Source organism: Pleurodeles waltl, chromosome 8, assembly GCF_031143425.1.
Source record: "Pleurodeles waltl isolate 20211129_DDA chromosome 8, aPleWal1.hap1.20221129, whole genome shotgun sequence".
Lineage (NCBI taxonomy): Eukaryota > Metazoa > Chordata > Amphibia > Caudata > Salamandridae > Pleurodeles > Pleurodeles waltl.
The window spans coordinates 518,136,791-518,280,969 of NC_090447.1; the positions used below are offsets into that span (position 1 = coordinate 518,136,791).

Here is a 144,179-nt window from a genome sequence, read left to right on the forward strand (position 1 = left end):
GTCATGTGTGGGCTTCGCCCATGCTTTTTGGGACCACTGGTCCACGGACATTTCATGGGACAGTGTACGGACTTGTGTACTTGCTGTAAATATTTGTGTATACTGATTATTTGCTGTTCTCTTTATCTCTCTGATTGTTCCAATATTACACTAGTTGAACTCATTTTGTTTGGTCCTTGCGTTCTTCTAGGGGGTGATGGGGTGTATCTGTGATGTTTTTGGATATGTGTGAGTGTATGTTGTTGTGGGTGGGGGTGTTGCGTGTCACGTGTGTGTGTCACTCTCTTTTGCCTCCTCCCCTCCCCTGTGTGCTAGGTGCAGTACTCACCGTCGTCGTCGCCACCGCCGCTGCCTTCTTTCCACTTTGTGGTGTTTTAATAGATACAGCAACATGGGTAGGATCTACAATTCGGGCTCCATGGCTTCCTAGTTCTTCCTTGGGTGTCGAAAGGTGAGTGGTTTCCCTTCTGTGTACTGTTTCCGCCGTACTTTTGATGGCGTTGGTACCACCCCGGAAAAGCTGGCGGATTAGTGCCTTGTAATAGTGTGGGCAGTACATTGTCTTCCGCCTGTCTGTTGGTGGTTACCGCCGCGGTGTTTGTTGCTACCGCCGTGGCGGTCGGAGTGTTAAAGTGGCTGTCTGTGTTGGCGGTTTCCGCCATGGTCGTGATCCCATTTTTTTAAACGCCGGCCTGTTGGTGGTATTAGTGCCACTTTAACACCGACCGCCAGGGTTGTAATGAGTGCCTTAGTGTGTTGTCTGTGTTATGAAGTGTAAGCTGTCTTACCTACGAGTAGGCCCTTGCCATATTGTCCATCCTGAAAGCGTTGATTAATTGTTGAGTGTCTGAAGATGTAGGGATCATGGATGGTGCTCGGATATTTAACTAGGATGTTGTTAAATAGTCCACGATGGTCCACAATGGCCTGCACATTAATTGAGTGTGTGTGTTTTTCTGTTTCTGAAGAGGTGTTCCATTGCAGCAGGAGGGATAACTTGGACATGTGTGCAGTCCATTGCACCCAGCTCATGTGGGAACCCAACAAGTTGGTAAAATCCTTGTTTGTTCTCCTGCTGCAGTTCCTGGGTGCTGGGGAACCAGATGTGGTGGAGTGTGAGGCGGATGATGGCAACCAATACCAAAGGGAGGAAGGCAGAAAGAGATGATTGTGAGATACCACCCACTTGTGCTGCAGTGGTCTGGGATGATCCAGAGGCCATCATGTGGAGGATAGTCAGGTGTCTGGTCATGGGTGGTATAGTCGTGTGACTTTCCACTCTTGCTGTGATGTCAGGTGCAATGTGGTGGACCAGCCGTACAATGGACTCCCGCTTTAGATGGCACAGTCTGATGACCTTTCCGTTCCTGAGGCCAAGGATAGATGCCGCTGGGTGGAAGATTTTCTCTCTCCTTCTGTGCTGCCTTTATGGCTGCAGTTGTGGTGGTTGAGGTTGCTCCGGTTGTGCTGGTGGCACTTGGCGCCGTCTCTGTCATCTTCTCTGGGTTCCAAGCAGTAGGAGTAACAGGTCCATGTTGTCCAGTTGCTTGCCAGGGTTCCTTCTGTGTGTTTTCCTTGTATACTTGTGGCTGGGCCCTTCTTAACAACTCGTCTGACCAAATGTAAAAAAAATTATGCTAATCGGAAATAGCATAATTTTTTGTATGCGATCCTAGGCGTGCGTCATTTTTCCATCAACTTGTAGATATGGCAATAGTGGGCTAGTGTCATTTTTTAGGCGGGAACGCCCATATGACTCAAAGTCAGGAAATTTGTCACAGTATAGTGACAATATCTAAATATATGGCGCAGGGTTAGCGCCGTTTTTGCATAACAAAATGGGGCAAAGGTGGCACTAACTTTTCTTAAATGTGGGCTTAACAGTGATACCATCATGATTAGTGCAAGTGGATGACCATTGCAATTATGCTTCAATTAGGGGTCAAATTATACTGAAGTGTTCACTACAATATGCAGAAAGAAAACACTAAATTATGCTGCATTAAGTAGCACAAAATATGGAAGTCTTATTTTATTATGTTGTTGCTTTAACACACATTACTACTATCTGGGCAAGAGTTTCAATTAATTAGTACCGATTTTGCACCTGAATACAGCAACAAGCAACTGAAAAGGTGAACAGTTAACTTTTGCAAAGTCTGGCACTACGTAGCATATGTGGCAAATTAGTTTAGTAATTTGTCCATCCATTTGATCTAGAAACTGTTTTTTGTTGAAATCAGCAAATTATGCAGCAGATGGGTTTTATGTTGTAAGTGCAGTAAACACATAGTTATGCAGAAAAGACCACAACTTGACAATCACATAATCCCAGTGACAAAGTTCATGGCTAGCCTTAGCATCAGGTTAAGTATTATCTTTGGGATAAGAGTTCACTTTGGGGTATGGGCAATATTTGGAACAAGGATTAGAGTTAGGAATAGGTTTAGGTTAGGACTAATATTAGGATTAATATTGGTTAAAGTGTTTAAAATGCATTCACTTTAAAAAGGAATTTGTATACGTTTTTCTGTTGTAGGTGTGCGTAGGTATCTACATGTGTGAAGGGTAGTCAGAGGCACAAAAACATAGACTCTCGTTTTGAGAGGTCAAGTATAGTGCCTTGTATCTCTTCCCACACTGAGGGGCATATTTATACTCCATTTGTGCCGAATTTGCGTCATTTTGTTCGACACAAATTCAGAGCAAAATTAACTCCATATTTACATTTTGATGTTAGACCCGTATAACGCCAAAATAGTGGAGTTTTCACCATTTTTTAGATGCCTGAACCTACCTTATGTCAATGAGATGCAAGGTAGGCGTTCGCATCTAAAAAATTGTGCTAATCCCATAGCCCCATATTTTTCCCCCATGCTAAAATGACACATGGGTGGGAGGAGGGGATAAATAATAGTGCAAAGCTTGCTTTGCACCATTCTTTAACGCCTGGGTCAGACAAGGCGTTAGAGGACCTGTGGACCTATTTCCATGGTTAAACACCATGGAATGGGTCCACAGGTGCCCTCCTGAAGCCCCAGGAACACCTCTAACCACACCAGAGGGACACCGGATGTTGGGGTTCCCCATCCCAGGTAAGTAGGGTAAGTATAGGTAAGTATTTTTCTTTTTAATTAAAGTGCCATCGAGGGCCCAACTTGGGGCCCCCTGCATGGCACAGGGTGCAATAGCCATGCTGAGGGGACACTGGTCCCCTGTGCTGGCCATTGGGGTGGTGGGCATGACTCCTGCCTAGGATGGTCAGAGGCATGTTTTTTTGCCTCTAATCAGCCTAACATGATTTTTTAGTGCAAAACCCACTTCTCCCATATCTCCAACCCCAACCGGATAACGTCATTTTTTTTTACGCTAGCCCACACTTTGCACCGGCTTGTGGCATTCCACAGATATGGCACCTGGCTGGCACTCAGGAATGGCGCAAGCCGATGCTAAACATTTTGATGCAAACCTGCGTTAGTGCAGTTTTGCATCAAAAAGTATAAATAGGCCCCTGAATTACCAACTTTGGAGTACCACTAATTCTGGAAGCAGAGTTACCAGGAAAGTCCAAGTAGGATTCTGAGGATCACCTCAGAAATGGGGAATTACTAGGGTTATATGTATTTCTGGGTCAGACTCCTCAGTTTACCCTAGAGTTTCAGCATCCAAAATCTCTGGGTGAAACAAAACAGCTCTAGGTGTTGCTGTGCATCTCATAATTTCAGTGGGACAAGTACCGGTCATTATCAATCCCATCAGAATTTAAAGGGACATTGAATTGAGGCCCATCCTAATTTGTCAAATGGTAGAGTAGGAAAAGAAGGAATCTTGAGGTTTAGCAGATTATCTACACCAGTATTGGGGGGATTCACAATTTTATAGCACAATACAGCACAGAAAACAAAAATGGTGCGTTGCATTGTGCTTAGAAGCATGAAAAGTGCCATCATGCGCACACCTTGCACTGTGTATAAATGTTAGTTGACAAGTCTGTGTGTCAAAACTGAGGGTGAAAACATGGCAATGGCAATATATCCATCCGTGAGGTGCCCTATCACTTGCTGCAGCAGGACTAGCTCTGTGCCTAAATGTCAATCCCTAGAATATTGGTGAGATAACTCTGTCAGGAGCCCCAAAGCAGATAGGGGTTACTGGGCTAAGGCTCTGTGAATCAAAGCCTTTGTCACTGGTGTCCTGGGCCAGGATTTTACTGTTGGACCCACAACTAAGCACTAGCTACACCCCTTTAGCACTCGACCCTCAGGCCACCATAGGCAAGCAGTCCAAGGCTTATGCAGGGAGGTAATGTTTGGTTACAGATTCTGAACTCAAAAAACTTGCAAACACAAGTCCATATAGGAATGTTTAGTCAGTGCTTAGTTTTTAAAAAGAGTATGTACTTCATTTAAATCACACATACAAGGTAATATAGTTCATACATTGCCCTCATTCCAGGGAGGAAGTATCTCAAATATCATCAAATTTAATGTCAAAGCAAATAATAGTTTATTTAGCATAAGTTATTTTCAAAAAGAAGGGAGACTCATTAACATACTGCACAATCCATCAGATAATCCTACATATATCATTTAATTTCAATATCACATGATACAGGCTTCAAGGTTCGATGGAAGCAGCCAACATGTGTTTCGCGGGTGTCTCTGTTTCTTCAGGAATATAGATCTAATAAAAAAATGCTCCTTAGTTGCATTTTCCAGAGATCCAAGTGCATTGTAAATCATTCCTGTTTATATAGATGCTCCCCCAGGTTTTCAAATGAGTATGTACATTTGTATGTTTCTCCCATCATGGTAATGGAGAACATAATCTCTCATTCCTTTTTACTATGGTGGTCGAACTCAATCACAACTCAAAGATCAATACATTGAAAACACGTCCTTTACTATGTCTGAAGTGGGTTCTTCAGGTCCAGATTATATCTAGTATATTTCACTGCCACATCCTGCAGTGATGCTCCATTCCCTGTTCACCGTTACGTTAGGTGCTTAACAGTGGGGCATTCTGGTCTTTTCTTAGATTGAGGACAGCAGGGCCACTTACACTGACAAACGATTCCCACTGTTTAGTTTTGTATTTAATACAGTACGTAATTAGTTCAGAAATAATGACTACAAAAATGCAATAGACATGTATAATCAGCCTACCGGTATAGCAGTGTTAGTTACTCCATGGGACAACTTCATAAGAAATGTTTCTTGTGCCAAAGTCCCCAGCTGGTCTGGGGCCCCACCTAGGTCGTATACAAGGCGGTGTAGGAAAACCTCAGTAGAGCAACCAGCTGGGCTGGGCCCTCATGTACTGTCCTTCCTCTTCTGGCTCTTCGTTTTCTTAGTGCGCATAATAACTTTGGTTGTCAGTGGGTTTCTAGTGCAGACAGTGCCTGCAGGGCTTGGGTGTCATAGATGGTCTGCATTGCCCGTAGGGCGTTCACTGGTTGTCCCTTGGAACACAACAAGCAGGGACCTCGCCTAGGCCGCACCAGTTGGTGCGTCTGGGGTGGTTACAGTGGATCAGCCTGTGTTCAGGGCAGCACAAGCAGATCCAGCCCCAGTCAGTAAGAGAGATACGCACCTGTGTGAATTTTGCAGCTAGGAATTCTTCCCTAGACCCAGACACAAAACCCACCGTCCAAACAGCTATGTGCCCATCCCAGAAGAGTACTTAGGTCCAGATGTCAATTTCTTTGTTGATGAAGCTGTTCGCAAGTATTTCGGCTTTTCTTTTGGGTAGAGTGCGGATTGCAGCTCAGTTTCATGAGGCGCCTGAACATTTTGAGGTTCACAGCTGTTGTTGGGTAACTTCAGAGATGCTTCAGTTCCCAACAATTCTCCAACCACAGAGGCACACTTCTTAGTCATACTGTAGCTGTATTTCGGGGCCTCACCCTCGTGAAATAATTAGCCACACTGTCGCAGCATTTCGGGGCCTCACCCTCGTAGAATAATGCAGATCCCTCTCTGGTGCACACTGGATGTCTTCGCTTGACCCACGCCAGCTCCTTCACGGCCCCTCTTCATCTGAGCGGCTCTTTCTCATACATAGACATCCCCTATGTCTCTTCTGAGCAGTTGGTCAGCTCTCTCAATTGAAGCAGAGTCCAGGGAGCCTCTCCTGGCAGTCTTTTTCTAAGTTTACAGATATCTGATCTCACACCTGGTCCCGAATAGGCGGTGGATACCCCAACCTCAGAGCACATAAACTTTCTCTTCAGTGTTGGTGTAGAAGTTGAGGGTTCCTAGTAAAGAAATCTTGGCACAATACTGGAATTCCTTGCTCCATCTTTATGTCCATCAGTAGTTCAGTTCTGAGACCGATTCTGGGCAGTTCTGCCCCTGTGCTTACTTCATCCAGACTGGTCCAGACAAGGTCTTTGTCATTAGCTGAGTGCGGGAAGTTGGGATGGAACTGGGAGTCTCCAGGAAGGGGAAACCAAAACTATAGCACAAACTTAAGAGAGTCCGTTCCACTTAATTAGCTGTTAACCTGTGGGTGTAGCCATTCAAGTGAACAAGGGACAAGGAAATATGAGAGGGAACAATCTCTGTCCACTCTCCTGAACACTCCTCAGTCTGACCCACAACAAAGGATCACTGAAATGTCTTGTGTGCATCTTTGCAATTCACATCCGTTGTCTGGGCTTTCCCTACAATCCTCCATTTTAGGTACCATGTCAATGTAGCAAATACAATATGGACACTTGTGTCTTATATGCTACAGCCATGTCGCTGCACTCGCTACACTTCCAAAATGATAGACACAAGTGACATCCATGTCCCACGTTAAATGGGGGAAGGGCCCAGTTCCCAGGGATTGCCAGAGCACTTATGTAAAAAAATAGCAAAGGCTAGCAGCCATTCTCCCAGATGTGGGCAGGTAAAAAAGCTTGCCCTGCCAATATATTGGTATTGCTGCCACTAATCTCACTCCTATAAAGCCCAGTGAGCTGACTGTAGTTATGCTCTGAAAAGTAGACACACATGGTGTTCCTCACTAGACCACAGAGCCACACTCTAGGTCTCAATCCGTGTCACAAAAGTGCCTCTAGTGCATAAGCACTGTTGTTGCATGTGCTGAGACGGCAAACTACAGTTTACTATGGTGACTTTGAGGCAGGTTCACATACTCTCTATTGCCATGCAGTAAAGATTTCTCCATATCAAAAGAAGGGCCTGGACATAAGAACCAATGTGACATGGGCAAACTTGACCATTCGAAGGAAATAGCCAAGGCCAGACCTACCATGTGCTGCTCAATGGGGTATCTGTAAAATCCACATCCGATCTCAGCAGGGAGCACCTCATGAGTGAGGACTGACTCAGTGTAACAATGAGCATGGCGTGAGCGTGGTACGGGAAACACCTGCTAACAGAGAAATGTCTATTGCGACCAAGAAGCTTGAGAAGATTCTGTATCCCTAACAATAGAGGTGGTTCTGTTGTTGGTAACACCACTTCTGCTTCACCCCAGCGAACTAGTGATTACATTAGGACATGTCAAGTGGGAGCTAGTTACTCAGTGAAGTTATGTTGTAACAGGTTTCCATATGAGGAGCTGAAGTTTCAAAGAACAATACTTTTGGATACTGGTCCTGATGGTGCATGGCTAAGTAGCATTTTTTGTGCTCTGTGGAAAAAAATATATCATTTATTTTCAACATTCACACAGTTCTTTGTATGTATCAAGTTATGTCTCTGACCTCTTTATTATTGTCTGCCACTTCCTGTATTCCCCCCATTCTTTAGCAGCTCTGCTCTCAACACCCAGTGCTCATCTTCCGAAAGTGGTTCCTCATTTAAGCTTGATTTATTTAAAGCCTGAGTCACTGTTGTCTGTTATCCTTAGTCACACATGAAGGAAAACTGAACACACATTTGCATTTTTTGCCAATATGGGTCACTTCTAAGGACATTTAGCACCAGTCCCATTCTGGTATGGCTCTTGCCTCTATCTTTTCCTTTTCTTATAGATGTTATGTTGAGACAACCCATTACCATTGTAATCTGCATGTTATTCATATTCTCTTTCGTGCAATTTAAGACTGACTCTGGGTACCATTATGAGTGCAAGACATTTTGGTGGAGTAAAACCACCAAGGGATATAGTGATTTTATTGGGTCTGGTATTTTCATGAGTTGGGATTTCCAACTGCCTCCAAGTTGGGGAGGTGAAGATATGGCAAAACGTGTAGTATTGGTGTTTATGTGCCTGATTACTGCATGTTTTCTTCCTTTTAGACTTTTTAGACTTCTTCCCCCTTGAAAATATCATAAGGCTTTTCGTGGGGGAAGTTTCATGCGGAATACAACTACATAATGCAGTAAATCCACACTACGTGTAGTCCCAAATAAGGGTCAAATGTCCTTTTGTGTCTGATTTGGGATTACCATGGCACTCATAGTGAGACCCTGTGGGCCATATTTATACTTTTTGACGCAAAACTGCGCTAACGCAGTTTTGCGTCAAAAACATTAACATGGGCTACTGCCATTTCTTAGCGCTACCCGTGTGTCAAATTTATACTAAGAACAGGTTAGAGTAATTTTGTTTACACTAACCATTGCACCTTGTCGTAAAGCAAAATGACATTAACGCAGGAAAAATGACTCTAATCCGGTTTGCGACACGGAAAACATCGCAAAGCGGATATACGCCATTTTTCACAACAGTAGTGTCAAAAAGCAATGCAAATGCAGCAAACAGTGCTAAGGAGACCCAAAATGGATCCCAGAAGCCAGGAGAGACCCCAGGGAGACCTACATCTACCAGGAACCAGCCAGGAGGACACAGACAAGACCCAGGGGAGAGACAAGAAGAAAAGGAAGTGTTGTTTCAGGGCAGAGGAACATGAAATACTGGTCAGAGATGTGACGGTGCACCAGCATCAACTCTTCATCACCTCTAAACTGCCAATTGGGAGGAGAGAAGCAATTTGGCAACAAATTGTGGACAAGATTAACAGTGTGGCAGAGGTCAGGAAAACTGTCACCAAGTGTAAGAAAGGCTGGCATGACTACAAGTGCAGGACAAAGGAGAAAATGGTAAGGAACAGGAAGGCAGCACTGCAGACCGGAGGTGGGAGTCCAGCACCGCAGGAGATCCTGGATGAGATGGAGGAGATGGTTGCAGCCATCATCCCAGGGGAGATCATCACAGGAATCACAGGACAGCGCAGACTTCCAGGAAACAACACATATGCAGGGTAAGTTGCATGGGGGACAAAAATGCCTAAATGTCAAGTGCAAGAAGGGGGAGGTAAATACCTACTACACAATACATGTCAGCCATGTAAATCAGGCAGTGGAAAGGGCAAAGGGGCACGGCACGGGTGCATGGGCTGTGCAGGGGCATCCAGGGGCACAGCACAACACAACACCAACAACCTTTGCATGGGGGTACACCGCCATGCTAAGGCTGCTGGAAAGGCAAAAGCAGTCCAGGAGGGGAGGGTGGACCGTAAAACTGGGCTGCTGTCAAAGGACAGCTGGTATTGTCAGAATGTAAACTAGAGGACAATGCCCAGTATCAGGCTATTGCCTCAAGCGGCATTTACCATTGACAACACTTGCCACTACTACCTGTGCTGTGTGTGCTGGTGAATTAGGAAATGGCAGTTAGGTGCCCATGGCATAAACACACTCAAACTGAGGGTTCAGGATGACTACGTGATCAATCCCCTTCAATTCCTATCCAAGTGCAACTCCTGTCAACTGCTCATGACCATAGACTCAATAAACATCAGGCACTGTCACTTACATAATGAAGTACACAGCAGTAATCTCATACCCATGCTGCCCAGTACAGGGTCTACCCGTGCATGTGTTACAATAGCTAGAATGCCACCTTGCAACATCTCAATTGTCATAGTGCTAAGACAACAGATTTGAGGGGGAGGACACATGTGTGTAGCTAGTGAAACACACCCGCACAGTCACAAGAGGAAATGGAACGCTGCCAGGCCCATCAGTGCAATGCAATGTAGCACACATACGTAAACATCAACATGAGAAACTACCAATGCTGACACCTGTATCGTGTCATGCCGATGCAATACATGGTATGGTGAGAGCTCTCAGCACCGTATAGGTGTATGTGAAACATTATAGACTGGGTCAGGGCCATATTTTTATGTGTGGTGCATGTGGCATCAGAACACCAACAAGCATTGCAAGGGCTCACCATGCTAATGGTAGCAGAGGGAGGGTTGAGTAGGACAAGAAGGTGGCAAGACACAATTTGAACAGAACCTACACCTAGAGGATGTGACGCAGACAAATTCCCCAAACTGCCCACACTACATGTGACATGTAGGTGGGGCATAGGCCTGTGAGAATGCAATTATTAATGACAGGAACATGAACGGGAACCCAGATTACAATGTTCCACCAATAGGAAGTCAGTGACGTCACATTAAGACTGCCACAACAAAGACACACTAATTGTACAATATTTCATTGCCGAGGATGATGGCTCTCCTGTGGATGTTCCTGTCCTGGACTACCCTGATGACATGGATGACAAGCTGACAACCATCAGCCAGGAAACCCTCCAAAATGTCCTGGGAACCCTCCAGACACCACTTCCAGTCGCAAGGAGGAGCACACATGTAGCAGGCATCCCAGAGGACCCACCTCCCACCCTAATAGTACGACCTACCAGCTCCAACACAGCTGAGGACTCTGATGACACTGGGACTGACTTTGAGAGGACAGTTGTGGGAGTACAGCGGGAACTTGCCAAGGAGGTGCAGATGGGGATGCAAAATATGGCAGCCAGCCTTGAGGGGATACGCATGTGCATGATGACATCCACAGAACAGTCAGCAGCCATGCAAGTCCAACAATCACTACTGCAAGGACTCCAACAGTGTGTGAGGGACCTCGCCACTGCAGTGAGGGAGTTGCCACAGCACCTGGCCTCCCAAACCTTTCACTGCATGCATGACAACAATCAGGACTCTCTCAGGGCAGACATGGCTGCCTACCACAGGGATGTTTCTGCCATACTCAATAACCAGCAGCTCCTCCTTGCTGCATTTATGCCCTTAATAGTTCCACAGTTTGCAGGTACCGGGAATTCAGAGTCCACGTCTCCAACCACTGAAGTGTGTGTTGCCCCCTCAAACCCACCACCACCACCATTAAGGGCAGAGGCAACGACACACACATCGGAGGATGAACACGTGGAACAGATCATCTTTACCCGTAGGAATACCTGGTAGCACCAGCCCATGCCACATGGGCACTGTTTTTCCTATGTCCTGTGCTTGACAACATGCCAGTCTTGCTACAGTTGGTGAAATGCACTCTTCTTGGACACACTGTTAACCTTACTACTATGGACTGCAATTGTCTCTCACGACCCAATTGGCAATTCATGTTCCTCTGCACTGAATGACACTCCATCGCAGCATGTCCAATGACATGTCCCTCAACATTGCAATTGTGTTGCGTCAGAATAGAATGCTTCACTCTAATGGACTTACAAACTTGGACTGGACAGCACTTTAAAATAAACAGCACCTACACAACCACTTTGTCTCTGTGTAATGTGACACAATTACTGTGCTGGAGATTTGTGATGCATGTAACATGTAAATGGTCACAGAATGTCAATACAAGAGCATAGAAATAATGTGGGCTGATATCTATGCACAAGGGTTTGGATTTTAAATTCATCTGTGCTGCTTGTGGCTCCCTTCTGAAGTAAAAGCACCACTATCTCACGAAATATCATTGCACTTTGTAAGTTTGTGCTGCTGTTGCCTTAAAAAAATTAGTCAAATGCTGTGTAAAAATTGTATATCTCAGGCCCAAGGTATCTACAAGATTAAACTCAATGCTGGCCACATCCCCTACAAGAAAGTATGTGACATTTGACTCTAAACATGAATGCCACAACCACAACATACAGCAGGAATGGCTGCGTAAGAGTGTTTGGACAATACCATTGTCTGGGAGTACAATGTAAACCCATAGGAATGAATTTTGTATACTTAAGGACAATACCATTGTCTGGGAGTACAATGTAAACCCATAGGAATGAATTTTGTATACTTAACCTCATAAGAATTTGACACCACTCAGTTTATTTGACTCTAAACATGAATGCCACAACCACAACATATAGCAGGAATGGCTGCGTAAGAGTGTTTGGACAATACCATTGTCTGGGAGTACGATGTAAACCCATAGGAATGAATTTTGTATACTTAACCTCATAAGAATTTGACACCACTCAGTTTATTAGGGTTCACATGAACATCAGGCTGCAGGCAGACATCCCACAGTGCCCAAGATTCCAACACAGGACCCAAACGATGACAACTTAAAAAGCACACCTACCTGTCCAATACATGGGAACCATGGTCACCTTGAGTGGTGGGTACAATGGATGGCAGATGCATGAAGAAGTAGCTTTGCTGTAGCTGTCAATGTGACAGCTCATTTGGAAGTGGGAATAAACATGTCAAGAATGGGATGTGGATGCAGGATGGAATACACAGGCCAACAAAAATGTGCCAATGTACACTCATGCAAATGCTCAGATTCCCAAGCATATGACATATACCGTAAAGGAGTACCTCAAACTTTATTAACTATGTTTAAAGAAAACTTAAAACTATGTCACACACATATATTAACCTAACCTATCCTAACTAAACATTACCCACAAGTGGCCCTAACTACCCTATGCTAGACATACTTACCACATGTAACTAAACACTCTAAACATTGACCCCCCACCCCCCTTATATGACGGGACACATGTATCTGTGCATTATATATAATATATATATTTTTGTTTTGTTTGTTTTATGAAAGAATACACAAAACCCCCAACATCAACCCCCAACCACCCACCCTCAAACTAACATTTATTAATATAACTCCCTCACCCCCCAACCTTTTTATCCTATCTAAACTAATAGTCTACTCTAACCTATCATTAAACCCTCTAAACCCACTAATAAACAGTATAAGGAAAGAGGAGGGAGGGGACGGAATTAGGGGTAAGGCAATGCAGGACTTAGAGGTTTGCCCTCCTCAGAGTTTTCTGTATAGATTTGAGTCTCTATGTATGACGAGCAACGTCACACTGGCCACTGTCCATTCTCTTTAGGACCTTCTGCGTGTCCCTCTGTAGCTGCCTGAATGCAGCCATGTCCAAACTAGCTGTTGTGGTGTCCTGTGGCCCTGATGTCGTAGCAACTGCAGGTGCCATGGTCCGAGTGGTGGAATTGACGGGGCAGATGGTGTCGTGGCGGTAGCTCCCGAGGTTGAGGGTGCAGTAGGTGTGGTTGAGATAGTTGTGCCCTCTGTGCCACTGCCTGCAGTTGGGGTGGTGGCGACACCGGTTGTGGCCAATGCCGGGCCCCCTTGGCTAAAAGCCCGCCATGCTCCAGTGGCTCTCTCCCGACTATAGCGTCTTGCCATCATTCAAAACCCAGACTCCACATCCAAGATATGCCTGTATCGCACTGCCCTCCTATGGAACTCTCGAATCTGTGCAGCATTCATGTTGGCAGCTGTAAAAAAGAGACAGGCAAACATTAGTGTCATCATTGTGTGATGCATGTACAGATGATAATCTAACACTCTCCCTAACATTGCACATGCAGTCCAAATCACAGTACAGATGATAGATTGTCCCTGGGGAATGACATGGCAACCCGGCCTACCCATCAAGTATTTAACAGCACAGCAAAGCACAACAAGTTGAGTACCAAATTAAGTGATCTGTGCTACATGTAGTGCAATGTGTCACAATGCAAATGCAGCAAGTACTCAACATGTGCCAGACTAATCCCTATCATCTGGATCAACTTCAAGGCACACAAGACCTGTGATTTGTACATGGAAATAGCAGGATGGTATGCAGTTGCTAATCATAAGGGGTCAGTGTTGTTTGGGACACATGCATGCTTAAATTAGATGTCTGTCATCCACACTGTGACTATCACACCTAGCTACATATATTTTCTCCCCTACTCCTGTGCCTGAGGGGGGATGGGCATGCAATACATAATCTCAACCTTCAAGGACAACCACAAAGCCTTGTCCAGCTGTACATGGATTTAGCGAGTGGAACACATGTAAGGAGGCCTGCCTACTACGAGTGAGTTAACCATTGGTCAATCACATCTACATTCATGTTTCCATTTGTGGACAACCATTAACATCAGATCTCACTGACACATTTCCTACATCACCCACATTGATGCAAGCAAACATCTGGGCTTGACCTGCATACACTCCTATAACATACCACTTAAGTGGCAGGTAAATGGAGTACAACATTTGGGACTAGATGCTGGGGAACAGTCACCCATACAGTCCTACATGTACATTACAATATAGGGACACACAATTTAGTGTGGAAAACTGATGCATCACTGTCTTGTGTAAATTAGGGTATGACTTGCTGACAATATTCTGACACTGGACCACCTCCAAATCAAATGTGGACCTACATGTGGCTACCAGTCTCCTTGTTCACCTGCTGCTGCCTATTGCACAGCACAAGACTCCCAAGATATGACTCCCTGCCAGTGAATGTCTAACCCTTGCATGGAACACTATGTCAACATCCAGTCAAGTCACATATCAGATCACGTACCAGCTCATCATATCTTGTATTAAGTCCAACACACAAGAGTCAATCTCACAACAGCTGCAATCACAACACAGGACAGACATTTTCACACTTACTGGATACGTCTGGGTCCTTGAATCGAGCCACTTCCCTGATAGTATAGGGGCGGGTCCACCTGTAAAACATGGAAGGAAGATATCTGCTCAATGTCTGATCACTGTACAAACGTGGGAACAACATATCACAGTGTGTGACAATTTATGTGATAGAGCTGCACATCAGGCATGTAGACACTCCAGCAGACATACCACTGCAAACTTGCATTGACACTGTCACTCCAGTGAGTGATAGACACACATATGCACACATGCACTGGCCCTAACAATCATGTGATGCTAAACCTGACTACACACTTTTGTGGCAAATCCATTTCAGATGGTACTCCATTTCATTATTTGTTATTGGGTGACAATTGCAATGGCACTTTCCTGGTGTACTACAATACAAGTGACTCAGGTATTGTGGCTTGTGCATCAAGGGACAATGAGTAACTGTGTGATGGACATGTGGGTCGATTTTCATTCAGAAATTATCATGCTTTCAGTGTTCCATAATAGGTGTGGCACTGTTGTATGTGGGTAACATATGCCCCATTGGCAGTGTCCCCTAAGCCGTATATGCCCCCATGACAACATGATGGCAGGGATCGTGTGTGTGTAATGATGACAATGTAGCACTAAACATGGATTGCCCACTTTGCTGTTCCAAAACTGCAAAAGATGGTATGTTGACAGTGTCTTAGCTGATCATCATTGACAGAATGCATGGGCACAGGTGTAGTCATTGCACCTGAACTGTGTCACTCAGGGCCATGTGTACCTATATCAGGTATTGTGATTCACACATTGCGAGAATTAGCAACTAGCAATTAGCAAGTTGGATAATCAGAGGTAGACCCTTCGAAATGACACTGTTTGCAAATCAGAAATGGGGTAGCAAATGACCTACCTCTTCAATCATGATGAGGTAGGTCTCATTTTACAAACCCCTTGGGAATGGCGGCACTCACAGGGATGCTGGCCTGCTGAGCTCAGCAGACCACCATGTCTGTGACTGCTTTCATATTGAGATGTAAATATTTGTTGAAATGCAGCAATATTTCAGCAGGGGTGTACAGGAAGTATTTTAACAACCTATTTCATTACTAAAAGAGATTTTTGGAAGCAGTCAGTCGTCCGTTGCACAACTTCATGCTCAGAAAAAGTTTGTGACCATGCATTTACAAAGAGGAAGGGACCCATGGTGACCCCTCCCCTTTTGAAATTGGGTTAGCACCAAGTTGAAATGGATGGTAACTGCAATAGCTTAGTCCCGGCAACTGTGCACAAGAATAAAAGAAATAGGCGCCTGTGACTCAATGATAGGATTTGAACACCTTATCCTAAATGCCTCTAGAAAACCCTGTTTTGTGATTGTGCAATCTGATAGCAGAATGGCAAATTTAGGTTTGTGAATTTGAATGAATATTTGTCGTGACGTAAACACAAAAATTCAGTAAACTTAGCCATTATTGAAAGTTATAAATAGCTTGGTACACATGGCCCTGAATAATAGTCAGACATGGCTCAACGGAACTCTGGACTGCATTGTTACCATGTTTTAACATGTGTAAAACATCTCATTAATGGTACTTTAACAGTTTGTCCAATTTGCATTCCACATGGCCACAAACATTGCATGCAGTATGTCACGACATCTGCTACTGTCACTCAGGAGCATTCTACTGTACACATTTGTCAATGTGATACTCACCAACAGGGCCACCGATCACCACACCCAGGTGGTCCAGCAGGTCCTGCTCTCGGGGTACCAGGTCAGCCCAGCTATGCTTCAGCTGGTGCTCGTTCCGGGAGGTGTTGAATATTCTTTAAAGTGGAAGAGCACCTTTGCCCAACGCAGCCGTCTTGCCTCCGTGTGATACCCCTGTATCACACAGCCCCCTGTCTTCAGCATCAAAGGAAGGAAGTGGCACACCAGCCACACAAATGCCCCAAGCTCCTCCTCACCCATGCACCCCAGCCTCACCCTTCCCGACATGGTACAGTACATATTTCTTTTACAATAAAATGAAAAAGAAAGGAAAAGAAAGTAGAAAAAAGGAAACTTACAAACCCCAACGACAGACCCAAACTACCACAACTATTCTTACCCAAAAACAGACCCCCAACAGTACAAATACAATTATGACAACAATAAAAGACACAAAAACACTTGCAGAGGTAAAAAATACAATAAGGATACACCAAAAGATAAAGATAGACCACACAAGAGACAATATACACAATCCACAAGAGAGCAAGATCAACACACAGCCACACAGTCAAGAAAAATCACAGACTGCAAAGTGAAAGTACACCCATTGTACCATGTCTGTAAATAGGATATCCTATTACATCACTTCCTGTCCCCTTTGCGCCACATTTTCTGTCTTGTGTGTAAATCTTTTGACGCTTACGTAGTTTGCGTGAATATTTTTGACACATAAGCTACATAAACGTGAAAATCCCACACATTCCTGGAAAACGACTATTTTGATGGATATCTGCATGCGTGGGGTGTGCTGGTAGAATTAACGTTAGGGACCCATTGATGTTTAGTGTGTGTTTGCGTTATTTTTCAACTCATTTGCATCAAAATTTCTGACTCAAACTGTGTTTGCGTCATTATTTTTTATTTAACATGCATGCAGCCTATATCTAGACGAAGATAGGATGGTATGCCCTGCTATTGTTTGGCCACATGTGGTAGACCATGCAACTGCCGCCATCATTTCTACTATCTTTGTGCAGGATTTGCTTTTTTTTACTGACGCAAAAGCAGTGCAAAGTTAGGTAATTTAAATGTAATTTGTAAGTTCGCACAGATGTTGCATCAATAAAGGACAGCAATGCTATGCTACAAAAAATATAAATCATGGCCCTTGTGTTTTGTGTGTGAATTGACTGTTACAACTATTTGTGTGCTTCTGTTGGAACGGCATGCAATACATTCGGCGTGATGTTCATGTATGAATGTGTTACAAATAGGTATCAACATCAGATGCCAATCAACGAGGTACAACAGTCATGATATGTGTTTGTAATATGTGATGACTCATTTGCTGTATGTAGTTGTTTGACTTTGGGGACAATACATTTCCCACGACACACTATACACAGGGAAGATCGAGGATGGCTGATAAGGGCTATGTCGGATATGTTATCCCTCACATGTCATTAATTGTTGCCTACCACTTCATGGTTACTTGTGTGTATACTACCCATAAGTCAGGCATTTGAACATGTTTGGTGGGTACAGTGTTTGTAATACAGAGCCTCAATTCCAAACATAAAATTGTCATGTACACATCAGTTTGACTAATGTAAATTACCTATGTTCCTCCTGTGGCTGTGGTGGACCAGCAGCCCAGGCTGCATGTGATCACATATTTTCAGAGGTGCATTGCACAAAAGTGTCAAGTTCAACTGTGTGGGCATGTGTACCCTGTGTCATTATTGGGATCCATGGTGTTACGGTTTCGTGCAGGTCTAGTCAGGAGTATGTTGAGGCAACCCTTGAGTTCACAGACTATCTTTCAAAGCAGATTTGTCCCAAAGCTGAAGATCCGTTAAAGGCATACAAGGGGATAAGGCAGCTATGGTACAGCAGATACTACAGAAGAGTGAAGACAGAGCAACCTTGGTGTGCACAAATATGTAATGGATCAGTAATGGACAAACACGCAGAGCTCATCACTACGTTTGTACACAGGGTTTGGCTCTGAACTTTGCACAGCAACAGGGATCATCAGTGCCTCTGTGCAGATTAATCTCACAGCTAGTCACCACGCAAGCCCCATCGAAAGGTGGCGGCAGATGTGAATCTGTGTCTTGACCCTCAGGGCACAAACATGGATTGTCCTTACATACACAAGACCAGCCCTTGTTTGTTGGGCTGGAGGCACAGTAACAAATCCAGGAATACGGCCATAGCACACTGACACCGTTTGGCACTAATGAACACATGCAAAACCAGAAAATAGAATGGGGGCTGGATTAGCCTCCTGGAAAACTTGTGCCAATACAAATACAAAATTAAACAATTCTATACAGTTGAGGACTGATCATACACTTACCAGACAAAATACCCCAAGAGGAAACAGACGGCATGGGAACCTTTCTAGGAGCAAATGCAGGCACAGGGAACAGGCTCTGGTTGACGCAAAGACTGGAACCACTCTGGCTAACATGAGGCAGGCTCTGTCAGGAACAAACATGAACAAGGCAGAAAAACAGAGAGCAGAGTCTGACTGGAACAAGCAGGTACAACACTGTGGAAACAGTGAGCAGTTTCAGGGGTACTCAGAACTGTAACACAATCCAACAAGAGCTCTGGTACACAAATGAATTGTACTCCAATGCATGGCGAGGAGCTTCAGGGAATGGCGGCTTATAAGCAGTTCCAGGCAGCAGCAAAGGCAGGGCAGAGTTGAATGGCTGATGTGCTTGAGAGATCTCACAGGTGTGTGCAGCTTTAGTCGCTTACATGTCATGGAGGAGAGAATCCAGTATAAGGGGCCAACCGGACTTTTCCGATTGGGAAGCTATGGACAGAAGATTACAGGTCTTACTGACTACCAGTCAGTGCATTATGGGACCTGAAGTCTCTGCAGGCTAATGTAGTTGTACTATGGCATGCCATATAGAAAAGGGAAGCAAACAGGAGTCAGAATGGGAGTCCGGGTGAGTGTTGATGATGATTCCCAGGGTACAGATAGTCCATTTTCAGCACCCCTTAGAGAAGGAAGGGCAGAGACTTAAAACATGCCTGTGGCTGGACTTATGACCTGGGATGGACTGCGCAGGGCATGTCTTGTGAGCTTTGCTTGTCATTCCTGGGACACTCGTGCTATCCATTTTCAGGATTGATGCACCACTTGTCACACAAGCTCCTCACAGGTGTGTGCAGCTTCAGTCTCTCACAAGTCCTGGAGGAGAGAATCCCAAATAAGGGGCCAACCGGATTTTTCCCATATGAAGCTATGGGCAGAAGATTACAGGTCTTACTGACTACCAGGCAGTGCATTATGGGACAAGTAGTCCATGCAGGCTAATGTAGTTGTACTATAGCATGCCATATAGAAATGGGAAGCAAACAGGAGTCAGAATGGGAGTCTGGGTGAGTGTTGATGATGATTCCCAGGGTACAGATAGTCCATTTACAGTGCCCCCTAGAGAAGGGAGGGCAGAGACTTAAAACATGGCTGTGGCAGGACTTATTACCTGGGATGGACTGCGCAGGGCATGTCTTGTGGGCAATGCTTTTCATACCTGGGACACTCGTGCTATCCATTTTCAGGATTGATGCACCTCTTGTCACACAAAAGCCTTGCAGAGATAACTAATGTCACACTTACTAATGTCAAGGGTCTGTTCATACATTCCTGTTACCAATGCAATTTCACATCCACTGCCTCATGTATGATGCGCTTATTTACCTTATGATTGAAGATGTCATAGTTGTGTGTCATGTGCTACAGTAGACCATGTTGGCAACATGGATGTCTGTCATAGCTGTGGTCCTATGATTTTGCCCTTCAAATGTGAAATAGAAAAGATGGTTTTCATACAAACTGTGCGTGATGTTTGCTGTTATATCATACCCGTCAAATGTGAGGTGGCATCAGAAGTAGTCAGATTTGTCTTTGTGACATGCTCCCTGAGGTAATACTCAGATTCTTAAAGAACATGTGATGCATAAATAATTACCCAGAGCAGGAGTCAGTGATAAAGTGAGGTGTTTAGTTCCATATCGTAACAATGTGTTTATAGTGACTATTGTTGAAAAAAGTTTTGAACTATCTACTGTCTGTGACGCATTCCTGCAGCTGTGTTTGGATGTTGCCCGTCATTTTCCCTGGCACCATTCGCCGCCTCCTCCTCTTCAGGCAGTTATTGTTCAGGTTCATATAGGGGATGTTCCTCCTAACACAAATGTTGTACAGGATGGCACAAGACAATATGATCTTGCAGACCATTTCTGGGGACTATAGGAGGCTGCCTCCGGTAATGTCCAGGCACCTGAATCTGGACTTCAGGATGCCAAAGGTCCGTTCAACAATGGTGCGTGTCCTCCGATGTGCCTCATTATAGGCATGCTCTGCTGCTGTGCTTGGGTTGGCAAGTAAGGTCATGATCCATGGCTGGCTCCCGTAACCTTGATCAGCTAAAAGAGAAAATAGGAGTAAGTATGTTGTTGGTGCTTGCACCAGGAATGTCGTGTAGTATGGCAGTTGATATCTTGTGCCGTCTATGACTCATATATGTTTGTGGCATTGTGTGGGATCCTGGGCTTCTGTGAGGTTCTTTCTGCATTGGGTTCTTTGACTTGAAAACTTGTGTTTGGCTCATTGAGTTGATATCTATGGTTTAGTTTCCAAATTGCAGTTCAGTGTGTATCTCCCATGTGTTGTGTTGTGAGCAAAATGTTTTAGTGTGCGTTCACTGGAGGGGACATGATACTTCCACACACACAATAGATTCCAATGTGGTGGTAACATGGTTGCACTACATGACTTGGACATCCCATCCACTTGGACATATGTAATTGCAGATGAAAAACAGAGGTCAGGCCCTTTGATTGGGCTTTGTGGCAATGCCCAACACATCTCCCTAAATTGGCAGCACGGAGGTGTTCAGTATTGACAATGCACAATTGTCCCTTGTGTGACTTGGTTCTATGTAGACCTTTGTGGTTCCCTCTGCCAGTGGCTCATGTGCAACCGTGCACCTACACTACTGAACTTGCTCCAGTTAAGCTGGCTAACTGGCTTGTGGAGGTGGATGTATGTGTGCAGGAAGGGCCATCTCCCTGTACATCTGTTATGTAGATGGAGAATTGGCTCTTTCAGTATGTGCAGCATTGTGCAGTTTGCATTAGTGTCACATCAATATGTGTTCATAGCACAGTTCACTTCCTTATTGCTAGCTGGCAACCTCAACCCAGGAGTGATGTGTGATGTTGGTACTGCCTTAGTATTACCATGTCACCTACATGTGAGTCATCATCATCATGCTACGTGTCTCATTGTGTTTGACCTGCAGCAACACACATTGCACACCCCTTCCACAGTACTTATTGCTTGGGAGGGTGTGGAATTGACTATGTGGCCTTATGTAATATAAAATGGTTAATCTTCCAAGTTGTACTTCCAGTGCAGGCCATGTCATTGTCACTGTGTGCTTTGACATTGGTCCCTTGTAGCTCTAGAGTGGCATCTATTGTTATTGGCAGCCGTCATTTGTCCATAGGTGTGCATCCCATTGGGTCAGGATGTCAAACCTGTGTCACACCTTAGTGTCTTCCTGGCCATGTGTCAATGTAGTGATGTATGTATTGTGTGTCCTACAGGGTTGCTGTGCCGTGTGTATCTTACTAGGTTTATGGACTTACCGACAAGAAGGCCATTGCCATATCGTCCATCCTGGAAGTGCCGATTGATGGTGCTGTGGTGGAAGATGAAGGAATCATGTACACTCCCAGGATACTTTGCCAAGATATTGGTGAACAATCCCTGGTGGTCAACAATAGCCTCCACATTTATGGAGTGAGCATGCTTTCTGTTGCGGTATAGGTGCTCGGTTGCAGCAGGTGGTACAATGCGGACATGGGTGCAGCCAATAGCACCAAGCACATGCGGGAAGCCATGTATTTGATAAAAACCCTGTTTGGTCTCCTGCTGCTTCTGCTGTGTGTTGGGTAAGCTGATGTGGCGGGTGTGAGGGAGATGATGGCATCAAGGACCTTGGGAAGGAAGGCAGAGAATGAGCACTGTGATACCCCAGCAACCAGGGCACCCGTGGTTTGGAATGAGCCACTTGCCAACATGTGCAGGACAGCTAGCAGCTTGGTCTCTGGTGGAATATTGTGTGGTGCCTGCAGGCTGGCTGTTAACTGTGGCCCTATTTGGCACAGCAGCTGCTGTATGGCTTGCCAGTTGAGTCTGTGCCTCTGGATGATATCCTGTTCCCTGAGGCCCAGGAGGTGTCCTGATCCTAAAGAGCTTATCCTGCATCCTGCATTGCCTTTGGGGTCCACGTTGGTGTGGTGGTAACTGCTGCTGTTGGTCCTGTGCTCTGCGTCGTCTGGCATGCTGCATAAGTAGCACCTCCATGTCATCCTTCTTGAGCAATAATGTTGCTTGTGTGACTTTTCCTTAAGTAGTGGTGTGTTTGCCCCATTTTAATGCCTGCCATGACCCAGGCGTTAAAATTCGATGCAAATCGGGCTTTGCATAATTATTTGGGTCCACTTCCCAGCCGTGCCTCATTTTTGCCCGGATGGGTAAATATGCTGCACGGGTGTTTGAGTCATTTTTTGGACGGGAACATCTACCTTGCATCTCTTTGGCGCAAGGCGGTTTCACACATCCAGAAAATGATGCAAACTTGGATATTTTGACGCTAGACAGGTCTAGCGTCAAAATATAAATATGGTGTTAAGTTTGCGCCGGATTTGTGTAAAAAAATGAAGCTAATCCAGCGCTAACAGAGTATAAATATGGGCCTGTATGTGGTGTATACTACCCAGATTTACTAAATTGTGTGTCTAGGAGAGACAAATTATTTGGCAGGAAGAGGAAAAGTATGCAGTATGTTCTGAAGCACCTCACCTGGGTAGGCCTTAGACCACCTTGCTATCCTGAGAGCCAAGTGCTAAAAGAGGGCACTTGGTTCTCAGTAGATGGAATGTTGCAGGTTTATTACTTGTGAAGGACTCACATTCTTCACAAATAATAACTCACTTTCTCACACTGACCTATAAGCAACCAATGGGGTCCTGATGTGTAAGAGTGGTATAACTCCTCCCATCAGAGCCTAGTAAGGCCTATAATACTGAACATCGTTGGGGATGGAGTTGCCTGTGCGAATCTGTTATGTACTCTCTGTGATTCCTAGGTATACAGTTAACTGTGGACAGTATAGGTCCTGCTATCTTCAGAACTTATGGGGCAAACCAAAATGCTCCTCCGTACTGTGGAAGAAAACCTAAAGTGCAAGTCGAAGATGATACTAGGGTACCAGGCACTATCGCTGGGTGCCATTCACTTGTTATTCACACATCCTATTTGTATCTTAGCATAGGGCAGCAGTATTTGGGTCTTCCAAGAACTGGCTGCTATTAAGATCCTGGGGGCCCACACACGGCCCCTTGCCACTGGTATCGCCATCTTCATAATGGTGAACACTGCCCTGAAGGGCTAACTTACCTGGATTGGCCATGATTCCAAGAACCAGTGACCCCTCTCAGGCTTTTCCTGACTGTGTCCCAGGGTAGCTATTAAATGGTTCAAGGGTGCCTGTGTTGCATGCACGATTGTTTTGTGCAGGAAAGGACATTTTCCTGCACAAAAACAATCCTCAGAGGAGTTTTTCTCTTTCTATGTGTGCTGTAGAATGCAGCACATATAGAAAGAGGCAAAAACAAGGAGAAATAAAGATATTTCTCCTTGTTATGCCTCTCCTGGGGAGGCATAAGATTTTGACGCATTCCCTAGTTTACAAGTCCTTGTAAATCTGGGAATGCATCAAAATCCATGGAAGTTGCATGGGAACATGCAACACAATATCCATGGAACACTTACCCGGGACAGAGTAAGGCACATAGCAATTTGCTTCATTTTGTTCCACAAATTCGGTGCAAAACTAACTCCATATTTATACTTTGGTCCTAGACCCGTCTAGGACCAAAGTTATGGAGTTAAAGTCATTTTTTTTACATGGAAACCTACCTTGCGTCAATGAGATGCAAGGTAGGCGTTCCCATGCAAAAAATGACTCTATGGCCTTAGCACCATATTTATCCCCCCATGCTAAAATCACACACTGGGGGAGGATGGGTCAAATACTGGTGCAAAGCTTGCTTTGCACCATTATTTAATGCCTGGGTCAGACCAGGCATTAGGGGACCTGTGGGCCTATTTCCATGGTGGAACATCATGGAATAAGCCCACAGGTGTCCTCCCCAGGCCCCAGGGACACCCCCACCCACACCAGAGGGACAGCGGAGGATGGGGGACCCCATCCCAAGTAAGTATAGGTAAGTACAGGTAAGTATTATTTTTTTTAAGTGCCATTGGGGGCCCTGAAATGGGCCCCCCTACATGGCACTGGGTGCAATGGCCATGCCCAGGGGACCCTGGTCCCCTCTGCTGGCTATTGAGGTGGTTGGCATGACTCCTGTCTTTTCTAAGACAGCAGTCATGTGGTATGGGTGGTCTTGCGTCAGAAAATTACACTAGGCTAGTTAGAGTCTTTTTTTTACTCTAACCTGCCTAACATCATTTTCTGGTGCAAAACCCCCTTATCTCATACTGTAGCCCCCACCCGGCTAACTTCATTTTTTTTTTACGCAAGCCTACCCTATGCGCCGGCTTGCACCATTCCATAAATATGGTGCCCGGCTGGCGCTCAAGAATAATGCAAGCCGGTGCAAAACTTTTAGATGCAAAACTGCGTTAGTGCAGTTTTGAACCAAAAAGTATAAATATGTCCCAAAGTACCTTTTTGTGGCTTCAAAAATCTGACTTAGAGGATCACATTTTGCATGTATCACGTTGTGTGGTGTAAACGTGACGCAACCCTCTCAAAAATATGCTCCTTAGTGTAAAACCTATATTATGCTGCCCTTCAGTAAATAAAACACAAGCACATACACTCTTGCTATAAAAGGGGCGCCTCTTTTGTTAGGCATATCTGAATTATGTCTTAAAAGCTTTCCGTGTTCACACTATCTGGGCGCCGGAAAACACATCTTTTCAAAAACAAACACATCTGCAGAACGCGATTATGGTGCAAAATAAACAGATCCACAATTAGGGATGAAACGTTGAGGCTGAAGAATTAATGAATTCCACTGTCCCTACATATATCTTTCCTCTCCCTTGCAATTCTGAAACTCACCATGTATTACAACTCTATATCTCCCATATGGAAATCTGTTTTTTTCATCTCACCTCTAGATAAGTGTCGCTATCCGCGTGTTCCACAGAAGATTCCCTGAGCAATCTTTGTAAGCTATATTTGCCGTATGTTTTCTCAGTATTTGTTATACACTTCCGTGGCACACGATAGGCTTGGTCCATGATCACAAACGCCCACTTCCACCTACAAGGAGTTCTGGTCAAAATTTTATTATTGTTAATGCCCAGTTTAAGCTTCCTTTCCGTTCCTTTTAGCGTTTGAACAAATACTGAAACGCTATGTTTCAATGCTGCATCTTCCCGCTGTCGTTCTGCATGGCAGCATGGAAGAGGTGGTTGGATCGTAAGAAAAGAAGCAGCTCGACGCTAGATTAGCAAATGGCATCATCTGCTGGTAAAGAGAGAGAAATACCAAGCTTAAACGTTTCCTCCGAAGCCTTAGTATATTCATCTAGGTATTTTGATACATTGTATGCATTTGTGATACCCATCAATTGTTGACGTGAAATCACATTTGGTTTTGTAATATTGATGTACTATTTGCTGTGCTATTTCAAAGGTTTTTGGGAGCCAAGGCAAGAAATATTTTGATTTTCATTTACTTTATAATATGCACACCGCAAGTTGACTGGGGAAACGTATTGGGTGTTTCCCTTTGTGGCATAAATAGCGAGAAACATGTAGCACATTCTGCCGCAGAGATCACTGGGGTCAGCAGGGCGGGGAATAGTCGTTCCCCTTTGCTTTGTCAGCCGTGAAGCCGGTATTTGTAGTCTGAGTGGGGCGGGTAGGTAGTGTCTCAGGTGGGGGCTGGATCGTAGAGACACGTGGTTACTGAAGGAAGCGTGTGATGTGGTGTATGGGCTTGCTTCTGGAGTGTGCCATATGTCTCGGGCAGTGAGTGGGGGCAGGGTGGTAGTTACAGATGGAAACAGTTGGATAGTGATCCAGGTGGGGGGTGGGGAGTATCTAACTTGGGGGCAGACCTTAGGAGGCAGGTGGAGAGTGAATCAGGTGGGCCAGAGGTGAGTGAGTGGGTAGAGGTTGGTGTGTGGGCAGTGGAATGGGGGCACGTTGGTGGTTGCTAAGGAGGGGCAGCAGCATAGAGGACGGGTATGTGGAGAAAGAGGTGGGTGGACCGGTGCCTAGTGACAGGGCTGGGTATATTTAGCATTGGTGGGTTTCGCCTGCCTCTGTACCGCGTGCCTGTCACCAAGGGTGGAGCTCAGATTTCTACTTCTCAGAGAGGATGTGCTATTCAGCTAATGTGGGAATCCAGCTTGGGCAGCAAAGAGTGACTGTCTAGAAGCCCCTCCCAATCTCTGTCACTTTACCTGTCCCTGTCACACTCCCTGTCCCCGTGACCTACCCTGCCCCATTCCCCCTCACATTCCGAACCCGTAACACCCTCAGTCTCTTTCACCGTTCCAGTTTTTCTAAAACTCTCACGCCCGGCTACTCTCCACATTCCCATCCCTTTTAACTCTTGTCAACATACCCAACCCCGTCAGCCTCTTAACTTCAGTATCCTCACCTCACTCCCAAAACCTGCCACACTCCAGGTCTTTAGCTCATTCCATTTCCAACCCCTGACACTTGACGGGTCCCAGCTATTATTCCAACCCTTGTCACTCTGCAGAGCCTACCACAATCACATCCCTGCCACCCCGTTGAGAAAAGAGGACAGGGAAAAGACTGCGTTTGCAGCTCTGTCAGGTCTCTATCAGTTCACAGTCCTGCCTTTTGGGCTCCACGGGGCCCCTACCACGTTCCAACGGCTTATGGATAGGATTTTACGACCCCATTAGCAATACGCGGCTGCCTATCTAGACGATATAGTCATATACAGTAACACCTGGAAGGAACACCTAGAACAGTTGAGTGAGGTTTTGCAGGCATTACGGGAGGCCCATCTAACCGCAAACCCAGAGAAATGTAAATTGGGTTACACCAATATCAAGTATCTTGGTTATGTTTTAGGAGAAGGACTGGTCCGTCCCCAGGTGGAAAAAATAGAGGCCATCAAACAGATACCTGTACCACGAACAAAGAAAGATGTGAGGGCCTTCCTCGGTTTAGTAGGGTATTATAGGCGGTTTATCCCACAGTTTTCCACCATAGCAGAACCACTCACCAATCTGCTCAAGAAGTCCTATCCCAACACTCTATCCTCCCTCTCCGAAGCTGCACAACGCAGTTTTGAACACCTGAAATGTGCCTTAACTACGGGTCCCGTATTGTGCTGTCCGGATTTTCAAAAACCTTTCTTATTACAAACCGATGCCTCCGATGTAGGGCTCGGGGCGGTCTTATCCCATTCTCAAGATGATGGGTCCCTACACCCTATTCTGTATATTAGTCGAAAGCTCCTTCCAAGAGAGGTCCACTATCCCACAATCGAGAAGGAGTGCTTAGCCATTAAGTGGGCTGTGGAATCACTGCGTTATTATCTCACTGGTCGGACATTTACCCTTGTCACGGATCATGCACCTCTCACCTGGCTCGCTCGCAACAAAGACACTAATTCTCGTGTCCTAAGGTGGTTTCTTTCATTGCAACCCTTCTCATTTCAGATCCTACACTCACCTGGCAGCCACATGCTGAATGCGGATTTCTTGTCCCGCTATCCGGCTCCTCAGCGTCATCTACTGCCGCTCCCAAGGGGGATTGTCTGTGAGGGGCCGGACTGGGTCGGCCTGCACTGTTCCCCTGCTTGTGCTGGCGCTTCCCCTGCTAACCCGGAAGTGTGTCAACATCCCACCAATCAGGACGTCTTGCGTCAGTTACAGCGCGAAACTGGACCTTTAAATTGCTGGGCGTTTCGTTGTCATGGAGAGGAGGCGAACGGAAGAGAGGCGCGCGAGGAAGTCGACAGTGGAGATGGTGGATCTGGAACCGGAGGAGAGAGCTTCCGAATACGTGAGGAAAGAAACCAGGAAGATCACGCAGCAGTCCGCTCCACCCGAGGACCTGAGGAGGGAGAAGACCAGGAAGTCGGTGGTCCCAATCGTGGACAGCAAAGACAGACTCCGGGGAGCAGAGTGCGACAGCCTGCCACGCTTCAGGAGAAGCGTGGTAAAGTCAGGTGCGTGAAAGAGGCCTGAGTAGGGATAGGGAGGGCGGGAGGGGATTGTACGAAAAAGGGTTGGAGGGCACGTAATTTAAGGGAACAGGCACGAGGGTTGGAGGGTACGTAAGTTAAGGAGAAAGGCACGAAGATTGGAGGGCACGTAATTCAAGAGGAAAAAATGAGGGCTGGTGGGCACGTATTACCAGGGGAAGGGGAAGGAGGCTGCAGCAGGAACTATAGTATTCAACAGGAAGATATAACCAGAAAATAAGCAATACAGCGACTGTGTGACAGAAAACATAGGAGAAGCATCAAGATGTAAGAAACAGAATAGAAACAGAGCAAAAGAGAAAAAACCCACCTCAGAGCAGAAAGGAAGAGCGGTACCGACAGAAAAGAGAGAGAGAGATACGAAACCACGAAGACCAGAAAGAGGAAACAGTTGGAAAAGGGACAGTCAGACTCAGGAAGAGAAAGTTCAAAACATAAACACTTACCGAAGCTGTTCTTCTTGTTTCCACATGTGCTTCCCGAGAGATCTGACAGAAAAGAGAAGAGACCATGAGCCCTGCCCGGAGCATATAACCGGAGAGTGAAAAACAGCATGAGATATTCGACCATTACACAATACTGCTAATCTCAACCAATAAAATAACACTTACCTGTGTATCCGACGAGTCTTGCGTCATTACTCTTGCCCATCCTGCAACAGGCCTCTTCACTCTCACCCTATGTGCATGTGAAATGAAATTATACCCAAAACCACCTCCCTCAACATAGCTCTCTCCTCCCATTCCCAAATATTAAATGTATCTGTGTCCTGCCCCTCACCAACACCACCCAAGGCATGGCCCTCTCCTACCCCACCCAAATATAACAATTTTTCTGGCCTCTTGCCACACTCCCCCTCCACCCTTGGTTGCTTCAACCTCCCTGCCAGAATATGGCACAACACTGACAGGTTTTCTGGGTGTCGTGTCACAAGAAGGTGGTGTACTATCAGTGCATCCTCTGAAGGCAGCCCTCTTGAGGGGTGTAAGCGTGTCCCACAGATGCCCCCCAGACATCCTCCTGCAGGCAGATGCAGTCACTTACTACATCCACCTGCAAGAGGATCTCTAATCCCTCTTGAAAGTGCAGATGGGCTGCTGTCTGCACAGAGAAATACAGAGCAATTTTTAAACAGCTGCTAAATATTTCACTTGAATGTGCTGCCCCAGGGCAGCACAAGTTCACGGATGACCTTAGTGCAGTTCATTCTTCATAGTAGGGCACACTTTCCCTGCTTGCACCTCGCGCACCTGTTTAAAGGTTCACTGTGGCACAAGCAGGAAAGGAGTCTTCTTTTTGTACGGACCCTGGTGCCTTGTTACACTATCCCACCTCTGCTTAATTTTCTTTCACCCTTCACATCACTTCAAAAATACCTGGTGCCTCGTTACCCTCCCTACTTTCGCTAGCAACACTTCCCCCTTCCATAATTTACTATGCAATAAGTATGGCCTTTTTGGATGTTAGCTGTGTGAGGTTTTACCAACTCTGGTTTGCTTTAGGCTATTTCCTAATTCAGCAGGGTTAGCTAACAATGTCCACTTCTCAATTGCAGCCACAGTAAAAAAACTGAGGGCCTCATTTACAAGGAGCGTGCATCACCGTGGTGTTATTTTTTGTGATGCAGCATCGGCGCAATCAGTGCTCCACACTGCTCCATATCTACAAACTGATGCTTTGGGCCCAATGCATCAGTTTGTAGAGGCCGGCATCACATTATACTTTCACCAGCTATAATGTATCTAGGGTAGCTGTTCCCACGTTAAAAGCCCACGCAGAAGTGACACAGTGAAATTTACAACTTTTCACGGTGTCACTCTGTGACTTAACTGTGTAAAAATACTTACGCCTGCTCAGACAAGGCGTAAGGATTGATGCAGGGCTTTTAACATAGCATTCTCCTTTGTGTTCTGATGCATTGTTACAGTTGTGTCAGTTTTTAAATGCAACTCCAACAATGCATCACTTTGGCGCCAACTTATGCGTCAGAAACTCTGCTGCATCTATGAATACTTGCGCGATGTAGCTCTGTATTGTAAATACAGCACATCAATGGCATAGTTAGGGCATTCACGCCTGGCACAAGAAATCTGACATGCCGATGCATCAGATGCTTGTAAATGAGAGTCTAATTGTATTGATTTCTGTAGTTGGTTTCATTTTCAACTTCCCAGTTCTGTTTGTTTCAGTATTTGTCTTGTGGCTGTAGAGTCTGGATGAGACAGTAAGTTATGGAGAGAGTGTTTGCATAGTAGAGTGTAGCCATATTTATTGCATCCGAGACCCCGAGCTTCAGAACTTACCAGGTGTGATAAATAGCTGCTAGTCTGAGTTTTTACCCCAAAATTGGGGAGTAATATGCTTTCTGCATGTCTGTGGTCTTACTGGGCCTTTATAGCTCTATACATTTTGGTTGGTTTAACCTGCTAAAATGAATTAAGGGTTTTTGACTTTTCACATCTGATAATTACCAGATGCCTCATCACTTTTAATTGCGATCCATACAAAAAAAACAGTATTTGCATAGGAATTATTAAAAACCAGGACACACATAATCGAGGCCCTAGTGTCAGTTTTCAGACATAATGTGTATTGTTGTTTTGTCAAAAGCGGAGTTGGGCGTGATGGTCAGAATGTTTTTGTGTCTCTGTATGTGCTGAAGCAGGATAGTTGAAGTGGTTTGAGGGAATGCGATAATTAGGCCCATATTTATACTTTTTGAGCGCCACATTTGCGTTCTTTTTTGACGCAAAAGCAGTGCCATTTACAAAATACAATTATATTTTGACAGTTTGCGCTGCTTTTGCGTCAAAAAATGACGCAAATGTGGTGCTAAAAAAGTATAAGTATGGACCTTAGTGTTCAGTTCATTTAGAAGAGGATGCGACAACTGACAGTTGTGGTGTCCATGGAAGATGCAAGGTCCACAAGATATTACTTACCTGTGTTGTTCCATGTGACATCTTAACAATAAAAGCAGACGCTCCTGACAATTAAAGCGTGCCTTGCAGGATTTTTGTACGACAGACCTATTCCACTGACGTTACGGTTGTTTTCATTGTGTCATGCTATTTGTGAAGACCTTTGGTCATTTATTTTGGGTGGTCTGTGTCTATCATGGCAGGTGTGTTGATTGTCAGCTAGCTCTGGATTACCTTACAAGATGAGGGAAGTAAGGTGATTAATGAGGCAGCGATTAACGTAATCTTACTTCGTACTGAGCTCTGCTGTCCAGCAGACAGACACAGCAGACACTAGAAGCTGAAGACAGGATGCATTTCAAGAGAGAAACTCTCCTCCTGCCTCTTCTTCTTTGCTGGGGAGGTAAGCGCACGGTCTCCCTGACTAGTCCCTGGTACCATTTTGTGTGGGTTAAAATGATCCTTTGACGAGGACCCACATGGTCTGGATATGTTTGATCTATGCCTGCATGCAGGATTGCTATACTCCACTTAGATAAGCTGTGACTGTTTTGGCAACGTGTACAGGAAATGAGTAGCATTACTGCCAACTCACAGGTGCTGTTTTTTGCAACCGGGGTGGCTCAATGTATTAGCTGGCGCTCAAGGAGAAGGTACGTACTTCAGAGAGGAGTTGTTACGTTTTCGCGTTGTGGAATGCTATTGCTACTAGGGCAATATATTGAGTATATTTAGAGATGGACGCGGTGGCACAAAGTAGCTGGATCCATCACACATCCTTGCCTCCTGGAAAGAGTGCGCCACGTTAGATCCATCCAGCAATGAGCGATTCCTGTTTTTTCACGAAGTGGCCTGACGGCCATCTTGGTGACAATGTTGATGCCACCAGAGTCCTACAACCACATCATTACAGCATCACCTTTACAAAAAAAAAAGCTGCAGAGGCTTCTTCATTTGAAAATTCCTACCCCTGCCACCCCGACCCCAGCAGCCCCCCTTCTGCTCACAGAGCTGCAGCTGCTGCCACTACAAGTGTTCAAGATCTCCTGTAGCAGTACTGTAGTCTGGCTATCAGATGAGAGCCACTCTTCATTCAACTTTCAGCAAAATTAGTGAGAGATTCTGTGACATAAAAAACCTTCCAGAAGCATGCAGTCTCTCCCTGGTGTCGGAGGAGCTGCAGCCTTTCCTCTGTAATTGGGGGCCACTGTTACGGCAGCTGGAGAATGTCATGTTGACTGGTAGTCATCAGTCACATTTAGGCTGCCTAGCGCCCCACACACGCCACAGTGTAAAGGTGTGTGTGTGTGTGTGTGATGTCTAGCATAGGTTTGGTGTTGTGGTACAATATACTATGCTTACACAGACTTTAAAACATTTTCCATATAGCATGTATAGTGCCTGCAATATGGGAAACCTTTGGGGAAGTGGAAACATGTCTCCTTAGCGTCAAAAACCATGGGTGGTAGAGTGGGCACACACAGACACCGCACACGGGATGCTACCTTGATGCCAAGTAACACGAATAAATGCCTGGCGGGTACCTGGTGAAGTCTATACTTGTGACGACTCCTGGCTCTGGTGAATCTCCAGTGCTGGGTTCTGTTCTCAGGTATGAAAAGAAGATCTGGTGACAGGTAAGTGAACTGAAGTAGTACTTTATCATGGCTGCCCTCCCTACCTCATCTGCTCCTCTACTTCTGGGGTAACCTGTCCCCACCCAGCCAACCCGTACGCTGTCCTAGTCTGCGTTGCCCTGCCCCTCCCCACTCTTTCTTCCCAGTCCCAGGGGCAGGGAATGGTGGCCAGTGTCCTGGCTGTTGACAAGAGAGGCAACTGTGCCGCGGGGTCTTAGTGTCCTCAACATGTGACACCCAGGGTCCCCCACACGCTGGTGTGTACATGCCCAGTAGTGTGAGGTACTCTGGAAACCCCCAGAGGTCCCAAGGCAACATGGTAATGCCAAGGATTACCTTTCCTGGGGTGTGCCATCAAACCTGTTCGAGGATTCCCTCGCTGACACTGCTGCGTTGGGGCACGGAAACGACGGGGAAACATTATTAAAACTATTTAAATTCCGATGAAAAGAATTATAGTCGCTTTAGAAGCATTCAAACACGGAGGATAACTAGCAAAGAGGAGGAGTGAAAATTACTTTCTATTTATGCCCTGTGAATGATAAAAAAATGAATTAGTGCATTATGAGATTTAGGCATTGTATTTTTTTTAATAACTCGATATTCCTAACAGTCGTCATGTTTAAAACTCTTCAGCTTTTTATACGATTTCAACAGTAAGGTTGACAAGACACTGTTCAGTGAGATCCACCAGATGTTTATTTTATGAAATTAAAATACTTCTTGTCTGTTTCCCACCTTTCCCTCCCTTCACATCGCGCACCATCATCCTTTTACATCACACATAAAGGTACCATCAAACGCAGACATACATCTAGTGAAATGTACATTGTCGATTCTCATGCTGCACCAATTCTGGGTGCATCTGCTGCAGTACTGTGTGTGTTTGTGTGTGAGTGTGTGTGTTTGTGTAAGCAAGCACTTCAACTTTCTGTGGTGCAATAGTTATGTGTGTGAGGAAGCATTTACTGCTGCTGTACTGCGTGTTCAAGGAAGAATGCACTACTGATGCCTGTGATGCAATAGTTGTGTGTGTAACAGAAGGCGTTGCTTCTTCTGTACTGTGTACATGAGGAAACATGCACTTCTACTTCTTGTGATGCAATAGTTATTTCTGTGATGAAGCATGCACTGCTGCTGTACTGTGTGTGAGCAAGAATGCACTACTGCTGCCTGTGATGCAATAGTTGTGTGTGTAACAGAGGCGTTGCTTCTTCTGTACTGTGTACATGAGGAAACATGCACTTCTACTTCTTGTGATGCAATAGTTATTTCTGTGATGAAGCATGCACTGCTGCTGTACTGTGTGTGTGAGCAAGAATGCACTACTGCTGCCTGTGATGCAAAAGTTGTGTGTGTAACGGAAGGTTTCACTGCTAGTGTACTGTGTACACGAGGAACCATGCACTTCTGCTGCCTGTGACGTAATAGTTCTCCGTGTGTGATGAAGCATGCGCTGCTGCTGTACTGTGTGTGTGAGCAAGAATGCACTACTGCTGCCTGTGATGCAACAGTTGTGTGTGTAACGGAAGGTTTCACTGCTAGTGTACTGTGTACACGAGGAACCATGCACTTCTGCTGCCTGTGACGTAATAGTTCTCTGTGTGTGATGAAGCATGCGCTGCTGCTGTACTGTGTGTGAGAGGAAGAATGCACTACTGCTGCCTGTGATGAAATAGTTGTGTGTGTAAAACGGAATGTTTCACAGCTCGTGTACTGTGTACATGATAAAGCATGCACTTCTTCTGGCGATGCAATAGTTCTGTGTGTCTGATGAAGCATGCACTGCTGTGGACAGTGTGTGCGAGGAAAAATGCACTACTGCTGCCTGTGATGCTGCTTCTGTACTGTGTACGATGAAGCATGCACTTCTTCCTGCGATGCAATAGTTCTGTGTGTGATGAAGCATGCGCTGCTGTAGTACTGTATGTGCGACATAGAATGCACCAGTGCTGCCTGTGTGTGCGATGAAGCATGCACTGTTCCTGTATTGGGTGCACGAGGAAGTATGCACTTCTGCTACCTGTGATATAATTATTCTGCATGTATAACAGAGGCATGCACTGCTGCTGTACTGTGCGTGAAGAAGCAAGCACCGCTGATACCTGTGGTTTACCAGCTGAGTAAATGAACCATGCACTGTTGCTCCAGATCCGTGCCCTGCACCTGTTATTTCTGTTGGGGAAACTTGAAATGCTTCTGCCCAAGCTGTATCTCTTTGACTGTTAGTCAAGCTTAGTAAAAAAAGCAAAAGTTTCCAAACTGGTCAAAACAGTTGGCACTGCCTATGCTTGATTTCCAAACATATGGATGGGCACACAAGATGCTTGGTGATGACGGGTACACCCTTGAGAAGCAAAATCTAATTCTTTAAAGTTTTAACATCCCTAGGGATTCTGCTTTAGTTCTACACCTGTACCTCTTCGGGAAATACTGGTTTCTAGAAACACTTGGGGCCATCTTCTGAGGTAGGGTGCAGGGCGAGGGATTTACCACACGCCCAGTAAAATGTGATAACTTGTGCACAGTATTTACGCGGTGCATTCAAAGCCTCCGGTGTATTCCGCCCTGAGTTCTCCATGTATGAGAACTTTGCACGTTTGACCTGTCCAAATTTAACAGGGGGATATTGTGGGGATGCGGTGCTCCCACAGATTTCGGAATTCTCATCCCTGCACAAATGGAGGTCGGTGAGGGGCATTTATGCTCCATGTGTCACCAGAGCCTTGTGCCTGTATTATCATTAATTAAACATTGATTAGATACGCTAAAAGTAGCACTGCGATAGAAATATAATCCAACTGTCTGATCGGATGAGTGAGTTATTGAGTAACAGGCGTACCTGGTGTTCCTCAGTTATATAAAGCACACCCCATCTATAAATCCCCCTTTAATCTTCGTGAGGGCTAGGAGGCCAAACTTGTGATCCTATTAGCACATGCGAGGGTGACCTGAATATAAGTGAATGAGAAAGGAAAGCTTCCTTGAAAGTCAGGTGGGAATCTTTAGAGCCTCCAGTCAGTCAAATTGGCTTAGGATGGGTTTCTTAAAATATCTCTAAAGCTCTGAACATCAAACGCATTTCTGCAGCACACTTAGAGACAGGAAAATGCCTCAGAGGATTGTTTTTGTGCAGGAAGGTGTCCCTTCACAGAAACAATCCTGCCTACAACGCAGGCACCTTGCACCATGGCGCAAGGGTACCCGTGTTGGTGCTGGGCAGCCCATCGTGCGCCAGTGCAAGGAAGGACAGGAATATGCTAAATGTGGCACATTTCTGCCCTTTCTCTTCGATGCAGCGCTCAAGGTGGCTTTCTGCGCTGCATTGCGTGAATCCTTAACAAATGATTCCCAAATTTATTGAAAAGCAGGAAGGTGTAAGAGCAATTGAGCATACGCTTCTTGAAAGCTGAACCCTTATCTGCTTGCCTGGCAGGGCACCTATGCTGAGACTCTAGTTCGAAGGTACACTTCCCCATAGGGACACTCATTGTGTTCAAGTCTCAGCAGATTGTTTCAGGTTAGGGAGGACTCCTTCCTCATTGAAGCTTATGTTGTATTCAGGGTTGAGAAAACTGAAAATGCCATTGTTTGGGTCTGGCTGGAGGAAAGGTTGGTAACCATAGAGGGATGTGGGGGCTACTGTCTACTAAGCATCGCTTGGTTTATTTTGAACTGTGACGTATTCACTAGCAACATGGACTTGCTGTCTTTTACCAAAATCTGGCTTTTCAAAGACTATGTCAACATCAATAATGATGCCCTCTCAAAAAACCTACAGAAAAGTCCCCCAAATTGTCCCAATCAGATTATTAAAGAGCATTACTGTGAGATAGTGATGAATGACTACCTTAAACAACTATTCTCTAGAGGAGTAGCTCCAGGGTATTTGAGGAATATAGTTAGCATAGGTTGAGTCTGAAAGGTAATCCGATGAACAACTTGCTTCTTGGATGTTTTACACTTTTATTAGACCCAGGTGACTCTAATTTATGTCACTTCAGTTTTAGCTTTCTAGAAGTCTATTTTATAGGTTTTTGTTTGATATGAGTAGAGATCTTGCTCTTGAACACAACGGATCATTCACACCAAATGCATCCCAAAATTCATACCAGCCTGAGGGCCAGATTTATCAATATATTACGCAATGCAACGTAACACAACAAGACAGCTTGCTGCACTGAGCTGCGTGATAAGGAGAGAGCAGGAATGCACCATATCTACTAAGATATGACATATTCCTGCTTTCTCCATGCCCTGGCGCACTAAGTGCCTTCTAGCGCCAACGCAGGCAACCTTTCCCTATGGCGCAATGGTGCCATGGTTACAGGCAAGATTGTTTTTGTGCAGGAAAAAAAATGCAGCACACGTAGAAAAGGGAAATAACAATGAGAAATAAATATATTTTTCCTTGTTACATCTCTGCTGGGGAGGTGTACCAGCTGACACATTCCCATGTTTACAAGTCTTTGTTAGTCTGGGAATGGGCCAAAATCCATGGGAGCATGCATGTGAAAACCCATGCTCCAACCATGGAATACCTTCTCAATGTAGAGTAATGCAAGGCAACAATTTGCTACCATACAAGGTGGCTTTATGTGGCTTAGTAAATCTCACTTAAGACCATGCGTTGCCTTGCACCACCTTGCGTGATGAAGGCGCCATGCAAGGGCTGAGTAAATCTGGCCCTTAGTGTCTTCTTCACCTCCCACAACACTTATACCCATTCTTATTAATGTGCACACCACAATCATAAAGCCCAGCGTCACCTGCAAATCACTATCATAAGGGACTTCAACATTTGCTTCAACTTACCCACTCGTAAACATAGAAACTCCCCACCTGAAATAATTAGTCAAAAGGCCCAAGCACGCAGACGGCCACATGGAGGAAGCAGTTGTCTTCTTGGGCAGCAAAGTGGCACCATCTATCAAAGTGCATTAAGGATGGGTGAACATCTTTGCCATCCTGCCTTTTTATTTTCATTTGAATTTCTGACTAACCCTGTGTATTCCCAAGTGAACGTGACATATGCTAAACCAAATGATGTGATGTGTTGGTTTTGTGCTGTTCGCCAGAGCACAAGGGTTTGCCACATAGTTGTTGAACCTAAAGGGTACCCTATTCTTAGTGTAGAGTCATTACTACCAAACTTTGGGGAGACTGATGGTTGGTGGCAGCTAAGATTATAGAGTGAGTCACAAGTCTTTTTAATCTTACCCAGAGGAAGAAATCCACTGATGTTCTGCATGTTAATCCATCCAGTCCTCACCCCACCTCCCATGTATGAGATCCATCATTTTCCTCCGCCTGTGCGAGGTGAGTTGAGACGTATGGCAAATAGGTTCTGCTTGTCTTTTTATGTCACCCAGACTGTTAGACCTGACAGCCTTAGGGTAGTCACCCCTAACTTTTTGCCTGCCTCCCTCCATTTTTTTGGACACTGTTTTTGCTGGTTTATAGACTCTGCGCACTTTACCACTGCTAACCAGTGCTAAAGTGCATATGCTCTCTCCCTTAAAACATGGTAACCTTGAATCATACCTGATTGGACTATTAATTTACTTATAAGTCCCTAGTAAGGTGCACTTTATGTGCATAGGGCTGGTAAATTAAATGCTACTAGTGGGCCTGCAGCACTGGTTGTGCCACCCACTTAAGTAGCCCCTTTTTCCTTGTCTCAGGCCTGCCATTGCAAGGCCTGTGTGCGCAGTTTCACTGCCACCTCGACTTGGCATTTAAAAGTACTTGCCAAGCCTAGAACTCCCCTTTTTCTACATATAAGTCACCCTTAAGGTGTGCCCTAGGTAACCCCTAGGGCAGGGTGCTGTGTAGGTAAAAGGCAGGACATGTACCTGTGTAGTTATATGTCCTGGTAGTGTAAAACTCCTAAATTTGTTTTCACACTACTGTGAGGCCTGCTCCCTTCATAGGCTAACATTAGGGCTGCCCTCATACACTGTTGAAGTGGCAGCTGCTGATCTGAAAGGAGCAGGGAGGTCATATTTAGTATGGCCAGAATGGTAATACAAAATCCTACTGACTGGTGAAGTCGGATTTAATATTACTATTCTAGAAATGCCACTTTTAGAAAGTGAGCATTTCTTTGCACTTAAATCCTTCTGTGCCTTACAATCCACGTCTGGCTGGGCTTGGTTGACAGCTCCTTGTGCATTCACTCAGACACACCCCAAACACAGGGTACTCAGCCTCACTTGCATACATCTGCATTTTGAATGGGTCTTCCTGGGCTGGGAGGGTGGAGGGCCTGCTCTCACACAAAGGACTGCCACACCCCCTACTGGGACCCTGGCAGACAGGATTAAACTGAAAGGGGACCTGGTGCACTTCTTAGCCACTCTTTGAAGTCTCCCCCACTTCAAAGGCACATTTGGGTATAAAACAGGGCCTCTGCCCTACCTCATCAGACACTTGCTGGAGAAGAAACCTGAACCAGAAACTACATCCTGCCAAGAAGAACTGCCTGGCTGCTCAAAGGACTCACCTGTCTGCTTTCTACAAAGGACTGCTGCCTTGCTGTTGCCCTGCTGCCTTGCTGAACTCTTGTCTGGCTGTGAAAGTGCTCTCCAAGGGCTTGGATAGAGCTTGCCTCCTGTTCCCTGAAGTGTCAGGACCAAAAAGACTTCTCTCTTTTACTTGGACGCTCCGTGCGCCGAAAAATTCGACGCACAGCTTGTTTCGCGGCGAGAAAAACGCCGCACACCGACGCTGATCGACGCGATGCTCTTGGGACGATCGAAGATCCGACGCACGGCCTCGCAAGGACAACGCCGCCCGACCTCTAGAGGAGAAATCGACGCGACGCCTGCCGTGAGATCGTAATTTCAACGCGCAGCCCTGCAGATCGAAGTCTAGAGGAGAAATCGACGCGACGCCTGCCGTGAGTTCGTAAATTCGACGCGCAGCCCCGCAGATCGACGCGCAGCCGGAGAACAAGCAGGAGAATCCACGCACAGACCCGGGACATCTGGTAATTCCCGCGATCCACAGAAAGAGACTGTCCACGCGCCAGAAAATGACGCCCGACTTCCCCGCGTGGAAAATAACGACGCAAGTCCGTGTGTGCTGGGGAGAAGGATAATCTTGGATAGTGTGTGACTTACCCTGACTAGAGTGAGGGCTTTTGCTTGGACAGAGGGTAACCTGACTGCCAACCAAAAAACCCATTTCTAACATTGGTGATCAGCGGTGAGGATAGGACTTGTATTTGTGCAGTGACATACAGTAGCTAAGTATTTCACTACCTACCCACAGTTGAAGGTCAACTTGGTTTTTATCTCTTTTTGAAAATCCGTTTTTTCCTGACAATTTTCAAAAACTAAATCCTCACTCAACATGTCTCTGACTGGGTCTCAGACAGGGGACTTTGACCTAGTCCAGTTGGATACATACATGGTCAAACAACTAAGAGGATTCTGCAGGGCATTAAGGGTACCCACCCAAGGGGCCTCCAGAAAGGAGGACTTTCAAGTGGCGCTGAGGGCCTGGGCAGAAGCCCATTTAGAGGATGATGAGGAAGAGGAGCCAGAAAATGGCACCTCAGAAGGATTTTCACTATCTATGGATGGTGTTACCACTGCAATTGTGCACCCTTCCAGACCAGGGAGCAGTGTCTCCATGCAAAGCCTGACCGCAGAGGAAAGGAGAGAGGAAAGGGAGTTCCAATTGCAAATGGCAAAACTGAAAATTGAGGCGCAACAGGAGGAAAGGAGGGCCGAAAGAGAAGCCAAACAAAGTGAAGCTGAAAGAACAGCCAAACAGATTCAAGCAGAAGCTGAAAGGGCAGCCAAACAAGCGGAAGCTGAAAGAGCTTTGTCTGAAAAGAAACTATTGTTGGCTCATGAACTGAGTCTCAAGGAGCTGGAGATCAAGGCAAGACAGTCTGAATCCAGCAATAATGGTGGCAGCATAGAGACAGGACCTGCTGGAGAAAAGAAGGTTTGTATACCCAAAAATGTGGTGCCCAGTTTTGTGGTGGGAGATGACATAGATAAATGGTTAGCTGCTTATGAAGTTGCACTAAGGGCTCATGAGGTTCCTGAAGGGCAATGGGGGGTAGCTATGTGCCGCCATTGGGGAGGGACACACTTCTCACATTGGATCCACCCGATCAAAACACATACCCACTCCAGAAAGCCACTTTACTTGCCAAGTTTGGGCTGACCCCTGAGGGATACCGTCAGAGGTTCAGGGACAGCACCAAACAAACCACACAAACATGGGTAGATTTCTTTGATTTCTCTAGTAAGGCACTGAATGGATGGGTGCGGGGCAACAAAGTAGCAGATTATAAAGGTTTATATGACTTGATCCTGAGAGAGCATATGCTTAATGTTACTTATACAGATTTGCGCCAGCACCTAGTGGATAGTAAGCTGACTGATCCCAGGAAGCTTGCTGAGGAGGCAGACCTCTGGGTTAGTACCAGAGTGTCCAAAAAGGTACTTGGGGGGGGACTCCCACAAAGGTGGTCAGGGTTCCCAACAGAAGAAAGAGGGGGGAGATAAACTTACAGATAAGGAACTCTCTAAAGGCCCCCAAAAGAATTCCCAGGGAGGGGGTGGCAACCCTTCCTTTTCCAAATTTGGGAAAAAGCCAGGGACATTTGACAAGTCAGGGAAATCTAGCCCCAAATGCATGGAGTGTTACCAATATGGTCACTACAAAGGCGATCCACAGTGCCCCAAGAGGGCACCGTCCACTACCGGACAGGCACCTGGGTTGACTAGTGTAGCACTCGGGGGGAGATGGACCCCACTAGCTTTCGGGAGCAGGTAGAGATTTCCCCAGTGTCCCTGGGAGAAGGAGAAATGGTGCCCAAGGCCCACATGCCCAGAAATACTTCCAAGTACCGGCAGTGGGTCACCATTGATGGGCAGGGGGTGGAGGCTCTGCGTGACACAGGAGCCAGTATGACTACTATCAAGAGTCAGCTGGTGTCAGCAGAGCAGATAGTACCTAATACATTCCACCAGGTCAGAGTCGCTGACAATCGCGAGAGTCACCTACCGGTGGCTCTGGTTCCCTTTGAGTGGGGGGGGGGGGTCTCTGGTACTCTGAAAGTAGCTGTGAGTCCTGCCATGCCTGTAGATTGTCTGTTAGGCAATGACCTTGAGCACACTGCTTGGAAAGAAGTGGAGCTCAGGTCTCACCTGGAGATGTTAGGGTTACCTGAGTGGGTCTGCATGACCACACGGTCCATGGCTGACCGAGAGGGAAGTCAAGGGCATCTGGAGCCTGGAACGATGGCCCAGAGAACTGCCAGGAGGAGGGACCAGGGGTGCGGGAAACCGGCCCCAGCTGTTCCCACAGTGGCTGACGGGGCTCCTGAGGAGGAGGCTCCCGAGCCAACTGGGGAAGACATTGCCGCCCTAGGTGACTTACCTGAGCTTGCTGGCTGGCAAGTTGAGAGTGGACCCACCAGGGAGGAATTCTGCAAGGCGCAGAAAGAATGTCCCACTCTGGAAGGTTTGAGGAAACAAGCCTCAAACCAGGCAGCAGGCGACGCCTCTGGCGATCACCACCTATATTGGGAGAATGATCTCCTCTACAGTGAGCCTAAGGTTCCGGGCTTTGGGGCAGCACGTATGCTGGTGGTCCCCCAATGTTACCGAACCTTCCTACTGGGTCTGGCTCACGACATTCCCCTGGCAGGACATTTGGGGCAGGGCAAGACCTTTAACAGGCTTGTCACCCACTTTTATTGGCCCAAAATGAGGACACACTCAGACAAGTTCTGCAGATCCTGTCCTACCTGCCAGGCCAGTGGTAAAGCAGGAAAAAGGGTTAAAACCCCCCTGATTCCACTTCCTGTCGTTGGCACCCCCTTTGAAAGGGTGGGCATCGACATTGTTGGTCCCTTGGACCCCAAAACTGCCTTAGGCAACAGGTTCATCCTGGTTTTGGTGGACCATGCCACCCGTTACCCAGAGGCAATCCCTCTGAGAACAGTAACTGCACCGGTGGTGGCCAGAACCCTGATGGGGATATTTACCCGTGTGGGATTCCCCAAGGAAATAGTGTCTGACAGAGGCACTAACTTCATGTCTGCATACATGAAGTCTCTGTGGGATGCGTGTGGTGTAACTTACAAGTTCTCCACACCCTGTCACCCCCAGTCGAATGGTCTTGTGGAGAGATTCAACAAGACCCTGAAAGGCATGATTGGTGGCCTCCCTGAGGCCATGAGGCGTAAGTGGGACGTCCTCTTACCATGCCTTCTCTTTGCTTACAGAGAGGTCCCCCAGAGAGGGGTAGGGTTCAGTCCCTTTGAACTTCTCTATGTCTACCCTGTCAGGGGACCCTTAAGCATTGTCCAGGAGGGATTGGAGAAAGCTCCAAAGACACCCCCTCAGGATGTGGTCAGCTATATGTTGGCCCTCCGCAACCAGATGACCCGCTTCTGGAAAGAAGCCCAAGATAACCTTGAGGCCAGTCAAGAGGTGATGAAACAATGGTATGACCAGAAGGCCACCCTGGTAGAGTTTCAACCTGGAGACAAAGTGTGGGTAATGGAGCCAGTAGAGCCCAGAGCTCTCCAGGACCGCTGGTCTGGCCCATTTGAAATAAAGGAGCGGAAAGGGGAGGCCACTTACCTAGTGGACCTCAAAACCCCTAGGAATCCCCTAAGGGTGCTCCATGTGAACCGACTAAAAGCTCATTTTGAGAGGTCGGAGATCAACATGCTTCTGGTCACAGATGAAGGAACGGAAGAGGAGAGTGAACCTCTCCCCGACCTCCTCTCTGCCCAAGAAGGTGATGGGTCAGTAAGCGGGGTCATTCTGTCTGACTCCCTGACTCTAAATCAGAAAGGAGACTGTTATGAGCTGTTGGAGCAGTTCTCCCCCCTGTTCTCCCTTACTCCTGGGCTGACCCACCTCTGTGTTCATGATATTGACACTGGTGACAGTCTCCCTGTGAAAAACAAAATTTACAGGTTGTCGGGTAAGGTGAAGGCCAGCATCAAGGAGGAGGTCTCCAAGATGTTGACTCTAGGGGTCATTGAGAAATCCAGTAGTCCCTGGGCCAGCCCAGTGGTATTGGTCCCTAAGGCTACTGCCCCAGGTGCGAAGCCAGAACTCCGGTTCTGTGTGGACTACCGGGGTCTCAACTCAGTCACACAGACTGATGCTCACCCCATCCCCCGAGCTGATGAGCTCGTGGACAGGCTAGGCGCTGCCAAGTTCCTGAGTACGTTTGATCTTACTTCAGGGTACTGGCAGATCGGCCTAACTGAGGGGGCCAAGGAAAGATCCGCATTTTCAACCCCGGATGGCCATTACCAGTTCCGGGTGATGCCGTTTGGGTTGAAAAATGCCCCCGCTACCTTCCAACGGTTGGTTAACGGGGTCCTAGCTGGCAAGGATGCCTTCTGTGCAGCCTACCTGGATGACATAGCGGTCTACAGTTCCAGCTGGGAGGAACACCTGCTTCACCTCAAGGAGGCCTGACCATCAAGGCCAGTAAGTGCCAGATTGGGCAGGGTTCCGTGGTGTACTTGGGACACCTAGTGGGTGGTGGCAAGGTGCAGCCACTCCAGGCCAAGATTGAAACTATCAAGGCCTGGCAACCACCCCAAACACAGACGGAGGTGAGAGCCTTTCTAGGCCTCACAGGATACTACCGCCGATTTGTCAAGGGCTATGGTACCATTGTAACACCCTTGACAGAACTCACTTCCAAGAAGCAACCTAGGTTGGTGAATTGGACAGAGGCTTGTCAGAAAGCCTTTGACGCCCTGAAGGAAGCCATGTGCACGGCCCCCGTACTCATGGCCCCTGACTACTCCCAGGAATTTATTGTGCAGACAGACGCTTCAGAGCATGGCATAGGGGCAGTCCTAGCACAGCTAAATGAGGAGGGCAGAGATCAACCGGTAGTCTTTATTAGCAGAAGGCTATTACCACGGGAACAGAGGTGGGGTGCTATTGAACGAGAAGCTTTTGCTGTGGTCTGGGCACTGAAGAAGCTAAGACCCTACCTGTTTGGGACTCACTTCCGGGTTCAGACAGACCACAGGCCCCTCAGATGGCTCATGCAGATGAGGGGTGAGAATCCAAAACTCTTGAGGTGGTCCATTTCCCTACAGGGGATGGACTTTACGGTGGAACATCGCCCAGGGGTTGACCACGCCAATGCTGATGGTCTCTCCAGGTACTTCCGCCTTAGCGATGAGAGCTCCCAGGAGGTCGGGTAGCTCTCCCCACTTTCAGCTGGGGGGGACACATGTTAAACCTGACAGCCTTAGGGTAGTCACCCCTAACTTTTTGCCTGCCTCCCTCCATTTTTTTGGACACTGTTTTTGCTGGTTTATAGACTCTGCGCACTTTACCACTGCTAACCAGTGCTAAAGTGCATATGCTCTCTCCCTTAAAACATGGTAACCTTGAATCATACCTGATTGGACTATTAATTTACTTATAAGTCCCTAGTATGGTGCATTTATGTGCATAGGGCTGGTAAATTAAATGCTACTAGTGGGCCTGCAGCACTGGTTGTGCCACCCACTTAAGTAGCCCCTTTTTCCTTGTCTCAGGCCTGCCATTGCAAGGCCTGTGTGCGCAGTTTCACTGCCACCTCGACTTGGCATTTAAAAGTACTTGCCAAGCCTAGAACTCCCCTTTTTCTACATATAAGTCACCCTTAAGGTGTGCCCTAGGTAACCCCTAGGGCAGGGTGCTGTGTAGGTAAAAGGCAGGACATGTACCTGTGTAGGTATATGTCCTGGTAGTGTAAAACTCCTAAATTCGTTTTCACACTACTGTGAGGCCTGCTCCCTTCATAGGCTAACATTAGGGCTGCCCTCATACACTGTTGAAGTGGCAGCTGCTGATCTGAAAGGAGCAGGGAGGTCATATTTAGTATGGCCAGAATGGTAATACAAAATCCTACTGACTGATGAAGTCGGATTTAATATTACTATTCTAGAAATGCCACTTTTAGAAAGTGAGCATTTCTTTGCACTTAAATCCTTCTGTGCCTTACAATCCACGTCTGGCTGGGCTTGGTTGACAGCTCCTTGTGCATTCACTCAGACACACCCCAAACACAGGGTACTCAGCCTCACTTGCATACATCTGCATTTTGAATGGGTCTTCCTGGGCTGGGAGGGTGGAGGGCCTGCTCTCACACAAAGGACTGCCACACCCCCTACTGGGACCCTGGCAGACAGGATTAAACTGAAAGGGGACCTGGTGCACTTCTTAGCCACTCTTTGAAGTCTCCCCCACTTCAAAGGCACATTTGGGTATAAAACAGGGCCTCTGCCCTACCTCATCAGACACTTGCTGGAGAAGAAACCTGAACCAGAAACTACATCCTACCAAGAAGAACTGCCTGGCTGCTCAATGGACTCACCTGTCTGCTTTCTACAAAGGACTGCTGCCTTGCTGTTGCCCTGCTGCCTTGCTGAACTCTTGTCTGGCTGTGAAAGTGCTCTCCAAGGGCTTGGATAGAGCTTGCCTCCTGTTCCCTGAAGTCTCAGGACCAAAAAGACTTCTCTCTTTTACTTGGACGCTCCGTGCGCCGAAAATTTTGACGCACAGCTTGTTTCGCGGTGAGAAAAACGCCGCACACCAACGCTGATCGACGCGACGCTCTTGGGACGATCGAAGATCCGACGCACGGCCTCGCAAGGACAACGCCGCCCGACCTCTAGAGGAGAAATCGACACGACGCCTGCCGTGAGATCGTAATTTCAACGCGCAGCCCCGCAGATCGAAGTCTAGAGGAGAAATCGACGCGACGCCTGCCGTGAGTTCGTAAATTCGACGCGCAGCCCCGCAGATCGACGCGCAGCCAGAGAACAAGCAGGAGAATCCACGCACAGACCCGGGACATCTGGTAATCCCCGCGATCCACAGAAAGAGACTGTCCACGCGCCGGAAAACGACGCCCGACTTCCCCGCGTGGAAAATAACGACGCAAGTCCGTGTGTGCTGGGGAGAAATCGACGCACACACCCTTTTTCCACGCACCTCTTCTCTTGTGGCCCTCTGAGGAGATTTTTCCACTCCTAACCAGGTACTTGTGCTTGAAAGAGACTTTTGTTAGATTCTAAAGACTTAAGACACTTTATATCACTTCCCTGTGATACTTCTACAATTTTCCATTGCAACTTTATTCTTTTTGACCTACAATTATCCTGATAAATATTATATATTTTTCTAAACACTGTGTGGTGTATTTTTGTGGTGCTATATGGTGGTATTGTATGATTTATTGCACAAATACTTTACACATTGCCTTCTAAGTTAAGCCTGACTGCTCGTGCCAAGCTACCAGAGGGTGGGCACAGGATAATCTTGGATAGTGTGTGACTTACCCTGACTAGAGTGAGGGCTTTTGCTTGGACAGAGGGTAACCTGACTGCCAACCAAAAACCCCATTTCTAACACAGACTACGTGTACTTAGGCGTTCAAGATGGTGTTGTCTCCAGGGACATTAAACTGCAAAGGTGCCCACCCATGTTGCAGTTCAGAAGTGACCCTATTCACATAGATTCCTCCTAGTGCACTCTTTAGGTATTTAGACTTTGTAGATAATCTACGAAAGGTTCTGTGCCAGGTCAAGAAAAGCTCCTTAGGTTTATGTCCGACTAAACCAGTTTTGATGGCACTGGCAGCCATGCCCCAGAGTTGTTTAGCAACAAGATACCCCTACTTGAGTTGTATATCCTGTGCCATTTACAAAATCAAGTTAGCAACTGCCTGCCTTTATATTCTGCAAGGACTGCTTGGAAAGTGAAGAGACACCAGTTCAAACTGTATGGTTTGATCTGAATGTTCCTCTTTAAAGACTTGATTGCTGACAAATAGTCAAGATGAAATCTATAGATGAAAAGACAGAACATCTTTAGAATTGTTGATCAAATATTTACTCATTAGTATGTGAAATATCTACAGAAAAGTATTTTTCTTTTCTTCAGCTAACCTGGGGCACAGTAACACTCAGACCCTGATTCACAAGCTTCAATTTGTAGTATGTAGAGTAGGGCTACATGCTACTTACTTACCGAAAAATGCAAATCACAAACTTACACGCCTGATTCACAAACTGAATTTTGTAGTATGTAAAGCAGTACTAGTACTGCTATACGCACTACAAAATTCAGTTAGTGAATCAATCTAAATTACTTTTAATTCATTCTATACATATCTTTTTGTAGTTTTTAAAAACACAATAAATTGATACAAACATTTTACTTCTGATGGATACAACTACCTGTGGATTCCTCACCTGATGAATACTCCCATGGCGCCAGCATTTGACGGAAATCTTCTTACTAGTCTCTGCACGTCGACGAGGACGTCACTTTAGCCCACGCGACGCCGTCTGACGTCATACAGGCAATAAGAAGTCCTCGCCGACGTGCCGATGACAGTTCCCTTTTTTCCGTGCATTCGAAACGGTTATCTTCGAGGGAGTTACTGTTACCTTCGTGGTTACAGTGTATTGTCTGCTGCGTAGTCTTCTCTGCGGTAACAATGTCTCAGAGGAAGTCGGGTTTCAAGCCCTGTCGAGAGTGTGGGGGCAAGATGTCAGTTACAGATCCTCACTCCGACTGTCTATGGTGTTTGAGCTCCGACCACGACGTCTCGACTTGCGATTCATGTCAACACATGAATCCGAAGGCCCTCAAAGAGCGCGAGGCCAAGTTATTCATGGCAAAGTCAAAGAAGAAGGAGAAACATCATAAGAAGTCTTCTTCGCCAAGGTCTCACCGGCGTCATCGAGACTCCCGGCGCCGTAGAGACTCACGACGCCACTCCAGCAAGGAGTCTCGTTCGAGGTCACCTTCGGCTCGGCGTCGGAGGACTTGGGAGGTCAGCCCCACGGTCACGCCGCATCCATCGACGCCGTTGCCCTCTCCGGCGTCACCGACTTCACCTGGTCAGGCGTCAGTGATTGAGGTGGTGCAGCCTCTTGTGTTTTCTCCGGCGTCGCAGACGTCGAGGCCGGCGTCGGGGTCGCCCTCGATCCAGGCACCCCAGTATCCGGCTTTTCCCACTCCTGGAGCCGATAGTACCGCGTTTCTTAATGCGATGTATACCATCTTTCAGCAGATGGCTCCAGGAGCTGCTCCGGCTGGTCCTTCGGGGCCCTTGGCCTTTTCGTTGGGTGATCCTGCGCCTCTTCGGCCGGCACCCTTTATGCCCTTTCTCCCTTTTGGGAATGTGGGCTCGGCGCCGGTGCCGGCGTCGGTGGCCGCTCCGGTGGCTTCGGATGTTTCGGCCCCGGAGGTTGCCCCTCCGTCGAAGTCAGGATTTTTCCCTGTGACTCCGGTTGGTCCATCGGCTCCTGCCTCGGCGCCGAAGCTGCCTGTGGCGCCGGACGCGGCGTCAGATGCTTCTGGAGATCGGCGCCGTTCTTCGACGTCGGCGGAGGCCATGTCGACTCCGCGTATCGAGGAGAGACTTCATTCGAGGAGGCGTGCTCTCCGTCTTTTAGAAGAGCAAGAGTACCAGCGAGTCCTAGAGGAGGGAGAGATTGAGGACTCTGGAGACGGACTGCATGGTCTGGATACAGCCAGTGGGCTGGACACTTCCCCTGAGTGGGACCTTTCATCTCCAGGGGAATATACGGAGGAGGCTGCTTCCTTTCATGCTGTGGTGAGGAAGGCAGCGAGCTTTTTGGACCTGCCTTTGCCGGTGGCAGAGGCAAAGCAGAATTTGCTGACAGAGGTATTGCATCCGGCCTCTGCTGCAGCTGAGCCTCTCTTGCCATTTAATGAGGCTTTGCTGGATCCGGTGTTGGAGGTGTGGAAGAAGCCGGTGTCTTCCTCGGCCGTTCATAGGGCTGTGGCCAGGAGGTATCGAGCTGCACCATCTGACCCTGGCTTTCTCTCTAGACACCCTACGCCGGAGAGCTTGGTGGTGCAAGCCTCCTGTTCCTCAAAGTCAGCGCCTGGTTCCTTCCCGACGGTGCCTGGAGACAGAGACTCCAAGAAACTGGATGCGCAGTCCAAGAAAATATTTTCGTCATGCAGTTTGGCGTTGAAGGCCACCAACGCCACGTGCATTCTGGGGAGGTACATCCATGCGCTGATGGATGATATTTCGTCTTCATTCACGGAGCTTCCCCAGGGTCTTTTGGATGTGGTCTCGGACGCCCAGGCTGCCGCGACCCAGATTATCCAGTCTGGGCTGGACACGACCGACTCGGTGGCCAGGGCGATGGGCACGGCTGTGGTGGCAAGAAGACAGGCCTGGCTCCGAAACTCAGGGTTCTCTGCGGATGTGCAGTCGACCCTGCTGGACCTCCCGTTTGATGGGGACAGACTGTTTGGAGCCAAGGCAGATTCAGCCTTGGAACGATTTAAGGAGAGCAGAGCCACAGCCAAATCGTTAGGACTGCAAGCTCCTTCTTCCTCTGCCTCTTCTAGAGTTTTCAGGAGGTTTCGGGGATTTGGGCGTGGCTCTTATTCCTCTTCCTTTCGGGGGAGGTTCCAGCAACCCGCCTCTTCCCTCCCCTATAGGTCATTTAGAGGGAGGGGGAGGGGTGGGGTCCGTACCAGAGGAGCCTCTCAACAGCACTCTGCCTCTTCCTCGTCCTCTGGAGGGGTGCAGCAGGGGAAGCAGCCTTAGGCTTCCACCGTCTCCCACTCACTCCTCTCCTGTAGGGGGAAGATTACAGCGTTTTCTCCACAAGTGGAAGTCTATCACAACGGACACTTGGGTTCTCGGCATTGTGGGAAAAGGCTACGCCCTTCCCTTTCGGGATTTCCCGCCCCTCATCCCGCCCCGCCCATCTTATTGTTCAGAAGAACACCTCCTGTTGCTAGAACAGGAGGTTCAAGTCCTCCTTTCAAAGGGCGCGGTAGAGTTGGTCCCAGAGCAGGAAAAGGGTCGAGGTTGTTACTCAAGATACTTCCTGATTCCCAAAAAGGATGGTCAGTTGAGACCAATCCTGGATCTGAGGATCTTGAATTGGTTCCTCAAACAGGAAAAGTTCAAGATGCTGACCCTAGCACAGGTGCTTTTGGCGTTGAACAAGGAAGATTGGATGGTGTCTGTCGACTTGCAGGATGCTTACTTTCATATCCCGATACTCAAGTCGCACAGGAAGTATCTCCGGTTTGTGGTAGGGTCGCAGCATTATCAGTTTGCGGTCCTCCCGTTTGGTCTTACTTCAGCACCTCGAGTCTTCACAAAGGTGATGTCAGTGGTTGCGGCGGAGCTCAGAAGGAGGGGGATAGCAGTATTCCCTTACTTGGACGACTGGTTGATCAAAGCCAAGTCCCCGGAGCTTGTGTCGCATCATCTGCAGTCAACAACCCAGTTGTTGTTCGACCTGGGCTTTTCGGTGAACGTGCCCAAATCTCACCTGGAGCCCTCTCAGCGCCTCCTGTTCATAGGGGCAGTACTGGATACAACATTGAGTCGAGCCTTTCCTCCGCCTCAGCGGATTCAAGATATTCAGGAATTGGTTCCAATGTTTCGAAATGGAGCGGTAGTTCCAGTCCTCAAGGTCCTTCGTCTGCTCGGTCTGTTCGCCTCCTGCATTCTGTTGGTCACGCATGCTCGCTGGCACATGAGGGCTCTTCAGTGGTGCCTCCGAAGGCAGTGGTCTCAACACAAGGGAGATTTAGAAGGTACTGTCAAGATCTCCAGAGATGCTGCTGTGGAATTGAAGTGGTGGATTGCGGGCAACAATCTTTCACAGGGGAAGCCGTTCGCGCAGTCGCCACCAGTGGCCACGGTAATAACGGATGCCTCCACCCTAGGATGGGGAGCTCATCTGGGGGATCTGGAGATCAAAGGGCTTTGGTCTCCAGAGGAACAGGTGTTTCATATCAATCTGTTGGAGTTACGGGCTGTACGTTTGGCTCTCAAGGCCTTCCTCCCATCCCTTCGTGGTCAGTCGGTACAGGTCCTGACGGACAATACTACCACGATGTGGTACATAAACAAACAGGGAGGAGTAGGGTCGTACCTTCTCTGCAGAGAAGCTCTTCGGCTATGGTCCTGGGCAAAGGACCATCAGATTTGCTTGGTGGCAAATCATCTGGCCGGGGTCTTGAATGTACGTGCGGACAGTCTCAGTCGCCAATTCTCGGCAGACCACGAGTGGCGTCTCCATCCAGATCAAGTCTGTTTAATCTTCCAGATGTGGGGGTTTCCTCGGATAGATCTGTTTGCCACTCGGGAGAACGCGCATTGCCCGTTATTCTGCAGCCTCCAGTATCCGATGCAGGGAGCGTTGGGAGACGCGTTTCAGATAACCTGGTGCGACCAGTTGCTTTACGCGTTTCCCCCCATACCCTTGATTCCTCGAGTATTGAGGAAAATTCGCCAAGACCGGGCCCAAGTCATCTTAATAGCTCCGGATTGGCCAAGGAGGGTATGGTACTCCGACCTTCTCCAACTCTCACTGTGCCCTCCGCTCCGTCTCCCTCTCAGGGCAGACCTCCTCTCGCAGTCGCAGGGGCAGGTTTTACACCCCAACCTCCAGAGTCTGCACCTACATGCTTGGAGATTGAACGGGGCAACCTGAGTTCCTTCTCTCTCCCGCCTGATGTAGTGGATGTTATCTTAGCGGCCAGGCGACACTCCACTAAATCTATCTACGCTAATAGGTGGTCTAAATTTGTTATGTGGTGTGGAGAGAGACAGATGGATCCCTTACATGCTCATCTGTCACATGTTTTGTCTTTTGCACTGTCTCTAGCGCAGAAAGGTTGTGCAGTAGCTACCATTAAGGGTTATTTGTCGGCCTTGTCAGCCTTCATTTGTCTTCCAGACCAACCATCGTTATTTAAATCCCCTATTGTTCTCAGATTCTTGAAAGGTCTTCTGAATCAATATCCTCCAAAACCATTCGTTATGCCTCAATGGGATTTGTCCTTGGTCCTGACTTTCCTTATGGGGTCCCCTTTTGAGCCTATGCATTCTTGCCCCTTAAGGTATTTGGTTATTAAAACAGTATTCCTGGTAGCTATAACATCTGCAAGGAGAGTGAGTGAGTTGCAGGCCTTATCGGTTAAACCCCCTTATATAACGTTTTATGGGGATAAGGTGGTGTTGAGGACCAAGGCTGCTTTCCTTCCGAAGGTTGTTTCACCCTTCCATTTGGCTCAGACAATCACTTTGTCCACGTTTTATCCTCCGCCTCATCCTTCAAAGGAGGAAGAAAGACTACATCGCCTGGACCCAAAAAGGGCGTTGAGCTTCTATATCGACAGAATGAAGGATATCAGGCTGGAGGATCAGCTGTTTGTCGGATACGTGGGCAAGAGGAGAGGAAAGGCAGTCCACAAGAGAACACTCTCCAGGTGGGTTGTTCTTTGCATTAAAATCTGTTACTCTTTGGCAAAGAAGGATCCGCCTGAGGGCATTAGAGCTCACTCCACCAGAGCTAAGTCGGCCTCTTCGGCCTTGGCCAGGGGTGTTCCTGTGGTTGACATCTGCAAGGCCGCAACTTGGTCGTCCCTTCACACTTTTGTGAAACATTACTGTTTGGACTCTGAGGTCAGAAGGGACGGTCATTTTGCACGGTCAGTGCTGCAGGATTTCTTGGTTTGACCATTTAGGCACCCACCGCCGGGCGTGGTACTGCTTTGGGACTCTATTCATCAGGTGAGGAATCCACAGGTAGTTGTATCCATCAGAAGAACGAGTTACTTACCTTCGGTAACGACTTTTCTGGTGGATACATTAGCTACCTGTGGATTCCTCACGGTCCCACCCGCCTCCCCGTTGCCTTTTTGGTCTCTCCAAGCAATCCTTGAGTGTGCTCCTTTTGGTATTCAAAGTTGCAATACATTTTGCATGTATGATATTTGTATATATGTGTATATTTATATATAAATCTATATATATATTGGGTATATACATGGTTCGTATGTATAAATATATTTATTTGTTTAAAAAAAAAAAAAAAAAAGTTATATTAAATCTATAGCTATTTTATTGCAATGTTGTGTGATTTACAATATTAAGAGATGTTGCTTTGCTCTTTCATTGCATTGGGTTATTATTATTATTCTCATGCACGTAAAAAATGTTGGTACTGTCATCGGCACGTCGGCGAGGACTTCTTATTGCCTGTATGACGTCAGACGGCGTCGCGTGGGCTAAAGTGACGTCCTCGTCGACGTGCAGAGACTAGTAAGAAGATTTCCGTCAAATGCTGGCGCCATGGGAGTATTCATCAGGTGAGGAATCCACAGGTAGCTAATGTATCCACCAGAAAAGTCGTTACCGAAGGTAAGTAACTCGTTCTTTTGGTGCGATCTTTTTAAATAAATCTTTCAAAGATAGCTTTCATTTAATTTAATGTATTCTTTTATATATTAAATTCAAAATAAGTTAACAGTGCTGTAGCATATTTATTTTGTTCTGCATTTAAAATAATTATATAAAATTAATTTACATTATTATTTGACTTGAAGTGTAGATAATCTTTTTTTTTTTTTTAAAGTTTAATAAACTTTTTAATCTGCCCCTAGATTTTACCATAGGGAGATCTTGGCCTCAGTGGTAAGAAACTGCACTTACATGTAAAAAGTTACTAGCAGTAACTGTACACTATTAACTTGATTTGAAGTAAATATTTAATTTATTTAAATATATTACATTACATTGAAATTCTTTTTAAACATGTTGTTTAACACAATCCCACCTAAAGTAAAAGGTTTGTATTTACTTTCTATGTATTAAAAATTATGAAAATGTATGTATTTATCTGATTAAAATTAGTGTATCTATTTATAAATATTAGTTACATATATTTTAAAATGGAACAAGGTTTGTAAAATGTTTTACTATAAACTAATATTTATTTTAATTTATCTATTTCTTAAAAAGTTGACATAAATTAATGTATGTTAACATTATTTGCTGTGAAGTTGTATTTTAAGTCTCTGTCTCCATTATTTTCTGAGGGTGTTGCAGTACCAGTGGTTGGCCATGTGTGGTGCTGGGCATACTCCAGGTCGGAGCTGAAGCACATCTACTACTGTTTTGGGTTATTTCTGGCTGTAGTAACGTCACACTCATACATTTGGCTTCACTCCCTGTTTCAGGAGGTGGATACTTGTAAGTCTACACTTTGTAGTGAACTTACAGTCAGGAATGGTGAATAGCCAAAATAATAAATTTACTACAAATTGTATGAGTAAATTTACAAGTCTACATTTACTCACGTGTAAATTTGCTTTTATGAATAAGCACCTCAATATTTAGTTTAAATGTGATTGTGAATAACTCATTGGTGTATAATGAAATATTCCATAAAACAAAAAGAGTAGAATGTGAAATATTCCATAAAACAAAAGAAAAACTATTATTAAATATTCCATAACACTAAAGTAGTTAAATATTAGAAACTTCAAACAGGTGCGCTAGCATGAAAATAAGCCAACAAATCCCAAGCTGACAAATGCAGCCACATTGTGAAGTGGTTTGCAAAGATGCAAAAAAATATTTCAAGTCCACTTTTATAATTCAAAATAGAGCAAGCACGCTTTGATACAAGAGGGTAGAGAACATATTGCCCAAGGTTTCTCTACCATTAAAAGGAGAAAGCTAAGATTACATTTGAGGCAAATTCAATTTGTTTAAATTTGCAATATGTGTACAGTAAAAATAGTGTATGATCTGTATGGTCCGTCAGTAATTATAAAAGTAGTAAAAATGGTGTAATGTGGATTCACGCTGCTCTTACCCTATTGCAAATATTGCGTTATGCTGGAGCTGTTTGGCTAATTTTATTCTTTAAGCTTGAAAGTAAGCATCTAATGCTACATATTAAATAATGCAGACAGCAAAAACTTGTTCTGCTGCTTTCTGTCAACCATTTTTGTGGAGCAACCTGCTCTTGTCATGCATATGATTGTTTGGCCATCATATTTTCAGGGCGCCATGAGAAATGTAAGCAGTGGATGCAAAAACCTTGTCTCAAAAGACAATATGATAGGACAATTGATAACGACAATGAATATAACTTTAACACATGGTCCATTGTGTTTAGGACTGTTAGGGTAACAGCCCCGGTTCTGGTCCCCTGTTAGATTACCAGAAGAAAACTCAGGTGTATGTCAGATTATTGTTTACAGGAATATCATCTGACATAATATTGGACCAAAATATATTTATAAAAAAATGCTCAATTGTGGGTGGATTTTCTATCACTAACTCTTTTGGGGTGATATTTTTGTAAACAATATTTAGAACAACTGATTTGTGTCTGACAATATTTTGCCCCTGTTATTCAGGTGCCCTGCTAAAAGATCAGATTCATCAGATCTATCCTTGGCTCTACAATTCATCATTCCAGCGGAATCAGGTGTGCCACTGTCATACATAGAATAGGCCAATAAACTAGAAGTCACCCACAATACAGGATAAAGGTTTACAGTTTTAAATTCTTGTCCATCTTCCTTTACACATCAATGAGCTTGTGATCGTGGACATAGGCTACAGAATAAAAATCCTCTCTGTGCCAGTGTCCCATTACCATTCATCCGTTCACCTATGTTGTCTAGTCAGGTGGTAGGCTTGTATCAGGGAACTCAGAGCATGGTGGGGAAATGTCTACGTTTATGAGTTTTCAACTCAGTAAAATGACTATATTGCTATCCATTTTTGTTTCTAATTCATAAATTATCTGACTAGTCTAATGTAGTTCAACCAAATGTTTCCTCAAAAGATGTTCGAAATGATGATGTTGTAGGGACGTCTGCCATTAGTAAATCCTGTTAGCTCCAGGAAGCAGATAGATGTGCCCCGGACCAGAAAGCCATTTTGCTGTTTGGCTTTTCCTGGTGGGATCCAGGCTAGGGGTCTGCCGTCAGAGTAGGATGGATTGTCATGACCCAACCAGGTACCCATTGCACCATTGTATTTTCGCCTTCCTGCAGAGTGGAACTGGTTTGAATATTTTTGCCAGGGCTCATCTTGGATTCCTTGTCCTAGCCCTGATATTGCCTTTTCAGCTCATCCCTGTGGCAGCATCACCAGTAAAATCAGAAGGCCTTTTTGTGTGTGGGGCAGACAGAAGGTTCTGTCAAGAAAACAAAAACAGGTCATGAGTTCTGCAGTTCTTTTTGTTACGTTATACTACCTACAACATTTCGAAAAGGAGTTCCATGACTTTCAACACTGTGGTGTCATAAGAATGACGGTAATAGGGAAGACCAGAACTGGAATGAAGATTGCTGGAAAGTAATCAGGCACAGAACTCAAAGGTAAGTATGGTGGGAACTGAAGACAAGGAGAGCATGCCTGATGTTTACATCTAGCAAGACCTGATGGGAGACTTGATTGTATTATGTCACAGAATCATGGCCACTGTGTTATATTTTCGAGAAAATTACACAGTTTGATTTAAAATGTAAAGTCACCTAAGAGGCATTTGGAATACCACGAGGCATTTCGTCATGACAGGTAACTTATGATTATTTTATCTACATGTGTGGTATTCAATATTGTATGTTCTGTATGTATAACATTAGGTTAGACACACTATGTGTAAAGTGTGGCAAACTACAGTTGTCTTAAGGATAAATTGCAAAACGTACATGCAGTAGATTTGTTCAATAGTGTATTTACACATAGCAACAGCTGCTCGTAATTACTTCCTGATCAGAAGTATGTTATTCAAATGTAGGTATGTACACACAGTATTGTATTTTTAAGCAATGTGGCAAAACAGTGCGGTTAAGTAATAATCTGATCTCTTTCTTTCGAAGCTACAACCAGTGCCAGGACAGGGGACCAAGCTGATGAACAGGCCACATTCCCTGACGTGGAAAATGCCACGAGGAAAGGTCTGACACATACAATCTGTCAAACATACATATTCACTCAAAATTCCCATAGGTGCATAATCACTTTGTGCACCGCAGGACTGGAGTGTCCATAAGGTGTACTGAGGCGGCAGTCAAAAGTTGTCACCACTACTTGGTGTCAATTTAAAAGAAAATGTCAGAGTATTTTTATAAGGTCATGTTGAGCACTCCAACAGAAAATCCTTGCACCAACGCTACTGCTCATTTAAATACCTTAGTACAGTCGGGGTAGCTCATATAAGTCTTTAGATAATGCCTCAATGTACAAATTAGTGAGTATTATAGATTTATCAGACTGGTTATGTAAATGTGCAGTTAAGTATAGTAAATCTTTGTTTCCCACAGAAACTTACCTTCACAATATTTTTGACCTCGATATTCTTGACATGATATTTTGTCTACACAATATTTTTTCCTCAATATTTTGTCCAAACACCTGTACCAACTCATTTGCTTCTGTATTCCTTTAATTTATTGTTATTTTACTGGCAATGTCCATTTAGCTCAGGTATGGTCTTGGATGATTGCATAAAACTTGGAGGCATTTGCTAGGCATGTATGGTTCTCAGATGTGCACAAGGATGCTTGCTTAGCTTAAGGGGCTCATACACTAACAATTTAATTCACTTGTGGGAGTAGACAAGTGAACTCATGTAGTTCAGTTGGTGGAAGGAGAATGATGAAAATGTAGGTTTTCGACTCTCCTCATAAATCATTGCGAGAAGGAAAAAGAACAGACGCATTTCTGAATATTGGTGTAGAAATGGAAAAGTACACTGCGATATTGGTAAAAAAATGAACATCTCAAATAATCAATAAGTCATATCATATCAGTTTCAAATTAGGTGGATTCTAGCCCATGGCCAGCAAAAGATACAGGTCTATAAAGAGAATGCTCAGTCCATTGTGGTATCTGGAAACTTAAATTAAAAAAGGCATTAGCAATGGAGAATACATATAGAGTTTACGAAGAATTAAAAATGTATAGAAATAATTGGGAAGTGAGTCAATTTGAAAAGAACAAAAAATATACAATTTGCTCTATGCACAGGTTGGTCACTGGGAGCACTGTGTACTTGGGGAAGGACCTTTGTATTAATAAGCATTGGCATAGCCAATAGGTCTCGCCATTGGGATCTTATAGGTTTTTAGCCATGCAGCACATTATACTGGGTGCTACAACATCTACTGTTGCCACACATACCACTGGTGAATGGCCACACACACACACCCAAGGATGGGCTTCCATGCTATTTGATAACAAAATTATAAAGTCTCTTCAAAATTCAAAAAGGTGTATTTCTTCAACAAAGAAGCTTTGACGCTAATAGGCACAGAGATACGCACTGATATGCATTGTTTGTCACTGTCATATTCACAGAAAAAGTAAGGTATATTATTATACACTGGAAAGTGGTCAACTGCATCAAAATAACACATTCATTCTAAAAAAACAAATTCTCCAGGTGAAAATGGATGATTATGTAGCAATCACTTGTGGCATGGTTATACCAGAGGCAGAGATCTGCTCACAATTTCATAATGAGTATTAATTTTCCAGCTATTGGGGAAAGAGAACCTACCTTTTGGGGACACACATCATTTTGGTTGGTTTATGCACCAAACATCTAAAACCAGGTTTAGAAAGGACGTGGCTCTCCTTAGAAGTGCAAGGTGCTGTGATGCAAAATATTTGATTTCTAGGGAGAACATGGCGAACAGTTAAGGGAAGACAGGTGGCTTTACTGCTTTATGGCTAATTCCTCCATATTTGTATAAGTAACAATGGTGTTTAAAAATCAAACATTTTCATGTTCCATTACTCTTCTGATGCTTTTGAAGGTGTGTCTCATATTGTTGCCATCAGAAGCAACAGTTTTAACCATTCTGTCAAAACTGGGAAGCAGATTGTTTGAAAAAAGTAAAAACTTTCACAATTTACTTGTATATTAAAAACAAGTTAGATGCATGATTTTATTAGCCACCTACTAATTACTAATCTTCAAACAATGGCCATTGTAAGAGCATGGTGTTTTGTCAGTTAAAAAAAAAATCACTAGTGGCAAAGTCAGTGCGAGCTATTTGGTCTTTCAGTGCCATATGTTTTTGGCAATTCCTAGACACCAGACACACTTTATACTATGCTTCCACCTTATTGTAAACATGTGATTCTGTTTGTCTTTGGCATGTTTTACATGTACTAAGTGCTGCAGACATACAATAAACACAACGTGATTTGGAGGAAGATCTGTTGAACTACAAATCAGTTTCTTTATGACACACTCTGTACTTTGTTTGCAGACTCCAAAAGCTGACCTGACCTTGTGACATGAAAAAAGCCAGCTGAGATAGTTTCTCTTTGATGTTGCTTGTTTTCTGGCTTCACCTACACCTAGCCCTAGCTTTACTCACTGTGACCCACAGTCAACTGTGCTGTTGGAAATGTCCCAGAGAAAGCCTCTGCTTTTTTATGCCTACCTTGAGTGGAGGAGTAGGTGGGTGGGGGAAGAAAGATGTGGCACTATAGCCATTGGCCAGAGCAGCCTAACTCTGAACCAAGTAACAGAGGGTTGGAGTCTCAGCTGTTGCCTCAACAACATGCAGTGATTCTGGGCAAATCACTTAATCAAGTCTCATTACTAAAGTCATTGCAAAAATAGGTTTTTGTCAAAGAGCTTTCCCTTAGTTGTGTGCACTCCCGAAAACAAATACGGCTTGTAACAACAACTGTCTGCAAACATGTTTCCACTTGTAGAAGCCCAGGTGTTTAATTCAGTGTGTATCCCCAAGGAAGTCTGGGGTTTACGGATGGGGCAGTTGACTAATGTGAGAGGAGCTAAGAAACGCCAAGAGCTGCAGCTCAGAAGTGTTTTGAGTGCATGCAGAGGCTGCTCAGAGTCTGCTGCACCAGTCAGGCACAAATCCTTCCAGCTAAAAATGTTCTTTTAGTGCAACGTAAAGCAAGAGCCAATTCAACCCGTCTAAAAAAGTTACATATCTTTGGTTACAATCTGCAAGAGCATGTATTTTTCCTTTGGTAATATTACATGCAGAATGATGGAGGGAGCAGGGTGAGGGTAAGGGGTGAACAGCACGGACTGTGGGAGGAGGGAGAAATGAAGAAGAGGGACTGCAAAGACACACACAATAAAAGCAGAATACAGCATTATGTCTAAAAGTGGTGCACGTCCATGTAATATTACTTTTCTGTAACCTGCTGTGTCAAAGAAACAGGACTCCAATGAGCAGCTCACACAGGACTGTTCCAGCGAGACAAGACAGGATTCAGAGCATCAACTTCAGATGAATGACATCCGAAGATGCAACAATGGCTAAATAAATAAAAAGGGAACTACAAGCAGCAATGTGTGCCGAAGCAAGAGACGAGCAGCAGGAAATCATGATAGCAGCTCGGAAGTCGGCTCCTCTAAAAAAAATAATAATAGTGCGCCGAAACCAACATACATAGCCAGAAGTGAAAGCACACAAGTTATAGGGGCAGTAGCCATCAGCAGGTGTAACACATTAAGGGAAAGGACAAATATATGCGATTAATCATTGAAAAGCAAGTATTTTCTAAGGGCACATGAAGGAACAAATAGAAAGCAATGGACGTGGTCTAAGCCCACAGAGAAGTTACAGCATGTCGAGAGATGGCACATGCGCGCTGCCTTGGCTTGACCTAAAAAGGTTAAGAGGATATGAAGGGGTATAATAAGGACTCAGAGTACAGTGAGGCAGTGCAATCCCATCTCAGTCGACAGCCTACTATGCTTAAGGGTACAGCCATACAAGGCATCAGGGTAGAATAGGAATCATTCAGTAGAAAGAGTATTAATAATAAACATAAAAACAAGGAGGTTACTGAGCCACATGTCTGAACCTTCATATTTGTCCACGCGTAAGCCCAAGGATGAGTACTAAGCTGCAGGAGAGGGACTGGCAAGTGGGTTAGTAGCAAGTCTTCCAGCATGCACCACCTGGCAGTTCTGGTCTTGCCTGCTGAAGGGGGCAAAGGAGAAATGAGCAGTGCAGGCCCATTAGAAGGAAACTGCACAGGTGTCATTTTTCCCCCAGACCTTGTGCTTTTTGACGGCCTCATACTGCAACATTTATTACCACTTCATCTCTCTTCTTCAACTCTGTCTTTAAATTATGAGGTGTCCCACCACCCACAACAGGCCCCTTTAAACAACAACCTCCGTTACAAACATAAATTAAAAGACTACTCCCCTAACGAGGGCTATAATGTCACGATACAGCAACAGAAAATCCTCTTTTGTTTTCTCTCTCCAGCGACCCCAGGCTTCTAGTTTGAATTTTCTTTGGGGTAAGTATTCTTACCTTAACCCTCCCTTACTTTTTAATATCTACAAGAGCTTTTCACACTTGGAGTATGCTGTTTTGCCAGCCTCTCCTCAACTGCATAAAATGTGGGTATAAGTCCTCTATGATGTGCAGGCATCACAATGACATGTTTATAACTACTGGAAGTTACCTGTCCTTGAGCAGTCCTTTGTGAATTTAAATGCTGATTTCACTTCTGGTTTTGTCTGCAGGACCAGGAAGTGTGGCACAGCATACTGAGGATTATATTTTCAAAGCTCCCACAAGTAAGCACAGTCGCTTTAACTTGTGCGCTTGTTGCTTCAAAAAGGAGTGAAAACTACCACTCCTCTTCACCTCCACATAAAAGCTTTTAAGTGGTGTGGCTGCAGCCCCAATGAGAAGGGCTCCTTGCATCATAAATGTTGCCACAAACATAGACATCAATCTACTTCAAGGATTCTGTTTCAAAGGCAAAAGGCCTGCTTTAAGGAGAATGTGTTGCTGGACAAGATGACCACATTTGCTTCCCAATATGTGTTATACTCATCCCTCACAGTGTTTAACATCACAGGACAGTTAGTTTAACATGTTTTCTCAGTACATTACTTCAAAGTTTCTGGGTTTCCACTTACATCTGGAAATCCAGAAGGTTATGCTTCAGGAATGGAAGGAACAGAGTAGGCTTTGCTCCTAGATACTGGTCTAAGATGTATCCTCTATTGGTCTATCACCAGAACTATCCACACACTGTCAAAATAGGTTCTTTGTATTCTGTCTGTCAGAACATTCCTTTATAGATGCAAAGGATTCTGCCCCTTCTGACAGTGTGGATTTGAGGGCCACATTGGCAATGATATGCTCTACCTGTTTTGCAGTTAGGGCACACACCTATGCAGCGTACTGCACTCATTCAGGGTTTTCCACATATTGATGTATTCTCTGGAGGAGGGCTTGGACCGTGCACATGTTCTGCTGAACATAATTGAAAAGCAAATAATTTTTTTTTTCCAATATAGTCTTTGACTCTATCAAGGCATATTCTTTGGGAATTGTTATCTTGGTTGCTTGGTTTTTGCAGATCTTGGAAAGGGGATTCCACTCAAAGAGCTATTTTGCTCAGGTTCACTTTTCTAGGCCAACAATTAGTTTAACTTTGTCTTGGGCAACTGATCAAACAGGCTACAGAGGACAGGAAGTTGATTTCCCCCTTTCATTCTCAGCTTCCAATCTCGCCTAGTGTCCCCTGACTCAAAAATGTCCTCCACTAAAGACTGCTTCAAGACACTTCTGGCCTGGGCTGAGTGACAGCTACACTTGTGCGTTCCCTTCAGACACCCACAACACAGGATACTTAGCTGCATCTGCATTCATCCGCATACTGATAGGTCTTCCTGGGGAGAAGGTTGGGAAGGGCTTCCACTTACATTTCAAATGGTAGTTACCAGAGCCCACACAAAGGGGCTGATTACCCCCCCCCCCCCACCCCCACCCCCACCCCCCACCGATAGCCTGAAGCATGGGCTAGGCTGAAAGGGGGACCGGTGCACTTCAAAGAAACCTTTTTAAGTCATCTCCTACATCAAAGGCACATTTTGAGATAAGTACTGGGTCTCTGACCCCATAACATCAGTATACTCTGGACCTGGAAGAATCTTCACTGGAGTAAAGGCTGCTGTGCTAAAAGACTGCCATACTGCTGGGCTTGACTGTTCCAAGGGACTGCTACTCTGCCAGACTGAGCTGCCCTGCTGCCTGCTGACCTCTGCCCAGGTGCAGGAATCAAGAACTATCCTCTAGAGGACTCCAAGGGCTTGCCCCCTGTTTTCCCAGAGGTCTCAGGGACATCAAAGACCTTGTGAGCAGTGTTCCATCCTTAACCCCATGCTGCTCTGCTGAAGTGAAACTTTGTTAAAGGACTATTCTAATGAGCGCAGTGCTTCATCGTAGCCCCGTGCTGCTCTGCCAAGGTGGTGTTTGCTGTGCAAGGATTTCCCTTGCCAGCAAGAGCGGTGTTTCTGCACAACCACCCTGTCGCTCGGCTGAAGTGGTTCCATCTGTCAAAGAGGAGCCCGACGTGGACCTTCATCACAGTACTTCTGCAGTGCTGACTCTTGCGGGCCGTTCTGAACCATGTGAGGCCCGCTCCACTATTCAGAGTCTATCCCATGGGACCTGCCATGTCCTCCAAGAGGAGCGCTTTCCACACCTTTACCTCAAAGAGGAGTCACTGCAGTATTCGTGATGCAGCAGCTCCCCTAGCTCACCCCAACACCTGGCATTACCCGGGTCCGTAGTGGCCCACAAGACACCCTGAACTGTTGTGATATCCCAGCCCCTGTGAAATCATAGAGGGCTGACGCGGCGCAGACAGACCCACTCTGCGCCATGAAGCGACAGTACCGTATTCCCCGTAATCGGAGAGCAATTGATTATTAAAGCACTGCTTTTACATTTAATTATTTAAACAATACCTCATAATATACTGATTTAATTTTTGTCGTTTTGGTCTTGATTTACGCTAATAAAATAATCTTTATTTTTCATAGATCAGTGTGGAGTCTTATGTGGTGTCTGCACTATGATTGCTGCGTGTGTTGTCTAAATACTTTAAAAATTGCCTTCTAAGTTAAACCTGTCTGCTCTGCTCCAAGCTACCAGAGGGCGAGCACAGGTTAATTTAGGTCATGTATTTGACTTACCCTGAATAGGATTGTGGTCCCTACTTAGACAGAGTGCATACCTCTGCAAACTTGAGACCCAGTTTCTAACACAGTTTATCCTCCAAACCGGATCGGGGTTTTGTCAATTGGGTGAGCTTTCTACAATGGCTGCGATCAGGATGTTATCACATTGGGCCCCAGACATTATAAAGAGAGGGTATGCCATAGAGTTCCACCCAGCGTTCCCTCCTCCTTCCTTCTGCAGATCACTCCTTCCCCTTGACCCATTTGAACGAGCAGCTCTTCTTTATAGGATTCAGAGGTTCTTCAAAAATGTACTATTTGTCCAGTCCCTTCTCAATAATACAGAGTTTATTCAACTCTATTTCTGAAGGATATCGAACCAATATCAGTCTCAGAAATGTCAATGCCTATGTACAAACTGTAAATTTCTGGATGGAATCGCTCCAGGTAGTATTTCTAGATGTACTTCCAGGAGAGTGCATGTCTTCTGCAGGCCTTCAGGATGTCTACTTTTCATATCCTATAAAAACATCTCACCAATGGAGTTCATGGGACATCTCTTCTAGACATGTCATGAAAAGGTTTTCCTACCCTCCTATCAAATTCTGAAAGTTCCAACTCACCTCCATACCCTCTTAAAGACTCAGTTAGCTTCTGTCTGCCTCTGGCTGCAGGTCCAAGGAGATATGGTGGCCTCAGTATTTATGGTCCCTAGGACAAGATTTAATATGCAACCTCTAGTCCAGCACATGTTTCTTCATTTGGACCCAACCACTCTGGATTTGGAAGCCTTAATCCCTGTAATCTCCTCCCTTTGTCCGCATCTACAGTGATGACTTCTTCCGCTGTATCTCCCCAAGTGCGTAGACCTTTCCCCACTGACACCCCTAGTCCAGACAACGCATGCCAGTCTCAAATGACAAAGTGCGTTTCTTGATTACGTATGCCACCAAGAACTGCAGCCCAGAGGAGAGAGGACTCAGGGCCTCTTCTAGAGTTCGGTGAATGTCATACTCCGTCACATATCCCGTCCGCTGTATTATGTTCCCCGTAGGATATCATGGAATCGTAATGCCGCAGATGGGATATCTGTCACATTTGTGACAGAGTAACCCCCTCCGCCAAACTCTAAATCAGGCCCTCAGTCTTCTAACTGAAAGAGGCTGACAGCAATCTTCAAAGCTCCCCAGTCACGTTCCTTAAGTACGATACATTGCAATTTATCAACTCACTGATTAATACATTCTAACTCATGCATAATTTCAGTATGCTTCTTATTTGACAATACAATGCCACTATATTTAATTGTTATTTCCTCATAAATTCAGGTGATTGATGAGGAAGAGGTACAAAGTGGTAAATATTTCTTACAGCAACCATCTTTGCACTGAGTCCTACTCTTTCTTGTCCTAGTCCTTCTTCCCACCCCCTTCCAGAAGAGGTGGCATTGCTCTATCATGTCCTGTTCTATCTGCACCGGATTTCCTGGTGATGTAGTGTGATAATATATGCCCAGTTAGGGGCTTGATCTTTCATATTCTTTTTGTAAGGGAAGTTGGTACCTGATATTAAAGGTGGAATACCTCATAATTTAAGGACTGGGATGAGGACGAGTAGGAATCACAGTAATGAAGATTACTGCAAAGTAATCCGAGCATTTGTGGATTTGAGTAAACCTGCCTTATTTTTAATGATGAGGCTGCTAACGTGTCTAATACCACTAGATGGAACCAGATGCCAACTCTAGCGTGTTTAATTTTTTCCCTGTAGACAATTTGTTGTAAACTTTGGGCCCTGCTTCTGTTCGTCCCAATCTCAGCTATACCTTCGCACATATTACTGTAGACTAGCCAGGACCCTGGATGTAACAGTGGAAGGAAAGACTGATATGTTTCCTGGCACTTTAGGCCCCTGCTGCACAAATTGTCCTTGGTTTTCGATGCCTCAGTTACTGAGAGCAAACTGGCCTGTTGATTGAAGGGGAGTGTAAACTCCATGGCACAGTCTAATCTGGATCCGTGGTGCCCCAGTCCCTGTGTGAATGTTAAAGCAGTGCTTAACTTGAGCCGGTGGCTGTTGGTCGGCCCATCGGCACTCCTTTTGTAGGACTGGGACTTATTTTTCATTATCATACTTTAAGCCAGAAAAAGAGAGAAAGGCAAACAAGGGGATGACGACAAAGGAAGAATGCAAGGATGAAAAAGAACCACAGGAGCGAGGAGTGTTTGGTGGTGGTAGAAGAGGCATGAGGTAGAATCAAGCAGTGACAGCCTTGGTAATCGGCATCTCCGATAGTAGCAGCACGAAGGGTCACCAGCATTTATTCTTTGACGAGTTAAACACTGCAAGGAAGGAAATATTGATCAGAGCCTTCATCCGCGAATTCCCGCCAACCCTAACTGGATCCGCAGATCGCCTGTCACTGTTACTTCAAGGGGCAGAGAGCCGGGCTGTGACTTAGGTCCTAGCATCACCCCCATCATATCATGTACGGTAACCCACGCACAGGACTGCATTTTATGGTTCACATGTATCATACATGTCCAACAGTAATCAATACATGTGTTTTATATAAAAAGAAAACAGTAAATGGTAACTATTAGGGGGCAGCAGTAATAGTGAAAGTATTTCATCTCATTGACTGTGTAACTTCTTGGAGTGTTCTGAATTTATGGTGTTGCAATGCCAAAAATAAAAAAAGAATCTACATGCTAATTAGGTGCTAGAACGACATCTAGCTGGTTCGCAGCAAAAATCACATGATTTAACTCACTATCCGTGTATTACAGGCAAAGCCAAACATTGCATGCAAAACCAGAGAAAAACAAACTCATGACAACAATGACAACTATACAGGACAGGGGTGTGAGTTATCTTCGGGAGCAATATTCTAGTTTGTGAATTTTCAGTACCAGGGATGGTGAACGACATGATCTCACAAATGTGTACGTCAATTATTGGGAACTGAACAGTGGAAACTACAAAGGCTGATTTTCTTGCAAGTAACATCAGTATTAGGTTAAGTACATCCCAAGGTTCTAGTCCGGGTGATATGAGGAGTCTTGGGCCGAGATGGTACCGTCGCCCATCTTGTCTAATAGATTTGAGGTCAAAACTTTGACCCACATGCCTTCTATTCTTTATTTCGTTAATCCCTACTCTCTACCATATGTAGGGATGTATTTGGTTTCCCCAATTTCCCCACCCATTATTACCATCTACTAAGGAGGAGCATCATTGGGGATTTCCAAGCCATTGATATTGCACTTTTCATTAGCAAAAAGGCCAAAACGATATTTTTTAGCCCACAATTCCGGTTTTGGGCTATAGAACAGGCCAGGAAGGCAATCTAATGGGGTACACCTTTCAATGTCCCTGTTGATGTCATGAACCTATCAGTGACCCCCTTCCAGTACTAACTCTGGACACTTCTACGCCATGTGGCACATCCCGTCTTCACTAACAAAGCCACATAGAGAGCACCTAAGGCACTTAGAGAGGTTCACTCCATAGATCTTGCTTATATTTCCAGGGGTTAGATAAGTGCAATATGTGAAGCTGAATTGAGTGTATTTAAAACAGCCATTTCTAGCATTTTTTTCCGGCATACACCAGTACTTTCCTCCATACTGTATCTTATAAGTCCATCCCCAAATATGCTCCCATCTCTGTTTCAACCCACTTAGATCCATTTTGGAAGCATTAAGGAGTGCCCTATGAAGCCATATTACTAAAAGCTTACCATCCTCGATTGCTAAAGCAGTGGTAAAACATCATGTCCCTGGGGTTCATCTACCAAGGCACAGCATAGATGACGAATTCTCCTCAAGGCTCCATATTGCAGAAACTGCCCACATGGAAAGCCATTGTCATCCACCATCTCCTGGAAAGGCCTTAATGGGCCTCAATAAGCACGATGTGTAGCAGTCTCCAACTGTATTTATTTCCTCCCCTGTCCAGACATGCATCAGCCCCTTTGTGAGTGCCTCCTATGGCCCAAGTAGTCCCACCAGATTTATGACTGGCACAGAAGGCAGGTGTGGAGTGTTTTCTGCAGAGATCTCTTCCAGCATCTCAGGGCCACTCACAGTAAGTGGAGTCAAGTAGCTTGTATTAATCCTCAGACAAACATCAAATTGTTCAGTGAGCGCTGGTGGATTTTTAAGGCAAAATGGCTTTATTTTAGATGTCTCCCACCTACAATTGCCTCTGTTTCAATATAAGCCAAAGGGGAAGACATTCCCTCGATTGTTTTCCCACTTCCCTGATTAAAAATGTTGACATGTATGGTAATACCCGCCTCAGCCAAGAGTGGGTCCTGTCCAGCCATCTAGCCAGCCATTGGAGTATGCAGCCAGGAAATACAATTCAAAGTCAGGTGTACTAAGTGCCTCCTCAGATATTGGAAGCCACAACTTGACAAGTGCAAATTGTTGCCTCATACTCCACCAAATCATGTAGAACAATATTTCGTCCAGCTCTTTGAAATAAATATGATCCTGGTATCCAACAGGGCAGCTTAATGAAGAAATGTAGTAAATGAGGGAGCATCACCATCTTTGCCAGACTGCAATGTTACACAACAAACTATGTTCCCAGACAATATGTAATGTTCGTGAGGGAAGGTGCCTTTTTCCATTTTGGAGCAACAGAGAACGTAGCACATGTTTTGGCCTATTTTATCCTACGATGAGATATACGGCCAAAGGAAAGAGCCCCAATTGTGTTATACAGTCCACACCATCCATTGTGGAGCAATACAAGAAGATCATTGACATATAATGATATGATGTGCGCACTATCTGGGAACGCTATACCACTAATCCTTCTCTATGTGGTCATGTAGGCGGCCAAGGATTCCACCACTTGTGCAATCAACATAGGTGATAAAGGGAAATGCACTGTAAAGGAGGTGGACATAATCTTGCCTGCACGGACCTTTGCCATGGGATAGGAATATAATAAAGAGGTCCAGTGAATTATGGTATCCCCGAGTCTCAATAGCTTCAGAATTGCTAGCAAATATTGCCAGCTAAGAATGTCAAATGACTTTTCATGGTCAATTGACAGAACCTTTGGGCACTGGGCGTTTCCTTCTATATTATACACACCCCTGCACAATGTTTTTCACTTACTGTGTGATCACTTAAGCACTGAGCTCCATTACGAAGCTGCAAATACAAATATGTGTGAAAGTCTATAAGTGGCTCCATTATTATTTGTTGAGTTGTTCTCTATCAATTACTGAGCTGTATGTTCATAAATGATTGGTTATCTATGTATTATTATTAGTTTTAACCACAAAGAACCTTTGTTCTTTACGTGTTTAAACGCCCTTAGTCCCAGTTGGTTTTTGGACTGCCCCCATTTTATGAAATGGTATAATAAGGCAAAAAACATATTTTTAAGGCTGAAACATGAATTGTTATTTGACAGGAAGGGATAAGGAGCAGAGTAACTGTAGAAAACCACGGCAGAAGGATTGGGTGTGAGAACTGCGAAAGCGAGAGTGGACAATGTAGACAACAGGCAGTCTCTGTTGTCTGGAAGGGAAGTACCACCAGTATCCGCTTTATGGCAGTGGATATAGTAACTCAGGTTCTGGACTCTGCACGGGGACTCAGTGCTTTATTCACAAGAAGGTAGATGTCATTCAAGGCCACTATTATATGACTTAAAAAGTAGGCGAAAAGTTGGCCTGATCATAATATAGTTGAAACTTTGGTAGTGATTATGGCCATATGTCTATTTGAGGTGGACCTGTATTTACTGAATGGACAGTTTTTTACCATCTCGAAATTCAAAGACTGTTTGATACACTCAGGGGTGAATGGGTTTGTATAGGATGATAAAGGTAGAAGCAAAAAGGAAAAGGGGGGGGGGGGGAATGTATATAGACCTTTTGCTTCAAAAATAAATTCAGACCGCAATTACAGCAAGTTTACCAGCAAGTTTAGCTGGGACGTAGGATCAGATGAGGGGACAGCAAAGCCGAAGCTCTTTGAGTTTGAGACATGCATGCATACCCAAGGGAGGGAAGGACATACCAGTCAATTGTGGTGCTTTGAAGTATAGTTAGGTTGGCAAATTAGCTAGATCAGCCTTTGGGATTAGAGTGTCTCAAGAAAATCTGCCAAAATGGGAATGGCTGGGTTGAGATCACGAATTTCCTTCACCCATGGAACCTGGATGTCTGGATTTTTACACAAACTTGGCAGTTAACCAGATAATTATCTGATCCTGAGCTAATCACTTTAACTTCCAGTGTCTCCGATCGTACATATGGGTAATGTAATATGTAAAAAATACTCCTGAATAGTGTGTTTCAACTACTGTGTCAACTGTGGTTCCATTGCCCCTCTTCATCACATCCTTGGACCACATTACATTAATATGGGGCCGTATAACAGAAAGTGCCCCAGGGGCCCAACGGGCATTTGGCCCGCTTTGTGTGCCCAACAGGGCACTTTGGTATTACAGAAGGGGCAGCAAACGCTTCTTTGGTCCTTCTGTAATGCAGATAGCGCTGGCACTACATGTAGCATCAGTGCTATCTTAAAAGGGCAATCCCTCTTTTTGCATGAGGGCGTGGCCCCATGCAAATGAGGGAATCTCTTTACCTCTGTGCCTGCACTGTATTATGAATGGGGTGCAAATACAAAGAAGCTGCCAGGAGACACACTGAAAGTGCACCACAAAAAGGTGGCATACTGTCAGTGCCTCCCGATGGCAGCCCGCTGGAGGGGGATCCCCTTGCACCCAGGTGCAGTCACTCACTACACCCACTTGAAAAGAGATCTCCAATCCCTTTGTAAAGTGTAGGTGGGTTGCTGCCTACACAGTCAAACACAGGATGGCTTGGAAGCAGCCACTCCTTATTTCATTTGAGTGCGTTGCCTCCAGGGCAGCACAAGTTTGTGGCTGCCTTGGGGACAGAGCATTCATTGTAATAGAGTACACTCTCTCTGTCTGCACACGGTGCACCTATTTAAAGGTGCACTGTGACGCAAACATGAAAAGTGAGCCCAACGTGTACTAGGGCCCCTGGCCTGCATAAGGCACAACCTTATCAAACGTTCATGGCGCAGATCAAGCATCCATCATTTTTTAATAATATGCACTCTCCACAGTGCTGGCAAAAACCTGTACGTGCAATGAGGAAAGAGTAGCACTGAAAAACTGCGGCCCGTATTTATACTCCGTTTGCGCCAAATTTGCGTCGTTTTTTTCGACGCAAATTCAGCGCAAAACTAACGCCATATTTATACTTTGGCGTTAGACGCGTCTAGCGCCAAAGTATGGGCAAAGAGCGTCATTTTTTAGCGTGAATGCGTTAATGAGATGCAAGGAAGGCGTTCCCGTCTAAAAAAATGACGGCGACGCAAATGCGTCGTATTTATACTCCCGGGCAAAAATCACGCCCGAGAGGTGGCGGGTCAAAAAAGCCCGCATTTGCGCCACTTTTTAACGCCTGGGTCAGGGTAGGCGTTAAGGGGCCTGTGGGCTCAAAATGAGCCCACAGGTGCCCTCCCCTGCCCCCAGGGACCCCCCCTGCCACCCCTGCCCACCCCAGGAGGACACCCAAGGATGGAGGGACCCACCCCAGGGACATTCAGGTAAGTTCACGTAAGTATAATTTTTTATATTTTTCAATTTTTTTTGGGTGGCATAGGGGGGCCTTATTTGTGCCCCCCTACATGCCACTATGCCCAATGACCATGCCCAGGGGACATAAGTCCCCTGGGCATGGCCATTGGGCAAGGGGGCATGACTCCTGTCTTTACTAAGACAGGAGTCATGAAATGGCGTCTGGGCGTCGTAAAAAAATGGCGCAAATCGGGTTGAGGCGATTTTTTTTGCCTCAACCTGACTTGCCCCATTTTAAGACGCCCTAACGTCATTTTTTCCCAACGCCGGCGCTGCCTGGTCTACGTGGTTTTTTTCCACGCAAACCAGGCAGCGCCGGTCTGCTTGCGCCGGCTAACGCCATTCCATAAATACGGCGCCCGCATGGCGCTTCAGAATGGCGTTAGACGGCGCTAAATTTTTTGACGCTAAACTGCGTTAGCGCAGTTTAGCGTCAAAAAGTATAAATATGGGCCTGCATCCCCTTTTTGAAACTGCAGGCTGCAGGGGGACCAGCGTGCTTTTATAGAGGGTACTGGTATCACCAAGTAGGCAGGTGTAGTATGTAACTGCATCTGCCTCAGGGGGAGATGGGTAGCAGGGAAGGGGACCGTGGGACCCCTGTTTCCTCTAAGTGTCAGCTACTTTCCAGCTGATCTCCAGCCTCTCAACAGCCTGCTTACATCGACAACAAACACATCAATAATAAATATGGGCAGCACCTCATTTTAATGATAATCCTGTTAAATAAATTGGCCTCCATTAAGTGCTTTGAGAATAACCACAATAAACTGCCTTTTCATGCCTATTGAATGTTAAAATGATAATGATTCTTCACGCGTGTGTGGGTGTGTGTGTGAGTGTGTGCGCGCATGCACCCAATTACAATCTTTCTTGTGGAAATCTGACTCATCCCTCTGGAACTTAGCAACTACGAGTTCAAGGCCATGAATGCGATGATCACACAGTTTATATAGACATACTTCAAGCCCAGAAGGGTGCTCAAATATCTGACCCTTCCTAGAAAGAGAGGGGAGCTGGGCTGTACCTGATCTGAAACTGTATTATTTGGTGGCAGCTCTCCAATTTAGGTGTCCATTATTTAGGGGTCAGGGTCAGAATGGTATGATGGGCAGAATCCCTTCTACATATCAGATCTTGCTTAGAAACAAAGTACATGGTTGCCTTCTGCAACAAGGAGAACCTAGCTACTTCAAAAAACCCGGTTCAAGACTTTGGCGGCTGTCTATAGAATCTGGGCCTCGTTACGCAAGAAGCTTGGGTTGGGACGGCTTCATTATTATATCCCCATACATCGAAATCCATAATTGCCAGGCATTGTTAGGGGACTATAGTTCAGGAGTTGGAGGTCAGCGGGATTGTGAGACTTGGAGATTTTGTAGGCAGAATGCAATAATATCAAATGAAGAGTTGCTGGAGAAAGCTGATATATCATGGAAAGGAATTTTGCAAGTATTTACAAATTCTGGATTTTCCAACTAGAAAAAAGGGAGCGGCTTCGGGTTTTCAGGAAACAGCCTTATTGGACCAACTGACGGGAGGAGACCCCATTCACAAATAGCCAACTATACAGGGAGCTAAATGTCAACACATCATGATCTTGAATGATAATCCAAAAAATGGCAGAAAAGGCTAGGGTCGGGCCAGCCGATTGTCCTTTATTGGAATCACTGGCACTAGCTAACACAATGTTACTGTCCGCCAATCTACAAGCCCAACATTAAAAAAAAACATATGATCTTTATCATACGGCTCAGAAAATCGCCAGATGGGGGACAGGAGGTATCACTTGCCAGCGCTGCTGCTCTAGTTAGACTGGTCTAGTCCACATATTTAGGGGATGCCCCTCCCTGACCCTTTATTGGAATGAGATTATTAAATTGATCAGTATCTAGCTGGGTAGGAGGGTGGTCTTTACTGCTCAGCTTGTTCTGTTGGGGATTCGTGGGGATATGGTTCCCGGTCCTGCCCAGAGGTTCATGATTATAGCCATGGCTGTAGCCAAGCTGTGTATAGCCTCATCCTGGTCATAAAAGGATCCCCTGACATTTCAACAATGGTTTGCCCACCTTTTGGCAATTTTCAGTTTAGAAATGGCCTTACATGAAAAAAGAGGTACTAACGCCAGCTGGATGTGGAAACAGATATGAGCGCCCTTACTGGATTGGTGAAGTCGGGCTTCCTCATGCTCTAACTTACAATATTATCTTCATAATTTTGCACAATTCTATGTGTGGAAAAGTTAGGATTTGAGGGAGCAAGCTGGCAGAATGGAATGAAATATAACTGCTATATTTCTGGCCCTATCCCGGATGTTCTTGAATCAGGTAACTCTGCTAACCATGCTTTAAATGTTTGGAATACTTTTTCTGTTCCTTTTTCTGTGCAAGACCTTCTGTGGTGGATTATCTGGTATGCAATTTTGTCAAATTTTAAAAGGTATTTTTGAGCTTCCGTCTTAAGTGCTTTCTATGAAGAGTAAATTTAATAACAATTATTTAAAAAAAAAAGAAATTAAAAGATTCCACCCACAAGTTTGGGTGATGCGCCACAGGCATAACAAACAGGCTTTACTCTAAGGTTCATAGGGCATGTTTGTCATTTAGTTGGAGAGTCAAGCAGGGTCAAAGGTGGAATTGTGTGCGTGGTAGGACGTCAAAGAGGTAGATTCTGCTTCTTCACTCTATCCTTTCATAGATCGCAGCCGGTTGAGTAGTCTCTCAGATTACAAAAAGCCCATACACGTCTATAGGCATGAACATCTTGGAGGCAATTGTAACCACGTGCCGAAAATCAGAAGTTTTCAGCACATGCAAGAACATAAAGGTACCTATAGTAATGAAAAAACTAACAGGAAGTCTGGAAAGCACATATTAACTTTAATGTGAGCACAATAGAAGGTCACAGACAGCTATGTTTGTCTGTTGTTAAATTCTTTTTAATTAAACTCTGACAATACATTGAAGAATTTCCTTTGAAATGTAAATAGTTAAACCTCAACAGCAATTCAGCCGATCTTCTTTGATAAAAGATGAATAAATAGGCGAATACGTCTAATATTTGAAATAAAAAACTATTCAGGCATTAATTGGATTATTAACTGCATGTTTGCTTTAATATATCACTGTGCTTTACAAAGTTTTAGACAGTATCGTTTCCTTTGTCTTACTCAAGGGAGTGATGATTCGGTAAACTCGCCAAGCTTAGAACATGCGCTGCATACATAAGACTTTCTAAAATGTCACATAACATATTTGTTACCTTATAGCAGTGAACTCTTTCCAGGGGCTGAATTCATGTTAGATCTCGTTACATCTAATTTGAACGCCCATACCCATAACATGATTCCACACTTTCTTCGTGGTAATGACTGTGAAAGCCACTGTGTGCAATTCTGACTTCTGAAGAATTTAAACAAAATAAACTGCAAATGTCTTCATAAAAAAAGAAAATCTCACATCTGTTGTAGCATTGACACTACTTTGTATTTCCTTCTAAATGAAGGTGTGTGTTTGTAGTCCGTCCCTTGTTTAACACTTTCTATTTTTTCCCCTGTCTCTCACCTTGGATGAACTGACGCACACCAACACCAGCGTTTCCTAATTCTGAGGTATGTACTACACTGTCATTTACAGAAGCTTCACGTGTTTGTTGTGGTTATTGCTGTCTACTATCACTTCTACACAAAGGCATGGAAGTTACATCAGAGTTAATTGACCTGAGTTCAATGGCTTGATGTTCAACATTTTCAGGAGAACTATCATGTAGAGAATATCCACTACAAGCAAGGAATACGTGGAATAGTGTGTTCCTATTAAGTATGGAAAATATCTGAGGCGATATGGAGTGAGGCCAGTGCTTAATTTGTAAATAAAAACTTTCCGGCGCCCAAAGACCACCTCTTAAACACGCGGCTGCTGCAATTAAATGTGCGCGCACGGAATACTGAGGCAGCGTACTCCTGAAGCCATCTCGGGCCTGTTTAATCCATTTACAGCCACTACCCGCCCCTTCAGCTCCCTCTTGCAGCTTTCTGCTTTCTCACATTGTGACGCTTTTTCATTTTTCTCTTCCTCCGTCTTTCCCATATGTGTCTTTTGCTCGCAGTAAATGCTTGAGTCAGAAAAATAAGTGCTGTACCTCAAAAATAAGTGCCGGTGCTCCGCACCGGAAACAGCATACACAAATTAAGCACTGAGTGGGGCATCTAAAAATGGGACGATGAACCAACCGTAGCCATGTTATAAAACTCCAAAGGGCATAATGGACATTTACACCTGTTCTTAGTGCCCCCGGGGCACTTCCAAATTACAAGAGGGGCGACAGACGCTTGTGCAGCCACTTCTGTAACGCTTGGATGGCCATTTTGCCCTTGTGCAATCTCATGGGGGCACACCTACATTTGTACATAAAAGGAAAGGGGGTAGAAAAGGCTTGATAGTGATCCAAGGTATAGAGAAATCTTATGGCACCACTACAAGCAAAGAGGTAAATCAAACTGTGAGTGCTATAAGTCCAAATAAGAAACTAAAATCTCTTGGAATCTAGCTTCCAGTCAGTGATGATGAATGTTAACTTTCCCAGACAGGATTAAAAAGTAATTTTAGAAATCCATTCTAGACAATGATAAGCTTTATATTTTAAGTGTCATAGTCACTATTTTTGGACAGCAAAGTGTATCTTGCAATCCATTCCAGTGCAACCTTAGGTTTAGATAGTATTCTTGTCAAATACTTCTAGAGCACTGGTCTCCACCAGTTGAAAAATACAAATCATTGGGGCCCCCTCTCAGCATTTTTCACAATTCTTTTATAAAGATGGCAAAGTTTAAATATGTCAAGACCTATTTAAACATTGCAGTTAAATACTGTTATCTTTTTAAAAATACAATAACATGTTTATGCTTAAAACAAAGGCCTGTTGCCCCCCCTTGGATCACTTGAGGCCCCCCTACGGGGCACCGCCCGCGAGTTTGAAGATCTCTGTTCTAGAGTATCCACTGTTTCTGTGCTGTGCTGTGCTGTGCTGCCCGTATGTAGTATTATGCGTATCTTTAGCAAAACATGTTTCCACTATCACTATAGCTTTAAGAAATTAAGTAAGATACTACTACTATGTTCTGCATTTGAATGTTTGGAAATCCAACAAGTATTATTGTCTTTGGTCCATATCATAGACAATTCTCTGCATGCCCAGTCTACTCTTGTTGTTATTTTCTGTTGTATGGGAAGCATATTCAGATTTGACCTCGTCATACGAGTTTCTTCTTTCAAGGCACTTCCAATTTCCATCTCACATTTCCTCATTCATTCTTACTAGCAATGTTGTCTATTTTTATCCAAAAGACCCCTTGTTTCCATTTTTTTAATATTTACTGTTGTTCTTCTAACAAGTGATGTACAATATTTTGTGTTAATCACAGTCACCAGTTTATCAAACGGGGATCCCTCAGAATTCTCACTAAATTAAGTTAATTTAAGTATTCAGTGAATGGAAAGTATGTTTTCTTGACAGCACTAAATGAGAGCATCATCTTTCGAGAAAGTAACTGGTTCCATCATAGTGAATTATTCCTGAAGGGCCACTGTAACATTTCCCCTCATTGGTTTTGATTTTGGTGTTTCCAGGAGGCTGGGTATTTCTGTAAACACACATTTACTTTTACTCTTTTAAGTGCTGATTATAAAAACGATCTTGTAAGGTGAATTTAAATTTGTCTACGAACATGCTATTCATTTAGCATTTTACTCAGTGCTTGCTCTTTTATTGCCACCCATTTGGGCTGTTGACCTGAATTACGAATTAGCTATTTTGTATCATACCTTGAAATTAGGGAAGATAAGTTCTACTTCAGTCTCTGGGATCTACTCTTTGTTCTGAACTAGCATGTTTTATTCTTATGGCCTGTAGTGAAGTTAGTGTGTAATCAATATTGAGCTAGCGAGCATATTGACATGGAAGGCCTAAGTTGTTGAACAAATATTGAAAACCAGGAAGAATATTAATTTACTTTTTACCCATAAGGCCAAGTTCAATTCCCCAAACCATAACCAGCTTTATCAAGCTCATATAATAAGAAATCTAGATAGACCATACCAATCCTGTAATATTTCTGATAATAAATATGCGTTGCTGTGTTATTTAATTGACTGCCCTTGCTAAAATCCAGATGCATATGTCTATAGACCACAACCTATTATATATTTCCCCTGTTTTTATCAATGAAATCTGAGCAGTTTCTATCTCCATTAGAACCATTCCTGTCAGGAGCTGTCGGTGGTGCTGGCTAGACCGGTTGCAGGGAAGACAAGGGAGGCAGAATACTGATATAGAGCTGCCCAGGATCACACAGAGAGTCAGAGGAAAGAGGGGATCCAAAAGGGAGGCTCTATTCAAAGGAATCGGAGAGATAAGGCTCAGAAACAACAGGCATTAAAGAGGCAATGTGGCATCCAGATTAATACCCCAGGACGAACGTGTAAGGCATACATATGTAACAGCATAAACAATAAAGGGAATGTGGGGTAAAGCACTTGGAAGCGCCACACAGTATGAAGCTCAGTAATTCCTCACCCACAATTGTTGTTACAGATTCTGACTGCTAATACCCATATATTGGATGTACATGCAAAGGAAGGGTCTGTGGAGCTGACTCCTATGGTGACGTTATAAAAGTAACTGAAAGACAATACTCACAGTGGACAAGAAACACCACCTAGGTTGTCAGCTGAGCCATGGACCCTGGCAATCAAGAAGGAACACGCAAGGTGGTAACAGCAAGGGTGTAGAACTAAATACACAACCACGATAGACAAGGAGCGAGCAGTGAGGAGTGCTTTACAGGAAAGAAGGGAAGACAAGGGCACACTTGGCACAAAGCAAGTCACAAACATACAAGGAAACTAGAAGCAAGACAGCAGGAAAACAGCAAACTAGGAACTGGAACAAAGAATTGGAAAGAAAGGCCAGGACTGGGAAATGGAAAATACAGAAGGAGAGGCTTCAAGGGAGTGCAAGAAGTGCTGGTTCAGGGATTGGGGAAACAAGGCAGCACTGCAGGCAGTGCTAGTTCAAGGAACAATGATTTGCTAAAGGCTCAGAAGACAAGGTAGCACTGCGGGGAGTGCTAGTTCAGGAACAAGGATAGCTACAGCTCAGGATCAAGGATAACTACAGCTCAGGAACAACTATAGCTCAGGAAGAGGAACAACTATGGCTCAGGAACTCAGGAAATAAGAATACCAAAAGGTCACGAAATAAGGGAGGAATAGCCAAGACACTGGAGTAAGCAATAACTATGGCTCAGAAACTTCAGGAAACAAGGGTTGTCCCACCAGAAAACAGATACAATGACTAACGCTGGGCCAAAGGAAGCTGAGGCTCGAAAGGGCTCACAGATGATCACATGCATCAGGGGTGAGCAGGATAACAGCAGCCACTCACAGGTGTGCTGAATTCCTCTACCCATACCTGGCCTGCAGTGGTGAAGATGAAGCAGTGAGCAGGGGTTTCCAGGTAATGGAGTTGCAAGCATGAGCAGACTGGCTTCCACAAAACCCAGCATGGATTGGGAATGGATGGTAATTTGCAATTAGCACCCAAATTGTTGGAAGTCAGGATTTGCATGCAGGGGAAGGTCTGGAAGCTTCTTAGGGCATTGAAAAGGCCCACAATCAGGCCCCCTGGTAATGGGCACAAGAGCGTATGGAGCAAAAGCGTGACAATTCCATTTTCAATTTTAGGATTATAAATATTTCTTAGCATTGGTAAAATATATATTCGTAGCATCAAGGAACTTAATATAGCTAATAAATTTGTGTTCTTTGCATCTTCAATTAAAATATTGCACTGATCTCCTTAACCATTGTGAAGTGCTGATCTATCATAATGTTGCTTTGATCACCCGAAACTGGTGTTATTTTTTTCCAAAAACCACCTACGCAGAGGTTATGTGCTAACAACTATTCACTTTTCTTTCTTACTTCTTGTATAAATTATAGTGAATTCAGATTTCCCAAATATCTATCAATTTTCTTTCTTATTCAATTGCAAATATGTTTGTTTTCTACCTTAACTAAGTCATTTAACTTTTCTTTTAACTATTTATATTGAATGAGTGCTTCTGAATGCTTGTTTCCACCATCAGAGATGTATAGTACAAGTCTTAAGTTTAACCAAACCACATTTAAATCATTGATACTGCATACATGTATGCCAAGGAAAAATAATTAATGTATTTTGCAAGCACCAGATGTTTTATTTTACCTTTTTGTAACAATAGGAGTAAACTTCATAGGAAGGTTTATGTAACCTTTAGAAAATTGATCAGAGTTAGCTTAATCAGAGTATTGTATGAAATACTCTATTTCCTATTTTATTACCGACATATGTGATGTGTAGTTATGAGAGAGAGAAAGCATATTCTTTAACAGTACTTAGGTACTGTGAATAATATGCGTAATCTCTGCTGAATAATTAAGCTTAAATGAGCAAATGTTTGTTTTCAGTTCTCTAATTTGTAATAAAAACATTTGACTATGCAAGCATAATGAAGTAGGACTAAGGACTAGAAAAAAGAAAGATATTTCCTAAAAGATGATAATATTAATTTCTACTTTGATTATATTTGTATTAAGATTGTAGAACAGTTGACCCAAATGTAAGATATATATATCCCAGTTGTTGCTAAGTGCCATGTTCAATCGTCATACTATTGAGAAATCATTCAAGCCTGATAGACCTTATTAATGTTCATTATTTTTACAATTGGGTAGATTGGGTTTCATATTGTCACCTGCCTTTCTACTGAACTTGTTTTAATTAATTCTGGGCATTATGTGTGAATCAATATTAGACTTTGTATAAGATCATAAGTTGGTCTAGTGTTGTTATTTATTGTTGGAGTTCTCATTTGGGGAAGTATACTGGGGGGAAATTTACAAACATTTTGTTCTGGGTTAGCATCACAAAAGTGACTCTAACCAGCACAAAATGTTTTTTACAGAATTTACTTTCCAGTGCAAAACTTGTTTTGCGCTGGAAAGTACCCTATAATGAATGCAAAGCAGTGCAGAGCACTGCTTTACATTACTTAGTACCAAGGTGGTGTTACATGAGTGGTACATGGGCATTCCCATGAAACTATCAATGTCTTGTGAGGTAAAACCCTATCTACAAACAATAGTAGACAGTGTTTTGAGCCATAAATTAACGCCATTTAAAAGCAGGTATTAAAAGGAGATATGTTTTAATTTCTCCTTTCTTTTCTGACTTAGCATGCGTGTTGCACTGTGCAGCACACAAACAATGTAGGAAAAGTTTTAAAATGTGTCTAACCATAGTATTTTGTACAGGAAGGGTGCTCTTCCAGTACAAAACCTATGCTACACTCTCACACACACCTTTGCACTGTGGTGCAAAGGTGTGTGTGCGGCGAACAGCAGCTAAAATCAGCGACAGCACTAGGGAGGGGGGGACAGAGCCATATCTTTGTAGATATGATGCTCTCCTGCTCCCTCCTTCTCAAGCAGCGCAGCATTTTTTTTAGTAAGTCTGGTCCTCGTGTTAGAGTTGACTACTAACCTGACGTTCTGTGTTACTGCTCCACTGTACAATCTTTACTTATAGTGCATATCTTGATGTTCTGTGGTAGTGAACTTTCCTTAACTGTAAAACTGCAGAACTATGCCAGAAAAATAGGAAGACTCTTTTGTAATATTCAATATAGTTTTTATAATGTGAGCACTGTGCACATATGTTGAAGGAATAACTCTTAAAACCTAAGTAATTATTTTAACATAGTTCCCTTTTGTATTTGTAAAATAAAAGCTAAGGTTTCTTCTTTGAAGAGTTTAGCTTCCACAACTCAAGAGGTTCCGCTGCATTTTTCTACTTGTAAGGCGAGTCCTGCGTAGGCCTTGCAACACCCCTTTAAGGTTTTTACGACCCCCTTACCCAGACAGTATGTAGAAAGCTACAGCCCACGAACCCCTTCATCATGTGCACAGTATAATCATCATCACTCATCAGTCTACTGACTGCCCTTCCAGTAACCAGGCTATTGGTGCAGTAACTGTACGCAAATAAATCATTTTTATTTTTCCTGCAATTGTAAAGTCCGGAGATAAAATTGATAGGAAAGATGTTTAACAGTTACATTTGACGACGTCACTGACAAATCAAGATGTGATGTGCTATAACTGAACCAACATGCCCAGTTACACCGCACATACTAATGTAAGCTCCTTGTGTGATTCGCATTGCAGTCCGACGATAAGTTCGAGCAGTGGCAGACGAAAGCATGTAAATGTGATTGCCAAAGAGGATCCAACTCGGCATGGTCCAATGGAGTAACCGTCTTAGACTGCATGCCAGGTAACGCCGCGACCAGTCAAACGTGTATAAACCATCCAAAATTCATCTATAAGCATAACAGAAAAAGGGAAAAAAGCAATGCTTTTCCAGCGCCTAAATATTTGGTTATACATTTAAGATCCATGCTAAACAGTGTACTGTTCTCTAGAGAATGAATGAACTGTGTTGACACGAGATGGTGAGTTCCAGTGTTGGGCACTACAGCCCTGATTCTAAGGTCCCTGGGTGATAGGTGCTATCAAACCTCATTAAATTCGACTCCCCGTTGTCCAGAACTCATCACATGCAATAAATTGCACCTTTTTGAGAGGGGGGGGGGGGTTACAGGGGACACAGCATGCATAGCTTGGTGTTTACTGTACCAACATCTGTGTGTCACAGCAAATACCACACTGTTTCCCCTCCACATTTCGGCAGGTTTCACCTGCTGAAATATAACAGAGGCTGTGGACTTATTTGAACCCAGTAATTACCAATTGCTGTAAAGTCTGCAGAGCTCAAAATTTATATATATTTTTTCACAATCGAAAAATGTAACTAAGAAAATTAAACTCGTTGTTTGAATTTGTGAATTTAAAAAGTCAATCACTAACCGGCGCCTTTGGCAGATGCGTGGGTGAGCGAGGTATCAGTGAAACCTATAGTACTGAGCCCTAGCTATCATTATTACCTGCAGGGTGAGCTATGGATCAGTGAAACATATTGTACTGGGCCCGCCTATTATTCATACCTGCGGAATGAGCTAGAAACTGACAGAGGGAGGTCGCGCCAAGGTATCAACAAAACTTTTATCAGTTCTGTACGCATATGGTCTCCCCTTGTGGCTGAAGTCAATATCTAGCTGTCACCTATGTAGTACTGAACATAAACAAGGACTTAACTACTGAATATACATCTATATAGACTCCTAAAGTATGGTTTAAATTAAAACACAGGGCGTCCTAAATAATCGAATTTCTATGTCCTGCCGCAGGCCCTCCCTACCCTACGCTAGTCAAGAACTGCTGTTGACTTGCAGACGAGAAGGTGCATTACACACAGGTATATTTTATAGCCCCTGCACCAGCACCTATGATAGCAACTCGTGTTAGATTACATACATCCATTTCTGACCCTTTATTTATGGATTACAGTGATATAAGGCACAGTTCCCTGGAGAGCACCTTTGTCAGGGGGTCTGCTGACATCAGCAGGCCATCTGACTTTTCCTTATGTTGCTTCTAGGAGTCAGAGCAAGATGGACTATATAGCATAGACCCAACACTTGTTTATAGCTGGATGGTAGGCTGGGCAACACATGCACTGCCAGTCCAACACTCCTGTGTATGAATAGGGGACCTGTGTGTTTGGTAGGGCCAGTCACACATTCGCCCACATGTCCAATTACTAACTTGCTCATTACAGATAAGTGAATTGCCTTTGGTGAATTTGACAGAAATTTCAGATTTTGCACTACTGTGCATCTGCACAGATGTTGTCAATAACAGAACTTTATTTGTTTAAAAATAGCAGTGCGCATGTGGAGCTGCCTCCCCAAAGTGAGTGCCTGTGGTGACTAGTTCGTTGGTATATGTGGAACTGTTAGGACGTTAAATGTTAGCAGGGTTTCTTAATCTCTCTTAGGTGGCTCTGCTGTACACAGCATAGTGTTGTCAACGCTATTGGAGGGTTGGGAATAGGGTTAGTCATCTGGGTCATTACTGGCTGGCTTCTTTCACATTCTGCAGCACACATAGAAAGAGCAAAAGGCCATTAATGATTGTTTGTGTGCAGGAAGGTGTCCCTTCCTGCACATAAACAATCATTCCCTTCAACGCAGACACCCTTGCACTATGGTGCAAGGATACCTGCATTGGTGCTGGCAGCTAAATTTAGCGCCAGCGCTAGGGGAAACCCAGCAGTGTGCCGTATTTTTGTAAATACAGCGCATCCCTGCATTTCAGAACTGACACAGCACAGTGCTAACAATTTTGGCATAGTGCCACGCTTTGCCAGTTCCATGTAAATATGCCCCTATGTGTGCATTTGAAAGCATTTAACTCTTTTCACATCAATGTATTGAGAACATAGTGCAGTCTGCTTCCTTGTTCGCTGCAGTAGGGTGCAATCCCAGTATGAAGTGCAAGCATCTGACCAGTCTCAGGAGGTTTGTCCGGTCCATGCTGTGGGTTTGTGAGACACTTGAGCCACTCACTGGCAGATTTATCATCAGAGCTATATCTTGTCCCTCACAAATGTAAGATGGGCTTAGGGCATCAACATTCATTTTTGATTTGCAACTTCAGTAATAATCTATCTCTTCTCGCTGTCAGGACAGATGTTCTGATAGACAAGAGCACCTCTACTGTGACTCTGCTTCTGCTGTGACTAGACAACGGAGATACTTACTTCTGAGGTGCTTGGAGGACTAACGAGCATGTTTGCTTATGTCTGCAGCAAACAGCTTCATTTTTGCCTCTGTCCTCAGTCTGAGCTCCTCGGATTCTGTGACAACATCCTTTCAGCCAATGTTTGTGGCCTCACTTTGGACAGTTATAAAATACAAATGCAACCCAGAGGCCTTGTGAAACCTTTCTACTCCTACAGCTAACACCGCAGCAAATTATTAAGGAACAACAAGCCTAGTATAGCCCTATGTAAACATGTAAGAAACATAAACACGTAGTATAGACTGCACTGTGGTACACAATACACATATCCCAAGATGTAAGAAGTGCTTTCCATAACGTTTCAGTATAGAATTATAAAATGTACAAAATAAAACAAAACGCAGTGTCCCCTCAAAACAGAAACAACACATCTGTAGCAACCAAGCAAAAATATCCCAACCCAAAGGAACACATGGCCCAGCCTAAACTGTGTCAGTAAGTAACTGTGATAGGTGTTCTTCACCCATTAGAGATAGGGCTCAATGAAAGGAACAGTTTTTAAAAGAACATATGAGCTCACTGGTCATTTCATAAGATCATGTCCCTCCTAATGATGGGCAAGGAACGAAGATTGAAACCTACACTTATCCTTATTGACGACAGTCCCATGATTAAAAATAGCAGGTTTCCCAAATACACTACATACTCATTTAACTTATTTGAACTGTTGGACCTTTAGGGCGCCATCTAGAGAAGAACAATCAGAATTGACTGGTCTACTCATTTGGTTCTCAGGCTTAGACCATATTGTGAGCCAAAGTAATAAGGGGCACAGCTTAATAACATCTCCGATATATGGCAGCCCAAGTATTTTGTGACAAATGAAAGTAGAAGAACTAGGTGGTAAGGAGAGAAGGCACTACACAGCCTCTTCTCTCTTTGCAAACCTACCACATAAACACAAACCCAGATCCCTGGCCCTTGCAATGAAACACATTTACTATATATATGGCCTTAGAGCCCACCGTAGCAGGCTATACCGGCCATTGAAGGCCCACTCCAGTGTTAATGGCCAGAGCTGAAGGCAACAATTTCTTTAACCCATTAGAAGAGCGAGCCAAAAGAATCACATTATCTCTGAAGAGTGAAGCAGGAATGGGTCGGGATCCAACTAAAGGGATGTCCTGGCTAATATATTTTTTCCAACTGGTTAAAATCAAGAATAAAATTAAAAGAAGCAAGATGGAACTCTGCACTTCTCTCTCCAGCTTAAAACAATCAGTGCATTCACTCCTGTACCAATTTGAACTATTGCTGACAGATTCTCTTAGAAAACTCACTAGTGTAATATCTATCCCCAAGGTCAACATGACCAACCATATCTTGCATCTTTTGACACTATTAAAGGCTAAGCTGAGTTCCATGAAAGTCATATGCATTGAACCATGCTTATCGACGCTATATTTATCGATCAGCAGAACATAGTTAAAGTATTGCTCAATAGTGCCCAAACATGCCCTGAAACTAAACTGAATATCAGAAATAACATTATTCTCATTTGCCAACAAAACAAGCCTGTTTAACCCTAGGCTGCTCACACATGGCATTTTTTTGGGCAGATAGCTCCTGTGGGAAGACTGCGCTACCAGGTGGTTCCCACAGAGCAGGTTTGGTGGCATATGAGGCAAACACTTGCCTGCAGCCCAAGGGGATTGTGTCCTAGTCTGCTTCCCAGGTCCGTGAAAAAGTTAATTCAGCAAGTTCCTGGCGTGCGCCATCTTGAAACTCAGTTTCTCTGAAAGATGGGGAAAGGTGGGGCTGATCCTCACCAGAAGCTACATGGCCTTCTTGGAGGAGCAGGAGGACGGCTATAACTTGTCGGAAGGTCTGTGTTTAAAGACTGAAATCAAGTCCAGGTTTTCCATGGTCCGCCTTCTAATTTCAAGATGGGGGTGAGCTGTTTCCATATTCCTTTTTCCCCAATTTGTTAGGACCAGGCTCAATTGAATGGATGTGTTATTTCCTTTTCCTGTCCTTTCACTATTAATGGATGGCCTTTCTTCCTTTTCACTGCTTTGCAATGCAGTTGTAATATTTTGTGGTGTGTTCTATGCCTCATGACGTGTGTATATTTGTCCCTATTTTGTCAATGGAGAACTGGAATGCTCCTTCACTCTGGTCTTCAACCAGCTACGTTCTTCATCGCTGACGTCTAGGATCCTTATCTCCTGTCTACAGCCTTTCCAACTTCCTGGAGATTTTGTGCAGTTAGCTTTTCCTCCAGTATATGACCCATCCTGCGGACACCTGGCTTTCAAATGCAATACGTATAGTGGGAAGGTACTGTGGCTTTAAGGTCGAATTGTTTTTATATCAGACAGATTAAAACCTGATCTTGGAACCTTTGTCAATGCCCAATGCCTTACAGAGCCTTCCTAATAACACTCTGCTGGCCACCTTTGCAAGCAAGTCTAATAAGGATATTGCCCCTTTTTGAAAACAGGATCTATCTCCGACTAGGGCCAGGTCTGCAGAAGCTCTGAACACAATGATAGTTATAACTGGGGCCCCCAGGTCTAGATACCTCAAAAGGGACCCTGTCAGGCCTGGAGCAGCAACGGCCTGTCCACAAAGGTGGAGGGGCCACATCCCCACACCTTTTGAAGATAACAAGTGCCTGTGGGACTGAATAACAGTAGTGTAACGAAACTGGAAGGGGCCCCCTTGCAAAGAACATGGAGGGGGGCCCTCCTCTGAAGTCACTCAGGCCAGTTGCTGTGCTGAGGGGGGCCCCCTGGAGCTCGGGGGCTGCGGGAGCCTTTGTTATGCCCCTGCTGAATAAAGGTCAATCTGACAGACACTCTTTATTTTCAGGGCAGGCAGCTAGGAGCTGGACATTAGCTAAATGTGCGGGCTCCTGACTGTCTGAGCTCAACTTTGCTGGGCTGAGGATGTCACAGCTCCTGTGGCCGTGACGTCCTCAGTTAGGCAAAGCACCTTGAAGCCCTTCCGCTCGTGATGAGGGTTAGCATTATAAGCCCTGAAGTGCCCAGGGCCAAGTGTCAGCAACCCTCACTGACCCCATCCTACTCTGTGAATAGGTAGAGACTGCTGCCTTCCCTCATTGGCTGACCTAAGGTCAGTCAATCAGAGGAGGCAGCAGTCCCAACCCTCCTGGCACCTTGGAGGCATCCCTCCTCTGAGAGCTGCAGCAGTACGTGTTGTGCTTTAATTGACTGTTTTGTGCATGTATGTATGAATGAATGTTTGTGTATTTGTGAGTGAATGTTGTAAATGGGTATGTGTGTGCGTGTCTGCATGTGAATGCATGGGTGTGAGTGTGCCTGTGTGTGTTTGGGACCCCTCCCAGCCCCCTATAAGCTAATCTTAGAGCCTGCCACTGGCCAAGAGCCTTCCTATTGCGGATGTTTTCAAATGCATCACAAACCTCTTGTTTAATAACAATCAGTCAATGGGGAAAACTAGACGAAACACTGATGGAGTCAGAATCCAGCTCGTAGTTAGAGGATGACTCCAGATCACTAAAATTCTAAGATGAGAGGTCCACCCCACAGCCTATATTGATACTTCCAAATAGTTAATTTCTAAAAAAAAAAACAATAATGTAAGCAAGCGCCTGGACTGGAAGTTTTGTTCTGAAGCCCATGGCTAGTACTATTGAAGGTCGGGGTGACAAATGTAAAGGCCGTGAAGCCTTGATTCCACTGCATGCATCTTTAATCCACCACCTTATTCTCCCTGCCTCCTTATCTCCTTTTTTTTATCTATGCTTTCTTCTTTTGTCAATGTTTTTCTGTCTTTCTCTTCATTCTTTTCCCCTCTTTTCCTTAATTATTTTGTGTTTTTCTCTCTCTTGATCTGGATTAACGTTTGTTCAGGAAAAATAAGCTCCAGTATCAAATAATAATTTCTGGTCGTCCACACCTGCAGCCATCAGCTCAGAATAATCACTGCCTTCAAAGAGGGCGGGGAATCATGAAGATTCACTTATAAACTCAGCCTTTAATGTAGCTCAGGCTAAGCCACAGAGTTTGATGGGCCCTGAGGGACAAGAGTCCTAATGTACTAACGAGTTTGCCATAGACACAGAATGGGTAAAACCCTTTCATACAACCGGCCCAAGGATCCTATCGACTTGGAGCAGGGTTTAGAGTATTGAAAATTGCTGTAGCCTCTTTAGGTGTCACAGTCCAGAAGTGTAATTCATCTTGCTCATGTGCTGAGTCCTGAGTGAATGAATTGGACTACCAGTCTTCCTCTCTCCTTTCGTGGTGGTTCATGTGGTGGCAAGGGTATTTGTCTCAAAGTGTACCTGCATCACTTGGCTCCACTCCTCAGCAGGGGAAGCCCCTTCAGAGCCTACCTGTCGATCAGCAAGGAAATGTAATACTTAAGCTTCTCCCATGCGGAGTTAATGGCCTGCTCAACTTTCTTGTTAGACAACTTTTTGTCGTTGTGCATTGTGTTTTTTACAGTCTGCCCTCATTCCCCAAAGTAGTGAAAAAGTATTGTCATCTGGAGTTTTTATTATGCCTGTTGTGCCTTTATAATGGTGGTAATGGTTTCATGTATTTATACAATGTGTTACTAATGCCGGTTACATAATGGTTGAAGCATACTACAATAAGTCACATTAGTTAGAAACATTATGGGCCTGATTACAACCTTGGCGGATGGGATACTCCGTCACAAACGTGACGAATATCCCACCCGCCGTTTTACAAGTTACATAGGATATAATGGAACTTGGAATACGGCAAACAGGATATCCGTCATGTTTGTGATGGAGTATCCCATCCTCCAAGGTCATAATCATGTTCTCATGCTCATGTTTCTAAATAATGTGACTTATTGTAGTATGCTTTATCATGTCCTATTGCTGCCTCTGCTGCTTGGACAGCCCTGTCTTCTCACTTCCCAGAATCCTACAAAAAATTTAAGCAAATACGAGAATATCAGGGCATCCCTTCTCCAAAGTCCAGAAGAAAGCAGTCTAACATTTAACAGAGTCATTCAAGCTTGGTGCACACGAACAGAGTGTGAACTAAATAAAGATGCACTCTAGCCGAGAAACTGTATTTTTATGTATGAACAAAGAAAAAGGTGGAATATGTTAAAATGCCAACCCAATTATGTCAATTACTTTTGAATAACCTCTAGCCATATCATGCTAAATTGTTTGTTTCCTAACAGAGTGTCCATTTCACAAGCCCCTCGGGTTTGAGTCGGGGGCTGTAACTGCAGACCAGATATCCTGTTCCAGTCAGGAGCAGTATACTGGGTGGTATTCCTCATGGACAGCCAACAAGGCGCGACTTAACGGACAAGGCTTTGGGTAAGGATGAAAACTGATTTACTTTCCAAAAGAGATGTTGAATGAGGTGTTATTTAATGGAAAGCAGATCAATTGGAAAATGTGTATAATGTAAGAGTCTACTATCCAGGCCACTACAGATTTGCTAGGTAGTGAAGACTCTCTTTCTCTCTCTCCCCCTCCGGTGGTAGGTCCTGCCTGTAGGTTTGCATGGCTGCCCCCAAGAGTAAGCTAACGCCGCTGTACACAGTCAAGTGGTGAGAGATAGGGCTCCCTGACTAGTAAGTCCCTGTTGGTGAAAGCCTTCACTGATTACAACTGTAGTCAGAACTGGATTTCCACTTGGGAGGCCCTTTGTGAAACCAATCGTACCCCATCCCTCCATTGACTTCCGCTACTGAATGGACGCTACAAAGCCAGTTGAAAATAGGAGAACTGTGCTAAAATTAGGCCAGCCTTTTGCTGATCTAATCATGGCCTATGTATTTCAGGGATATTTGCAGGTCTTCCTAAGACACGAGGTGTCCGTTTGGGAGCAGTTCCCTTGCAGAAACAGACACCCATGACCACCTTTGTCCACCTGGGGATTTACCTTTTGGAAGTCTAGTGTACTGGCAGATAGAAATGGATGAATAGGAGGAAAAAACACCCAATCACCCCTTTTTCCGGCCTGGGGAGATGGGGTTACTTTAGGTAATCCTTTTCCTCCTGAGTTTATTGCTCAGCGGAGCCAGCATTCCACTCTTGCACAATGTGCACTTACACACAAAAAGTAGTCCCCTTGTACAGCTTTACAAAAAAAATATAAACTTAGACAACGCAAAATGTTTACAACTGGCTCCAGACTATTGGATTTACCAATTCTTGTTTCAAAAGCATCCAACTAGTTAGTTTCTACTTCAGCTCTTGTGGCAGATTATTTTCATCACAAATCGTGTTTGTGCTCGTTGGGGTTTAACCAACATGGGTATTACAAACTTCCTTGGGATCAAGGCTGCTTGAACAATCTTTGCAAACCCCTACATCGAAGTCAGAAAGAGCAAATTCATTACTTGTACCAGTGTGCAAATCTTTGGCTATATTTCACTGGTTTCTAAGCCAATACTGTTACTCTGCGATTTCTACCAGAGCAGTCACTTGCCTTGCAATGACCAAAACTTTGGCTCCATTATTTTGTCTGACTCTAACCTCAACCTCATACCAAAGAATGAAATTGCCTTAAAGTCATAATTTCTTTCATCTAAAGAATTTATTAGCTAATGTAAAACGTACATCTTGTAACAAATCTGTTTTGAAAAAGCCTAATTAATAATAATGTATATAGCATAGCTTGTGTGTTTTTTATATTTATCTTTATTACATTTAAATAAATGTACATATAATTTTAATGTTACCATCTTCCTATATAAAACACAACTTAACATTAACTGGACAAAGAATGTTAGTTCTAATCGCTTATCCTCTGAAAAGTCAATCTTTGTTCAGCAAGATCCTCTAAAAACCTTAACTCACTAGCATAACCTTTCCACCGTCTTAGTAAAATGATTCTCTGATAAAATTCCCAAGACCCCCACTCCCTTTCAATTAGACAACCCTGCAAGCCTCTGAGTACTGCTATTCCCGTTTTAGATGCAGTCTTGGGCCGACACAATCGCTCTTTTGGCTCATATGGTGTGAGTGTGTTGGTCACATTTTAGGGTTTTGTCTCCCTCCAAAAGCTGTAAGGGTCAAATCACCCACACAACATATACTTGTTCAAACAATGATGACGCTATTTGGACTTTTTCTGGTGTGTCATTCTCCGCTCCTGGCAGGTGTTCCTGGCTTTCAAAATTTCAAGACAACAGTCAGTGGTTGCAGATTGATCTGAAGGAGCTAAAGGTTATCTCTGGCATCCTGACCCAGGGTCGCTGCGATGCGGACGAATGGATGACAAAATACAGCGTGCAATACAGGTTCGATGACACGCTGAACTGGGTTTACTACAAGGACCAAACTGGTAACAACCGGGTGAGAAATTTTGACAATTTGGTAATGGTGTGTTTTGTGAGAAGATGTTTGCTGGCAGAAACGCCTGCACAAATAAGTATGGAAATCCTTGCAAAATTATATTGTGTAAAGTTATTCCCCATTTATATGCTATGTCTGCAGTAATGCAACAAATTCCAGGTCTAAGCACAGATGTAGTGGCCACTGTAAAAAATATTTTTTTATTTACTGTGTTTTTTAAGATTAAGACTTTCAAGATGTACTTAAAATAATTGACAACTAAAAACGAACCGAATTTTTTTTTAACATCTGTTACGATTCTAGCGACTAGATTCAATACTTAGGTGGAATGATCTTTATGGTCAGACTGTGGGTAGGGTAGAGTGCAATGCCTATGTTGAATGAACTTTCTAACCTGCCAGTTGCAAAATTGAGTTTAAATGTCACTAGCTGATAGTCACACCCAGATTTTCAAATATTGCCAGAAATCGCTGGCCGACACATCCGGAACTTCCCATTTTGACGCTTTGGTGAGTCGTCGGAATGGCTACGTTCTTCTTATGAGGCTAAGGTTCCTCGACAGGAGAGACACGGGGACATGGAGGCAGTAAAGCAAGGTGGCAAGTCAACGTAAAGATAAGGGGGCGCAGCGGAAGACAAAAGGAAGACAGGGAACAGAAGAAAACATGAAATAGAGGAGGTGGCTTCTTCCCTGATGAACAAAACAGAGGTGCACCAGGGCCAGAAGCAGTAAGCTTCTCTACTGAAAATCACAGTTACAGAACATGTGACAGCAGCAGTAGTGCATAGTGCACAAGGAACCAGCATGACACAGGTAGCAACAGTGCATGCTCCCTTACATACACAGAACAGTTACAGCTTGTGTGGCAGCAGTGTGGTGTGGTGTGTATGTGTGTGTTTTGTTTGGGGGGCAGCCCATTGGGCAAGGGTCGCTCCCCATGGGGGCACCTTACTGTTGGCCATATCAGCCTATTTTTGGAAGGCCCATCTGCCAAACCCACCAGAGACCAGGGAAGATTTTATTTCAAAATAAGAAGGTGGGTGTATGGCCATACCCCCACCCCAAATAAATGGGGCCAACGTTGTTTTGCCCACCAGTGGGCAGATGGGGCAATTAACTGCGATCCACCCAGCAGAAAGTCCACCAAATGCCAGGGAATTAAAATTAAAACAAATAAATTGTGTGGTGGTGGCTACCAACCAGTATGGGCATGGTTATGGCCCCCACCCCAACTGAAGGGGGTAACAGTCTTTCAGCTCCCCCCGCATACTAAAACATCTTATCCCACGGCAAGCTAGTGGACATTTGATTATTTGGGGTTTTGGTTTTACATTTGGGCCATGAGAGCTTGGCTAACTCTCAAAATCTTCCCACTTGAAATGGTGAGGGCTGCACTTTTTGGACTTTGGGACACTGCCATGTAGAAAAATCCACAAGACCTAGACACATCTGACATCTAAACATCTGGGTGAGTCCAAGGGGGTGTGCTTCATATGCAGTCCTCACCATTTTCCTACCTACAATGCCCTGTAAACCTCCAACTTTGCTGGAAATCACACATTTTTTCCCTATTTTTGTGATGGAGCCTTCCGGAATCTGCAGGAATCCACAAAATTCCTACCACCCAGCATTGTCTCATCTATACCGATAAACATTCTGCTGCACTTGTCAGACTAAATTTTATTTTTCTTCAAACTGCCCTTTTGGACCCACTTTGGTTCCCCCTCAATTTAGACATTTTTTTGGCTCTTCCCTGTTACAAGCACTGGGCCCACCTACACAAGTGAGGTATCATTTTTACCGGGAGACTGAGGGGAATGTTGGGTGGTAGGAAATTTGTCCTGGTGCGGTGATCCCACACAGAAATGTGGGAAAAATCTGATTTTTTAGCTAAATTTGAGGTTTGCAGAGGATTCTGAATAAGAAAACATTGGGGGATCTATGCAAGTCACACCTTCCTGGACTCCCTCGGGTGTCTAGTTTTCAGAAATGTCTGGGTTTGGTAGGTTTCCCTAGATGGCTGCTGAGCTCAGGACCAAAAACGCAGGTGACCCCCCTCCAGCAAAAACAGGTAGTTTTGTGTGTGATAATTTTGATGTGTCTAGATAGTGTTTTGGGGCATTTCCTGTCACGGACACTAGGCCTACCCACATAAGTGAGGTATGATTTTTATCGGGAGGCTGGGTGGAAGGAAATTTGTGGCTTCTCTCAGATTCCAGAACTTTCTGTCACCGAAATGTGAGGAAAAAGTGTTTTTTTAGCCATATTTTGAGGTTTGCAAAGGATTCTGGGTAACAGAATCTGGTGAGAGCCCCCACAAGTCACCCCATCTTGGATTTCCCTAGGTCTCTAGTTTTCAAAAATGCACTGGTTCGGTAGGTTTCCCTAGGTGCCGACTGAGCTAGAGACCAAAATCCACAGGTAGGCACTTTGCAAAAAACACCTCTGTTTTCTTTGGGAAAATGTGGTGTGTCCACATTGTGTTTTGGGGCATTTCCTGTCGCAGGCGCTAGGCCTACCCACACAAGTGAGGTACCATTTTTATTGGGAGACTTGGGGAAACATAGAATAGCAAAACAAGTGTTATTGCCCCTTGTCTTTCTCTACATTTTTCTCTTCCAAATATAAGACAGTGTGTAAAAAAGACGTCTATTTGAGAAATGCCATGTAATTCACATGCTAGTATGGGCGCCCCGGAATTCAGAGATGTGCAAATAACCACTGCTCCTCAACACCTTATCTTGTGCCCATTTTGGAAATACAAAGGTTTTCTTGATACCTATTTTTCACTCTTAATATGTCAGCAAAGAATTGACGTATACCCGGTATAGAATGAAAACCACTGCAAGGTGAAGCTCATTTATTGGCTCTGGGTACCTAGGGTTCTTGATGAACCTACAAGCCCTACATATCCCCGCTACCAGAATAGTTCGGCAGACGTAACGGTATATTGCTTTCAAAAATCTGACATCGCAGGAAAAAGTTACAGAGTAAAACGTAGAGAAAAATGGCTGTTGTTTTCATCTCAATTTCAATATTTTTTTATTTCAATTGTTATTTTCTGTAGGAAACCCTTGTAGGATCTACACAAATTACCCATTGCTGAATTTACAATGTTGTCTACTTTTCGAAAATGTTTAGGTTTCTGGGATCCAGCATTGGTTTCACACCCATTTCTGTCACTGACTGGAAGGAGGCTGAACAAACAAAAAAATCGTAAAAATGGGATATGTCCCAGTAAAATGCCAAAATTGTGTTGAAAAATTGGGTTTTTTGATTCAAGTCTGCCTGTTCCTGAAAGCTAGGAAGCTGGTGATTTTAGCACCACAATCCCTTTGTTGATGCCATTTTCAGGGGAAAGAACAGAAGCCTTCTTCTGCAGCCCTTTTTTCCAATTTTTAAAAACAAAAACATTTTCACCACATTTTGGCTAATTTCTTGGTCTCCTTCAGTGGAACCCACAAAGTCTGGGTACCTCTAGAATTACAGTCAAGATGCTACAATACTCAACATGTTTGGGTGATCCTTTTAGGGGGGTCACCAGTGGTTGCACAATGTCAGCTATGGTATGTTCTATCTACCAATGTAATGTACTGCATGACTAAATACCCCAATGGAGAGACCTGTTGGCTACGCCAAAGCATGTTAGATCTATCCTTAGCAAGGATCTTTTGATTTTTACCAAAATTATACCTGTTACCATACATAAGGGACGGAAAAGAGAAAGATGAAAAAACTGTGACAAATGGAGAAAGCAGGGATGATAAAACACTGCAAGAGTTAGATGAAGAGGCAGGGAGTATCTGATGGTGGATTACATGTGAATGGGGTGGAATGAAGACTATGCAACCTTAGTATTTGCACACTGGCCTTCAATAGCACCGGCCATGAGCTTCTGAATAACATTTTGTGAACTCACACTTATTCATTTACAAATCAAGCACTGACCTGCACCCTCCATGAATCCATCTCATCCCCCTCCCTCCATCGCATTCCCATCACACAACAGAGTCAAACTGGCATGGGCGCTGCACATGTACTTATTTCTGTGTACATGAGGAAGTGTGCACTGCTGCTGCTGCCAACAGCAAAGTCTGCCAGCAAAACACCGCCAGGCTGTATCATTGCTCATGATACGGTCGGCGGTGTTTTGCTGGCGGGGTGCTGCTGCTGACAGCAGCACCACCTTACCGCCGTCCGCCGCCATGACCGTTGACGGTATCCGCCAGCCTTCTAGCAGAATTCCATCTACGGTCATAATGCAGGTGGGCGGCTGGTATGTTGGCTGCCGTCGCCATAGCAGTAGGCGGTCAATACCGCTGATGTTGTAATGTGGGTCATAGTGTTACATAAGATAGAGTGCTGGAACTGGGAAAATGAATGAGCTGAATGCTGTTTGTTTTATTTTTTGGTAAACAAAAATGCACAGGTTACTTTAGACTACATTTTGGGGTCACTAATCCACAGTTCTTCCTTAATAAAACTAACCTATGAATAGTTATCCTTCTAAATCAGGCTGGAATATTTGAAAGCAAGATGTTGCTCCACAGGGAGAGATGCTGAGAGAGGGGGAACTTGAGTAACTGCTATACAAATTACTGGAGACAAGGTGGGTGAGCGAACTAATTAAAAGGGAGAGCTGAGCTAAGGGTCTGTCTTGGGCCTAAGAATCCCTCTTAGCTCCAATAGCCCAGCCACACTTTACTCTGGGTATTCTGTACCTGGAATAAACGTAGGTGCCGTTGCAAGTGTGATACTTGTTTTGTAGCTGAGGCTATCTCAGCTTGCACTCCTGAAAGACCATTTTGTACCTGTGCTGTGTGTGTGAGCAACTCACACTACTTCCAGATGCTTCACATTGCTTGTTTGTGTTTACTAGGTATGGGTGGAATTGGCTAAGTTTCATTCCACGGTATTCTGCAGAATTACATTAAACTACTGTGAGATTCGTGGTATTCCACAAAGAGGCAGGGTGGCACCGCAATGTGCAGTGCATACCCCTCGGTGCCCTTACATACCTATGTAAGGGCACAGAGCGGTATTCACTGCAGTGCATCCAATTCAGTGCCCTGACATACTTATATAAGAGCACCAAGGGGCATGCACTACAGTGTGGTGCAGTGCATACCCTTGGTGTCCTTACATAAGTGTGTAAGGACACCAAGGGGTATCCACTTCAGTGCAGTACATATCCCTCAGTACCCTCACATATTTATGTAAGGGCAACGAGGAGTATGCGCTTCACTGCAATGCATACCCCTCAGTGCCCTTACATACTCATGTATGGGTGCCAAGGGGTATGCACAGCACTGCAGTGGTTTAAATAGGGCTGCAAGAGGGAGAAGTCCCACTATTTTTAAATCACTGCAAATTCAAGTTTAATTTGCATTGGGTTTTAAACATAGAGGGATTGTTCCCTCTTCCAGCCCTGTTTAACAACTAATTATAGTGCTGATTCATTTCGCAGGCAGAGCTGGAATTTAATTAATTCCTAGCAGCTCACCTGCAACTACATACCGGTGCGCTGCCATTGCTTCGGGATCACAGCTTTCTTATGCAGGCAGAGCACCAGACATAACTGCTGCAAGCTTCAAAACAATGCCACACTCTTGAAACAGTATTCTGCATAGTCTGTCTTTTGTACTCTTCTAAGATGGCAGACCAGTGAAAAGCTTTAATTTTTAATTGTTTGTATTGAAATACACGCCATCCACATCTGCATGTCATATTTTCTTTCTTTCTTTTTTCTTGCTTTTCTTTCTTTCTCCATTTCACCTTGTTATTTTAAGGCTAGTGGGACTTACTTTTTGTTCTAAGACTCTTTCATGCAAAAGTTTACAACGATCAGGCTCTCATAGTCTTGCAGTGCTGGTCCACATGTGGTTGATGGGAGATTAGATAAACTCAGTGGACATTCAAGCTTCACTGTAGCTTGCTTCAAGAGGTTTAACACTAGTGGACCAATGCGCCAGAGAGTCAACCTGTGTCTCTTTTGCCACCACCTGTCCAAACTCTGCTCCTTCCTAGTGAGCGGTGTACCTCTGTGTAAGCAGTGTGAGGGCAGCATAACCACCATGATATGTGAGTGCTTTGCAAGGGATGAGCCTATTGAAATGCTGGATTACCAATATCTTTTGTGAATGCAGTGTAAACGGTCTACAGATTGAAAGTTATGCCTGTGAGTGCAGAGTACAGCATATGCCTGTGTGAGTGAAAAGTGAAGGTGTGCCTATGTGAGGGCTGCAGTGTGAGTGTGGGGTCCCTGCATGTTATGTCTGTGTGCATACACTTCAAGGGCAAAATCTATTGGCTTTAGAAAATCATTGTAGGGTTATAGCTTTGACTTGAAGAAACGGGGTGCAAAGAGTGAAAACACAATGTTGTGTGTATGGGAATTTGAGTGAGTTTTAATATGGCAGATCCATACTCTGTTGAAGGAGGTTAAGGAGTTGTCGGGGCAGCTGATAGACTGAGATGTCACCCTAGGAAGGCAGCCCAGTTACTTTGCTTGCACTAGGGCTTATGTCAACCTAGCTAAGCCACTGGATGTAGCATGCCTAAATCTCAGAAATCTATATGTTTCATTTCAATTTACCCAAGATCGCCTGCATGTTGTACCCCTCCTTTCGTCTATGTGGTAGGGCCCCATATTCCCATTACATAGAGCAGTGGTTCCCAACCTGTGGTCCGGGGACCCCTGGGGGTCCACAAAGCCTCCTCAGGGGGTCAGCAATGGCTTAGAATATGCATATCAGAAGGGCTCAATCTGAATAAAATCACATTGCCTAATGTAGGCCTATGGTATGGACATAACTCACTTGCTTTTTATATTTATTTGAATTGTTTCCGTCTTGTTTGTAGGTCTTCTATGGAAACTCTGATCGACAGTCATCTGTCCAAAATTTCTTGCGTCCTCCGATTGTTGCCCGTTACATCCGAATCATACCGCTGGGATGGCACGTCCGCATTGCAATCAGAATGGAGCTCTTGGAGTGCATGAGCAAATGTGCTTGAGAGCCTGGAACTCTATTCCTTCTCTGGATTATAAAGGTGAACAGACACAATGTGGGGCTATGTCCACAACTAATTTGAAATGAGGAGCATAAAACGAGTCCTGTCGATGACCAAAAATGTTCCTTTTCATATTGTTTTGTCTTAAGTGATGTCACATGAAGCTATGCTTTGGCTATGTGACAACCACTGTGGAAATGTTGACGATAGATCAGTAGGCATATCAGTTCTAATGCAGAGCTGCTGTGAACATCTTTGGAGTCATTTGTGTAATGTAAGTACTGGAATTAAATATTCACTACATGTATCAAAAATAAGGCAGTACTCTTCATTTGTTCAAAACTGCTACCAACCTCAACCTTACATTACAGTGGGCATCCACCATGAAAACAAGCACTTGCAAAGCCAACAGGTCTGGCTTGCATGTTGAGTCCTGACTTAAGTTTTATCAAACGCCTGGTGCAGTGAAAAAACACACAACAGAAAAACATTATTTTCTATATACAATGCCTCTAAAAGGTAAACTGTTTAATGTGTGATGACCGAGTGTACTTTCAGATGTAAAATAGTTCCTCAGTGTAAGGGTTTGGGTGTACTACATGCTATGGCTATAGTGCCTTATCATGCGGTACACTCACAAATACCATCTTGGGTCCAGTCAGGCTCCTTTATTTAACCTTAAACTTAACCCTAGGTAGCTAAATGGGAGTGGTAAGGCTTAGCAAAGGAACTACATTTAAAGCATTTAATAGCACCAAACAACTAAATAAGAAAATCACAAAACAAGAAAGAAATACGACACCTGTTTATAAAAATAGAGCATATTTGTATAACTTTTTAGAGTTCTTGTTCATCAAAATTCACTGAAAAGTTCCAGAGATATGAATTTTTAAACCTTCAATATTTCTTTAAATCAACCACAAACAAGCATTGGTCAACAAAACGTCTGTAAACTTTTGAAAGAGTTTGTTCAGCAACTCCGACTCAAGTTGGGTGGCCAATTCTGACAGGACAGAGGTGTAGGAGTCCAGTAAAGATACTTTGGACAGTTACCTGGGGGGCCAGAGCCTTTTTCAGTCTAGTTACAGTCTGTAGGAGACAGTCGCCATAGATAACAATAGAGTGGTCCTGATGCTGGGGATGCATGAGAAAAGAATGCTTGAGGATGCTCTTGATACTGTGCTATGGACAGGGGTAAGTTCCAGGCGATCCTTTAGTCCATGGGTAAAGTGAGGTGATTATGGGCACTGAACCTGTGCTCCTACGAAGTCTTCTTTGCAATGGTAGCTGTGGCAGACTTTTGGTTCTTGCGACACACGTCAGGCTGTAAATCTTTGGTGGGGAGCTAGTGTCCCTCTTAGGCAGTGAATACAAGAACAGACAACACCCATGGGTCCCACAGACATGGGTGCAATTTTTGGCTATCTCTGAGAAGCCTCTCAAAGTACTCAGCATCCGGTAGCGACAAAATGTCTGCAGTTACTACCAATGTGGCAGTTTGGGCTCTTCCAGCTTTAATGTCCTTGGTGATGTTCCAGGAAGGCAGCCGACTGATCCTTGGAGTTACTGCCTTGATCTGGGGCTGGGAATCAACTTTTGCTCCCGTCAGGGGCCTGGGACACAATCCAAACTTTACTAGCCCAAAGTGCAGCAGGTGAAGTACTTCTGATGGTGCAGCTTCTCTTTGTGCTCCTTTCAGAGCCAGCAGGATGGTCCTTCTTAGGCCCTATCTCCAAATCCACAGTGTACTGAGGGGCAGGGAGCCATAGATGCAATATTTAGCCCAGGAAAGAGCCCAGAGGGGACAAGGTGGTCACTAGCCAGTGGGTCAATAGGTCCCATTCTCTTTGGTGGCATAGTTCCTGTCTTGTGTGGCATCTGGCTATCCCAGAGTGCAACATTCTTGTGCCTTTCAAAATGGCATGACCCTTCACTTGGCTGTTAGGAGCTTGGTAGACCACCCCAGAGTTGTGGCTACCTAAGTGCTACAGGCTCACAGGAAAACTGGTTCTGGCACTAGATTTCCCTCTCTGTCCCTGTCTCTAAAATGTCTACAGGAACAAAAGAAAGCCTGCTCGGAGTGTTATCACCATCTGTCCTCCAAAGGTGGCTTCCCCTTTGAGGCTCGCCTTTTGGGCTAAAACTCAAGTGGCCATCCTGGGGTGGAGGTCACACATTACTCTGCGGCCACTGCCTGTGTTCTTGAGCCTGGGCATTGTCCACATGTCTCCCAAAGCAGGTAGAAAGCGGTCTGTGTGCCAGGGCCTTTGTGAGGCCACTGGTCTAGCTGGGGCACAGAGCAGCAACTTCTAAAAGCTGTTTTACTTTAAAAGTGACAAGTGCCTACTTTACTATCAAGTTGCATATAATGCCATGATTAATTTGATGCCTTACACTACCCAGTTAATTTGTCACATTCAGAAGTTAGCCAGGCTGGGATGGTAGCTGGTAACCCTGTGTTAGCCAATGGGGTTACTACATTTTCCCAGCTAAATGAAAGCTTTTAGGGTTTTGCTACAAAGACATATATGAAACTACTACATGCCTGGCGTAATAATATACAGCCCCTTGCCATAGAGCTTGATAGACATTTCTTGGAGGAGACATATATATCACTAACAGACTTGCCATTAATGGCAATGCTAAAGTCAAACTTGCAGTGTAACACCATTTCCAGTCTGCAGTGGCAGGCAGGGAGCCACGTTTTCACCTTGTCACGCACAGGGTGGCATAACCAGTGCTGCAGCCTTGTGAGGACACTCTGCCTCACTTGCCCTTGGTACCTGGGTACTATACACTAAAGACTCATACGTAAGTCAGAAATTGCTGTTTGGGGACACCCAATTCAACATAACCTTTGTAAAGGGACTAAACACTATCACTGGGGTCTGGATAGTAGGTCTCAGTGCACTTTTAGAGTCGAAATACCAGCAGCTAATAGTCCAAATGGGGGCAATAATTGGGGGGAAGGGGGCTGCAAACAGCCTGTATCCTTACATGAATTCCAAAGCACAGGAGGTGGAATTATACATCAAACAGAAAATAGCTTGATATTACAGAAATCCTCTTCTCGGTGAAACCAAGGCCCCTCTTTGTATGTTTTAAAGTATTGGTAACAATAGGTCTTCAGCCTGCTGCGCTGTAAAACTAGACCTAAAATTGTCTAGGAGGGGTATTAACTTAAGGTTGTGGCTCAATGGTGGTGTTTGTAGGAATAAGGGCTGTGCGCGTAGAGCTAGGTAATAAAGAAAAATCTTCCAGTTTCTGAAGGCAGTGCTAAATTGGGAGCAGAATCAACTGGCTGGTATTTGTTTACCAGCATTGTCTCTGTGGTCGGTTCACCTCTGGATTTATCCCCTAATGACATCCATTGTGTGAGGTGTGACTCTGCCTAATATGGATGGATGTGCCTTATACAGCCTCTATGCCTGATGGGATTGACTATGTGAGAAGGGGGCGACTGTGCCTTGTGCCATGGGCTAGCTGAACTGGGATTTCCATGCTTCGTACTAGGATGAAAATATTTATGATAGGTGTTAGACCTGGCATCCTTGGTGTGGTTTTCCCTATCTTTGTGTCTCTTCTTCCTGTATTTTTGACTGTGTGCTGGATTTCGTTTTTGCTGGTTTTGGTACTCTGGGCACTTTACCACTGCAGACCAGAACTAAAGTGCAAGTGCTCTCTGTCTAAATTGGATTGGTGATTGGTTTTCCCCATGAGTGGCATATTTGATTTACTAGTAGATCCCCAGGAAAGTGAACTAGAGGTGCCCAGGGCCTGTAAATCAAGTGTTAGTAGTAGGCCAGCAGCCCTGACTGTGCCACCCACATGAGCAGCCCTGTAAACATGTCTTAGACCTGCCACTGCAGTGTCTGTGTATGCAGTTTTAAATTGCCATGTTGACCTGGCACGTGCACCCACTTGCCAGGCCCAAACCTTCCCTTTTTTTATATATGTCACCCTTAAGGTAGGCCCAAAGCAGCCCCATGGGCAGGGTGCAGTGTATTTAAAAAGTAGGTCATGTTCTGATGTGTTTTACATGGCCCGATAGTGAAATACAGCTAAATTCATTTTTCACTATTGTAAGACCTATCTCTCCTATAGGCTAACATAGGGATTGCCTTGAAATATCTTTTAAGTGTAATTTCCTATTGGGAGTAGATTGAGATGTGGAACTTGGGGTCCCTGAACTCACATTCTAAAAATACATCTTTTGGTAAATTGGATTTTTAAATTGTAAGTTTGAAAATGCCACTTTTAGAAAGTGGGCATTTTCTTGCTTAACCATTCTGTTCCTCTGCCTGGCTGCTGAATACACGTATGGGTCAGACTCACAGTTGGGCTGTTTGTAAATTCACTCTAGACAGTCACACAAAGGGAACGGAGGTGTGTCCTGCATATCCTGATGAGTCTTACTGGGCTAGAGTTGGAGGAAGGAGCTGACACCTGCATTTGAACAGGCTGTGTCTGACCTCACACAATACAGTCTCCAACCCCCCTACAGTGTGTCTGGGGCCAGGGCAGGGAAAGGCAGGGTCTACAAAAACTTTCTTTTGAAGTTTGCCTACTTCAAAGGCAGAAATGAGTATACGTATTGGACTGCTGACCCCACAACTTCAGAACACTTCTGGATCCAGAGGAACCTCTGCCAAGGAGAAGACAAGAAGGGCTGTGAGGATGAGTACTGCCCCTTTGCTGTGTGTGCTTTACTGGGGTGGCCTGTAGTTGCTGCTTCTGCCTTAGTCAGGACAAAGACTGGACTTTGCTGTGTATCCTGATTGCGAAGTTTCTCTAAGGGCTTGGACTGAACTTGCCCCCTGTTAAGAAGTCTCAGGGACATCAAAGGCTTCGCCTGCCAGCACCTGGGCTCTCTTGCTGAGACCTTTGACTTGCCAAGTGGTGCTACATGCAGTCCCTGGGTCCCTAGAAAGAGAAGCTGGTAGAACCTGAATGAAAATCAACGCACCGGAGTCGAGCGTCGGAAAAATCGACACAGCACCCACACCGTGACTGTAAAATTGACCTGCCTCGCGCCTGCAGAAATTGACCCATCACCAGCTCAGCGCGGCTTCATCATTACAGTGCATCCAGATTCTCCACGCATCGTCCCTGGGCGCCAAACCTGCAACATCACTGCACGGACGAGGCTGCCTGTCCAGAAATCGACAAATCCACCCTTGCGAGGAAACAACTGACGAATTGCTTACTTGGCGAGGAAAGAATCGATGTACAGCCTCACTTGCGAGTAAGGAATCAATGCATCTCTTGCTTTTCTGATGCACCCTTACCCCGGCTGCTTTATTTTTGACGCATACCAGGGAATTTGTGCTAAAAAAACACATCCATTGATTCTTATAAATTTCAACTCTTTTTTTAAATCTTAAAACATGATATCTTTAATTGTGTATGTTGGATTTTTGTTGCTTTGGTCTTGTTTGATTTAGATAAATGCTGGCTATGTTTCTAAACTGGTGTGGAGTCTGCTGAAGCAGATGTCTTAATTAGAAATTATTAATGAATGTTTACCTATTTTGAATAATGACATAGGTAGAAAAATTAATAATGTAGAAAATAATGTGCACATTTCAAATTGTGACCTCGAAGAATGGCCACCAGTATTCACGAAATGTACTAAATAATTATCAATCCATATGAAATATTGAAAATATATTAGATTAGTGTAGTAATATGTCATATTAAGGGTTATGAATTATGTTCTTGCTTATTAATTGTAGGCCTTAATTTAGCGCATGTCTTGGCCTAGTTTTGCTAGGCCGCATGCAGAAGCTGTATTTCTTAGTGATTAATGAAAAAATGCTGACAGAGTGAACTAACTGTGAAATGCTCATTGTCTTGTTACAATGCTTAGCAGAAACCTACTATGGGAACCAATGGACAGGAGATGATGTCTCTAGTAATGTAACAAAATGTGTGTAAAATGTGCACAAGGTTCTTTCCCAGGACGCAAACAATGAAGACACTGACTGGAGACGAAGGTGCAACAAATTTGATACCTGACGAGCTGGATGATGAGAACATCGTAAAGCAGACCAACCAACGACATGTGAAGTGTGAAATATTAGAATTCATAGATTAGGTATATAAAAATCATTGGACAGAGTAATAACGTACGATTAATTGACCAATCGGGAATTAGGGGATAGTTTGGGGGACTTTGATATAACAACGCGACAGAGGAGAATTATTCAGATTTTAGGCAGATGCGATATACATTTAGAAAAGATTTGAGATTCTGTCATTGAGCTCATACTCTCTGACTGAGAGCCTGATGCGTTGCTGATTGATTGATGACCTGAGGATGAAGACTGATTCTGCTTGCTGACCCATTCCATGGATAGATAGATAGGACAATGTGACTAAATTGAATTTTCATGTCTTTCCTTTCTAGGTATCAAATGTGCTGTCTTAATAGTTTCCTTAGCTAGATGTTTTCAAAATTTGTGTTCTAAATTGTTTTTGCATGAAGCCCCACATGCTGATGCTAATCTGAGTTAGTTAAGGCTATTCACATGACGACTGACAAATTGCAGGGACAAATGGTTGACAAACTATTTTGCTGAACTCTATGGATATTATAGTCTTGTTGAAATTGGTTTTACTTATGATTTGTGCCAATGCTTTAGAATGCATTATGATTCAAGCTATGATTGGATCATGTTTCTTGCATCTTTTTGGTTAACAAATATTATTAATTGCATTTGATGGATTTGAAGATTAATCTACATGACTTTAACATTGTAATAATAGGGAAATAAACGTGCTAAACTTTTAATTGAAGGAGTAGTTATTCATGACCTTTCAGTCATGGTGTGGGAATTTTACTGACTCCATTAATTATTAAATTGACTAATGATTATTGATTTTTGGGCATTGATCTTTGTGTTTTCTGCTCTGGAACCATGGTAAGAACATCCTAAACGAGTCAAAAGGTTAATCGACCTTTACGCGTCCCCTTGTAAGTTTACTTATTAAGGACTGATGCACTAACAAGTCCTTTTGTGGTGTTTGCACCGTGTTACTGTGTGTGTTTGTACAAATACTTTACACATTGGCTCTGAGATAAGCTTGAATGCTTGTGCCAAGCCACCAAGGGAGTGAGGAGAGGTTATCTGAGCTGTGTATCTCCCTTACCCTGACTACAGTGAGGGTCCCTACTTTGACAGAGTGTAAACTGGCTACCAACTAGAGACCTCATTTCTAACAATAGGAATAAAATTGTAATTACTATCATTTACAGTGCCAAGTAGTCAAGACTTTGGCAGCATCAGCTATAGCTAGAACACTTTCTATTATAAAAACCTGCTTCTCATTTTCTTATTAGAGTCCGGTTATGGCATTCCTAGCTACCTGTAATAAATGAGATGGCTACGCAACTGTAAAAATGTATTACTGCTGAGTCTTGAACGCCATAATGCTTGCCTTCACAGACAGTAGATAGTATGAAGGGCAAGTCACAGAGTATAATTACAATCATTGTTTAAAAAATTAAACCCAGAACTTGCTTTTCTGCTCCTCTGAACAGCTTGACTACAATAAAAAGTAATTAGCAGAAAGGAGGCATTTATGGCAGCATGTTTATTTTTTGCATGGCTGTAGATCATTACACATTAGCAGGAATCTTTCAGAATGTTACCACCTAATATAAACTATAGGTGTGTTTGATAGCAGCTTACAATAAAGTTTATATATTTTTGCAATTAATTATTAGCTGTATAATGGTGTATTTAGTTTCGCACCGCAGATTCTGCATTTATTTCACATCTTGCAACCATACTTGTTCATATAAAGGTGAACACCAAAGACTTAAGCTTTTTGGGAGAAGTTAATGGTGTGACCATATATTTTAAGGTATAAAATACTCCCTGCCTCTCGGCAAAAGGATAGTGCAAGTCACCTCAGGGAATGTGAAGGACCTGCTGGTCTCTGTTAAATCTTTCCATTTCTGAAAGCAGGTTGACAACCTTCCTCTGATCAGAGAATCATGAGAACATCTTGTAAAGGTTTCAATGTGGTTTTTGGGTAGGTAGGGTAGGAAAAGGGAGGAGCAAGAACACTGTACTTGTCTGCCCTTCTCTGCATGTCTCGGTGATGGTGACAGCATTAATTGGAGTTGATGATGTCTTTCTAAATGATGCTCGTATACTCTGAATCTGTGGTACTGCTGATGAACATTCTCCACTAAAGCCTTAGAGCCCACCGTAGTGGGCTATACCGCCCATTAAAGACCTTCTCCAGTATTAAAGGCCCGAGCTGAGGGCAGGCTCTAGGCCTATTCGAACATTCAGCCCCTACATGGCAGAATGTTCTAATTACTAATACAGAGGCCTCACTGAACCCGAGGGGGTTAAAATCCCTTCTGGGTCCATTAGTCCTTTGTGCACAGCAGCAGCTGTGAATGCCAATATTGGAATGTTGGAGCTACGAGCTTCTACTGGTCATTAGAAGCCCGGATCACTGGATTTTCTTCAATGGAGCTCCCTACATTCCAATGTACTTATACAGCTTAAACATTCCCAATGAGTTGTATGCCCTCTCCACTAATAGATGCTGTTCAACAAGAGACACATTTAAGGCCTGAGCTTGGACATCACTCAAGAGCCATCAATTCTCGGGCAGGCATGTCTGTGAAGAATAGAAATGACGCCCATAGGTCTCTGCACGTTTGTTCTGCAGTACCCCCTATCGTCAATATGCTTTAAACCAGTATATCAGGAGGTCAGAGCCAAACAGAGGATGGCAGTGATTCACTGAGTTTCCAATCCAATCTGTCACCTCCCCACGTAAAGACTGTCTCTCAGGCTTGGTGGACACATGCAACAGAAGTGTTGTGATCCGATTAGGACCGTAATGTTCCAATGATGAGGGTGGAAACTTAAGTAGCTGTAACTGGTAACATCTCTGACACCGGAAGCCAAGAGGGCCCGTAGGAGATAGGTGGGGTCCTCAGTGGTGGGTCCCTGTAATCAGAGCAGGAGTAGTGCTGTAGAACCAGTGGGAAAATTGGCTACGCAGTCAGAGCTGCATGCTGGTTGCATACCCATTCCGATGATAAAGAGGCAAATAGAAGAGATAAATAAGGCTTCTTCCCCCATTATTCGAGGAAGAAGAAGGGCTAGGAGAACAAAGAGAATACAGAAGTGGTCACTGGCAAAGCTCCTACACGGGCATATAGAAACGATGGATGTACTTTAGAAAATTATGAAGAAGTTAGAAGGGGTTGAGAAATCAATTGTGCAATGGATTCCAGAATCACAAAGGTAGGGCTGTGTGTGTCGGAATTGAGAATGCAGTATATACAGTAGAGGCATGTCTGCCTTAAGTGAAAGGATCTTTGACTACAGTAGCGCTGGAGATTTAAGAGAAGGCAATGTTTTGGCAGTGGTCCATTAAAGTTCTGATGTTATTGTAAGGGAAATATGAGGTATTTGGCAATGCTTAGAGCCCGATTACCGTCCAGGTTCTGGGCCCAGATAACAATTTCAATACGGTGATAACGATCTTTTTCTGGGCTACCTGACCCATCCTGACAACGTAGATCTGCCCACAGTGAAAAAGCCTAAGGCTTGCCTTCAGAATCCAGCTCGGCGGACTTCTCCCTAGTGACAGGATCATCAGATCCGGAGGGGCCTGAACCCATCCTTTAAACACGAGTGACCTGCAAACAAAAATAAATGACTCCTTTTGCTCCCCGATGTACGTGCACACATCCAGAAGATTGAATAAATTGACAGAAAAATGGGTCAGCCTGCCTGCAATGTGTGTTTCTGCTATGGTGTGGACTTCAGCTAAACTGAGCTCATGGGAACAAAATGTTTTTTTTTTTCACAGAGCCAGGGGAAGCACAATGCTTCACAGAATGACTGAAGGCCTTTTTTCCTCAGATTGATACCTGCATGATTGTGGGTACTAGTACTACGCAATGTGCATGCTTGCATGAGATGTGCACCGAGGAAGGGTGGCACAGAAGCAGTGGTCTACAATAAATCTGGGAGCACAATTCTATCTTTGTTGTCCTCCCAATCCCTTTCCTTCCATCCTTTCCCCGCATTCACCTTGTTCTCTTTAATGCTCCACAGACCGATATGGCATTTCTTTTTCAACAATAAGCAGATAGTTTTATTAAAATTCAGCCACGTACGATGTGTGTTTGGGAGGCTGTCATCAAAAACGTATGTATTTCTTTTACAGGGTGTAATGTTACACCACTAAGTCTGGCCTCCCTCCCCAGTACAGGAAACATCTTAAACACGGGCAGAAGCGAGCTGGGCATGGGTGAAGCAGTCCAGCAATGATCACAACAAGGGACCTACCTCGCCGCATATTGCCCACACCATGTAATATATCATGCTTGCATGCAAGCTCTCCTCTTCCTTGGGACAGCTCGGCTTGCATCACTCCTCGGGCTGCCGACTTGGTCTGTTTCTAAATGGCACTGGGAGTTGCAGGGAGGAAACGCTTAGGTCTATCTCACTCCTAGATGGAATTCTGAAAGAAACTCTTTCTACACCAAGCCAAGATGGCAGCAGCAAGAATCTCGGGATAGCTTCTAGTCCCTCCTCCATGGAATGAGGGACGTTGAGCCTGAACACATTCGGTTTTCATTTTGTTCCTCGTTGCCTGGTTCTTATTCTGGGTAACTGCCCTGGATCCAGCTCCAGTTCCCTTGTTCTTGGGATGCTTATGAGTTTGCTATGGTTCAGTTTCATTCTTTTGGCTGTTTCCTCATTCATGCACCCTCCTCCTACTGTATCTTATTCTCACAGGTGTTTAGCTCGCCTGCTTGGGGCTCATTCTTGTGGGTACTTCCTGCCAGGAGCAATCTAGCACCAGCACCATGATGGAGCCTGGGCCCTATCTTGTCATCTGGGGACCGATTAATCTTTTCTTCTGTGTTCCGAGGGGTGAAGAGATAGTTTTAACACATTATTAAAATCAATTACAGTGCAACTCAATAGTCACACATTAAACCTCAGAGTCCAAATTAAAGTTGCAAATGGGCTTTATTACATACTCAAAGCCAAAGTTACATAGGTGAGTCTCAAAACCATATTATAGATATACAAGATCACGAATGGAGAATTAAGGCATGGCACAATACTAAATCGAAGCAACATGGAAAAAGACCAAGACTTCAATATCAACAATGCAGAAAATCAGGAAAAGTATGTGGAGTCTGGATTCTAAAATTGTTTTCTTGTCAAACCATTGAATCTATCTCATAAACTATTCTAATACTAAAGGAATATCTGAGAAAGGTTAGTAAACAGAACTTCAGTAGAAGATCCTGTCTAAGAGAGATGTGATGGCATAAAGCCACATAGAAAGTATGAGGTCTGTACCTCAAAAGGTCCACTCTGAGGAAAGGGCAGAGAGAGTCTAAATCTCTCTCCTACTAACCCCCCTTAAATTTTAGTTGTTTCAGGTGTGATGACTTCACAACAAAACCACTCATTTGAAAAGCAAAGCTGCAAATCAAGTACAATTAACACTTCAGTCTTCCAAAGCCTTCAACACTCGACTTTGACACACCCTTGCATTCAGGAATCTCAAAAGCTATTGCTGCCAGTGGCAAGATACACCTTTCGACCGGTAGCGTTTCTCTTTCGACCCTCTTATCTCTTGTGCACAATGAACTCCTTGTTAATGTCAGCACCTGCAGCTTTGGAAAAACAAGCTTGCACATTGAAGATTAGAACATACAAAAAGAACGCCATCACTCCGACCAACTAAAATGAACATGAAAATACTTTAGTTCAAATATGCTTCAAATGTCTACATTTTTTAATATAAAATGATTATAAAGATTAACATTTCTAAAATAGTATAACATTGACATTCTTTCGACAAGTATTGAATATAGCTTGCAAAAAACGTTAACTTTCATTGTGCACTTTTACTAATATATTTCAGTGCACTACATTTAAGAATTCGTTTTACACGTTACAAAAAGGAAAATAATCACGCTTTCTCGCAATTTAGGAAGCATATTGGCACAGTTAGTTATACTTCTTCAACCCTCCCTCTGATGACGCGTAGCATCATCACAAACCCATTTCATTTTTGAATGAGACTTTCTAAAACACAGTCGTTTTGAACAGCTTTCATCTGATTCTTCCAAACGCTGCATGTCATCATAATATTTACACTGATTATCTTTCAACCTACAGCAGAAAAAATCAATTTCCAATTGCTTCCCATGCACCAGTCACTTCCAACTTTTTCAAATCCTTTGTCAACCCTGAAATATTCCAGATATACTTCTGCAAATCCTTACTTTTATCCGGAATAAAGGAATAATATTGTTGTAGCTTAAGCATTCAATAGACTCCACCCTCTTTTGTGAGCAACATGTCTAACACAAGTCGATTTTGTAAAACCATTGATCTGATCACTCATCTCAGAATGTACGGCCAGTAACGCTCCAGCAGTACTAATGTTTAGTTTATCCACTATAGTACACAGCCTTCTAATCTTCACATCATTCAAAATCACTCCCAGAGACAGGATCAAAGCACCAAAAATATCACCTACCACTTCTCCTGCACTCACACCTCACTTAGATCTAGAATTTGAGTCCAAACAGGATCGCCAAAATGCTCCACATGATACATTTTGGGAAAACAATCCCCAAGTAACATGTTCTATACCATCCTTTTGGCAATTTAAAATAAGCATGTTTTTGAAAAAACAAAATAAACTCCAGGGATAACAGTGTCCTCTCCATCCAAATACAACATATAGTTCCCTCAAACTTCAGAAGTGTGTCCACATTCACCTTTTCCCACAAACACAATATTAGTCTCAGATCTTTCCATCCAGATACACAGTCTTTCTTTGTGTTCCCAATCTAGAGCTAAGGAAGCTAAGCTTCCAGCTAAGTGATGTTCTATTTCTTCCTTCGTGCATTTACTTTGACTCTGGAAAAGCTCATTTAACTGTGAGCTAGCTTCCAACCTTCTTCTTCTGCCTCGAGCTAAATTCAGGAATTTCTTCTCAACATCAGATAAAATACAAGTTAAATTGTATCAGTGTGTGCATAAACTGTGTATAGAGTGTAAACAGGTTTGAAAAATCTTGCAATTATTTTTATTTCCAAGGGACCTGGATGTCTGTTCAAGTGGTCAATAATAGGGATCTCTGAAAGAACTAAATCATAGTTTGAAAAATAATACTGATAATGCCCTTTCCCATAAAACAAACTTAAAAAAGACTACACGAAATTCCATAAGTTATGGGAATATGATTATAGGTAATGCCTTCGGAAACAGAAGCAGGCAACTGTGTACATGCATAGCAATCCCTTGCTTTCATTATCTCTACATATTAATATAAGTGGAAATATACATTTGCAGAATAATCTCCCCTAGATGCATCTAGGTGTAATGCTTTCTCATCTAATTTACTACTTTTCTTAGGATTAATAATTTAGGGGGGGGATCACTAGAGGATATCTCCTCTTCTATAGGACTGGTAGGGGAAACACTCCTACTAGCGAAATTATATTACATAGGAAATGAGCAATAAAGCACCTACTATGTATTTACATCTATTTCTCTTGTTTAGCTCTGTTATGTCTTTAAAATCAGATCAATTATTAAGCAAGTATGGCAGCAGAAAAATATTTCTTCATTGATTTCACCAATGTTAACAGCAAAAGAGTGTTCAAAAGTTAATTTATCAACAGAATAAAATCTTCGTGAGACTTCTCTAGCGCTACTCTGTGTTCTTCTAAGTGACATCCTCTTTATTTTACTGGGGCCTAGGAAATCTTCCAAATTCTTGATCCCAATCAATTTAAATGTCTCTATTGTGCATGTAAACTAAACTCATAGATGACAATGACAGTTTAAAGTATAGTCCAATCACAATGTTCAGTTCATGGAAGTTCAACCAAACCTGTAAATTGACTCCAACACTCCCAGATTTCTTGATGTGTGTCATTCGCAAAGTAGGTCCACTAAGGTGAAGAATACCTACAATTAGGCACTCTTGTTCTTTTTGACTTTCTCAATGCCACACCTTCGTCTTCACTTCCGCTCAGAACAGATTTCTCAGTTTCCGCAACAATCACTGGTGGCACACCCTCTTTAGGCAGACTGACTTTTCCTCGTTCTTGTCTTCTAGGCCAACAGTCTCTAGCTTCTTCTTGCTTTCTTCCAGCACTCGTTCCTTCAGGATCTGACTCACTCGCCACAGAAAAAGACTCTATTGTTTCAGCATCAGAGTCAGTTATGGCTTGCTCAAGACCCTTTTAAAATTGATTGAGTGCTACTTTGAGCTCTGCTTGGTCCTTGACAGCTTGGCAGACCTCTTCCGGTTGTCTTTCTCACACTACTGGTTCCTCTGGAACAGGGGCTGTTGTATCAAGGGACACTCAGCTCTGTGAGAATGGGAAGCGTGTATCCAGTAGGGAAAACCCCACACTTCATAGTAGCCGTGGTCACTAAGATCACTTGGTAAGGTCCACGCCACTGAGGTTCCAGACAAGTTTTTCTGATGTGTTTGTTCACCAAGGCCCAGTCATCAGGAATACGGTCATGGCACTGTTCCAGTAGTTGAGACGCTGTAGTTGACCCAACCTGATGAGACACAGAGCGCACATCAGCTAGTCTTTTGCAGTAGTCTAGGGCCATATCATCTGTTATATTCACAAGTGCATTTGCAGGAATCATTGGCAGTCTCATCGCACTCCCCATTAGGATTTAGTCGGGGGAGTGTCCAGGCTTTCGATCAGGTACACTCCGAAGACTCATCAACACAAGTGTCAAGCATCAGGCCATTTCAAGGATGTCAAAGCACACACCTTTGCCAATATCAATTTCAGCGTGCCCTACATTTGCTCAACACTGCCCGAAGCCTGAGGTATATAACGTCAGTGCAATATCTGCTCCATTTGAAATGTTGCGCACAACAATTTAAGAACCTCATTGTTGAAATGAGCTCCTCGATCTGATTCCAAAGAGGCCGGGAAGCCAAAGCTAGGAATAAGTTCCCTCAACACCATGTGTGGCTACAGAAAGACTATCATTTCGCCTAGTTGGGTACTCCTCAACCCAATGGAAAAAGATACACACAATAACCAAAACATACCTCAATCCGTTGAACACATGCATCTCAATGAAATCCATCTGAATCCTGTTAAAAGGTCCTCCTGATCTTCCTATGTGACTCAATGTAACTTCAGTTCTCTTTCCAACATTGTTCTGTTGACACACAACACATCGGTGACACAACGCTTCAGCCATCAATCTAAACTTAGGATTGAACCAAGTCTGTCTGAACAATCTCACCATAGCATTCCTACCAAAATGAGCAGGACCATAAAAATGTTGAGCCATAGAACGTAACAGGCTATTTGGCAGCACTGGTCTTCCATCCATTTAAACCCCTTGTAACACAACCTGCCCAACCCAACTTTGCTGTTTCTCTTCAGACACTTCCTCTTGGAGCCTTTTCACCTCATCTCAAGTATCAGCTGTTGTCAACAAAAGGTTAAAGTTAGTCTCATCCATTCCCTCCTTTGTGAATTCACAATTAAAGGTGCAGATATTATTGGTCACAGTATTTCACAAAATTGTCGGCCTACCTGTTACCCAGTCATAAGATCATTTCCAGAATGATGTGCACGACACTTGACCACAGTAACTTTTTCAGGCAATTGTAGTGCGTCAAGGAGGATTTTCACTTGTTCGCCATTCCAGATTGGAGATCCAGAGGACATAATAAAACCTCACCTGAGACCACAGTTGTCCAAAGTCATGAATGACGCCAAAGCTGTATAGACTATCGATAAAGATTGTCACTCTCAACTGATCAGAGACACAGCATGATCTAGTAAGACCAATCAATTTGGCTACTTGAGCAGAAAATATTTGTTGCAGCCATGAAGCTTCAACAGCTCCAGACAAAGTACCAACAGCATAAGCTGCTCTCAAACATCCGCCATTGTCTTTCAAGCATGAACCTTCAACATAAGAGGCATAATCAGATGCAGGTCATTGTTCATCTCGTATGTCTGGTCTTGGTTTGGTGCATAGTTTAGTGACATTAAGAGAATCGTGGTCCCCTTCACAATCTTCAGTGGATCCCTGATCCACTATTGACATTTGTCACATTTTCTGCGGCTAATATAGTCTGCTCGTACTTAGTAAGTCGACTACTTGTGAGAGAGTGGGTAATAACTTTATTGCATGATTAAAGTTGTTTTAAAAATACACAAAAGTGAGACAAGGATAAAAACCAGAAGAGGTATATGTATAAAATACGCAGCCAAAGTGCATTCCGCCATCACAAATCATCTTCTATCTATGTATAGAACAGTATTGTATGCATACCTTCAACACAAACCATCTGCTAACAATAAATAAGATAATGTTAAAAATGTACTACTATTAAGAACTAACATGTTGCAATACTGGCAAAGAAATGCTTAAAATAAGTAAAAGAGCAGGATTGAAACGCATAATCCCAGTACATAGCCTCATTGCAAGTCATCTATGTGGAAAAGTGAAGCAAAAATAGAGCCAAAAAGGTTTATGTGAAAAAATGTGCAACCAAAGTACATTTCATCATAACAAATCAGCTTCCGCCTGTATATAAAATGAAAAAAGTCATACCATCATTACAAATCAACCACTTGCTGTAAAATAATGAAAAAAGTGAACTGCTATCAGAAGCTATCTCATTGTGGCATTCACAAGAAATACTTAAGAGGAAAAAGAACAAAAGTATGTAAAAATGCATACCATCATTACAAGTCACCCACTTGCAGTAAGATAATGAAAAAAAACTGCACTGCTATCAGGAGCTATCTTATTGTGGCATTGACAAGAAATACTTAAAAGAAGTAAAAGAACAAGATTAAAATGTGTAATCCCTGCGCACGACCTCGTTACAGGTCATCTACATGACACTAACCCATGCTGAACCCTCGCTTCCTGGAGGACCCTGCCAGCTTCAGCAAACAAATTCCCAAAGCAGGCAAGTTCCATGGGGACTACAGCTGTAAACATATACTTCAGGGCCTCTTTGCATGTTCCCAACCCATCTGTAAAAAACAGAGGCGTTAGCAATAAGTGTCTGTGTAAGGCAAGTCCTGGAGAGCAACATACAAGAAGGATTACTGATTCTGTATGATAGTTACACAAGGTACATTGTTGCTGAAAACCATGTGGGGACTTCCAGTGATGTTTGTACTCCCAGGCTAGAAGAATTTAGAGCTGTATCCACAGTATACTTTGGAAAGCACGAGCACCCAATGCCGCTTTTAGGTATGGTTGGCAGCTGGTGGCCGCCTATGACTCCGCAAGACCATCTGCTCCTCTGATATTCCCAATGCAAGCAATGTCACTTTCCCTTGAGGCCTGCACCCCATGCTCTTTGAAGATGTTCTTTAGCAGGACCATCGTTACAACAGGGTCTTGCACATAAGTTGGAGCCAGATAAAATAATTCCTCTGCATTCTTTAAGTAGTTGGCACAGTTGCTAGAATTATCTATGAAGATTACTTTCAGAGATCCATGCAAGCTGTTAGTGTTAGCCCTGCAAACTCACTGATGGAACTTGATTACATCCTTTTTACATTCTATCTCCATCCTCACCAAGTCAAATTCCAGATGCATCATTGCATGCCTAGTGAGTCTATGAATCCGAAATATATTCTTATGGGCTCTTATGTGACAGGTCTCGAGTAGCATGATGAGACTGTCTGGGTATGCAAGATGGTCATAAGTAATTGTTGGCAGTAATGTGGCCTTAATTACTTTTCTAATTGCCACTGCAGTTGGAGATTTATGCCGGTGATAGAGTTTGGACAAGGCATAGGTAGTTCTCCCGGCTTTCTCTGCCAACAATGCTGCCTGATGTGAGGTTTTGCCGGTGTCTGATATCCAGACTTCAAGGTAGTGGTATTAGTTTCCGTTCCTTTCTTTAGCGGGCCAAGATTCCATTCCATCAGATGCTTTTTTAATTGGCGGCCAAAGATCAGAACCTCAGTCTTAGCCTCATTTACCTGCAAAACATTTTTTAGGTTATAACAGTACAATGTATCCAAAACCTTTTTCAGACCTATTGAGTCTTGGCAAGCAAAACCAGGGCATCAGCATACTGAATTATAGGGAGAGTTGTCTGACCCAGTTTTGGGGGGAATGTGTTCCCTTTAAGCAACTCCGCAACCAGGTCAGCAGTATAAAGATTGAAAAGAGTGGGGGCGATGACGCCGCCTTGTTTTAAGCCTCTGTTGGTGTAAATTTTCTCTGTTGCATGCGTTTGAGATATCTTAATTCACATCCATGTGTCCATATGTAAAGCGGTTATGGACGCCAGCAACTTTCTGGGTTTCCCCCAAGCAGCTAGTTTTTTTCCAAAGGTTATTGCGTTCAACACCTTCAAAAGGCGCACTGTAATCTATAAAGCAGGTGAAAAGTGGAGGGGATTAAGACTTCTGTGCCTTGGCAACCAAATATGATAGAGCAAGTACATTGTCTATAGTGGAAAGATCTGATACATGGGTATGAAGCTACATTCCGTTTAAAAAAAGCCTTACCGTCCACATCCAGTAATGCTATCAATCTGTAATGACTCGGCTGTAACATTTAGATGTCTTTTGTCAAGGCCATCTAGTACATGTTGCAGCACTAAAGTACTTTGAGCATCTAACTAGTCTGGATCCACATAAAAGATTCCCACATGTCTCTCCCAGTCACAAGCGGGGACCACACTGTCCTTACTGGTAGATGTGTGAATCAGGGTATCGAGATAGCCCCAGAATTCTCTTCTTTTCCTTGGCAACAGCAACGCATGTATTCATATCCAGCGTTCCTCTATATCCTTTGTTTTTAGCTTCCAGATTATTTTCTTATGTTCTTTCCTTGCCAGCCCCCTAAAGGCTTCTGTAGAGGTTGTTTTGTTTTTCGTGTGTTGTAATTCCGCCTACCGGCATGCTTTTTTACTACACTGATACTCCGAGAATGCTGAAAATGTATCGACCCCACTTCTTTAACCCTTGGTTGCCAGTGCTGACTGGAGCCAGTGAGCGCATCATGGAGCATTATAACCATTGTGCCCCACTGGTCTACCACCAGACTTGTCCCATTTTCAACGTTGGAGAACCATTAGACTGTTTCCATAATGCATACTTGGAAGACAAAGCCATGCTCCATTTGATCTGTTTTGCCAATGGACCTAGATTAGATGATAATTGTGTCCCACTAGTTATAACTGTCTGATGCCTCGTCGATCCGAGACCAATTTCAATTGCCACAGGATTGTGATCGCTTTCAGTTCTGCTAATGACCTGATGACTTAGGCATCTAGCCCACAGAGTTGTGTTTACAAAGATCTAATCTAAAGTAGCAATGTTTCTAAATGTTGGTATAAGTGTGCCGACTATGATTTCATTGTGGTTGGTCATTCTCAGTCCAAACTCCTTAAAAAAAATTCTAAGGCCATTCTTGCATGGTCCCCTGGAACCCCAGCCTCCTGACCCGGGTTGCGAAGGTTAAAGTCTCCTGCTATCATGCACTCTTGATTTGGGTGCTCATAGAGGAATTCCTTTAGCGAAGATAAAATATATTTTACATTTGCCTGTTTTTTCACCCAGCCAGGGTTTATGTACAAATTTATAATTGAGACGGGTGTTGGTTTATTGTTCAATGCCAGGCCATGTATGCTCGCCACGTGAACGCCCGTCGTTGATTTATCCCAGACCTCTACTTTGACAACTAGATCTAATTTTACATATGTTGCAAGGCCTCCTATGTGTCTTTCAAACAGATTTTTCTTTTGTGCAGAAGACTGAGTTGTTAGGAAGCCAGGAATGGGTTTAGGCTCCATCGATCAGGTTTCCTGGAAACACAAAATGTCAGAGTTGTTTAAAAACACCCTAGTGGTAGGAATTGTGGTAGGAATTGCAATAAGGGAAGACAGGCCTGAAGCATTCCAACTTACTAGCTTAATCATACTTCTTGTGGTTTTGAGGTGTAGTCCTTTCTGGCTAAAGGTGAGATCTCCCTTTAATAGTCAGGGCAGCGGAGAGCCAATCCCAGTTCCGCTGGCCTTAGTTACTGAATTCTGTTCTCACATCTGCGTGTTGTAGGCCTCCTGTGTCCCTTGACAGATGTATAGTAATTCTTTTATCCATTGTCAAAGGGCTTATCACAGGTGTTCCTCTCTGACTGAGGAACTTTTTTTATCTGAATGCGGCAGATGTTTTGTCATTGATAAAACAAAGGGATATCTTTCTGTTTCCGGTTTACTAATTAATATGCCCCAGCTTAACAACAGGTCAGCATTTTCAAGAATGCTTTCAGCAGTGCTCTGTTCAGACCGTGTTGTCAATGTAGATTCTCTCTGGATGCTCCAAGCATAAACATTAAAATTTACCGAGATCAGATCCCAAGAGGTAAGGTTAGAAAGCAATAGTATATTATGCAACAGATGCAGGATATCTGAGGTGCTGAGTATGTCCCAAGGCCCCCGTGTTGCGTACAGTGGGCTGAAAATTAAGGCAGACCTTTCAGATTTCCTCTGAGGCTTTATACTGTCCAGGCTGTTCCGGCTTAGTTTTCCATGATGTTCCTGCGCATGAACAGGCCCATATATGCATGGGTGCTCCAAATTGTTTGCACAATCTGGTGGCCAATGGCTTTGCTCTGAGTTCAAGACTTGCACCTGTTCCACTGGCATAGCCTCCCTTGGAAGAGTTACCTCTTGCAAGAGTCCATGTTCCTGTTGATCCCATATTTGGTCAGTTTGTTAAGGTATAGGAGACTTAACGAAAATCGCCTCCTGTTTTCCCCGATACTGACTCGCCTGTGAAGAGTTAACACATCTGAGAAGAATCGCCTCCTGTATAACTTGTCGTTTTATTTGGGCCAGCTCCTTATGCCCCACACCTGGTAGCATTGCGTCCACACCTCAGCCTCCTCTGTGCATGTGGCTCTGTTCTATTTATGGAAGTGTTTGTCTGGAGGACCCCCGGACTGATGGCCGCTGGGACAATTGTCATCTCCACGTTTCCCAGCTGCAATACCAAAGACTTTCTCTTTGGGGAGAAACCCCCAGTTTGCCTTCCACTACCTTCAACTTTGGGGTGTACCGCCTGAGCAGATGCCAATTCCACGTCTCTGGTCTGCGATACCATTGACTTTGTCGTTGAAGATGGACCCAAGCTTTGTTTTCGCTTCCTTTAGCCTTGGATCCTGCCACCTGAGCATACATAATCTGCTGGTTAGTATTTGCTGAGGGCGATGTTGGCTGGATAACATAACCACAATCCTCGTTGCTATCAATGGGGAATTTTGGACCACCTAAACTGGCCTGCTCCACATCCTGCTCCTTCTGGTGTCTTAATAACTGTGTCTGTCGATTGCTTTCAGAGACCTGACAGGTAGTTGGTGACTCCTGTTGCTTGCCTATTTATGTCATTGTGCACAGCAACATCACTCAGAGAAGTCGTCAACATTCATTGTTCATTAGTTTGGGGCAAGTTACTTAATGTGGTACCCCGTCCTCCTTCACCAACATCTTTTAGGGTAACTATTTCCCAATTTTCTGTTGTTTCTGTAACCGTTAAATACCCCTGCTTTTTATCAGGCGTCAAGCAGCACTGTTTCCTGCTCAATTCTTAAGTGTTTTTGCAATAACCGATAAGTGTTGCTAATACCTCAGACAGAGTAGCTAATTTATCTATTATTGCATCGTTAAGGCTTCCCTCTGCCGTACTACCTTTGTTCCAATTATTCACCCAATTGTCCAATTTTTCAGGTTAGTGTGTCCAGAGTTCTTCCAAGTATGAGCACACTTTGAGCCAGCATATGAGTTAATTCCAGGTGGATCTCTAATTTTTGTGACTGCAAGATAAGGGTTTTAACTGCAGCTAAGAGGGAAGCGTTCATAGTGTTTATGATAGAGCCTGATCTGTCCTTTCCTGCAGCTGCCTTACAAGGCGCGTGTTCCCTTGCAGTATCAGAACCGTGTGCCTCACTTATCTCCACTTCCCCACTATGGACCTCCATTCTGAAGTCTCGTAGTGGCCAACAGCCACGTACTGGTACAGTGAACTTGTTCGGGGGGCCTCCATTTAATCTGGCAAAGGGGTAGAGCAAGAATGGCTGTTACTTGGGGCTCCTTGTTCATAGAGATCCTCTAATTGAGAGTGGGCCGACTGTTGTATCACTGCTTCTACTAACAACTTTTGTTTACTTGATGGAGTGGCATGGCCGACGACTGATGGCCGGCTGACCATAGTTGAGGAGGAGATCTCAATTACCTCTGGATCATTTTCCATTCCCATTGGGCTAGTCCCTAGGCAAGGCCTGATGATATGGCTGCTTTTTTCTAATGCTGTGTCTGCAAGCTCTAACAGTTCAGCAACAGTTGAAGCATCCAGGCTAGACCTGCAGCACTGCCTAGTGAGCTTGTCTCAAGTCTGGGTTCTGGCGCGATCCCTACCAGCAAAATTGATTGACGAGGCTCAGAAGTGAAACAGGTAGTCTGTATATCCTGGCCAACCAAGAGCTTAGTATCCTCTCCTGCCTCACCCTTTGCTCTTGCAAAATAGCTGTGAATAAAGGTTTTGTTTGGTATTCAGGCCTGGACAATGTGACCCCTTGCCCTTGAGGTCCATGTTTTCTCCTTACGGGGCTTAAGCTCCTGTGGCAGTGGCTCTCCTGCCTCACCCTTTCCTCTTGCAAAATAGCTGTGAATAAAGGTTTTTTTGGTGTTCAGGCCAGGACAATGTGACCCCTTGCCCTTGAGGTCCATGTTTTGCTCCTTTTGGGGCTTAAGCCCCTGCCCTGTGGCAGTGGCTGGCTGACTTCAGTCTTCATTGTATTTCCATTGTACTATAGAATCCCATGTCCCCCAAATCAACCATGACCTTCCTCACACCTATCAACTGTCCAACTTCTTCCTTGATTTCTTTCCCCAGTTCCTGTATCTGCCAATAGCCAGGTGCTGCCGGCACACTTTGCATGAATATAAGGCTGCTGCGCTGCCAGAAGCTGCCCCCTTGTTTCAATGCAGTCTCTGTGTGCTGAGAAAGTTCTATGGGCCAGCTTCCAGTTGCCCCTAAAAACCGTAAGATCTCTCTGTGCTTTTTGTATCTCAGATATTGATTTCAGGGATTTCAAAGTTCTCAATGATCTTGGTGCATTAGATGAGGCAACTGGGTGAACTACCGGTGGTCCGGGCACGAGCCTCTGATCCTGCTCCTGAAAAGGCATATGCCCGTCAGAAAAACTTGTCCACAAGAGCTTTTTATGTGATCCCAGGCCAACTGCTCTCTTGGGTTGTAATTTCCAGATAGCTTTCCAAACAACACCAGCTGGTCATTTAGTACTTGGTGCTTTATACTTAACACCTAAGGAACGCCGCCACACCCCATGCCTTCCCCTTCTCCAGATGCCTCAGGTGAGGGGGGTGCACGAGCACGCTCCAATCACAGGACTCCTCGAACATCCATAGGTCAGGAGTCACCATCAGTCACCACAAAGCAGTTACTAAACAGAAGCAGACACTCACTGCTAATGCAGACGAGACACTCACAAGGTCCACATAGTTGTCTCAGTTGGCTACAAGATGAAAAGTGCTGTTGCACATGTACTGGACTGGAAGCAAGTGCTCGGACAGGCCCTACTTCAAAAGCAAGCTGCACCAACCTAACGCTGGCAGCTTCTGCCCCACCAGCAGGGACCGTTGCTCTGAGCCTGCTCCCCTCCTACTGATGCACCTTGCTTGGCTACCTGGCTGCTTGGCTGCTGAATGTTCTAACAGGTCTATACCCAAGCTCACCTCAAAGCACCGGATACTGGTGCTTCCCCCAGGCACTCCGCCTCAAAAATATAAAAGGCAAGGATATAGAATCAATACACCAGTTTCTCTGGGACAGTGGGATAGTGTAGGTGGGGTTGGGGGTCCTTCCCCTTCCCTTTTACACACACACTCAACTCGGCCGGCCTTATGCAGCCCACCACAGCCCTCTCCCATGCCTCTGCTGCTGACCTGCTCTCCACTCTCCGCTGGGAACCTGATTGTGGGGGTCTCAGTGCTCTCCTGCAGCATTTACGATATTTGCGGTTTTGCTGCGCTTGCCGCGTTTGCTGTTCTGTGCCACCTCCGCTGACCCGCACCTCACAGAGAGCCACAGGCCACAGACCGGAGGGAGCTTCCCTGCAGCTCCCTGTGGCGATCACAGTGTTCGAGGGCCGCTGGGCTTCCTCCTCCTCACACACTACATCCTCCTTCACCATGTCACGTCAGCCAACTAGAGAAAGCCCTGGCAAAGACTACTTGTGAGATGCTATGTTCTAGTTCTGGTCAATAAAAGCTCTATTGAATGAGGGATGTACACAGTTAATGGGTGTCCCATAACAATATTTTCAGCTACTGATTTTGAACATTCAGACAATGCAGAAGCAACAGGATCTACTGTGGTAGAAAAATATGCCGTGGGTCTCTTAGCCTTTCCATGCGTATGAGTCACGCCTGAGAGAGCACAGCCCTCCCTCTCACTGCAGAAAAGTGCAAAAGATTTGTTATAATCGGGCATCCTTAAAAATAGGATCTTTTGAAGACGAGCATAAGTTTATAATATATGATCGCAGACCAGGAAATGTCTTGGGAAGAGATTTATTCTCAAATTTGGCAATATTTTGCATAGCGCAAATTCTCATCAATGGACTTATTCTGTCAACAGATTATGGGCCTCATTATGATGCCGCCCTCCATAATACCGCTCCGCGGTCAGAAGACCGCGGAGGGTATTATGAGTTTTTCCCTGGGCTGGCGGGCGGTCTCCAAAAGACCGCCCGCCAGCCCAGGGAAAAACTCCCTTCCCACGAGGATGCCGGCTCGTAATCGAGCCGGCGGAGTGGGAAGGTGCGACGGGTGCTACTGCACCCGTCGCGTATTTCACTGTCTGCTGCGCAGACAGTGAAATACTAGCGGGGCCCTCTTACGGGGGCCCCTGCATTGCCCATGCCATTGGCATGGGCACTGCAGGGGCCCCCAGGGGCCACACGACAATCCTTACCGCCATCCTGTTCCTGGCGGGCGAGCCGCCAGGAACAGGATGGCGGTAAGGATTGTCAGAATCCCCTCGGCGGCGCAGCAAGCTGCGCCGCCTTGGAGGATTCTTAGGGGCAGTGGAAAACCGGCGGGAGACCGCCGGTTTTCCCTTTCTGACCGCGGCCAAAGCGCCGCGGTCAGAATGCCCAAGGGACCGCCCCCGTTGGCCCTGGCGGTTCTCTACCGCCAGGGTCATAATGAGGCCCTATATGATGCTGAAACATTAGACTTATCTCTAGCCTCAATCCTGTCACAAACCATCACACAAAATGTCCCATATCCTTTGCCTCTAAAGTCTCCATACCACTATATTGTGTGAATGCTTGTAACAGCCTTTCATAGCAAGCATGGATCGACTCCTTTGGTTCTTGAGTTGTTCTATCAATCTTAACCAATCAACATCTTGAGGAGACACCTTCCCCTTCTGGAATGTAATGACCTCCTGATATTTCTTCATCACTAATGGCCAAGGACCCTTAGTCACTACGTTCCTAGTCGGTTCTGTCTCAGGCTATCAAACAGCTATCTTGCACTCAGTCCACAAGTTACTAAGAATTCCAATGTCAAACAATGAATTCAACTCAATCCACAACACTTGTGAAATTTTCACAAATCTTACAACCTGTCAATACCATTCCACTGACATCTCTCACATCTTTGGGAAATCATTGGTAAATGATGCAAGATTACTTCAACACCACGGCACATAAACATAACCTCCACAGGCACTTATCTCAAGGGAAAGGTCATAACATCTCCCTCTGCTCCAATTGATGGGGGTTCACCCGAAGGTTTCTTCACCTTTTTCTTTTTCGTCCATTTGGTCTCCCACTTATCTAATTCATTCCATTTTCTAATGTTCTGAATCAATTCTCAAATCTGAGTTTTTAATGCCGGAGTTCTCATATCAGCAATGTCTTTTTTACTGAAACACACTCAATAGCTCCTTTAGTAAAGCCTTGGTTTTATTTAAGTCTACCTTATTTTTTTGAGCCAATTCTGCCAATTTATCACGAACTTGGCTCACTCGTATAATAATATCTCTACCCATGAATGTGAACTCCTCTTGATAGGTCTCTAGCTGTTCAAACCCAAGATTTCCAACTACCATTACATTAAATTCTATTGTCAACTTTGCCACATTTAAAGACCTCTCTCTCGGTATTGACGGAAGTGTTCCCTGACTCACTTCTGAACTAGTACTCTCCTTGGATGGGATGTTTCCATTATAGAATTGTACCCAATCATCTATCTCCTTCACACTAATACATCTTGCTACCATAAGAATTTTAGGTGTGGAATCACTTCCCTGAGCACCATTTCCCACATTCAAAGGTGGCTCCCATGCAAAAGTATTATGTGCAGGTATCATCTGATATGTACCTTTTGAAGTGTATCCTGACATATTCAAAGTCGCTTCTGCACTCGCTTTACATGGAGTACTATTGTGTGTTGGAACTGAAGGAACAAACTCCCTAACGCCTGAAGTATTTGGAATTCCGCTCTGTCTTTCAGCATTATTGGGTACAGTCAAACTGTATGCATTTCTCCTGGAGCCTTCTCTTTTATATATAGGAAGTACAGGGCCTATAGTAACTTGGAATGTAAGGGCATCAACAGCACTCACTGTTGGATCAATTGGGGTACATTCTCTCAACCTTAACTTCTTAACTCACAGGGTACACTAATGGAAGTAACTTCCACAGGACTAGGGGTCATCTTAGTTGGAGCAGTTGCGACTTTAGTCGGACCACTACCACTAACACTAACACATCCAAAACACTATCTCCAGAGCCTTCATCGGTGTCCATACTCATATCATCAGGCTGCTTTTGTTTCCTTTCTTTTGGTCTCTGAGATCTTTTCCTTTTCCCTTCTCCTTAAAACATACCTGTCGGCAAAGCTGGATACAATCTAACTCCATCTATCATGTCAGTTATTCATCTTGTTTGCTTGGCCTCCCATCTAGCATCTACATAAGTATGCATAGCTTTCTTCACTCTGCCCTGATATTTTTCTTTCTCTCTTGCATGAGCAGCGAGTTCCCAAGGATTAAGTGCTTCACATTGTGCAGGTCTAGGAGGTGGCTTCATTTCATATAACACTCCCCTCAAATCTTCAATAATTCTCAAGTTAAATGTGCCATTTTGTGGGAATCTCAGTGGATCATCCTTTTCTGTGATCTTGTACCACTGACCAAGCCAAACACATGTATCGAGCCCTACATTATTCGCAATATAGTTACCGAGAGTACCTTCTGGAGGTGCCACTTCTCACGCCCTGCTGGGAATATGAACATCTCCTCTAAACATATCTTGCATAACTTTAAAGCATTTCATGTTTCAAAACTTTTTGCAATATTTCAATTTGATTCAAAATAATGTTGTATCCACAATCCTTTGCTCCGACACGACCTCCAATTGCAGCATCACGCCTTATGATGTTGCCCACCAATAGTAGCCCAGTACCACACCACCCAATCTATACCAGCGAGGCACACTGTGACCTAGATCTCGCTCCACGCAGCCGTTCCCCCTTATTTACAGTCTTCACGCACACTTGCCCCGAAATATCACACGCATACAAAATACAGTACAATAACCTTTTTCTGCTTCACTAAAGAATGAACAGTTTCAATCACACAAGAAAGTTTACAATCACTTCTGATAAGACCTTGACCTGCAGGATAACATCTAAATCAGTAGTTTTTCTCTGTGCATTTTAGATCCACTATACCAATTTGTCTCGCACTCATGCAAAGTAAGTCCCTACTTTAACCGTGCCATTGACAACGTCTCACAACTAACACAACCTCGTATTCTGTAGAGAGGACCATCATGAACTGCTCTGGCTGAGTAGTGGAAAAATACCAGCTCAGACGCATGCATCTGGCTGATACGACTACTGGCTACAAACCTGCTATCTGTTGTAACTGTGTCCCTTACGCTCATCTGGCAGTTTATCTATAATTAGGAGGAAGTCCACCTCTAACACCTACTACCTGTAACAGCTAGATTTGTTTGTGGGCAGTTATGGGGCGACAGATACTTCTGGAGAGGACGTGTGGGGTGGGGGTTGTTGCGTGAATGGGGTGTTTGTTGTGTTAGTGTTGTTTCTGGTTCCATGCATGCCCTAGATCATTCAGATTCCCACACATGACATTTGACTATGATCCAGTGCCACACAGCATTCCCACACCTTCTCAACTGGTTACCTGTAAGGGCCTATTGAAGCCATCGATCCTACACCCTCTCCAACCCCCATGACGTCCTTCAGATTCCCAAACATGACTGTTGACTAGTATCCAGCCCTACACTGCTTTCCCACACCTTCTCAACCAGTTACCTGCAAAGGCTCGATTGACCCATCAATCCTGCACCCTTTCCATCTTTCACAATGTCCTTCTCCCTAATGTCCTGGAACGTGATGGGCTACTTAATAGCACTAAAAGAATGGCTATCCTGGGCCATGCCAGACAAACCCACCAATCTGTCCTGATGTTGCAGGAAACTCACATATTGGGCTCCATATGCCCCTTGCTGTGCCGCTTTGGATATGACTGCACATTCCACTTGTGGTTTGCAGGAGGGTCTAACAGGACAGCTATACTTCTCCACAAGAACTTTCCCTTGGTGGTGACAGCCAAAACACCAGTGATCCTCTTGGTAGATTTCTTGGACTGGAAGGCCTTCTAAAGGGAACACAACACAATTTTGTGTGCGTTTTTATGCCACCCCAGGTGTCCACTCTTCAGGCTCTTAAGTACACCATCCTATCCTATCCTAGGGTACCCATTATAATCAGTGGTGACTTCAATGCCTCACCCAGCCCTGACACAGACGTCTCCCATTATGACAGAGTTTCAACTTCTCCAAATAGAGAGTCAGTTTCAGGAAGGTGAGACAGAAAACCTCTGCTGCAGACTAAGGGCCTGATTACAACTTTGGCAGAGGGGGTTAATCCGTCCCAAATGTGACGGATATTACGAGTCCATTATATCCTATGGAACACGTAATATGGTGGGTGGGATATCCATCACATTTGGGACGGATTAACTCCCTCCGCCAAAGTTATAATCAAGCCCTAAAACTTTTAAGAACCTCCTTGTGCCAAACCGCTCTTGACAAGGTCCGGTAGTGTTGGAAAGTCTCAACATGTACTGTATAAGAGCATGAGGACAAGAATTGGAAACTGCTATACTGGTAGGCCACCAGGAACCTGACGTCTAGAATGATCTGAGACCCTACAGGACACTAGCCACCCCACTGAAACAGTTGCAGTCCTTGCCAACAACTACGGTAACCTTTATGCTCGCGGAGATCCCCTCTCCCTGTACTCTCCAGGGCATCTAGAGTGGACCTGGATGTGCCCTTCCCTGTTGAGGACATAGAGGAAGTGATCCTCAGGATCAACTCTGGGAAGACACCTGGCCCGGACAGCTTCCCACTTGAGTAGTACTGTAAATTCTGTGGTATCCTCTCCCCTCATTTACTTGTCCTTTTTCAAGAAGTGCGCTCAATCAGAGCCTTCCCGAGGGACCTAGATACAGCTACAACAGTTGTATTCCTTGAGTCAACTGTTCCAGAGCTCAATACTGTAGCATACTGTGCTATTTCTCTAAGTTTTGCGGAGGTCAAAATATTCATGAAAATCCTCAACAGGCTTGAGCAGGGTCTAACTTTGGCCTTTCCCGACCCGGACCAATGTGGCTTCATGCCCAGCCACAATACTTACCCTTCTATTTGATAGTTGCATGTACAGCTGGCTCAACTCTGGGACCTGACTTCGAGAAGGTATTTGACTATGTAGACTGGCCCTTCTTGGATGGGGTTCTTGAATGTATGGGTTTAGGTCCACAATTTTGTAGATATGTGCAACTCCTCTGTTCTCAAACCTCATCATGGGTGCAGACAAATGTGGTGTTGTCAGCTTCTTTCCCTATTTGCCGAGGTACCCAACAAGGATACCCGCTCTCCCCGCTCCTTTTTGCATTGGTCATTAAACCCCTTGCCATACCGATTGCTGTGATTCTCAAACCTACAGCTAGTTGAGATGAGGACAGAACTGCGCTATAAACAGACCACATTGTTCTGTTCCTGGTTAACCCGTAATCTCTCCAGACTCCGCTGCCTTTGCCTTCTAGACCTCTAAGAAGAAGCCTTTGGCCTCAGAGTGAACAAAAAAAAATCTGTTAGTCCCTCTTTGCGGAGATGGTGAGACTTCCGAATGGCAATCCTTAATTCCCTTTAGGTGCCTTAGTTTCCAATACTTGGGCACCTATATCTCCCAAGAACCGGGCCTGACATGGAGCCTCAACCTTACCTGACTAAAACAAAAAGGGGTCTCCAGCAGTGGACATCACTGCCACTAAACATACTTGGCAAGTAGCCCTTTTTAAAATTAGGACACGCCTGCAACTTCCCATTGATGATATTCAACACATGGTTTAGAACTCTGACTTTTGAAATCCATTCCTTCTTCTGGGTAGGCCGACAGACTTACAATGGTAAAGATAAATGCTGCCTGCCTCTTGGATTACAATAGGAGGATGGGTATGGCTGACCTACAGCTCTATCACTAGGCGATGCAACTCCAAGTCATTAAAGAAAGACTGTGTGGGGGCTGGAGGGATTCAGTGTACCGAGTGGAAGTCTCTCTCTTAGGTATTGACAAAGTGATGGGGCTGTTTTATGGAGACCTATCCTCCAAGACCTCTCTAAAGCTACTGGGTTGATTTTCTGGCTTTGGTGATGGCCACTGCTCTTTATGAGGTGCAACCAGATGCTCTCATAACAGACCCCACTATGGCGGTCCCCCTTCTCCACCAAATGGAACACTTAGATGGCTTTGCCAAATTGGATTGGATAGCCATCATGAACACTGGGGATGTTTGACATAGGAACCACCTGAACACTTTTCAGAACCTCCAACTTCACTTTTAATTGCTCTGAACTCAATTCCATAAATACTTACAATTTAGACAATCCCTATCTTGTCATAACATACCATCAGTGGACTTATCTGGAAGTAACTCCCATGACGCCAGTCTCCTGATGGGGAGTCTTGGAAGAATGGGGCTTCTCACATATGCTGCACACTTGTGATTAATGCCCCTGTCACCTTTTGCCCCTCCAACAGAAATGGGAGGGTTGGGTGTGCCCCCTTGAAGATGCTGACTAGTGAGATGCTCGAGAGGTAGCTTTAGAACTAGAAATATCCACCCTTAGACTAATCCAATTAATTTACCTATATGCAACCTACCTCACTCCTCGCCACCTGTGGCAAGCTTGGAGGAATCCGCATCCTGCTTGCTTCTGATGTAACCACTAGGACGCAAACTTTTACCATAGGGTCTTGCTAGGCCCTAAAATTGTTGGATAATGGTGTGGGATCTGAGGTGCCCTGTCCGGATCCTGGAGCTGCTGATCAACTTGATGCCTCAAATTGCTCTTTCAGGGATTCTGGAAGGTACTGGCGGTACCTAGGGTGAACATATCATGGAGGGTGTGGCCACCATTGTACAAAAAGAGACACGGCATGGAGGTCTCCTGACTCACCCGTGCTCTTTGAATGGCAGATCGGTATCAACTTGTGCGCACAATAGGAGGAGCCCATTTAGTAAGGCAGGGGATGCCGCCAAAAACATGCTAGAATCAAGAGGCAAATAGTGGAAATACTATGGCCTGGGACTAAGTGCTTTGGAGACCCAATTGACTGAAGTGGGAAGATTATAATCTATGTAATAAATTGCATTACTGTAAGGCGCTGTAATGTTCTGCAAAGACTGCAAACTGTATTTTTGTTTCAAACGTTCCCATTGTAGTGATGTCAGCTATATGGATATACTGCCAGTACATGACTCATAGGTTGGGTTTGGAGTAACCTTACAGATCTTGAGTTTTATGACTTCTTGTGAACTGGCCACTGTAGATCCCAGACTTAAACTTAAGGTATCCAGGAAATCAAATAATTGAGACTTTTTGGACTTCTACTTATCACACTTGTTCAACAACAAAGATATGCAAGTCTTGGAGACGGATTTAGAGAATTAGACTAGGTAAAGAAAAGAGTGATACACTCCGGACAATCGTCCCCCAAGGAAACCACGCAGCTATTAAAAATGTGTGTGTATATATATATATATATATATATATATATATATATATATCGAGAGAGAGTGAGAGACTCTGTAGAGGGTGAGAAACGTCATATATATGTATGTGTTGCTAAGCTGTTGTAGCTGTATTCCATATTGCTGCCGTATTTGGATTTTATGAGTTGACGGTGTGCCACCGTATCACAGGCAATGAGGGGTCAGTGAGGAGCTGTACATATATGTATATATATTTATATATACAAATATATATCTAGATCACTTTTGTCATTGCATGTGTGGTTTCCCTGGGGGCTGCAATCAGCCCCCAGTGAAACCACACACACACATAAAAGTGATCTCTTTACATATAAATATGGAGAGAGAGAGACATTCTCTCCCTATATATATATATATATATATATATATATATCTTTTAGGTAGTAATAAAAATAACTTGTGATTATGTTTCTGCTAGAGAAAGAGATCAGACTTTTGTCTAGTAGCAGTTTTCCATAAAGTATTGCAGAAACTTTATATGCCTGCTGCAAAGAACAGGTCTGTATTTTATGTAAATTGCCTGAGTGGGGTAGTAAAGCTAGCAGTTACCTGTGCTTTAAAACAAATTAAATGTATGTGCGAGGGGGACTATGGAGAGATGAAGGGCAATTTTGCTGGGTGGTAGTGAGGGAATCCAAGGAGGAGGTCAAGGGAGGGGGAGCGGCAAAAAAGCTTGTTGCACTGGGCGCAACCAGCACTAAAGGCTGTGATGATTGGTATGTGGCAAGGTGAAGTAAAAGAGCGTCTTTTTGTGTCTTCAGAGAAGCCACTGATGAGGGAAGAAGCAAAGATAAGGTGACAGAAATTTACTGTTGCACACATCTCACACACACACACACCCACAGCAATTTTGTCACCATATCTGCCACCTGTGTAGGCTAGTGTTTTAGAGGGTCAGTTTAGCCAGTAGCAGGGATGGCATCTTGCTGGATGACTGCTGCTGAAGGTGTAACTTGGGTTATGGTATATAGCTCTGAGGTGGGATCAGAGACTGAGACAGCAGATACTGAAACAGCATCTGAGCGAGAAGACAATGGAGCAGAATCTGGGAGTGATTTTCAGTCGGCGAAGTCCTATCCAACGACACCACTTCCAGTTAATCTGAGAGAGACAATGAGGACAGTTGTGCTGTCCCTTCGCAATCACAGTCTGTGCAGTGTGACAACAGCAGGTTAGCCCAAACCGGAGAGCAGGTGCGTGCAGTGGCAAGCACAGACAGAGGGCTCTCTTGGCAGCCCTCCAATTTAGTTCAGCCCCAAATTCCACCTTTTAATGGTGACGATGGTTGTAAAGTAGATACATCCAACGTTATGCCAATTGACTACGTCTATCAGTTTTTGAATGTTTGCTTCCTTCAGCAAATTGTGCAGCCAAAAAATTCGTGTTTTGAACAATTCCTGAGGGAGGATGGAGAAACTCTAGGGACTCTTAACTGGTGGAGTTGAAGATAGTTTTGGGCCTTACGCTCAAAATGGGGTTAGTGCAGAACCTCACCTTGCAGTCCTGCTGGACGACTCGCACGGTCTGGGTAACCCCCTTCTTCGCAGAGGGCCGCGACAGGGAAGGGCCCAAATCCTATAGTGTGGAGACATCAAGATTATCTATCACAAAACAACCTGGTTTTGTAAGGCGGGCATCTGCGTTTTGGGTCCTATGCTCGGCAGCCATATAGAGAAACGTACCAATCTCAGATATTTCTAAAAACTAGACACCTGGGGGAGTCCACGGAGATGTGGCTTGTGTGGAGTCCTCAAAGTGTTCTTACTCAGAATACCATGCAAAGGTGAAACATTGAATAAAAATTCTATTTTTCTTTGCATTTCTGTCACGCAAACTACAGGAATATGCAGAGATCCACAAAATTCCTTTCCCCACTTGTCCTAATAAACATGCTACCCCACTTATGTGCCTGTGCCTAGTTTCTGCGTCAGGAGTGGATCACCACAGGGTCAACAGTAGCCCTCATGGACTACTATTGACTATTGTGTGATCCATTCCTGTCATGGGCAGTAAGCCCAGGCTCACCAGTGGGGTAGCGTTTTTATTATGGCAAGTTGGGAAACAATGGGTGGTAAGCAGTTTGTTGATCCCTGCATATTCCTGTAGTTTACGTCACAGAAATGCATGGAAAATAGTGTTTTATTCAATTCTTTACATCTGCAGGGCTCCCCTTGATGTCTACTTTTCAGAAATATCTGGGTTTGATACGTTTCCCTAAATGGTTTCTGATCCCAGGACTAAATAGTACACTCACCTTAGTTATTGTTATCGCCACAATACGGTTTGGGACCACCCTGTTGCAGGTACTTGACCTACCCAGACAAGTGAGGTAACATTTTGTATCAGGGGGACCTGGGGGAATGCTGGGTTGAAGGAATTTTGTGGCTCCCTCAGATTCCAGAACTTTCCATCACCGAAATGTGTGGAAAAAGTGTTTTTTAGCCAGATTTTGAGGTTTGTAAAGGATTCTGTGTGACAGAAATAGGTGAAAGCCCCAAAAGGCACCCAATTCTGGATTCCCCTAGGTGTCTTGTTTTAAAAAATATATAGGTTTGCTAGGTTTTCTTGTGTGCAGGCTGAGCTAGAGCCCAAAATCCACAGCTAGGCACTTTGCAAAAAACACGTCCGTTGTCATTGGAAAAGTGTGATGTATCCATGCAGTGTTTTGGGGTGTTTCCTGCCATGGGCACTAGGCATATCCACACAAGTGAGGTACCAATTTTATTGGGAGACTTGGGGGAATGCTGGGTAGAAGGAAGTTTGTGGCTCCCCTCAGATTCCAGACATTTGCTGCACCGAAATGTGAGTTAAAAGTGTTTTTAAACTAATTTTGAGGTTTGCTAAGGATTCTGGGTGACAGAACCTGGTAAGAGTCCTACAAGTCACCCCATTTGGATTCCCCTAGGTATCTAGTTTTCAAAAATGTACAGGTTTGGTAGGTTTCCCTAAGTGCCAGCTGAGCTAAAGCCCAAAATCCACAGCTGGGCACTTTCCAAAAAACATGTCAGTTTTCAATGGAAAAGTGATGTGTTTATGTTGTGTTTTGGGGCGTTTCCTGTCGCAGGCACTTGGCCTACCCACACAAGTGAGGTGCCATTTTTATGGAGAGACTTGGGGGAACACAAATTAGAAGAACAAGCGTTCCTGCCAATTGTCTTTCCCTACATTTTTGCCTTCCAAATGTAAGAGTGTGTGTAGGAAAGAAGTCATTTTGAGAAATGCCCTGTAATTCACATACTAGTATGAGGACTCCCGAATTCAGAGATGTGCAAATAACCACTGCTTCTAAACTCATCTTGTGCCTATTATGGAACTACATAGGTTTCCTTGATACCTATATTTCACTCTTTGTATTTTACCAAATTAATTGCTGTATACCAGGCATACAATGAAAACCCATTGCAAGGTGCAGATCATTTATTGGCTCTGGGTAGTTTGGGTTCTTGATGAACCTACAAGCCCTATATATCCCTGCAACCAGAAGGGTCCCGCAGTTGTAACTGTATATTGCTTTCAATAATCTGCCATAGCTGGAAAAAGTTACAGAAGAAAGTGTAGACAGAAATGGCTGTTTTTTTCAACTCAATGTCAATATTTTTTTATTTTAACTGTTACCTTCTACAGGAAAACCTTGAATGATCTACACAAATTAACCATTGCTAAATTCAGAATTTTGTCTACTTTTCAGAAATGTTTAGCTTTCCAGGATCCACCATTGGTTTAATACCAATTTCTGTCACTAACTGGAAGGAGGCTGGAAGCACAAAAAAATAGTAAGAATGGGGTAAGTCCCAGTAAAATGCCAAAACTGTGTTGAAAAGTACAAGTTACTTACCTTCGGTAATGAAATTTCTGGTAGAGACATTTTCTAGTTGCAGATTCCTAACCTTTGAATTTCCCCAGGCGTCCGACTGGATCCAGAGATTTTTCTTCGAGCAGTTCCTCTGCGCGCCGCCAGGTGGCGTCAGTCGACTCAGCGGGTGTCATTGATGTCATGCTCTACGTGATGACATTGCAGTCATATATAGGCGACCCCCAATGAGTTGTCAGTTCTTTTCTTTCTGCACCAGCCTACGGGCAGATTCAGAGAAGAGCTACCTCAGTCATTTTTTGACTAAGTCGACATTTTTGTTGTATTTTTTACAAGTTCGTGGATGCGTTGAGGGATGTCCTGCAAGATCGGATCCAAGCCCTGTGATTCCTGTCACCAAACTATGTCAGTGACGGATCCGCACCTCGTGTGCTTATGGTGTCTGGAGCGCAATCACGACCTGAAGTCGTGCTCCCAGTGTCGGGCCATGAACCCGAAGGCTTTGAGGGAGTGGTCCCTAAAGCTCATGGTGGCCTGACACTCGAATCTGCGGCGCTCATGGTCCTGTTCAAGAGGAAGTTCTCGAGACCGGCTGTGGAGTCATCACCACTCTTTGTCCTCCAAGTCATCGGGACATTCGGGTCACAAAAAGAAGTTGGAGAAAGACACGCATTCTTGGACTTCACCCCATTGATCGGATGATACGATGCAGGAAGAGCGTCGACGCTCTAGGCCTCCGTCAACGGAGCCTTCTTCTGGGTCGGATCCGCACTTCTCTAACTTCCCAGGAGCCAGAGCCACCCCCACCGAACTCAAAGAATTCTACAAGGCCATGCGCCTCATTTTTGGGTGGTCCGACCCACCTTCGGAGCCTTCGGGCACAGGTGAGTCGGTTGGGGTCCTTTCGGTTTCAAACCTGTCGGCTTCGGCCTCGGCTCCGGAGGGCCCCTCCATATCCAATCGTGGATCCGTCCCGACGGCGGTCGTGCCACGGCGACCTTCCCTGGCATCGGACCAGATGTCGATGCTCCCAACGTCGATTGGGCCCACAACAGACATCGACCCCATCCTCATACCCGACGACCCGGAGCCGGAACGACGTTGATCCCGTTCTCTATGGGCTCTCCTGGACCCAGGGTTGATCCAGGCCCTTATTCTTGTGGGTATGGATATGGGGAGAGTATGGATGGGTCGCTGGAAGAATACCAGCTTCACCCCCAAATGGAATGGGTGCAGGATATGGGTGATGCCAGTGGTCTAGACACCTCCCCTGACACTGGTAAGCTCTCTCCTCCTAGCATGGGTACGGAGGGAGGGTGCTTCTTACTCTATGGTGGTGAGAAGGGTGGCTTAGGTCCTGGACCTCAAGCTTCCTTCTGTGGAGGTTAGGCCTAACATCCTAACTGACGTGCTTCAGTCTGGGTCTTCTTCTTCGAGCCCCTTTTACCCTTTATTGAAGCACTGACAGACGCCCTTTTGGGTACCTTGGTTCAAACCCAGCACAGGGTCTCCTGTGAATAGGACGATTGCCCGCCGCCATCGACATGCGCCCACGCCTGAGAGCCTTGTCATCCAGTCTTCTTCTTCATCTGACCCATTCCCTGCCGCACCACCGGATAGGGAATCAAAAACGCTGGATAGTTTGGGGAAGAAGTTATTTTCTTCCAACAGTTTAGCGCTGCGGTCTGTGAACACTGCATGCCTTTTGGGCAGCTATTCCCATACTCTCTGGGTCGCGCAAGTGCTGCCTGCAGTTCCAGAGGAGGCCCGGACTGTCCTGTCCCAAGCCGTAACAGATGGGAGGGAGGCAGCTAAGTTCATGATTCGTTGTGGACTGGATACGACCGGCTCTCTAGGCAGATCGGTTGCATGGACGGTGGCATTGAGACGCCTGGCTGAGAATGTCTGGCTTTCCAGGGGATGTCCAGCAATCCTTGATGGACATGCCCTTTGATGGCACACGTCTCTTTGGAGACAAGGTGGACTTGGCGCTCAAGCGCTTTAAGGTTTCCCGAGCCACGGCCCGGTCCCTTGGCCTCGCGTCCGCACCTAGACCCCAAAAGTCCACCTTTCGCCCCTTTCGGCCTTTTCCACCTGGCCACAGACCTGCGCACACTGTTCAGCCTCTGCGCGGCCGCGGAACCCCACGTTCCCGGGGATCAGGGAGCCAGAGGGTCGCCCAGTCCACCCCGCCCCCTCCTCAGCCTCCAAGTCTTCCTAGTCCGCAGGAACAACAGCAGCCAGTAGGTGGCAGGATATGCCATCACCTGCCCAAATGGCAAGCCATTACTTTGGACAGGTGGGTACTCCAAATTGTCCAAAGGGGCTACTCCCTCCACTCCTCCAGCCATGCCACCTTCATACAGTGAGATACCGGAGGATCATATGGCGCTTCTCTGTGAGGAAGTCCAAGCCCTTTTGGCAAAAGGAGCTATAGAGAGGGTTCCGTTGCCAGAAGTAGGATGTGGTTGCTATTCCCACTATTTTCTGGTTCCGAAAAAGGACAAAGGTCTTCGACCTATATTAGATCTTCGGTCCCTCAATCTCTTCCTAAAAAGGGGGAATTTCAAAATGTTGACATTGGCTCAGGTCCTATCTGCCCTGGATCCCGGAGACTGGATGGTAGCGTTGGACTTGCAAGACGCATACTTCCACATTCCTGTCTTGCCGGCCCATTGGCGTTACCTATGATTTGTGGTACGTCACGAGCACTTTCAGTTTACAGTGCTCCCTTTTGGCCTTACCAGTGCCCCTCGGGTGTTCACGAAAGTGATGGTAGTGGTGGCAGCTCATCTGCGCAGGTTAGGGGTCCCAGTCTTCCCCTACTTCGACGATTGGCTGTTGAAGGGGAACTTGACCCAGACAGTCGCCTCCCACCTCCGGACTACGGCGAAACTTTTGCATTCACTGGGGTTCACTATCAACGTGCCGAAGTCACACCTGACTCCTTCTCAGACGCTCCCTTTCATCAGAGCTGTTCTGGATATAGTGCAGTTTTGGGCATATCCTTCCGAAAAGTGAGTCCAGGATATTCGGGCTATGATACTGATGTTTCAGCCTCTGTCCTGGATTCCGGTGAGAATGAGTCTGAGGCTGCTGGGCCGCATGAACTACTGCATCCTGCTGGATCAAAATGCCAGATGGCATATGCAGCCTCTGCAGTGGGACCTGAAGTTCCAGTGGGCACAGTATCAGGGAAATCTCTCCAACAAGGTCCAGATCTCGGAAGGGACTGCAAGAGCCCTGCGTTGGTGGTAAACGAATCAGGATTAGGTCAAGGGCAGACCCCTCTCCTTTCCCCAACCAGATCTTATGGTTGTGACAGATGCGTCAATTCTAGGATGGGGTGGCCACATGGGAGAGGCAGAGATCAGAGACATCTGGTCTCCAGCGGAAACCGGACTCCATATCAATCATCTGGAACTCTGAGCGATTCGAATAGGATTGAAAGCATTTCTTCCCTCCCTGAAGGGGAAAGCAGTGCTGGTGTTCACAGACAACACCACCGCCATGTGGTATTGCAACAAACAAGGCGGAGTGGGGTTGTGGACTCTTTGTCAAGAGGTCCTTCGTCTCTGGACTTGGCTGGAACATCAGAGCATTCCCCTGATGGTTCAACACATGGGAGGATCCTTGAATGCCAGAGCAGACAAACTCAGCCAACGATGTGTGGTCGATCACAGTGGTGTCTACACCCGGAGGTGGCGCAAGGTCTCTTCCTGCTGTGGGGAGAACCTTGGTTAGACTTGTCCGCCTCCATAGAGAACGCGCAATGTCAGCTCGACGACGCTTTTTTGTCGGTAGTGGAATTCCGGCCTCCTGTATGCCTGTCCGCCAATACCACTTCTGCCCAGAGTTCTAAAGAAGATCAGGCAAGACAAGGCCAGTAATATTGGTGGCTCCGGACTGGGCACAAAGAATCTGGTATCCCAAGCTTTTGAACATGGCCATAGCTCCTCTGATCAGACTGCCTCTTCGGAAGGATCTTCTGTCACAGCAGCAGGGGTAGGTCCTCCGCCCAAACCTGTCAACTCTGCAACTTCTTGCGTGGAGATTGAGCGGTGACAGTTGAAGTCTTTCGACTTGCCACCTGAAGTCTGTGATGTTATCTTGGCAGTCAGGCATCCCACAACCAAAACTGTATACGCCTGTCGATCCTCTCTCTGCTCCTCTCTCTCAAGTTCTTCTCTTTGTTTTTTCCCTGGCCCAGTAGGGTTCCACCTTGGGCACTCTTAAGGGATATCTCTCTGCTATCTCTGCTTTCTTAAGGTTACCTGATCAGCCTTCTTTATTTAAATCTCGGAAAGTTTGGAGGTTTCTTAAAGGCCTCACACTTCTCTTTCCTCCTATCCCATTCATCATGCCCCAATGGGATGTCAACCTGGTCTTAACTTACCTTATGTGTACCCCGTTTAAACTGCTTCACAACTGTCCTCTAAGGCTATTAACTATAAAAACTGTCTTTCTAGTTGCCATTACTTCTGCCCGCAGAGTTAGTGAACTCCAGGCTCTATCATCTAAGCCACCCTTTCTTGTCATACATCCTGACAAAGTGGTGCTTCGCACGAGGGCCTCTTTTCTACCTAAGGTAGTGACACCCTTCCATGTCGGGCAGTCCATCACCTTGCCTACATTTTATATACTCCCACATCCCTCTCATGAAGAGGAGAGACTCCACCGTCCGGACCCAAAAAGAGCGTTGGTGTTCTATCTTGATCGTACCAAAGACTTCCGGGTGGACAATCAACTCTGTGGGATATGTAGGTGCAAAGAAGGGGCAGGCGGTTCAGAAGAGGACCATTTCAAGATGGGTTCTCTTATGCATCAAAATGTGCTATGCTCTGGCTAAAAAGCAACCTCCTGAAGGTTTGAAAGTTCACGCCACCAGAGCTACTGCTGCTACCACAGTGATAGCACAGGGCGTTCCAGTCCTGGATATTTGTCAGGCAGCAACGTGGGCATCTCTGCACACTTTTACCAAGCACTACTGCCTGGGCAATCAGGTCCGAAGGGATGGCTACTTTGGCCGTTCGGTCCTGCAGGACTTTTTTGGTGTGATCTTAGTTCGCATGCCCACCACAGGGGATGGTACTGCTCGGGTATCTATTCAAAGGTAAGGAATCTGCAACTACAAGTCCATCAGATGTACAAGTTACTTACCTTTGGTAACAAAATATCTGGTAGAGACATATTCTAGTTGCAGAGTCCTTTCCGACCCACCCATCCTCCCCGCACTGCAAACTGATTTCTAGGGACAGGACCTTCCACTTGAGGGCCCTAGTTTTGGCGCACCAGTCTCAGTGTTCTTCATGGCTCAGCGCTACTGACATGGAAAGTCGTGAAAAGAAACTGACGTCAGCGCGCCGAAGAGGTGCTTATATATACGACCGCAACGTCATCATGGCGTGCAGAACGCCAACTACGCCTCCAGAGTCAACCAACGCCACCTGACGGCGAGCAGAGGTACTGCTCGAAGAAAAATCTCCGGATCCAGTCTGACGCCTGGGGAAATTCAAAGGTAAAGAATCTGCAACTAGAAGCCTCTATCAGATAAATGGTTTTCTGATTCAAATCTGTTTCTGAAAGCTAGGAAGATGATGATTTTAACACCACAAACCCTTTGTTGATCCCAATTTCAGGGAAAAAACTAAAGCTTTCTTCTGCAGCACTTTTTCCCCATTTTCCCAAGAAACACAAATTTTGGCTAATTTCTCAGTCTTCTCCAGGTGAACTCACAACCTCTGGGTACCTTTAAAATCCCCAGGATGCTGGAAAAAAGGAAGCAAATGTGGTGTGGATAGCCTATGTTGACAAAATGTTATAGGAGCCTAAGTATTAACTACCCCAAATAGCCAAAAAAGGGCTCAGCACTGGGGGGTGGGTAGGGGGCAGCATCTAAAGGGTTAACGCACATGTTGAGACTAAAAATTAGACTTTTTCATCTATATAATATAACTAATAGGATATTTTTGTTTGAGAACCTTGTGTTTCTGAGACTCACACCAACAAGCCAGAGAAAGAAAATTTCCTTTCTCCGATGTTTGTTTATAAACATGACATCTGAAATGTGGCTTTAAGGCGAGATTATCTTATGAGTTGCATCTAGTAGAACAGCCACCATGCACCACTGTTCCCCCCTAACAAACTGATGTTTTGGACTTAGGCATCTTTCCTACAAAAGGTAGTATCAGCCTTCTGCATGGAGCAGTCCATCATTATCCCTGCCATTTTTTCTCTGCCACATCACTCTAAAGAATAGGAAAGGCTTCATCGGTTGGATCCATAGATAGCCCAAGTTTTTACATAGATCAGACTATGGAGAAATGAGTGGATGACCAGCTTGTTGTTGTATTTGTCTATGCTAAGAAAGGGCTGTTCAGGAAAAACATTGTGAAGATGCATCGTCCTGTATATAAAAATATGTTATCGCCTGGTCAACAAGGATCCTCCGCAAGGCCTTTGGGCTCATTTCACTGGAGCCAAGGCTGCCACTATGATGTTGATGAGAGATGTTCTGATGCTGGACAGTTGTCATGCTGCCACATGAGCATCCACACCTTCACCAAATATACCGTGTCAAAGTTCAAGTCCCCACAAAGTGTCATTCTAACTGTTCGCCCTACACGACTTCCTGGTATAAATCAGCTCATAATGTCCTCCTCCTTTTAGGAGGTACTGCTTTGGTATTTATTAAAAAGGTGAGAAATCTACGGTTGGAAGTATCCATCACAAGAAAAACAAGTTACTTATCTTCAACCATGCTCCTTCAGGTGGATATACTAACTGCAGATTCACCATAGTCCTCCTTCCTCCCCCTTCTTTCGTGTGGACTCAATGAGTCTAAAAATATCCCAAGTTATATTTTGCACACTGTCATGTAATACTTTGTCCAAATGATCTAAGGATGCAGAAGAGTTTAAAAACAAAACTGACATTAGCACATGGAAGCAGGCCTATATATAGCTCTGTGCCATCATTTCCAGAGGAGATGAAAGGCCACCATGGAGTCTGATGGCCCCACCTACCGGTGCACAGGAGCAATTGCTGAAAAAGTTCTGTATCCAGTCTGGCCCCTGTGAGCGACTCAACAGTTGAGGAATCTATGGTTACAAGTGTCCATTAGAAGAGAATTACAATTGCTGAGGTGTTCATAAAAATTAAAATCATTCCAGTGCATGATTTACAGATCAATAATGTGCAATATATAAATATAGAGTGTAAAATACCAACTACTGTATACTGCTTTGGGGGTATGAGTTGGGGCTTTATGAACTACCTGCAGATGAGACTCACTAACAGGTTTTATCTGACTCCAAACATTCTCAACGACTGGAGTACATTTCAATAGGGAACGAGTGAGAGACTCCTGACAGCTTTCCTCTTCTCTGATAGGGTTGCAGATTATTTTATAGGTTTAGGAATTCGACTGGCTGTGACCCGAGTAATCTGTAAATAACACATCACAATTAAAATTCTTACTAGCATTTTATGACAAATACTTTTCAGCCAAAACAGGCCACATCCACTGCTTAAAAACCAAACAACCTCAAGATGCAAATTGAAAGAAAAAAACATTAGAATAAAGAATAAGGCAATGGTACATGCTAGTCAATATCCATATTCAATAAATTAGGCCCTCATTATGAGTGGTCTATTAATTCGGATGTGGTTAGTAACGGTAGTTACTGACCCCATTATAATTATTAGATCCATGGGAACACCACAATTCTCATAACTTCACACCTTGTTTTTAGTTGCTGCAAACAGCAGAACTCCCTGTGTGAAGTAAGGGGAGAATTATGAGGTTTCGGGGGACCCGAATCCTGGAATTACTGATTCTTCTAGTAACACTTCATTTCTTGGTGAACATTCAGGGTCTACCTTGTAATGCGCCGGATATTCCCCACCCCGGGATTTACCAGCACACACAGTATTAGTAATTCCAGGGTGGGGAAAATCCAGCACATTTCCCGGGCCACCCATAAATGAGGGCCTCAGTCTCTACTCAAGCTCAATGTCCACCATCAGACTGAACTTTTATTTTTATTTTTAAAGGATGACTCAGTTTTACTTACATTTAAACAAACTCTAAGATATCTGGTGAGATCAGCAGAACAATACAGCCACTCTAATCCAAAGTGGAAGCTGCACTCATTGCAGCATAATAAAATATAGCATCTTGTACAACACCAACACTCTAGTGCAAAAGCTGCATTTTATTAAAGACAATCTGGAAGGTCCA

The 144,179-nt window shown here is 44.6% G+C and overlaps 1 protein-coding gene across 2 annotated transcripts; it reads left to right on the forward strand.

Moving 5' to 3' along the window:
• The first annotated feature begins 28,430 nt into the window (after positions 1-28,430).
• On the forward strand, positions 28,431-100,201 carry RS1 (retinoschisin 1). 2 transcript variants are annotated; one of them, XM_069204507.1, is made up of 7 exons: positions 28,431-28,718; positions 58,026-58,103; positions 76,378-76,394; positions 83,050-83,158; positions 90,742-90,883; positions 92,677-92,872; positions 99,735-100,201. In XM_069204507.1, the coding sequence occupies exons 1-7, from the start codon at positions 28,463-28,465 to the stop codon at positions 99,885-99,887; spliced, it is 951 nt and encodes a 316-aa protein (XP_069060608.1). In that variant the 5' UTR covers positions 28,431-28,462; the 3' UTR covers positions 99,888-100,201. The 2 variants fall into 2 exon arrangements, with proteins under 2 accessions (XP_069060608.1, XP_069060609.1); XM_069204508.1 differs by lacking the exon at positions 28,431-28,718 and adding an exon at positions 31,961-32,078 and having other exon boundaries at positions 99,735-100,200.
• Positions 100,202-144,179: the final 43,978 nt, after the last annotated feature.

Excerpts from the sequence above, each read along its gene's own strand:
- RS1 (XM_069204507.1), top strand. The coding sequence starts at position 28,463 with ATGGAGAGGAGGCGAACGGAAGAGAGGCGCGCGAGGAAGTCGACAGTG. Across the intron at positions 28,719-58,025 it reads GAGAAGCGTGGTAAAGTCAG|CTACAACCAGTGCCAGGACA; the intron begins GTGCGTGAAAGA and ends TTTCTTTCGAAG. Across the intron at positions 92,873-99,734 it reads ACCAAACTGGTAACAACCGG|GTCTTCTATGGAAACTCTGA; the intron begins GTGAGAAATTTT and ends TCTTGTTTGTAG.